This window comes from Scyliorhinus torazame, chromosome 21, assembly GCF_047496885.1.
Source record: "Scyliorhinus torazame isolate Kashiwa2021f chromosome 21, sScyTor2.1, whole genome shotgun sequence".
In the NCBI taxonomy this organism is placed as follows: Eukaryota; Metazoa; Chordata; class Chondrichthyes; order Carcharhiniformes; family Scyliorhinidae; genus Scyliorhinus; species Scyliorhinus torazame.
In genome coordinates, this window is record NC_092727.1 from 91,315,742 (window position 1) to 91,459,920 (window position 144,179).

At 49.4% G+C, this 144,179-nt stretch overlaps 1 long non-coding RNA gene across 1 annotated transcript; it reads left to right on the forward strand.

Annotated features, from left to right (window-relative positions):
* Positions 1–3,510: 3,510 nt before the first annotated feature.
* On the forward strand, positions 3,511–116,225 carry LOC140398015 (uncharacterized). The gene is made up of 3 exons (XR_011937380.1): positions 3,511–3,598; positions 111,802–112,083; positions 115,910–116,225. It is a non-coding gene; the product is annotated as an uncharacterized lncRNA (long non-coding RNA).
* Positions 116,226–144,179: the final 27,954 nt, after the last annotated feature.

Genomic DNA, 144,179 nt, shown 5'->3' on the forward strand with positions numbered 1-144,179 from the left:
GTCTGGCCCCGGTGCCTTGCCCGACTGCATGCCCTCCAGTGTGAGTGAATTTTTTAATGACACAAAACAATCACTTTCCAAGTATTTTTTTGGAACGGGGAAATAAACAGTGCTCTTGTCAATCACTGCCATGTAAAATATCAAAGCTAAGTTCTGTGAAGATCAAAATCTGCTCAGTCGAAGCTTTTTTAGATAAATTTTTAAAAATTGTTTTGTTCCATCTGTTTTTGCTCCTGAAGCTTCAGACTGATGTTTCATGTTGCGGTGTGGATCAAGGAACCTCTGATATCCTGCTCAAGTGCGGCCATAATGCAAATAAAAAAGACGTTTTAGCCAATTTGATTTGTGTCCTCTCCAAACACCAGTCTCACCATCTCAATATTACCATATCCAGGTACATTGCTCAAATGAAGCTGGTGTCCAGGCTTACTAACTTGTTCCAGTTTCTGATCACCTTGGGATCGGCACGGTGGTGATGTGTTAGGCAGGTTGGTTCGATGTGGACTGCACTCGATGCAGGGAAGTTAGAAACAGACGTCTAACACAGGAGAAGATCCAACACTGCTTTATTCAATGAGATGAACTGCTGTACATATTCAGCTGTGGGTCGACACTATACTGATCTGACTAGTGACCTTGTAGTAGCCTGACCAGACTTACTAGCTACCGCATGGTGTTTGTGCTTGCTAGCTCGTGGACTCTGACTGTCTCAGTAGCTGGGTCCCAAGAGAGCGGGAAACCTAGTGCCCTCTGGCTTTATAGTGGTACTGTCCTGTCTGGTGATTGGCTATACTGTGTTGTGTGCTTACTGGTCATCCTATGTGTCAATCACTGCCTCTCTGCATCTCATTATATACATGAGTGGATATTATGACAAGTGGCACAGTGGTTAGCACTGCTGCCTCACAACACCAGGGACCCGGATTCGATTCCGACCTCAGGTGACTGTGTGGAGTTTGCACTTTCTCCCCATGTGTGCGTGGGTTTTCACCGGGTGCTCCGGTTTCCTCCCACAGTCCAAAGTTGTGCAGGATAGGTGGATTGGCCATGCTAAATTGCCCCTTAGTGTCTAAAGGTTAGGTGGGGTTACAGAGATAGGACAAGCTCCCTAGGTTGGGAGCTCTTTCAAAGGGTCGGTGCAGACTTGATGGGCCGAAAGGCATCCTTCTGGACTGTAAGGATTCTATGATTCTTTTTAAATGATGACCTCCGGTATCTGTCTCCTGCTTGTCTTTTGTAATTTGTCCCTTTGCCCTCATCTGCTGTCCGGACACATCCAATTATTGTTCCAGATTTACCTTCTTTTCGAGCTGCAGGTTTCATACATTCGCTCACATTTCAACATTTATTAAACCAATTTTCCACAGAAAGTAATTTTGACATCATAATGATCTCAGGCTGACCTCATCATAACATATTTAAGAAGCTCTGACCTGGTTCAAATGGAAACGTCAACTGCCTCCTCCTTGAAAAGCACCAGGAATGGGCAAAAACAGAATGAAAGTTATATTGGCCTGCCTTGGCGCACTGTTGTACCCATCTGTGCCCATTTTCAGTAGTCAAGTATTTGAGGACATCATGCTCATTTACCTTAATCATTTTTTCACCCAAAGCCCATGAATTTGGAGGGGAAGATAAAAGGGAGGACCTCTGAAGGAAACAGTTGAATAATTGGTAAAGGAGTGGTCTGAGGGATATTGCCAGATGTTGAGTAAATGGAGCTAAGTCACCACAAGGGAATGATTGTGGAGATTCTTGGATCTAATGATCTCGGGCGTCATTCTCCGACCCCCCGCCGGGTCGGAGAATGGCCGTAGGCCGCCGTGAATCCCGCTCCCGCCCCCGCCGAAGTCTCCGGTACCGGAGATTGGGCGGGGGCGGGAATCGGGCCGCGCCGGTTGGCGGGACCCCCCGCTGGATTCTCCGGCCCGGATGGGCCGAAGTCCCGCCCAGAAATTGCCTGGTCCCGCCGGCGTAAATCAAACCTGGTATTTACCGGTGGGACCAGGCGGCGTGGGCGGGCTCCGGGGTCCCGGGGGGGGGGGGGGGGGCGCGGGGCGATCTGACCGAGGGGGTGCCCCCATGGTGGCCTGGCCCGCGATCGGGGCCCACCGATCCGCGGGCGGGCCTGTGCCGTGGGGGCACTCTTTCCCTTCCGCCTCCGCTACGGCCTCCACCATGGCGGAGGCGGAAGAGACATCCCCCACTGCGCATGCGCGGGAAACTGACAGCGGCCGCTGACGCTCCCGCGCATGCGCCGGGAAACTGTCAGCGGCCGCTGACGCTCCCGCGCATGTGCCGCATTTCCGCGCCAGCTGGCGGGGCAACAAACGCCATTTCCGCCAGCTGGCGGGGCGGAAATCCCTCCGGCATCGGCCTAGCCCCAACATTGAAGGGCACCTTTGGGCCGGCGCGATGCCCGTCTGATTGGCGCCGTGTTTGGCGCCAGTCGGCGGACATCGCGCCGTTGGGGGAGAATTTCGCCCCTCTTTAGTCATTAAAACTGGAAGCACTTAGCTGGTCAGGCAGCATCTGTGGGGTAGACAAATAGTGAAAGGGGGTGAATTCTAAACCTCAAAACCAGTTGGGTTTGGGGCTGGGCATGGGGTAGAAAAATGTTTAAAATGTTAAAAATTTCAAGTTCAAGCCCATAAGACCATAAAACCATAAGACACAGGAGCAGAATTAGGCCACTCGGCCCATCGAGTCTGCTCCGCCATTCAATCATGGCTGATATTTTTCTCATCCCCATTCACCTGCCTTCTCCCCATAACCCATTATTGATCAAAAATGTTGATCCAAACCAACCTTACCTCCAGGTTTAACAGAGGTGAGACAGGAGGAGAGGCAAAAGCCCAATCCCAGGAGGTCGATTGGCCACTTTAATGTCACTATGAGGCTGGCAGCCTCACATTTAACCTGTTTTACACATTTGACATCAACAGAGATGAGGACAGCTTTGAAGAGAAAGCAAATGGCCTGCACAGCACTGCTTGTGGGCCAGGAGGAGAAGGAGAGCTTCTCGTCGGCCCTTTCGAGCTTTGCCTGCTTCTCTTGGATCAAAACCACCCCCCCCCCCCCCCCCTCCATCAGACTCCGCTCCCTCCATCCAAAGGACACCACCCCCTCCCCAATGCTAAATCAGAAACCTCCCGCCCCACCCTCCCAGCTAGGAGTTGGAGATGGGATTGCTACCATGCTCCCACAAACAGGCACAGGCTTCTTAGCCTCCCTAAGTAGCCTCCTCCAGACTGTTGCCCCCGACGGGTAGTGAAGTCTGCCAATCAGGCTGAAGCCTGGGCTGAGTTAAAACACCATGGCATGCGGGGAATTCTGGCCATTCAAAACTATGCACCACCTCTCCCTCCCAGCTCAAATAACATGCCCTGGGCAATGTTGGCATGTCAATCTCAGCTACTATAAATACCACTGACACCCTCTCACCCACCGATCATTAGCTCCAGCAACTCAAGTCTCTTTGTTTACAGGCTATAACCGGGGTGGCGAGCAGCACTTCTTGGTTTGTACTTTGAAGCAGGATCATACCCCAGGGCTATCTGTATAATCAAGGCATTAAACTCCATAATCCTTGGAACAGGTAAGTAAGCATAACTGCGGTGTTCGTGAACTGACTAGATGTAGTATCAGCCATTAACAACAGGATATTTGGGAAATAGTTCACACAAGGATCAGTATTTTTTTCCCAAAATCTGAACTGTTATGCTTGGATCAGGGTTTGTATACAATTAGAGGGAATGGGAAGTGGTGAACACACTGAAATTCTATGTTTAGGTCAGCTGTGCATTTATCTTAAGTCAGCGATATAATATTGACTGAATGAACCAGCCACAAATAGCAGAAAGCAAGTTCTGTGTCAAATTTCTTCTTTATTTTCATTGCTACAGTGAATCTTGGAGTGGCATAAGAAACTCAGATCATGCATAATATATATATATAATATATCACCCCTTGTGCAACTGCAGGTAATCATGGGCGCGATTCTCAGGCCTCGCTGCGCTCTCGCTCGAGCGAAATGAGGCCTGTGAATAGTGGGAGAGGCTGAATACAAGAACCGCACTAGGCGCCAAACAGTTTGCGATGCAACTGGCCCGCCCCTGGAGGTGAAATCGAGGTCTTGCCATAGCATGGCAAGAAACCAATTATCACTACTTAAACCCTATTTTTATGCAATTAAGGGGAGCGACTACATATCCAATGGCCTCCCGTGATTCATCGGCCTCCCCAGCAAGTGGTCACGCTGGTGCCAATTAGTTGGGGCAGCACGGTAGCACAGTGGTTAGCACTGTTGCTTCAAAGCACCAGAGACCTAGGATCGAGACCTAGCCGCACGCATGAAGGAAGGGTTGTAGGGTTGAAGGGAGAGGGGAGGGAAGGGAGGGGAGGGGGCTGCATGGAGGGTTTGGAGGGTGGATGCTCGCATGGGGATGCAAAAGTCTCGGCGGGGAGTTGGGGCGCGTTGATGTCAACTCATCCATGTCTCCCGGTGTTGTTGACCTTCTTACGACACTGGAGGCCAGTCCTGGTCACACTCCCCAAACTCACGGCCAGCACCTCTTCACCCCAGGGGCTGGTTTAGCACACTGGGCTAAATCGCTGGCTTTGAAAGCAGACCAAGGCAGGCCAGCAGCAAGGTTCGATTCCCCTACCAGCCTCCCTGAACAGGCGTCGGAATGTGGCGACTAGGGGCTTTTCACAGTAACTTCATTTGAAGCCTACTTGTGACAATAAGCGATTTTCATTTCATTTTTTCATTTCATTCGATTCCCGACTTGGGTCACTGTCTGTGCGGAGTCTGCACGTTCTCTTGGTGCTCCGCTTTCCTCCCACAAGTCCCAAAAGACGTGGTGTTAGGTGAATTGGGCATTCTAAATTCTCTGTTAGTGTACCCAAACAGATGCCAGAATGTGGCGACTAGTGGCTTTTCACAGCAACTTCATTGCAGTATTAATGTAAACCTACTTATGACTCTAATAAAGATTATTAGATTATTATTCTCCTTTCGAAAAACGTGAATCTGGCAGACGGGCTTCTGTGGGGCGGCGAGGTGGTGAGTAGCCATCTTTGTTCACAGGCAAAGAGTCTGTGGTTGCTAGGTTTGCCGCCTCAGTGCTTGGCAGGGGGTGGGAAACAGGAGGGGTAACCACCCAGAATGGGCCAATGCCATTGGCTGGAGAACCTGTGGGAGAATGGACATGTGGTCAGTGGGAGGGATGGGTCAGTCAGTATGGCAATAACAACTCACATGTGACACATCCTCCGGGTGGGGCCCGATGGACCCTCACTTCTGCAGCGTTCGTCAACCTCCACATTGGTGACTGCTCTGTCCTCCAGGACCCGTTCCGAAAGTGGTGAGGATTCATATGCCTGGCACCCCTGTGCCAGTCTGGGCCCCTCCCGGCGATTGTGGGAGAGCTTCTCCTGCGGAGACCCAGAGAAAGCATCGTTAGCCGCACGCACGAAGGAAGGGTTGTAGGGTTGAAGGGAGAGGGAAGGGGAGGGAGGGTTGGGGGCTGCATGGAGGGTTTGGAGGATGGATGCTTGCATGGGGGTGCAAATGTCTCGGCGGGAAGTTGGGGCGCGTTGGTGTCAACTCACCCATGTCTCCCGGTGTAGGTTGTTGACCTTCTTAGGACACTGGAGGCCAGTCCTGGCCACGCTCCCCAAACTCATGGCCAGAACCTCCTCACCCCAGGTGGCACTAGCTGCCCTGTGGCTCACCTTCCGGGTCCCTCGGGTCATCCCTCCTAGCCTCCAGTGCATTGAGGAGCCTTCCCAGGTCTGCATCCCTGTACCTTAGGGCTGGTCTCCTCGGCGCCATGGCTGTGAGCTGAGTGGGGTTGGTTGTGCAATGCAGTATAACTGCTGTTCGACCATGTTAGCAGGGGGGGCTGGTGAGCGCGGTGCTGGAGAATCAGCTGGCAAGCATTCATTTGTGGCGAGAACACCGTGGGGCCTTGTTAAGTGGATCAATTAAGGTTGAATAGCGTTACCGGCCTCGTTGGGCCAAGCGCCGGGAAGCTCGCAGCAGTTCCCGCTTGCTGCCACAATTAGAAATCTTTCCGGAGAACCGCAGCCCAGGTTTCACAAACAATTAATGTTAAAACGTAGTCTCAGTTAGATTGGAAAACACAGCTGTTAATTTGAATCACAGTAGGGTCCCACAAACAGCAATGAGATAAATCATCAAATACTCTGGGCTGGATTCTTCATCAACGGGATCCTCCTTTTTGCCGGCAGCGCACTCATGCCCACGGATTTCCGGATGGCGTGGGGGTGCCCACAATGGGAAACCCCATTGGCCGGCTGGCGGGATGGAGAGTCCCACTGCCGCCGCCGGCGCGCAACGCCAGAAAAACAGATGTGGCTGGACTGAGAATCACGCCGCCTCTTTCAGTGAAATTTGTTGAGTGATAAATGTTGGTCAAGCCGCTGGAAGAACTCCCCTGCTCTTCTTCAAAAACGCCTTGGGATTTTTATTATCCAATAGAAAGGATTAGAGAGAGGCTAAAGATTGGCACTTCCAGCAGTCCAGCACCCTCTTAGTGCTTCACTGAAATGTGAGCCTTGATTACGTCGTTCAGATGAGGCTTAGAATTCACAACAGACTTATAGATGAGAAAGCTGTCATTGCACCAATGTTAACATCTGTTCAGCATTGCCAGCTGGCCCGCCCCTGGAGGTGAAATCGAGGTCTTGCCATAGCATGGCAAGAAACCAATTATCACTACTTAAACCCTATTTTTATGCAATTAAGGGGAGCGACTACATATCCAATGGCCTCCCGTGATTCATCGGCCTCCCCAGCAAGTGGTCACACTGGTGCCAATTAGTTGGGGCAGCACGGTAGCACAGTGGTTAGCACTGTTGCTTCAAAGCACCAGAGACCTAGGATCGAGACCTAGCCGCACGCATGAAGGAAGGGTTGTAGGGTTGAAGGGAGAGAGCAATTTTTTATGGTGTCACATGTAAGCTTACATTAACGCTGCAATGAAGTTACTGTGAAAATCCCCTAGTTGCCACACTACAGTCCCTATTCAGGTATACTGAGGGAGAATTCAGAATGCCAAATTCACCTAACAAGCACATCTTTTGGAACTTGTGGGAGGAAACCAGGGCACCCAGAGGAAACCCACGCAGACACGGGGAGAACGTGCAGACTCCACACAGACAGGGACCCAAGCTGGGAATTGAACCCGAGTCCCTGGCGCTGGGAAGAAACAGTGCTAACCACTGTGTTACCGTGCTGCCATGGTGCCAAGCTGGCATTTTCTTCGCGCACACAGTCAGGCCAGGAATGCCCTGCTTGGGTATTGGAGGGGGTGCATCAGGAGGGGGTGGGGTGGGGGGGGGGTGGCACACTCCCATATTGTGTTCGGGCAGGGGGGCTGTCGGGGGGGTGCTTCGAGGGCCTTGGAGATCAGCCATTTAAAAACGGCGTCCCAATCTCTCAGTACACTGGGGAATGGCATATACCCCACATCCCAGAAACAACGTCGGTGTGCAGCTGACATGCTCAATGCTGCTCCGCCCCTCTAGGAAGGCATCAGTGGCCGCTGATGGGACTACAGGAGAAGATGACCAAGGCCCAAGGATCTGCGGAGTAGGTACGTCCAAGGTCTTAGGGTGGGAGGACTTGGGTAGTTTAGCGAGAGAGACGGGGGTGGAGCGGGGTGGGTATACGGGAGGAAGAGAGGGTTTGACCTAAGGGGGTCACCCTGTGATTGGGTAAGGGAGGTCCTCAAAGAGTGACTACCCCCTTCCTTCCCACCCTTTATGCATCTGAATTTAAAATTCAGGCTTCCCGCTCACCCGCCCGGCAGCTCACACCAAATCTTTTATAGGCAGTGTTTGATAACGAGCCTAACTCACCCTTGATTATTCATTTACGTATATGGCGTTGGCTATTTTTCTGGCAACCACCTGCCACTCCATATTATGGAGGAGAGCTTAGGGTGTGAAGGTTGTGGGATGAGCACCCAGCCTATTTTAATAATAATAATAATCTTTATTAGTGTCACAAGTACACTTATTAACACTGTAATGAAGTTACAGTGAAAATTCCCTTGTCGCCACACTCCGGCGCCTGTTCGGGTACACTGAGGGACAATTCAGAATGTCCAATTCTCCTAACAAGCACGTCTTTCGGGACTTGTGGGAGGAAACCGGAGCACCCGGAGAAAACCCACACAGATACAGAGAGAATGTGCAGACTCTGCGTAGCCAGTGACCCAACCGGGAATCGACCCCGGGTCCCTGGCGCTGTGAAGCAACAGCGCTAACCACCTACCGTGCCGGCCATATCTTTTTATGTGTCACTCCCACCACAGGAAACCAGCCCACTGGGGGCAGGTAGAATTTAGCCTGTGGCCTCACAATTCCCCTGTATAACTTAAGCATAACCTCTCTATTTTTGCATTCAATTCCTCTCACAATAAATGATAACATTCTATTAGCTTTCCCAATTAGGGGCTGGTTTAGCACAGGGCTAAATCGCTGGCTTTGAAAGCAGACCAAGGCAGGACAGCAGCACGGTTTAATTCCTGTACCAGCCTCCCTGAACAGGTGCCGGAATGTGGCGACTAGGGGCTTGTCACAGTAACTGAATTTGAAGCCTACTTGTGACAATAAGCGATTTTCATTTAATTTCATTTCAATTACTTGCTGCATACTAACCTTTTGAGATTCATGCACTAGGACACCAAGATCCTTCTGCATCCCAGAGCTCTGTAATTTCCCATTATTTAGCTTATATGCTGCTTTATTATTCTTCCTGCCAAAATGAACAATTCCATGTTTTCCTGATATTTCCCCACTCACCTAATCTATCGCTATCCCCTTGTAACCTCCTTATTTCCTCTTCACAACTTACCTTCTAATCTATCTTTTTGTCATCATCAAATGTAGCAGCCGTAACCTCAGTCCCATTATCCAAGTCATTTATATAAATTGTAAAATATTGAGGCCTCGGCACTGATCCTGTGCCACACCTCTCACTACACCTTGCCAACCAGAAAATGACCCATTTATGCCTACTCTCTGTCTCCTGTTACCTAGCCAATCTTTTCTTCATGCCAATATGTGACCTCCTACACCATGAGCTTTTATTTTCTGCAGTGACGTTTGATGAGGCACCTCATCAAAGGTCTTCTGGAAATCTAAGTACAGTTCATCCACTGGTTCCCCTTTATTCACAGCAAAAGTTACTTCTTCAAAAAACTCCAAGAAAGTGGATAAACATCATTTTCCTTTCACAAAACCATGCTGACTCTGCCTGACTACCATTTTAAGTACCCTGCTTTAAAATCTTTAATAATAGCCTCCGCGGGCAGCACGGTGGCGCAGTGGGTTAGCACTGCGGCCTCACGACGCTGAGGTCCCAGGTTCGATCCCGGCTCTGGGTCACTGTCTGTGTGGAGTTTGCACCTTCTCCCCGTGTTTGCGTGGGTTTCGCCCCCACAACCCAAAAATGTGCAAGCTAGGTGGATTGGCCACGCTAAATTGCCCCTTAATAGGAAAAAATGAATTGGGTAATCTAAATTTTAAAAAATAAATAAAAATAATAGCATTCGCAATTACAGATATTAAGCTAACTGGCTTGTAGTTTCCTTCTTTCTCTCCCTCCCTTTTTTTAATAAAGCTGCATTTGCTATTTTGCAATGTGATGGAACTTTCCCCATATCAACTATCTCATTAGCCACTTTTTTTCAGACCCTAGGGTAAAGTCCATCAGGATCCGGGGCTTTGTCAGCCCACAACTCCAACAGTTTGCTCAAACCACATCCCTGGTGATTGTCGTTTTCTTCACTTCCTCCCTCTCATCTATGACCTGATTTACAGATACTTCTGGAATATTACTTGTATCCTCTATAGTGAAGACCAGCACAAAATACTCGCCGATTCTGCAAACAGAAACTTATAGCCAAGCTATACTTACAGCCAGAAAGATTTAGACAGTTTAGGAGAGTGGTCCAAGAAATGGCTGATGAAATTCAACGTGGGCAAGTGTGAGGTCTTGCACTTTGGAAAAAAGAATAGAGGCATGGACTATTTTCTAAACGGTGACAAAATTCATAATGCTGAAGTGCAAAGGGACTTGGGAGTCCTAGTCCAGGATTCTCTGAAGGTAAACTTGCAGGTTGAGTCCGTAATTAAGAAAGCAAATGCAATGTTGTCATTTATCTCAAGAGGCTTGGAATATAAAAGCAGGGATGTACTTCTGAAGCTTTATAAAGCATTAGTTAGGCCCCATTTAGAATACTGTGAGCAATTTTGGGCCCCACATCTCAGGAAGGACATACTGGCACTGGAGCGGGTCCAGCGGAGATTCACACGGATGATCCCAGGAATGGTAGGCCTAACATACGATGAATGTCTGAGGATCCTGGGATTATATTCATTGGAGTTTAGGAGGTTGAGGGGAGATCTAATAGAAACTTACAAGATAATGAATGGCTTAGATAGGGTGGATGTAGGGAAGTTGTTTCCATTAGCAGGGGAGACTAGGACCCGGGGGCACAGCCTTAGAATAAAAGGGAGTCACTTTAGAACAGAGATGAGGAGAAATTTCTTCAGCCAGAGAGTGGTGGGTCTGTGGAATTCATTGCCACAGAGGGCGGTGGAGGCCTGGACGTTGAGTGTCTTTAAGACAGAAGTTGATAAATTCTTGATTTCTCAAGGAATTAAGGGCTATGGAGAGAGAGCGGGTAAATGGAGTTGAAATCAGCCATGATTGAATGGTGGAGTGGACTCGATGGGCCGAATGGCCTTACTTCCACTCCTATGTCTTATGGTCTTATGGTCTAGGTTCCGCTCACATGAGTACGGCCTCAACCGGGACCTTGGATTCATGTTGCATTACATGCACCCCCCACCATCTGGCCTGGGCTTGCGAAATCCTACCAACTGTCCTGGCTTGAGACAATTCACACCTCTTTAACCTGGGATTATCCCTCTCTCTGGATCTGTAAATACTTAATTACCTGCAAATGCTCGCATTCAAAGCATTGTCTTGCATCTATGACTTTGTCTATATATATGTTTCTGGAACCTACCTCTTCATTCACCTGAGGAAGGAGCAATGCTCCGAAAGCTAGTGATTTGAAACAAATCTGTTGGACTTTAACCTGGTGTTGTAAGACTTCTTACTGTGCTCACCCCAGTCCAACGCCGGCATCTCCACATCAATGCTAACTTGACAGAGCAAATTAAATTGCCTGGGAGAAATAGAATTACCACTGGGTGGACTCTGCGTTTGGCATGTTTCTCATGAAGCATTTGATTATTGGAAAAATGCACAGGGAAGAATACAAAAAATAAGAATTTTGAATACGGCAAAAAGTCTATTCGGATGGGATACTTAAACTTAAATAGTTAAGGGAAATATCAATGGCTAAATTCTTGCAAACTGGTGACGCTCTGTGTGGAACTATGCTAGCAGAATCATGTGAGTCACAGAAAGGAAATGCAAGCCTTTGTGAGGTAATCACTGAAAGATTACAACGCTACGTGGCTGACAGAACGGCTGAAGATAGGGTCAGTTTGCTGATTAGCAGACAGGAATGTCGGTCAAGTTTGCACATTAGGGAACAAAATACATATTTGATTTTGAGAGTGTTACCGAAGTGAAATAAACTGACTTGTAAAATAAAATTTACCTCCTGTTGACTGGCAAGGGATTCTGCTTGTTCCGCTGATTGGTAATGTGCTCCCTTGGATTCTTGCGTTTTCGGCATTCAGGTTTTTTTGGCTGATTACAAGGACGAGTGAGATTAATTGTAGGTGAACCACTTATTAATGTAATGAGTGGTCTTAAACGTCTGGCAAACCTATCGTTCAGAAAGGTCGCTGAATATCCACGCTAGGGAAAGATAATTTATATATTGTTTCTTGCTCCAAACGCCACTGAATAATGCAAACACAAATGGCGTAAACACCCTCAAGAATGAAAATGTAACTGAATCACTTTCACCTATTTTATATTTGAATTTTTCTAACAATTGCATTTTCAAACAAAATGGAGCATTAACCTTTCAGGCAATAACATCGCTGCTCACCTGAGGTGTGGTGATCCTCAGGTTAGATCACCATCAGTCAGCTCTCCCCCCTCAAAGGGGAAAACAGCCCATGATCATCTGGGACGATGATGACTTTATATTTATTCTACCAGTGTTCCACTCAACTGTGGACCTAGGTTTAATAAAGCATGGGGAATCCAAATTAAACGATATTTGTTTTACAACAATTATGTACATGAGTACTGGTAGAACCTCACCCTGTACTCACTCTCCTGTCCATCGGTTCCAGACTGGCCGACATTTTATACAAGTATGTGTAAGCTACCCCGCCCCTAGCCGGGGTGCTCATACTCCTCGAGGAGCATGGGGAAAACAATCATCCCTCATCATATGTCCCGTGAAGGTTATTACATTCCTCCCCCCCCCGCCCCAAAGTCCGATGACCCCTTTGAGGGACGATGATGAGGAGAAGATGTCAACGTTGGAAAAATAGTTGATGAAGAAGAAGCAACCGATGCAGCACTTGCAGCAATTGGATGGTGAAGATGTTTCAGCTCCGGCAGGGCGCCGCAGAGCGGGAGAGTAGGATCGGCTAGCATGTACCTTGCTGGCAAATGACACTTACGGCTAGAATGCCTGTCCTGATCATCGTCCGAGTGCAGGGGAACCACGGCGTTGGCGTTGGAGATTCTGTCATGTCTCCATGTCAGAGTCGGATGATGTCAGTCATGTCTGTGTCACAGGAAAACAACGGTGTCACAGCAGGACATACCAGCAATGGAACTGGAGGATCCGAAGAAGAGCTCTTTCCTGGTACCTGACGAAGAAGAGATCTTCGGGGCGGTATGGACTTGGTGAATCTCTTTGCGCTTTGCAAAAGCGGCAAACTCTTTACTCGTAACCAAGGCTCCATTATCAGTGACGAGCACTCTTGGTAAGCCATGGACTAAAAAGGAAGTATGTAGGTGCTCTATGGTAGCTCAGGACATGATGGTCATTGTGGTAAACCACTGTATTGTATTGTACTGTTGTATTGCTACATGTCTGGGCTTGTCCCTTCTGGCTCTGAACCACTGTAGTATATAATATGTGTGTTGTGGTAAACTGCCACTGTATTATACATAATGTGGTAAACCACTGCCTGATGGCTCCACCTACCCTTGGGCTCGGTATAAAGGTGGCTGGTCTCCGCCACTGCCCCAGTTTGGGATGAGAGGCCAGGAGGCTTTCTGTTTAGTTTATGAAAGCCTCAGTTACGTTCACTACTCGTCTTGTGTTCATTGATGGCACATCAGTCATCATCCGCAGATCTCTAGCCACTTGGAAAAGCCATCCACCAGGATCAGAAACATCAAACCCAAAAAAGGACTGGTAAAACTTACATGGATGCGAGCCCAAGGTCGACCCTGCCATTCCCAGAGATAATAAGAAGTCTTACAACACCAGGTTAAAGTCCAACAGGTTTGTTTCGAATCACCAGTGTTATGGGCGAGGTGTTTTCAGAACCCCAAAATGTATCATGGAGTTCAACCAATCTCTCCCTTTAATGTATTTGTTGCTTTTCCTAGCACACGGCTTTTTCCCTAGGTGTGGGATTACAATTATGGACACGTGGGTTTTTAAACACAAAACACTGTTTGTTCCATGAACTCAACTTAACATCTTAAATAAACATTGGATCTCTTAACACCCCTTACTTCAAAGGTAACTCAGAAAATATTGCAACAGTAAATAACTCCTTAAAATGTTCCTTCAAACTTCCAACAGACTTAACACCTTTAAACAGTATCACATCAGGTTAAAGGATATATATATTTTCTGTAGCATGGCAGAGATATATTGGCTTGGTTGACTTCAGCTCCAGCACCTTGCTTTCTTCCTGCAGCTCTCTGGACACACACAGACACATACCCAGCTCTTTTCAAAACTTCCAGCTCTCTGGAAACACACAGACACATACACGCTGCTTTTTAAACAGAAACTAAAAACTTGCAAAATGGCTGAACTGAGCTCAGCCCCACCCACTCTCTGACATCACTGTTTTCTTAAAGGTACATTGCTTAAATATCCATGTCTTAAAGGTATCCTCACATGACACTAGCTTTTGGAGCGCAGCTCCTTCCTCACCAGTTGACCTCTCTGCCGTATTGAACCTGTATCACTGAACGACAATAGACGGGGTTGGGTTGAAATGCTGTCCAAACAACACGATGAGCTGGTCGAATGTCATTGATTCAGGCACCGCCGGAAATGTGAGGCCCCGGATCACTCCAAATATATACGCTCCACAGGCCATCAGCAATATTGCGGTCTGGTGCTCATTTTCTGTGATATCATTGGCTCTGAAGAAGTTCTGCATTTGCTCTGCTCACTGATTGTTTCCATGCTGGGGTCAAAGGCATCCAATCAGAATGATCATCAATCACTTAACCTCGCCATGTGGTCCAGAAGAAAAAAAAAATCAATGCGGGAAGGTGGCTTGGCTGGATAGATTGCACATCAACAGCTCCAGGTTTACCCTCATCGTCAGTTTAATAATGCTTGGGAAGTCCAAAGTAAGAATAAAGTAATCAACATTTATTTTACAACAATTATATACATGAGCACCAATAGAACTTCACCAGGTATGCCTTCCTGTCCGTTGATACCGGACTGGCCGACCTTTTATACAAGTACCGGTAAATTACACCGCCCCTGGCGGGGGAGCCCGTTCTCCGCAAGGAGCACACAGAAAACAATCCAAGCCACACCATTTTGCCCATGCATGTTATTACACTAGCACCCTCATTTAGGGTGTTCACAGGAAATAAACTTTGGGATTGTGGCACTCCATATCATTTCGCTAAAATCAGACTTGAGAAATTATTTCAATAATATTTTTGGGGTAACATTTACCTGAGTTCTGAATTTTATTGCCGGGGAATGACGTGCTTTGTCAGCAATTGGCATTTAATATCAGCTATATCCTATCATACATACTTTGTGGTCACATTCACTGGGAGCTGATTGACACTCGGCAATTAATTTCATATAAGACACTTACAGCCAGAGGGCAGGGAAGATTTTCAACCCACCAATCTTGACTTCATTCAAGTCCAGGTTTTAGAAGTGAAGGCCTGCGATATTTATACCAATTGTTGCCCCAGCAATAACCATATCAATCATTGCCCCATGAGTGTCTAGAATGCCAGCCAATTATCTCACAGGGCAAGTGAAAGCCATGGGAATACCCACGCTTATCACGGTTCCCAGAAATATTCAATAGAAAAGCATATGTCGGGTACACAACTTGTTTTGTTACTTTGTATAAATGTTTGGCATAAATAAGATACTTAATATCGTGTTATCCTGGATGGAAAACCATAGGAGTGATTCTGAGTTGGAGAATAAAAGTAACATTTTAAATATAAAGGGCTGGGATTCTCCATTTGGAAGATTTAGGGTGCTGTTTGACCATCGCGTTGCGCCCAACGTGAATCCAGACATGCTGGTGAATAGCGGGAAAGGCCAAAACCAAGATTAATGTCGGGTGTGAACCATTTTGTGATTCACCCGGCCCGCTCCCAATCAAATGGCTAGTTCCAGCGCAATTCTAAAAATTGCGAGAATTTGCATTTGTTTGAATCTCATTAACGAGATTGAAGTTGAATGCTGTGGCTCTCTGGGATTTACCTGAATCGCCACCGGGAAGTCACGCCAACGTCGTTTAGTTCTCCTTTTCAAAACGTGAATGGCTGCTGAGGGAAAGCGAGGAGGTGAGTAGCCATTTCCATTTCCTGGCATGCATTTCAAGGGCACTGGAGCTGCTGCCCCAGTGCTGGTGGGGTTGGGGAGGGGGGTAACCCCGCTTGGTCAGGGGGCTGAAGCATTGTAGGTCAGGGGGTCAGCCCTGGGCTTGGGAGGTGGGGGGGGGGGGTAGGGAGGGGGGGGGGGGTTGCATCTGTGAGGCTGTCAATCCATCTTTAAATATTGTGAAGACTCATAGCAGGTGCAACCAGAGCAAATGGACATTTCCCCAGAGTTGGGGGAGGGAGGAGAGTTATAACCTCCCTGGAGGTCACAGTATAATTCTCACATCCCGCGACAGAATGTCCACGCCGTTGTAAACGCCGTTGCGTTTTACGACGGCGTGAACGGGCCGCTGCCAGGAGTAATTCTGGCCCCTACAGGGGGCCAGCATGGCGCTGGAGCGGTTCACGACACTCCAGGTGCTGATCCAAGCGTGAACTGTGCGCCGTGGGATCCGCGCATGCACAGTGGCGCCGACACCAACACACACAACATGCAACACGCTGGTGCCAACGTGCGCATGCGCGGTGGCCTCCTTCAACGCGCCGGCCCCGCCGCAACATGGCGCAGGAGTACAGGGGCCGGCACGTAGGGAAAGAGGCTGGGGGACAGAGAGGCCGGTCCGCCAATCAGTGGGCCCCGATCGTGGGCCAGGCTGCTTCGGAGGCCCCCCGGGGTCAGAGACCCCCTCCCCCCCCCCCCCCACAGGCCGCCACCCAACCCTTGCACGCAGAGTTCCTGCCAGCTGCGAGCAGGTGTGGACGGCGCTGGTGGAACTCAGCGTTTTAACTGCAGCCGAGAATCGGCGGACCGGCTGGGTAGGGCGGCCCGCGACCGGCGCCGCGCCAAACACGCCAGCGCCAATGGCACCGATTCTCCGTTCTGCGGAGAATTGCGTGCCGGCGTCGGTGCAGCATGGCCCGGTCGCGGGGATTCTCCGGCCCGGCCCCGGGCTGAGAGAATCCCGCCCAAGGACTTTCAGATTTCTGTGACGTCCACAGAATATGAACTTCCCCGGCAATCTTCCTCCCCAAGGTGAAACCTCACCAGTATATAAACCCCCACCACGGATTGCAGGTCGGGGAGGGAGACCCTTCCGGGGGTGGAGGTTATTGTACATCGAAATAAACCCAGGGCGAAATTCTCCGGTATCGGCGCGATGTCGGCCGACCGCCGCCCAAAACGGCGCAAATCAGTCGGGCATCGCGCCGCTCCAAAGGGGCGGAATCCTCCGCATCTTGGGGGGCCGAGCCCCAACCTTAAGGGGCTAGGCCCGCGCCGGACTAATTTCCGCCCCGTCAGCTGCCGGAAAAGGCCTTTGGTGGCCCGCCAGCTGACGCGGAAATGACATCTCCGGGCGGCGCATGCGCGGGAGCGTTAGCGGCCGCACACGGCATCCCCGCGCATGCGCTGTGGAGGGAGTCTCTTCCGCCTCCGCCATGGTGGAGACCGAATCGAAGGCGGAAGGAAAAGAGTGCCCCCACGGCACAGGCTCGCCTGCGGATCGGTGGGCCCCAATCGCGGGCCAGGCCACCGTGGGGGCACCCCCCGGGGCCAGATCGTCCCTCGCCCCCCCCCAGGACCCCCGAGCCCGCCCGCGCCGCCTTGTCCCGCCGGTAAGGTAGGTGGTTTAATCTACGCCGGCGGGACAGGCATTCTAGAAGTGGGACTTCGGCCCATCCGGGCCGGAGAATCGAGGGGGGGGGCCCGCCAACTGGCGCGGCGCGATTCCCGCCCCCGCCGAATATCCGGTGCCGGAGAATTCGGCAACCGGCAGGGCGGGGTTCACGTTTTCTACCTGCTTGTCTATGCATTCTACTTTGGCAGGATCCGCAGAAACTCAGGTATTTCCATTCAAGTTTGGAACTGAGGGAAGGTGGCAACTGAAATGAATCATCCTCTCTGCTTATCCATTGTTCCAACACTTGTATTTTTGAAGAGTGGAATGCGTTTCAGGGTTCCAAATGTCGATTTCTTTTTAAAATGTTGAACGTTCCATTTCTGTGCAACCTGCTGGTTGATTCACACTATCCCTCTCGAACTGATCTAATGAATAATATATGCAGTATTTCACAATCAATTAAATACATATGAAATCAATTCTTTTTTTTCCCCACAACACAGTTGGGATTGTCAGTACCTTTCCTCAGCTCATCATTTTGATAAGTACTGTTTGAATCAGCAATAGCTAGGATTCCATGCTGGAGGTGGAATGCGATGTTTACAGTTTCCCTGTGGTTTACCAATAAGGACTGCAATGTGTCATCCACATGGTTGGCAAGTGGAAATGTTAGTCAATCTCACATGCTTGCAAGTGAAAGCAGCCGTTCCATGACCAAGTTTCCCATTGGAATCATAGAATCCCTTCAGTGTAGAAGGAGGCCATTCAGCCCATCGTGCCTGCACCGACTAACTGAAAGAGCACTCTACCTGGGCCCATTCCCCCTCAATCCCAGAAACCCCACCTAACCTTTGGACACTAAGGGCAATTTAGCTTGGCCAATCCACCTAACCTGCACACCTTTCGACTGTGGAAGGAAGCCGGAGCACCCGGAGGAAACCCACGCAGACACAGGGAGAACGTGCAAACTCCACACAGTCACCCAAGGTCGGAATTGAGCCCGGGTTCCTGGCGCTGTGAGTCCTTGGAAGCAGTGCTAACCTCTGTGCCACCGTGCCGACCCCGTACTGAAGTTTTAAAAACTAATCAGGTGTATTCCCCAGTTTATTGGGAATGGAGTGCATGCGTTGCATATTACACTGACAAACGTGCCATCATTTGGTGATATATTAACAGGGTCTCTACTTGTCCTTTCAGATAAATGTAAAAGTTCCTATGTCGCCATTTGGACGAAAGGAAGCAGGTTTCCTCTATCCTGACTAAATATTCTCCCTCAATACACACCATTAAACAAATTGTATAGACATTAATGTTTGTGCATTTACTGCGTGTAAAATGGCTGCCGCATTTCCCCACACATGAAACCAGAGCATGCACTTCAAAAGTACTCCATTTGATGTCTCGATGTCATGGAAGGTGCTATCTTGAATTAGTCCTTTCTTCCTTTTCCTTTCCGCCTTACTTTTCTTTCCTGCCTTTTTTCACAAATAAATGCATTGTGTAACCGGATAAAGTCAGTGGGAATCGGTAATGTGCCCATGCTTATATCATAAATGCCAGTGAAGGTGACAGGGAGTTCACTTTGTAACCTACTGGCACTTTGATGTTGTTTATTCCTCCAGCCAGATAAGCCAAAGCAAAGTTATTTCTTCAATTACCCTTGCTTTGCTCAGGAGGAGATTTTGTGAAAGTGTCTTTCATTAACGGTTGGCAAGACAGACAATGAGGCACCCTTAACCTTTGTCTCATTGCTCAGCTCCTCTGGTTTGACTGGCATGGATGTAACCGAGCACCAACTGGGATTGTTATTATTATTCCTGTTTACTCACTACTGGAAATAAAATAAGATTTCTACATGACAGGTACGGCTGTCTGTTTGCTAATATAACATTTACTCTGCGGTTGCTGTTGGCAGTTGTAGTCTTTGTATTCTGTTTTTTTCCCCTTTAAAGTGGGTCATTTGTTTTTCTTTAATTTACAAAATGTTGTCCACTGACAGTCTCTTCTCTTGAAGGAACATCATGTGCTGCCTGTTATACTCTGTGTCCTTGTACAAAAGGTTTGGATAGCAATTGGACAACAGGTCTGTAAAGGGAGTGGACAGCAGATCTGTGGAAGGTGGACAACAAGTCTGTGAGGGAGTGGACCGCAGGTCTGTGAGGGAGTGGACTGCAGGTCTGTGAGGGAGTGGACCGCGGGTCTGTGAGGGAGTGGTCAGCAGGTCTGTGAGGGAGTGGACAGCAGGTCTGTGAGGGAGTGGACCGCAGGTCTGTGAGGGAGTGGACAGTAGGTCTGTGAGGGAGTGGACAGCAGGTCTGTGAGGGAGTGGACAGCAGGTCTGTGAGGGAGTGGACAGCAGGTCTATGAGGGAGTGGACCGCAGGTCTGTGAGGGAGTGGACAGCAGGTCTGTGAGGGAGTGGACAGCAGGTCTGTGAGGGAGTGGACAGCAGGTCTGTGAAGGTAGTGAACAGAAGGTCTGATGGAGTGGACAGCATATCTTTAAGGAATGGACAGTAGGTCGGTGAGGGAGTGGACATCAGGCCTCTGAGAGAGTGGACAGCAGCTCTGCCAAGTGAGAACAAGTCTGTAAGGAAGTGGACAACAGGTCTGTAAGGCATAGACAGCAGATCTGTGAGGGGATTGGACATCAGGTCTGTAAGCAGTGGACAACAGGTCTGTGAGGTGTTGCTCTCTTTATTTGGTTCTAAATATGGCAGTCAATATGGTCGCCTTCCTTAATCCTAATTACGTTTGCTTTAGAGTCGTCAGGTATCTTTCGATACTGCCACAAGGTTCAAACCTGAATACTGATCAAGGAGCCGATACACCAGTTAGTTAGTTCAAAGTCAATACTATTTATATACATACACAGTAATATCTACACATGCACGAAATACTACAGACTAAACTATCTCTAATGCTAAAGCCTATACTTAGCTTCGGATGCCCACTCAGTCAGGGGAACAATGGCCGTTGTTCGGATCTGAGGCTTCTGGGGTCAAAGTGGTACAAGAGAACAGCTAAGGTCGTCCGTCTGGTAGCGAGCGTTGACCTTGGACTTGCTTGCTTCTGGTGTAGTTGGTGGAAGGGTCTCTCCGATTTGAGAGCCGATTCCAAGAGAGCGATTCTCTCCTGGGGCCTTCTTCATATACCTGAAAGGGCTTCACGTGCTTTTGGGCGGGCCTTGAACTTGGCCCCAATCAATTGGACCGTATCTTGATCACTCGTATTGATCTTGACCAATAAAGGGGTGGGTGCCCTGATGGCTGGGCGTGTCCTAGATGGCCGTTGGCTTGGCTTTGTTTGTGCTTTCGGTTTGGGGAACTGGTGCCGCGTGGTCTGGAGCCAGATCGGTTACTTGAGTATCTCCCCTTTGTTCCCGGAGATGGGCCATCAATATGCTAATAGATCTACAGTTTCAGTCTCGTCTGGGAGCTGCGGTCCCAATACACGTACAGGCTCTGTGCCTGCTTGTTTTCTTAGCTTTGTCTATAGTTCCTTGCAATCTTTGCAAACATCCATTTTATATTTTGTAAGTGGCCATCCCAGATGGCTACAGAGGGAGTGGACAGCAGGTCTGTAAGGAGTGGACAACAAGCCTGTGAGGGAGTGGACAGCAGGTCTGTAAGGAGTTGACAACAGTTCTGTGAGGGAGTGGACAGCAGGTCTGTAAGGAGTGGACAACAGGTATCTGAGGAATGGACAGCAGGTCTGTGAGGGATAGAACAGCAGGACTGTGAGGGAGTGGACCACAGGTCTGTGAGGAGTGGACAACAGGTATCTGAGGAATGGACAGCAGGTCTGTGAGGGATAGAACAGCAGGACTGTGAGGGAGTGGACCGCAGGTCTGTGAGGGAGTGGACAACAGGTCTGTAAGGGAGTAGACAACAGGTCTGTGAGGGAATGGACAGCAGGTCTGTGAGTGAGTGGACAGCAGGTCTGTGAGGGATTGGACACCAGGTCTGTGAGGGATTGGACACCAGGTCTGTGAGGGATTGGACACCAGGTCTGTGAGGGAGTGGAAAGCAGGTTGCTGAGAGAGTGGTGTCATGTGAGAGTAGCCTTTAAGAAATGGGTGTTTTAGAAATGTACCTTTAAGAAATGGAGCTGCTCATGATCTTGGAGTGATGTCAGAGTATGGTTGGAGCTGAGCTCTACTTCTGCTTTTTTAGTTTCAGTTTGAGAAAGAGCTGGGGTGTGTCTGTGTTCTTTCCGTGAGCTGCACTGTTGTTGATCTCTCCCACGCAAACACTATCTATGGATCATTTGGGTGAACTCAGAATTGTAAAAAAGGTCTCAGTATTGAATATAAATCTAATGTGCTCCTGTTTGAAGGTTTGTTAAATCTTTTGGATGGTAAAAGGATAGCATACAGGTTATTTAGTTTTGTATTCTTTGGGGGGTGTATTTGATTTACTGGTTGCTAAGATGTTCACTGTTTGTTTTAGAAAGGTTAACTTGAGTTCATAGAATAAACATTGTTTTGTTTTAAAAACCATAGGTCCATTTTCTGCTATACCATACCTGTAGAGTGAGCCATGTGCTCCCCATACCACAATCTATTAAAAGTTGTGGGTCAGGTGAACTCATGATACACTTTGGGATTCGCTAAACCTTGGCCCATAACAATTGGGGGATCGTCCGGGATAAAAGTTTATCTATTGGATTGGCTTAGTGAACTTAAAGACAGTGAGGGGTGAGCATATTGTGGTTGCTTTTCAGGTGTGGTATTTTAGTTTAAGTGGGGTGTGTGTTGTGGACAATGGCTCTTTCAGAGGCTCAGACGTTTTTGGGGTTGGAGACGGTCACAAACAGTACCTTACGGACAGAGACTAAAAGCAGACTGTTAGATTTGGCAAAAACATTTCAGTTAACATTACCTGACAAAATGCGAAAAGATGAGGTAATTATGGCGGTGGTTAAGTATTTAAAGTTGCCTGAGATAGAGTTTGACTCATTGGAAATGGCAAAACTCCAGTTGCAAATTAAACAAATGGAACATGAGAAAGAATTTAAGCAGTTTGAATATGAAAGAGAGAGAGAGGAAAAAGAAAAGGAGAGAGAAGAAAGGAGAAAAGAAAGAATAGCCCTAGCAGAACAAAAAGAAAAAGAAAGGGAGATACAGATCAGGGAAAAGATAAAGAGAAAGAGTTTGAACATCAGAAAATGGCCATGAAACATGACAGTCAGTTAAAATTAGCAGATGTAAAGGGAGACGTACAGTTGGATGATAGTGATGAGGATAGTGAGAAAGAGCGTCAAAGGCGAAGGCTTGGTGGGGATCTATTTAAATATGCCCAAGCATTGCCAAGGTTTGACAAGAAGGAAGTGGAAGCCTTTTTCATTTCATTTGAGAAGGTAGCTAAACAAATGAAATGGCCACAGGACATGTGGGTATTACTGATTCAAACAAAGCTGGTAAGTAGAGCTAGTGAAGTGTTTGCGTCACTACCGGAGGAGGTATCTGGGATGTATGAGGTGAAAAAATCCATCTTAGGTGCATATGAACTAGTGCCTGAAGCTTACAAAGGTTTAGAAATTTAAGGAAAGAACTTGGTCAAACATACATGGAGTTTGGAAGGATGAAACAGAGTAATTTTGATAGGTGGATAAGGACTTTGAAAATAGACCAAACGTATGAAGCTCTCAGAGAAATTATAATTTTGGAGGAGTTTAAAAATCCAATTCCTGATGTAGTGAGAACTCATGTGGAAGAGCAGAGGGTTAAAACTGTGAGGTTAGCAGCAGAAATAGCAGATGATTATGAATTAGTTCATAAATCAAAGCTTGGTTTCCGACATCAGTTTCAGCCTGTGAGGGATAGAAACTGGGGACATGAGAACTACTCAAGTGGTAAAGGTAAAGGAGATCTGATGGGAGATAATAAGGAGAGTGTACCTCAGATTAAAAAAGAAGTCCAGGAGCGTGTAAAAGAAATGAAAAGTTTAAAATGTTTTCACTGTAATAAACTAGGCCATGTAAAGTCACAGTGTTGGTGGTTGAAGAAAAGCACTAGTAAGGCTGATGTGGTAAAACAGGATAAGACAGTGGGGTTTGTCAGAGTGGTAAAGGAAAGCCCAAGGGAAGCGAAGGAGGTGCAAAAGATTGTACAGCCTGATCAAGAGGTGATTGATAAGAAGGTGCCAGATTTCTTTATAGAATTTACTTGTGTGGGTAAAGTTTACTAATGTGTATCGGAGGAGCAGGGAAAGAAGTCACAATTTTAAGAGATACGGGAGCGAGTCAATCTTTAATGGTGAGAGATGAGGAGTTATGTAGTTTGGGAAGATTGTTGCCAGAAAAGGTGATAATATGTGGAATTCAGGGTAAGAGGAGTAGCGTTCCATTATATAAGGTAAGATTGTAATGTCCGGTGAAGAGTGGTGAAGTGGTAGTAGGAGCAATAGAGAAACTATCTTGTCCAGAAATACAGTTTATCTTGGGTAATGATATAGCTGGATCGCAAGCGGGAGTGATGCCTACTGTGGTTGATAAGCCAGTGGATAATCAGACAACTGAAGTATTGAAGGACGAGTATCCTGGGATTTTTCCGGATTGTGTAGTAACAAGGTCGCAAAGTCACTGGTTAAGACAAGAGGAGAAATCAAAGAGTGAATAGGAAGTTGAGGTGCAATTATCAGAAACGATTTTTGATCAGATGGTTGAAAAAGAACAAGAACAGGTGGAGGATGAGGCGGTTATTTTTAGTTCAGGAAAATTGGCGGAGTTACAACAAAAAGATCTAGAAATAAAACCGATGTATCAGAAAGCGTACACGGAAGAGGAATCTGCGTGCATACCAGAGTGTTATTACTGTAAAAGTAATAGCGGCCAGGGCAAAATCAGACGCATTGCTCTCCACCTGGAACGGGATGGACTCGTCCACAGCGTGCATCGTGGCCTTGGCAATGTCTGCCTTGATGCGGTTGAAGGCTAGGCGGTCGTCAGCCGACAGGGGAAAAAGGGTGGATTTGATGAGTGGGCGGGCCTTGTCCGCATAGTTGGGGACCCACTGGGCATAGTACAAGAAGAACCCCAGGCATCTCTTCAGCGCCTTGAGGCAGTGGGGAAGAGGAATTTGCAGGAGGGGACGCATGAGGTTGGGATCAGGCCCTAGGACTCCGTTTTCCACAACGTAGCCGAGGATGGCTGGGCGGGTCGTGCGGAAAACATACTTCTCCTTATTATACGTAAGACCTTGGCGGTGTGAAGGAAACACTGGAGGTTAGCGTCATGGTCCTGCTGGTCATGGCCGCAGATGGTGACATTATCCAGATACGGGAACATGGCCCACAGCCCGTACTGGTCAACCATCCGGTCCATCTCCCGTTGGAAGACAGAGACCCCATTGGTGACACCGAAGGGGACATTGAGGAAGTGGTAGAGGCGCCCATATGCCTCGAAGGCAGTGTATTGGCGGTGCTCCGGGCAGGTAGGGAGCTGGTGGTACATGGACTTCAAGTCTACCATGGAGAACACTTGGTATTGCGCAATCTGGTTGACCATGTCAGATATGCAGGGAAGGGAGTACACATCGAGCTGCATATACCGGTTAATCGTCTGACTGTAGTCGACGACCATCCGGAGCTTCTCCCCAGTCGTGACGACCACCACTTGGGCTCTCAAGGGGGTGGTACTGGCCTCTTTGACCCCTTCCCGCAGGAGTCGCTGGACCTCTGACCTGATAAAGGCCTTGTCCCGAGCACTATGTCGTCTGCTCCTGTTGGTGACGGGCTTACAGTCCGGGGTGAGGTTAGCAAAGAGCGGAGGTGGGGCGACCTTAAGGGCCGCGAGGCTACAGACGGTGAGAGGGGGCAGAGGTCCACCGAATGTTAAGGTCAGGCTTCGGAGATGGCATTGGAAGTCTAGGCCTAATAAAAGGGGAGTGCAGAGATAGGGGAGGACGTAGAGTTTAAAGTTAACGTACTCTACGCCATGTATCGCAAGAGCTGCGACACAGTACCCCCGGACCTCAACAGAGTGTGATCCGGAAGCCAGGGAAATTGTCTGGGACGCAAGAAAAATTTGGAGGGAGCAGCGCCTTACTGTATCCGGATGGACAAAGCTGCCCGTGCTCCCGGAGTCGAATAAGCAGGTCGTCTCGTGCCCTTTGACCCGGACGGTCATCATGGAGTTCTTGAGATGACGGGGCCGGGACTGGTCGAGGGTGATGGAGGCGAGCTGCGGGAGGTGGCTGGTCTGGTCGGTGGTAGCGTCGAAGATGGTGGCCAAGCTGGCGACCCTCATGAGTCACACGAGGCAGATGATGCGTTAGAAGGGGGCGGTCCCGACAGGCAAGATACCACGCGGCGGGATTTGGACGTTTTAGGCTGGGCCTGGCAGACTTTTGTAAAGTGTCCATTCTTACCGCACTCGCTGCAGGTCGCGTTCTGAGCTGGGCAGCATTGTCTGGAGTGCCGACCCTGGCCGCAAAAGTAGCAGGACGGTCCCCCGGAGTTGGCGGGCTGCCGCGCGGCACACGCTTGTGATACCCCCAGATCGGGTGATGTCTGCGCCCAGGACGCCCACGAGGATGCCGCGTGGTCGGGCGTGAAGGCATCCATATTCTAGAAGGCCACTTCCAGGGAGTTTGTGAGCCGCACCGTGTTGTTTACGTCGAGGGTACCCCCTTCGAGCAGGAGCTGACGAATGTAGTCAGACCGTACGCCGGCCACATAGGCGTCCCGGATCAGGAGCTTGGTATGTTGTACTGCCGTTACTGCCTGGCAGCTACAATTCCGGGCGAGTACCCGCAGGTCACGCAGGAACTCGGCCAAAGATTCTCCTGGGCACTGACGCCTCATGGCGAGGAGGTGCCGGGCATACACCTCATTTACTGCCCTCATGTACTGCCCTTTGAGGAGTGTAATCGCCTCGTCATACGTGGCCGCGTCTCTGATGAGGGTAAATATTCAGTATCTCACCCGGGCGTTGAGTACCCAAAGCTTGTCCTCCCCTGAGACGGCATCAGTGGAAGAGTCGAGGTAGGCCTCGAAATAGCTTAGCCAATGCTGGAAGATCGCGGTGGCATCAGCTGCCTCTGGGTCCAGGTCCAATCGCTCAGGCTTGAGTGACTTATCCATCATACTATCTTAGAGTATTAAATTGATGCACCATAAGTTACATACGAGGCAAGTTGTAGAAAACAAAGTAATGGTTTTAATAGTCTGAGATGTAGCCTGTCTGCTGCTGAACCCAGACTGGAGACAGGGCTACAGATCAGTCAACTATATACAACACCCAGTGGGGCGGAGCCACGGAAGAACAACAATATATAACACAGTGAGTAGCAATGGAACAAACAGTAACAGAGAATATATACAGCGCTGTAAGTAACAGTGGAACAACAGTGGAACTATAATAACAGTGGTTCACTACAGTAAATTAGGCCAGCGGGACTCGCGGAACTCAGCATGCACTCGGCCCTTCGAGCGCGGAGAATCGCTGGGTGTGCCGCTTTCAACGGCCTCGACCGGCGCGATTGCCGCCGATTCTACGGTTGCCGGAGAATCGACAGTGCGGCGTGGCGGGATTCGCACACCCCCTGCCAATTCTCCGACCCGGCGCGGGATCGGAGAATCCCGGCCTAAGTCTTCATTCTTCCTTAATCATGGTTCCCATCCACTGTGGTCGACAGGGCTCTCAACCATGCCCGATCCATCTCCTGCACCTTTGCCATCACCCCCTCTTCTCCCTCCCAGAACCAGGATAGGGTCCCCCTTGTCCTCACTTTTCACCCCACCAGCCTCTGCATTCAAAGAATCATCTTCCACCAGTTCCGCCTATTCTAGCATGATTCCACCACCAAACACATCTTCCCCTCACTCCACTTGTCAGCATTTTGCAGGGACCGTTCCCTCCAGGATACCCTGGTCCACTCCTCCATCACCCCCAACACCTCACCCTCTTCCCATGCAATCACAGAAGGTGTAACATCTGCCCCTTTCCCTCCTCCCTGCTCACCATCTCAGGCACTAAACACTTTTTTCAAGTGAGGCAGCGCTTCACGTGCACCTCCTTCAATCTGATCTATTGCATTTGCTGCTCCCAGTGTGGTCTTCTCAATACTGGAGAGACTAAATGCAGACTGGGTGACCACTTTGCAGAACATCTCCAGTGCGTCCGCAACAGGACCCAGACCTTCCTGTCGCTGCCATTTTAACTCCCCGTCCTGCTCTCACGTCCACATGTCCATCATTGGCCTGCTGCAATATTCCAGTGAAGCCCAGCACAAACTGACGGAACAGCACCTCATCTTTCGATTAGGCACGTTACAGGCTTCCAGACTTAACATTGAGTTCAATAACTTCAGTCTGTGAACTCTCTCCTCCGCCTTCTCCACATTTTTATTTCTAACAATGTATTTTCATTTTTTCCATTATCTGTTTTACCCTCACCATTGCCCCCCCAACCCCCTCCCCACTCCACTTGTTACTCATTGCCATTTGACACACTGCTCACCTTTGTTCTGCCATTCACACATTCTAATCTCTTTATGTGCCACTGTCAGCACCCTTCTTAGCCTTAATCACCCCCATTTGCATTGCTTTTGTTTTCTGTCCTCGACATCTTTGTCAATCTTCACCTATTGCTGCCGCTTTATCCAGCCCCACCGCTCCATGTCCCCCACTACAAAGGATGCTGGAAGTCTGCAGAGGGATTTGGATAGTTTAAGTGAATGGGCTAGGGTCTGGCAGATGGAATATAATGTTGATAAATGTGAGGTTATCCGTTTTGGTAGGAATAACAGCAAAAGGGATTATTATTTAAATGATAAAATATTAAAGCATGCTGCTGTGCAGAGAGATGTCCTAGTGCAAGAGTCGCAAAAAATTGGTTTGCAGGCGCAACAGGTGATTAAGAAGGTGAATGGAGTTTTGTCCTTCATTGCTGGAGGGATGGAGTTTATGACTCGGAAGGTTATGCTGCAATTGTATAAGGTGTTAGTGAGGCCACAGCTGGAGTATTGTGTTCAGTTTTAGTCTTCTTCCCGAAGAAACGACGTACTGGCACTGGAGGGTGTGCAGAGGAGATTCACTAGGTTAATCCCAGAGTTGAGGGGTTGGATTATGAGGAGAGGTTGAGTAGACTGGGACTGTACTCGTTGGAATTTCGAAGGATGGGGGTGGGGGGGGGGGATCTTATAGAAACGTATGAAATTATGACGGGAATCGATAGGATAGATGCGGGGAGGTTGTTTCCACTGGCGGGTGAAAGCAGAACTAGGGGGCATAGCCTCAAAATAAGGGGAAGTAGATTTAGGACGGAGTGTAGGAGGAACTTCTTCACCCAAAGGGTTGTGAATCTGTGGAATTTCCTGTCCAGTGAAGTAGTTGAGGCTCCTTCATTAAATGTTTTCAAGATAAAGATAGATATCTTTGAAGAATAAAGGAATAAAGGGTGATGGTGTTTGGGCGGGAAAGTGGAGCTGAATCCACAAAGATCAGCCATGATCTCATTGAATGGCGGAGCAGGCTCAAAGGGCCAGATGGCCTACTCCTGCTCCTAGTTCTTATGTTCTTATAAAAGGGGAGACACATGCGGTCATCTTCAGAAGATGATTGAGAGCGTAATCAGACATACAGGTGAATGGTCAGTGCTAGGTGCAGATTCCTGATGTGTAATAAGCAGACTCCATGATAACATGCTCTGTAACAGATTGCTATCTTACCACACGAGACTCAATAAAATATTCTGGTTTGGGCATGTCGAAGTTTTTGGAGGAGTCCTTCCTAAGGTATAAAGGACCAAACACAAAATGGTACCACAAGTGCTGAAGATTAAAAGATAGCGACGGCAGTGATAACGTTAGGCATTCGGCTTGAAGACCGTTCTGGTGAGCGACAGTCTGAGATGAAACAATGCACAAGGAAATGGTGAAGCTCGAGATGGACGGACTGAGGGTCCCCCACCAGCTTCAGATATCCGGTAACGTAGGCGGGAACTGGCGGCTGTTCAAACAGCAGTTCCAGCTTTCGGCCCTAGGCCTACAGGCCCAGCCTGATGAAAGGCGAATCACGTTGCTGCAAACAGTGGCAGGTCCCCAAGCATTCAAATTGCATAACTCGTGTGTGTTTGATAATGAGGAGGATCACAAGAATTTTGATGAATTCATGAAGCACTTCGATAAGCATTTTGTCCCCTAAGAAGAATAAAACATTTGTGCGCTAGATGTTCCGTATGGGTACCCAGAGACCTGGTGAATCATTTGACAGTTTTGTCACGGACTTGCGGCTGAAGGCCCAGTCATGCAACCTCAGTGACCTGAAATCTTTGTTAATCCGTGACTAAATTGTCTTTGGTATAGCTGATGATAAGCTTCGGCCGATATTATTGCGGGAGGAAGATTTGGTGCTGGAAAAGAATAGGTGCACTCTGCTCAAAGAATTTTGGCACCAACGTGGAAGAAGAAGCCAGCTAAATTAGTGCTGGGAAGCATGTCATGAAGAAACGTATGTGGTCTCAGTGCGGGTGGCCATTTTAAGCGGCCGACAGGAGCCGCCGCCATCTTTTGCCAAAACTGGCACTCGACATGCCCTGCGGCAATGTTCGGCCTTTGGAAAAGTTTGTTCCAGTTGCGGTCAATGTTTTGCGTGTTCTACCATGGACCATGCACGAGTAGTGCATACAGTTATGAGATAAATACTGAAGAACAGTTTTTCATCGATCTCATCGCGGCGGGGAACCAGAAGAGTCTGAGAAACAAAAATGAAAACAAAATCTTAAGAAATCTTAAGAAAGAATGAACATAAACAGAACGCTCCGAAAACCTTTACATCTGTATTAAAATCAATGGTGATGCTTTCATACATTGTGACTTTGACGGCCAACCTCGTGAGTCGACATGCTTTGCAAAAGCTAAACGTGCAGCGGTACTTTGCTGATCGGTAAGGGCTGATGATAGACTTCGTAACTAGAACTCTGGAGGCCTTCTATGTTTGCAAACTAGTGCTCCCAGTGGCAGGCACGAAGCGCACAATACTCTTTCACATTGTAGACATTAATGTGGACTTAGTACTTTGGATAAAATCATGTGATCCCTGAGTCCAGTCAAGCGGCTATGCATCCTCGAAGATGACTGGTCACCTGAGCACAGTGGATCCCTGCAAGACATTACAGTGTGCACATTGTATGAGGATTTAGAAGAAATCCTAGTGGAGGATGACAAATCAGTCGAGGAGACGGAACTGCCGGTGAGCATTCAGCAATTCTGGTTGACAGTCTTGAACAATGTGCACAGGCTCAATGGCATGATCCGAGATCATGATGAACCTGTATTAAAGCATCTGCGAGATGCGAGTGTTAAATGGACAGAGCATGGGAAGCTGTGGAGCTTCACTCTGGAGTTTACATTCGGGCCGAATGAGTATTTCACAAATGAGGTGATCACTAAAGTGTATCAGTTGGACTCACGGCCGCTGAAATCGCTCTTTGCTGAACCACAAATCATCGGCTGCACAGGCTGCACAATCCATTGGAGGGAGGGCAAAAATGTAACAATGAGAACAATCCGAACGAAACCAAAGTACAAGCGTCGGAGCAATCCAAGAACGACAAGGACTGTACCAAATGAATCGTTCTTCAATTTCTTCAGTCCCACTGAAGTTCCACAGTGTGGAATTTTAAGCCAAGTTTCGGCGGCCAAACAAAAGGCGGATTTTGAAATTGGCGTCCTATTTCATGAACAAATGATTCTGTATGTGATGTTATATTTTTCAGGTGAAATCACTGATGATGATGCTGAATCTCAAGACGATTACCGTGAATATCTGCTCAAAGTTGTCGACCATGATGCAGAAAGTGATAACATGGAAGGTAAGACGGATGAGGAACACTATGAACTGCTAGACATCTCTTCTCCAGCAGCACAGATGAGGCTCCAGCAGCACAGCTCCGGTGGTCTGCAGGCAATGACGAGGTGGTCACGGGGCTGCCCAGGCCGCACTGGACTCTGTGGAAAGCGGGAGATTGGAGATGGCACATCTGGCAATTGAACCTGCTGGTAAAACCGAAGATTAGCCATTGATTGAGCCAGAGACACAAGAAGACATCCCGATGTTGGAAAAACTGGCCTCGGAGGTATGTGGTGACCCGTTCCACTTTTTTGAAACACTCCGGTAATTTACTCACAAGCCACCGCCACCACAAGCCACCGGTGACGAATGGGAGGACATAGATGATGATGATGATGATCACGATGTGGCGATTGCAGTAGTAGGCAACTCTGAGACTGACTCTGATGAAGATCCAATGACAATTGCAGTATGCAGCTCCACTGGCACATTTGTGAGTTTGATCAAAGTGACCCAGTGCCTGGATCAGCTCAGCCAGGGAGCATTGTCATCTCCAGTGGTGAAGAGCAAGTCACTGATGCCCTAGCACGCCAAGAAGAGTTGAAACCGGCAACCCCAGTTCCAACCATCACGCAGGCACCAGAAACCAAGGTAATCCATCATGTCGATGAGGCCGCAAAAGTGGGCGTGATCGTACCACCTAAAGATGACGCGACGCCTAAACCTCTGCAGACCTCTCAACACACAACAACAACCAGCAGCACGCCAGAGGCTGTTACGAAAAATGACAAAATCAAGAGACACACAAAAAGCCATCACCGTGTCCTCAAAGTTAAGTGAAAGAAGAGGAGAAGACTGGGACTGATAGCTCATCCCAACAACAAACCAGAAACAAAAACAATCGCAAGTAGCAACCAGCAACATACAAGGAAGTGAAAGAGAAAGCGATAAGTAACACAAATATGCAGCCATGGACACAGGCCTTCGAAAGGCACAGAATGAAGAGCAGGAGAAAGGCCCCGGTAAGTAAACCAGTCTCGAAAGAAATAGATTACCTGGTCATTTATTCACAACAAAAGAAATAGATTACCTGGTCATTTATCTCACAGCTGTTTATTGAGCCTCGCTGTGTGTACATTTGCTGCTGCATATCATGTATTACAACAGTGCCTACAGTTCAAATATACTTTACTGGTTAAACATAGAAAATCAAAACAGGTGGTGGCTATTTGGCCCTTCGAGCCTGCTCCACCCACTCATTATGATCATGGCTGATCATTAAGACTGATCCTGCCTTCCCATATATCCCTTGATCCATTTAGCCCCAAGAGCTATTTCTCATTCCTTCTTGAAATTACACAACGTTTTGGGCTCAACTACTTTCTGTGGTCGTGAATTCCGCGGATTCATCACTCTCTGGGTGAAGAAATTTCCCCTCACCTCAGTCCTAAAAGGTTTACCCCTGATCCTCAAACTATGGCCCCTAGTCCTGGACTCCGTCACCATCAGGAACATTCTTTCTGAATCTACCCTGTCTAATCCTGTTAGCATTTTGTAAGTTTCTATGAGATTGCCTCTCACTCTTCTAAACGGCAATGAACATAATCCTAACTGACTTAGTCTCTCCTCATATGACAGTCCCACCATCCCAGGAATCAGCGTGGTAAACCTTTGCTGCATTCCCTCCATAGCAAGAACATCCTTCCTCAGATAAGGACACCAAAACTGCACACAATATTCCAGATGTGGCCTCAACAATGTCCTATATAATTGCAGTAAAACATCTCTATTCGTATACTCAAATCCTCTTGCTATTCAGGCCAACATATCATTCTTTACTGCCTGCTGTACCGGCACGCTTACTTTCAGCGACTGATGCATCAAGGTCTTGCTGTGTATCCACCACTCCCAATTCACACCCATTCAAATAATAACCTGCCTTCCTATTTTTGCTACTGAAGCAGATAACCTCATATTTAACCACATTATACAGCATCTGCCATGCATGTGCCCACCCACTCAGCCTGTTCAAATCCTGCTGAAGCATCTTGGCATCCTCCTCACAGCTCACCCTCCCACCCAACTTTATCTCATCTGCAAATTTGGAGATAATGCATTTAGTTCCCTCATCCAAATCATTAATATATAATGTGAACACTTGGGGTCCCAGCACAGATCCCTGCGGTACACCATTAGTCACTGCCTGTCAATCAGAAAAGACCAATTTATTCCAAATTTTGCTTCCTGTCTGTTAGCCAGCTTTCTATCCATCTCAAGACACTACCCGTAATCCCATACGCTTTAACTTTACATATTAAACTGCTATTGTGAGACCTTGTCGAAAGCCTTCTGAAAGTCTAAATAAACCACATCCACTAGTCCTCCCTGGTCAACTCTACTAGTTACATCTTCAAAGAATTCTAGTAGATTTGTCAAGCATAATTTTCCTTTTGTAGATCCCTGCTGACTTTGTCTGATTATACCACTGCTTTCCAAGTGCTGTGCTATGAAATCCTTGATAATGGACTCCAGCAACTTCCCTACTACTGCCGTTAGGTTCATTGGGATAGTTCTCTGTGTTCTCTCTACCTCTCTTTTTCGATAACGGGGTTACATTTGCTATCCTCCAATCTGTAGGAACCATTCCAGAGTCAAACGAATTTTGGATATTGACCACCAATGGATCTGCTATTTCGAGTGCCACTTTCTTAAGTACTCTGGGATGAAGGTTATCAGGCCCAGGAGATTTGTCTGCCTTTAATCCCATTAATTTCCCCCAAACCATTTCTTTACTAATACTAATTTTCTTCAACTCCTCACTAAAACTTGTGTTTCTCAGAACGTCCGGTACATTATTCATGTCCTACTTTGTGAAGAGAGAAGCAAAGTACGAATTTAATTCCTCAACAATTTCTTTGTTCCCTGTTAAAAAGCGCTTTGGGATGGCCCAAGGTAGCTAAAGGTGCTATATAAATGCAAGTCTTCTTGTTTGAATGTAAAGAGAATCCCAGCTGACCTTTCTCCTGTCCTCCAGCCCAGGGACACTGAGGTCAACTGGACAATTTCAACCCTGCCCTGGCTGAGATCAGATAAATTGGACCAATGAATTAAAAGCAGAACCTTCCAGTTCTCTGGGCTTAGTACCACGTATGATGATCGGAAAAGCACTGTAGCGCTCCCGGGAAGGGGGCGGTCGCGGGGTGCGCCGGTGGCAGGGAGGGGGCGATTGGTGTCGGGGGGGTTGTGTGTGTTGCCGGCGGGCGCCAGATCTCGCAGGGAGACCGTGTCCTGTCGGCCGTCTGGGTACTCCACGTAGGCGTACTGCGGGTTCGCGTGGAGGAGGTGAACCCTCTCGACCAACGGGTCCGACTTGTGCGCCCGCACATGTTTCCGGAGCAAGATGGGTCCTGGGGCCGCCAGCCAGGTCGGCAGCGACGTTCCAGAGGAGGACTTCCTGGGGAAGACAAGGAGGCGCTCATGAGGCGTTTGGTTAGTAGTGGTACACAGTAGCGACCGGATGGAGTGGAGGGCGTCCGGGAGGACCTCCTGCCACCGTGAAACTGGGAGATCCCTGGACCGTAGGGCCAGTAGGACGGTCTTCCAGACCGTGCCGTTCTCCCTCTCTACTTGCCCGTTCCCCCGGGGGTTGTAGCTGGTCGTCCTGCTCGAGGCTATACCCTTGCTGAGCAGGAACTGGCGCAGTTCGTCACTCATGAAGGAGGACCCCCTGTCGCTATGGACGTATGCGGGGCAACCGAACAGTGTGAATATGGTGTTCAGGGCTTTAATGACTGTGGCCGCTGTCATGTCAGGGCAGGGGATGGCGAAGGGGAAACGGGAGTACTCGTCCACCACGTTCAGGAAGTATGTGTTGCGGTCGGTGGAGGGGAGGGGCCCTTTGAAATCCAGACTGAGGCGTTCAAAGGGATGGGAGGCCTTGATCAGGTGCGCACTATCCGGCCTGAAAAAATGCGGTTTGCACTCTGCGCAGATGTGGCAGTTCCTTGTGACTGTACGGACCTCCTCCATGGAGTAGGGGAGGTTGCAGGACTTTATAAAATGGTAGAACCGAGTGACCCCCGGGTGGCAGAGGTCCTCGTGGAGGGTTTGGAGACGGTTAATTTGTGCGTTGGCACATGTGCCGCGGGATAGGGCATCGGACGGCTCGTTCAGCTTTCCAGGACGGTACAAGATCTCATAGTTGAAGGTGGAGAGCTCGATCCTCCACCTTAAGATCTTGTCATTTTTAATTTTGCCCCGCTGTGCATTATCGAACATGAAAGCTACCGACCGTTGGTCAGTGAGGAGAGTGAATCTCCTGCCGGCCAGGTAATGCCTCCAATGTCGCACAGCTTCCACTATGGCTTGGGCTTCCTTTTCCACTGAGGAGTGGCGGATTTCTGAGGCGTGGAGGGTTCGGGAGAAAAAGGCCACTGGTCTTCCCGCTTGGTTAAGGGTGGCCGCTAGAGCTACATCGGAGGCGTCGCTCTCGACCTGGAAGGGGAGGGACTCGTCGATGGCGCGTATCGTGGCCTTTGCGATATCCGCTCTGATGCGGCTGAAGGCCTGGCAAGCCTCTGTCGACAGAGGGAAGGTCGTGGTCTGTATTAGGGGGCGGGCCTTGTCTGCGTACTGGGGGACCCACTGGGCGTAATATGAAAAGAACCCCAGGCAGCGTATTAGGGCTTTTGAGCAGTGAGGGAGGGGAAATTCCATGAGGGGGCGCATACGTTTGGGGTCGGGGCCTATTATCCCATTGCGCACTACATATCCCAAGATGGCTAACCGGTTTGTGCTAAAAACGCACTTGTCCTCGTTGTATGTGAGGTTCAAGGCTTTAGCGGTCTGGAGGAATTTTTGGAGGTTGGCGTCGTGGTCCTGCTGATCGTGGCCGCAGATGGTTACGTTGTCGAGATACGGGAACGTGTCCTGCAACCCGTGTTGATCAACCATTCGGTCCATCTCTCGTTGGAAGACCGAGACCCCGTTTGTGACGCCAAATGGGACCCTTAGGAAGTGGTATAATCGCCCGTCTGCCTCGAAGGCTGTGTACTTGTGGTCACTTGGGCGGATGGGGAGCTGATGGTAGGTGGACTTGAGGTCCACGGTGGAGAAGACCTTATATTGGGCAATCCGATTGACCATGTCGGATATATGCGGGGGAGAGGGTACGCATCTAGCTGTGTGTACCTGTTGATGGTCTGGCTATAGTCTATGACCATCCTTTGCTTCTCCCCTGTCTTTACTACTCCCACCTGTGCTCTCCAGGGACTATTGCTGGCCTGGATTATGCCTTCCTTCAGTAGCCGCTGGACTTCGGACCGATTGAATGTCCGGTCCTGGGCGCTGTACCGTCTGCTCCTAGTGGCGACGGGTTAGCAATCCGGGGTGAGGTTTGCAAACAAGGATGGGGGCTCAACCTTGAGGGTTGCGAGGCCGCAGATAGTGAGTGGGGGTATTGGGCCGCCGAATTGGAAGGTTAGGCTCTGCAGATTGCACTGGATGTCTAATCCCAGTAATGTGGGCGCGCAGAGTTGGGGAAGGACGTAGAGCCTGTAGTTTTTAAACTCCCTCCCTTGCACCGTTAGGGTCACTATGCAGAAGCCTTTGATCTGTACAGAGTGGGATCCTGCAGCTAGGGAAATCTTTTGCGCACTGGGACGGATGGTCAAAAAACAGCGTCTTACCGTGTCGGGGTGGATGAAGCTTTCTGTGCTCCCGGAGTCGACCAGGCATGGTGTCTCGTGCCCGTTAATCAGCACCGTTGTTTTCGTCATCTGGAGCGTCCGGGGCCGTGCTTGGTCCAGCGTCATTGAGGCCAGACGTGGTCGTAGTGCTTCAGCATCTTCCTCTAACCCCATGGAGCCGTCGATGCTGGGGTCCATTGTTGCCGTCCAAGATGGCGGCGGGGGTGAACAAAATGGCCACCCCATGCATCGTACATGGCTGGGGGGTCACAAGATGGCGGCGGGGTGGACAAAATGGCCGCCCCCATGCGTCGCACAGGGCTGGGGGGTCCCAAGATGGCGGCGCCCCTCCTCCCCTCGTGGTGGCCGGGACCCAAAATGGCGGCGCCTGCAGGTCGCACATGGGGCGCTGGGGGGTTTGGGGAGCGTTTGAAACGCGCAGGACTCCTTGTTCTCCGGGGACAGCGGTGGCCGGGACCCAAAATGGTTGCGCCTGCGGGTCATACATGGGGCGCTGGGGGGGGGTTGGGGAGCGTTAGAAACGCGCAGGACTCCTTGTTCTCCGGGGACAGCGGCGACCTCCCGGGACCGGCACACAGCCGCGAAATGGCCCTTTTTCCCGCAGCTCTTGCAAATCGCTGCGCGGGCCGGGCAGCGCTGCCGGGGGTGTTTCGCCTGGCCGCAGAAATAGCAGCGGGCTCCCCCGGGACAACTTGGCGTCTGAACCGCGCAAGCCTGTGGGGTGGTGGGGGGGGGGTTTGTCACGACGGGGGTCCATGGAGCCCAAGGGGCTGCCGCGCGGTCGGGGCCGTCCGCGCGGGCGTTTCGCGCGGCCACATCTAGTGAGGCTGCAAGAGCCCGTGCCTCTGAGAGTCCTAGCGACTCTTTTTCTAAAAGTCTTTGGCGGATTTGGGGAGAGTTCATACCAGCCACAAACGCATCACGAATTAACATGTCCGTGTGTTCAATCGCGTTTACCGGCGGGCAGCTGCAGGCCCGTCCCAAAATTAGCAGCGCGGCGTAGAATTCGTCTAGCGATTCTCCGGGACTTTGCCGTCTCGTTGCGAGTTGGTAGCGTGCGTAGATCTGGTTCACTGGGCGAACATAGATGCTTTTTAGTGCTGCGAATGCCATCTGGAAATCCTCTGCGTCTTCTATGAGAGGGAAAATTTCCGGGCTTACCCTCGAGTGCAGGGCCTGTAGTTTCTGGTCTTCTGTGACCCGGCCGGGGGCCGTTTGGAGGTGTGCTTCGAAACAAGTCTGCCAGTGTTTAAAAACTGCTGCTGAGTTCACTGCGTGGGGGCTGATCCTCAGGCATTCCGGGATGATCCTGAGCTCCATAGTCCTTTAAGTACGCTTAATAAATTGTAGCGCACAAAGACTCACGAGAGACGAATAGAGATGAAGTCGATGAGGCTTTATTAAGCGTGACTTGTTCCCCGCAGTTCAGCAACAGACTGGCCTGCGGGGGAGAACGCCTGGTTCTTATACTCCGCCTTCAGGGCGGAGTTAGAGGTCAACAGCCAACCAGGACCCGGGATCTGTCAGCCAATGACATCACGGCTTCACAGTCCCACATGACCCCCTAATGCATACTACCACAAGCCCCATCTTTAATTTTCGATGTAACACTTGTGACTAAACAGTTAATTGAAGGATCAGTGCACTGTTCAGATCTCTTTAAGGGATGGATCCTTTGATGTGTTCACTTTTTGATGTGTTCAGCTGTTTTTATTTTCTTGGTTTCTTTCAATCATGAATGGATCACTTCTACCAAAACGGAACTTGTGTGCTTCAGGATATTTCACCCTTCCATGAAGCCCTCCTATGAAGAAACTGAAAAAAAAAATCTTCTGGTAGTAAAGTATTAAAGGGCTGGAATTAATCAGGACAGCTAGCTTGTCACGAGTTAGTTTCCCTTTATATAACAACAATGCACTGAGACACAGGCCAGTGGAAGGGCATGCAAAATAATGATCTGTTGTTAATGCAACTTAGCTTTTATCTTGTTACGTCGTGACTCAATTTAAAGACATCAGGTTGAATTTTCCCAACTTTGAAAATATTCAGGAGGCGAGACCATTTCTGGGGGCTCGATCTATTGGTCTCACCGCGCCCATTTCAGGACGCGATGAGGCTGGTAAATCTTGCGAGAGGCCTCTTGCGAGGTTTACCGGCCTTGTCACGTCTCGTGCGGTCGAACAAAATCTCGCGAGGCGTCCCGATCTGGCTCCAACCCACAATGGGCGGGATCCAGATTTGCATATTCAAGAGAGCAGTTAGGTTCACTTGAATGAGTCTGCGCCGGAGTTATCCAGGGCATGGGATCAAACGGCCTTGCCTCAGGGACCCTGAAGGGACGCCGTTTTTCATTGTTTTCCACAAACGTGGACCAGGTGTGCAGGCACTTGGGAGGATCTCCCAGGTGATCGGGGGCATCTGGGTGGTCGGGCTCTGGTGGCACTGCCAGGCTGGCATGGGCACTGCCAGGGTGCCAGGTTGCCAGTGCCAAGGTGTCCTGGTGGCATCTTTCCTGTGCCGAAGATCAGGCACAGGGGTGCCCTACATTTATGAGGTGGGGTATGGGGGCTCGAGGACCCCTTAATTAGTGATTTGGATCATTAAGAGGATCCGGAGCAGAGCTCATTAGTGCAGGAACATGAGCCTATGTGTGGCCTTCGTGGGGAGTTCCTCGCCATTTCCAGGGAAGTAGTCCTGTTTAATAGCGGGGTGTTCTCTGTGCTGCAAGCGGAGGGAAATACCTGGCTAAATGCGCCAAAAACAGCACTCTGTTTCATTTCCATTACATTCCGCCCTGTGTTACGACCCCACTCACTGCTGCAACAGTCCCACTGGCTTGATTTTGCAGAAGTCAGACATTTATAGGACCATCTCCACATCTGCCATCCAATTGAAGAAGTGAATACAACGCGACCAACTGCAGCAAAAGCTGGGTCTCACTGTATAACCAGCGAGCGTGCCATTGAGAGGCACGCTGCAGGAACAGCAGGAAAGTAATGGAGGCACCATCAATATCAGACCAGCAACTGACTGCATTTGTTCCAGGACGATTTGAGACATCCACCCCCAGGAAGCCCTCACTTGGGAAGTCAGCAGCCTGACCCTTTTCTGCCGGTTTCCATTCAAACGCCTTCAGTTCTTGTGCAGCTCTGACGTACCACTGTGAAGCCATCTCCCTTTTGATGCTGGAGGTGGGGACCGGTGGGGTGGGGGGCGGCTGTGAAATGCTGTAATTGCCGTGTGCTGTGAACGTTGTCAGTAGTGAGTAACTCATCAACCTTAACTGGTATATGATTGCCGTCATCAGACCCCAGCTTAATTGTCAGAGGTGAGGCCTCATGAGCAAACTTAGCCAACACTTTTATTTATTGGAACTTGCTTGCCAGCATCCCCCCCCCCCCCCCCCCCCCACCATACCCACCTCCAAATGGCTAGGAAGTTCCAGCCCATAGAATGGCAGAGCACAGAAGGAGGGCATTTGGTCCACAATGTGTTACCGAATGAGCTATTAGATTGGTCTCTCTCACCTGCTCTTTCCCCATGGCCCTGCGTGATTGGGTGAAGAATGCCAAGCAAACCTAATCGAATGGAGAGCTGGTGGCAAACTACAATCCTAATATAGACTGGAAGCTTTATACTTGCACGAGCCAGAAGTGCAGCCTTTAAGAAAGAGGCTGAGTGAATGCAAGGGATTCCGTGTAAATCAGATTTTCTTTTGAAAAAATATATTTTTATTAAAGTTTACATTTTTACACTGTACATAAAAATAGATGAGATGGTTAGAGTTTACATGCTGTTCCTTTTCAGCGCCCACTTCTTCTCTTCTGTTTCCGGGTCTTATCCTAGGCTCTTTATTTCACCGTGGGTGGTTGTTTGGTGTTTGTTTGTGGGTAGTGCCCTACTTCTCCCTGTTGCTTGGCCTCCCCTCCCTTCGTTTCCGCTCTTCTCCTCCTGCTGTCTGCTTGCCTTTTGGGGTTCTTTTTTGTGTGGCCTTGTGTTGGGCCCTCTGGTTCCCGTGTCCGTCTCCCCCTTGGTGTTTTGTCTGGTCTCTTCCCCCTGTTGCCCCCCCACCACGTTCCTGTCTGCCTTCTGTGGTCCCGATGGCTCCCGTGCATCCCCCCTCCCCCCGCTCTATCAGTTGTTGGCTTCGAAGAGGTCTTGGGACAGGTAGGTGAATGGCCCCCATGCTTTGTGGAAGCCATCTTCAGACCCTCGAATGGTGTACTTGATCTTCTGGAGGTAGAGACATTCCGATAGGTCTGCCGGCCAGTCTGCAGCTGTGGATGGTGCTGCTGATCGCCAGGATCATATTTTCTATATTTTTACCAAAGCCACTCAGAGAAAATAAAGCAGGGTTGGAGAGGTGGGGATGGTGCAATAAGTAGCAGCAGTAGCAGAACATCAGCTTTGAAAGATATTTGTCGATATTCGTGGGCCAACTGCCAAGTTCATCATGTGACTCCAGCATGAACCCATTTGAAGACAATGTGTTGAAAAATGTGTTGTCGTCTCAGTCAAAGTTGCAGAGGGATGCATAGAAATGCATTTACTGATCAGTTAATATTGGCGACGGTCATTTCTAGGCTGCTCTGAGTGCAAAATTGGATTTCTACACATTCGTGCCAAGTTGTTTTGCTGAAGTTATCGTGAAAAGAAATGTCCACCTCCATGTGAGTATGTATCATAGCAGTCTGATCTCCCCAGATCTTGATTGCAGATCCCATTCAATGTGGAGCTGAATGGGTTGTTTATTGTTGAAGAATGCAGCTGTTTTTCACAGATAAGGCCAAACCAGGTAGATTCATGTTCACATTGAACAAATTGAAATGAAAGGGTTGTGTTTTTGATCAGTCGATAACATTGAGCAATTCACTGCTGTGATCTGAGTGCACCTATGATATATGTTAGCTCTTGCACTGTTGGATTCTTTCCATCCCATTGCCACATGAGGACATTTACAGACTTTGACTAAATTTTCCACTGAATAATGTGCTACCATGACTTTATAAAGCATGTCGTTAGTGATGTCCCTTCTGCACCCTCGCTCCCTTCTGTTTATTCTCCCCACAGCAACATTCCTACTCTTGGTAGGTGGTCTTATATCAGTGAGTAGTCTGCAAAATCCAGGGAGTGTTGCACCTTGGAAGCTGCCATCTTTCAGATTATATGTTAAACTGAGGGCCCCATCAGTCCTTTCTGATGGGCCGAAACAACCCCACAGCACTATTTTGGAAAAGAACAAGGGAATTCGCCCAGTGTCCTGGCCAACATTTATCCCTGACCCCACAACTAAAAATATTATCTGGCAATTACCACATTTCTATTTGTGGGAAGTTTCTGTGGTGTTGTGGTGTTTCCTAATTTACCATAGTGGCGACACTTCAAAACAGGTATTTCATTAGCTGTAAAGCACTTTGGGATATCCTGAGATGTTGAAAGGTGCTATATAAATGTAGATCTTTCTTTCTGCTAATGCTTCTCTCTAATAGTAAGCTGTGAATAAGGCTGAAACAGACTTTCCCCTCCAATTTTAACTTGCCCCATAGGGGGACATGACTCTAGCACACAGCATGCTGCTTTGACCATTACCAAATAGTGTTATTGTATCATGAGAGGTGATGGGACTTACCTGGGTGTTGAAGGCTCAGGTCTCCCCTGTTCCTCCGCTCTCTATAAAGGATTAATCAAAGAGTTTCCACTTGCTTGAAAAACCATCTCAGCAGTCAATCTCTCTTTTGTTTTCAGTAAAGATTTTTCAGAATTCCTATCTGAAATTAAATGAATTTTCATAATTGAATCTTTGCACTCAATAAAATAAAAATAATTGAAATTCCAGTGCTGGAACTTGTCGTATTATGCTGCTTCAGATAACACAGGCTGCTACTTGATGCAGTCTTAACTAAAGGAAGCTCCAGACTCTGAAATGAGTTCAACGTGTTCATTGAACTATTAACACAGTTCTCAAATGAGTGCGACTCTCTGCTAATCTAACTGTAGTAACTCAGTCTAACTGTACCAGCTTGCTCTAAGCCACGTGCTGGGGTGTGATGCTGCTGATCAACCCTGTCTAACTATCTGGAAAGAGGCAGGGTGTGAGTGCCTCATCCCTTTTATAGTGTTTATGTCATGCCCCCTTGTGGTGATGCCACCTGAGTGTCCTGATTGCCCATTGGTTGTGTCCTATTCTGAGTGTTCATTGGTTGCATGCTTGCATATCATGACATCTGCCACTTAAAGAAATTTTTTTTTTTTAGATGTCTATACATGTGAATGTGTCTGTCTAATGTGACTGACTGAGGAATACAGAACAAACAAAACAAATGCTCATAAGTCCAGTCTCTGAGGCTTGTGTCTGATCCTCGTCGACCGCTGGAGAGGTGGTGGAGGGGATGATGGTGTCTTGACAGGCGAGTGGGAGGCATGACTGGTGGCCTCGTGGTTCGAGGTGTCTGGAGGTGGCAATTCAACATGTGGAAATGGAGGGGAAAGTGGTTGTGGGCAAGCAACTTTTCACAGTGCCCTTCGATTCCTTCGCACAATGGAGTCATCAGCCATACGTATGACATAGGATCTGGGCGCGGCCTGTCGAACAACCTCAGCCGGAGCAGACCACCCACCATCCAGTATCTTTGATCCTGACCGTGTCTGCCGGGGATAGTACGTCCAGATCGATGGCATGTGCGTCATAGCCCTGCTTCTGGCTGTCACGATGTGAGTCATAGCCCTGCTTCTGGCTGTCGCAAAGCTGCTGCATCTTCTGCAGCACCGGGAGGTGATCAAGGTTGGGCAGGTGTATGGCTGGAAGCGTCATCCGCAGGTCCTTGTTCATCAGCAGTTGAGCTGGTGACATGCCAGTGGACAAGGGTGTTGCCCAGTACGCAAGTAGTGCAAGGTGTACGTCGGAAGCGGAGTCCGAGGCCTTGCGGATGAGCTGCTTAACGATGTGCACCCTTTTCTTGACTTTGCCATTGGACTGCGGATAGTGTGGACGGGAGGTGACATGCCTTAAATTGTATCTCTTGGCAAACGTGGACCATTCTCGACTGTGGAAGCACGGGCCATTGTCGCTCATGACGGTGTTCGGGATGCCATGCTGTGAGAATGTCTCTTTACACGCTTTGATGACGGTCCGTGAGGTGAGGTCTGGTAGCTTCAGCACCTCAGGATAGTTCGAAAAGTAATCGATGATTAAGATATAGTTGCGACCATTCGTGTGGAATAGGTCAGTGCCAACCTTGGACCACGGAGAATTCTCTAGGTCATGTGGTTGGAGCGTCTCCTTGCTCTACGCTTGTTGGAACCTCTGACAGGTTTCGCAGTTCAGGACCATGTCCGTGGTGTCCTGGTGGATGCCGGGCCAGTAGACAGCTTGCCGGGCCCTGCGTCTGCACTTTCTATGCCCAGGTGTCCCTCATGAATCTGTCACAGCACCAAGCTCTGGAGAGGTAGTAGGATGACTATCCTGTCCAGCTTGAGCAGGATGCCATCGTTCAGCGTCAGGTCGTCCTTGACGTTGTAGAATTGAGGACATTGCCCTTTCTGTCAGCCATTGCTGAGGTTGTGGATGACTCGCTAAAAACAGGGGGTCTTTGGCTGTCTCTTCTCGGATGAGAATGATCTTCTCATCTGTTGCTGGGAGAGTGCCTGCACACAGTTGTACCTGCAATTCAATGTGCTGGGTGATCTCCAGTGGTTCACTGGGTGAGTTGACGGAGCAGGACAATGCATCGGCGATGATGAGCTCCTTGCCAGGTGTGTACACCAAATTGAAATCATACCTCCGGAGTTTGAGCAGAATTCTCTGCAAACGAGGCGTCATGGCGTTCAGGTCCTTTTGGATGATGTGGACCAGAGGCCTATGATCCGTCTCAACAGTAAATGTCGGCAAGCCGAAGACATAATCATGAAATTTGAAGATGCCGGTGAGAAGACCTAAACACTCCTTCTCAATCTGCGCATATCTGGTCTCAGTGGGTGTCATTGCCCGTGACGCGAATGCTACTGGTACTCAGGATGACGTGTCGTCTTTTAGAAGCAACACCGCCATCCTGATGCCATCCTGACTCGCATCTGTGGATATCTTGGTCTCTCGGTCTGAGTCAAAGAATGCAAGGACAGGCGCAGTGGTGAGCTTGGCTTTCAGCTCCAGCCACTCTGTTCGGTGCTCCGCCTTCCACTCAAAGGCGGTTGATTTTTTTCACCAGGTTGCGTAGAGCCGTGGTTGTGTGGCCAAATTCAGGATGAGCTTGCCAAGGAAATTGACCATTCCCAGGAAGCGCAGTACTTCCTTCTTGTCCTCGGGGACTTTCATTGCCTCGATGGCTTTAATTTTGTCTGTGTCCGGGCGCACACCGTATTGCAAAATCTGATCACCCAGGAACTTCAGCGTGGATGTCCCAAAACAGCACTTGGACCTGTTTAGCTTGAGGCCATGTTCATGCGTCGGAATACTTTCTTGAGTCACGACACATGTTCCTCTGGGGTTGTGGACCAGATTATAATCGTCAACGTAGACACAAACCCCTTCTATTCCCTTCATCATCTGTTCCATGATGCGATGGAAAATCTCTGATGCCGAGATGATGCCAAATGGCATTCGGTTGTAGCAGAACCTGCCAAAAGGCGTGTTGAAGGTGCGGAGCCTTCTGCTGGATTCTTCAAGTTGGATTTGCCGGCCAATCAGATGGTTTATTGGCAATCACAGTCTACATTCACATAGGAAGAATAGCAATGTAAATGAGATCCAGGGGACATAACAAGAGCCTGTGGAACTGTGGTGTTGGGTTGTAGGTCACTCATGGAGCCAGAGTTGCTATGGAAACATGCACAACATACACTATATGTTTTCCATGCACGTTGTCGTCTGGAACTATGAATAGTGATGGTAGGAGCTCTAACTTTCTTTCCATCGCACAGATGACCAAGAATTTCTTATTGTTGACTGATAATCAACCTGTTGGCTCCATAGCAAATGAGGCAGGGACACTACCCACTGCGCCATAGGATCTCCCCCATGGAACTGTACTCCAGCCTGAGTCAGGAACGATTAAAGAATGAGGAAGACAATTTTGTTTGCGGGGGGCCTAGTCAGAAATGGAGGTGAAGAAGCCATCTTTGAGAGTGAAGTTCCACATTGCGAATCCCTTCAGTGAATTGGCAGCAGCAGGAAGTTGCGTTGTAGGGCAAATAATCAGAGGGTTGATACAAACTGCCTTTTCTGAAAAATAGTTTTCAGCCATTGTTAAGCATATTCTTAAAAGGAGCAAAGTTTAAACAATAGCAGCTTGTATCTCCGTCCAATGTTTGGTGATGTTTTCTAACAACTGAAAATTGCGTGTTGGGTGTGGGGTGGGGAAATAGCTAGATATCAGAAGCTGAGAATTTAGTCAAGCAAGTGAAACAAGGTGCAAGGGTCTTTACTTTGAAGGGTGGGGGTAGAGAACGTTCTGAGTTGCAAAGTGTTAAAATGTACAATCTGTTTCATTTCCTTCTCCAGCTATATGCTGCTGGTTGTCAGGCAGTCTGTGATGAGTGAAACATTCTGTCGGAAATCTCTTTAGATGAAAGAGATAAGATTGGTTTGATCCACCCAATATTTGAGGAATATATTCACCCTTTTATACATTTATTTTTGGAAAGCAGTGTATATCATCCTGTTGCTAATGGAGGTATTTTTTTTAAATGCATGTATTTTTGCCCAGTAGAGAGTGGGGCCTCATTTCAACTTCTGAAGTTTTGTTCGACATCATCTGGCAACCATTAATGAGAGGCTGTGAATATCAGAGTTCGGCGCATGGGGAGCAGTAAAGGCTCGGGTTAGTCACTTGTTTTCCAGTCCCAAGACATGTCTGAACTTCACGTGAAAGAAAGGAGCTGCTTGTGCAGCCTTTCAGAGTTTTCGTTCAACTGTGACCGCTGAAGTTTTGCAGCTACTCCACAGAGCATCCTCCAACATGTACAGCCACCTCCACCAGCTGCCTCCTCCAGACTCCAGGTTCCTACACAAACTACTTTAAAATAAAGAGGGGGGGGCTAACATTCTGTAGTGGCTGTTGCAAACCTAATCAACCAAAGTACGCAAGTCAGGAAGAGTGAGGGTGAGAGAGGAGGGGGTGCACGGCAGGAGTGTTGAGGGGAAAACTGTTTGGTAATGTGGAAGATGTGCGAAAAGCTATTAGGTACTGGGCAAAACAATATAATGCAGGGACTGAGTTGTACCATAATGTCTGCTGGTGAAATTTTACAGCAAACAATAGGAAAACTGACACCACTTCTAAACAGTGAACTTCTGGGGCCTAATTACCAGTTTAAAAAATTTCAGAACCTCCGAAACTCAAATTGAAATGGCCAAATGGTGCGGAGAACCACGGGCAGAATTACACACTGTAATCTAATTAAAGGGATTCGATTTTATCCAGAGAATAATAGTTGGCTGGGGGTATGTTACACACTGAAATGTAATTGAAGAGATCGGATGGCACTGCAAAATGTGAGAACAAATCTCAACCATAGAGAACTCAAGTCAGTCTCGACCCCACCCCACCTGCTCGGCACTTCGGTATATTGTTGTGTGTGACCTGCTCCCAGCTCTACATTATTCTCTCTGGTGCTCGTTGAATTCTCATAGAAATATATTTTTCACCCAATGAGACATTTTCTCCCCTTGTAAACTGCAGCTGATTCGGTGTGAGGCAGCCATCATTGAGTTTAAGCCTTTTTCTTTCTATTTCCAAGCATTTGTGTCAGAGTTGTGTTTGTGAAGTGGGCTGGAGGTTACCTGATTATAATAGTTGTCATTCTTTGAGGTGTATACTTGCACCATTTCTAAAAGATTCCACATGATTATTGGTTTCAGGCTGTGCTATACAAAAAAAGCCATGTTCTGACTTCCCCCAGTGGAGTGTTGGATTAATTTAACATCTGCTGTGGTACAGCCCAGGAAAACCTTAGGATCAATCCCCGGTCTGGTTTAAGTTAGTTGATTTCAGCTGGGGCAGGATTTAGAGCCCTCCAATTGGCCTCAGTGCCCCGTGGGTGAGAGAATAGAAAGAAATCAGTCAGGGATCCTGATTTATGATATTTAGTCTCCCTGTGGAAATTGCTCACGTGGATATTACTGAGTGAGATTGTATTTGATTTTGGCCACCATGACCATCTAGTTGGCTGCTGTTGACCATTTGAATTCAGACGTGGAGAATGGCCATTTGGGCAAAGTATTGGAGATCTGTCACTAGCTGTTAAACTTTGAGGAAAAGGCTGTTCCTAATTCCCATGAAGCAGGAACAGACATGTCCCAGGAACAGACATGACCCTCCTCACTGTTGGACAAATGGGGATCTTGTGGCGCAATGCATAGCATCCTTGCCTCTGAGCCAGAAGCTCTGGATTTGAGTACCCCCCCCAGGATTGATGGCCAAGGATGGTGTGTTCATAACACAGCCAAATAGTTTGAGTGTCAACCTGCAAATTCTTTCGAACATCCCGATGACTGACGGTAAGAGCGGGAGAGACACCTGGTCAGCCACGCTTGATGTGGAGCGACACCCCTCAAGCTGTAAGCCACTGAAGATTGACAAGCGACCTGTGCCAGGAATAATTAGCAATGGAAGCAGGCAAATGTCTGCCTTAGTGCACCACTAAATTCCTCAGGGTAGTGTCCCAGGTCAAACCATCTTCAGCTGCTTCATCAATGACCTCTCTTCCATCATAAAGTCAGAGTGGGGATGTTTGCGGATGACTGCATACTGGTCAGCACCATTCGCAACTCCTCAGATAATGAAGCAGTCCATGTCCAAATGCAGCAAGACCTGGACAATATCCAGGCTTGGGCTGACAAGTGACAAGTTACATTCGCACCACACAAGTGCCAGGCAATGACCATCTCCTACAAGAGAGGATCTAACCATCGCCCCTTGACATTCAATGGCATTAACATCATGAATCCCCCACAATCAACATCCTGGGGGTTACCATTGATCAGAAACTGAACTGGACTAGCCATTAATACTGTGGCTACACGGGCAGGTCAAAGGCTAGGAATTCTACAGCGAGTAACTCACCTCCTGACTTCCCAAAGCCTGTCCACCATCTACAAGGCACAAGTCAGGAGTGTAATGGGATACTCACCACTTTCCTGGATGAGTGCAGCTCCAGCAACACTCAAGAAGCTCAATATCATCCAGGACAAAGCAGTCTGCTTGATTGCTCCCCCTTCCACAAACGTTCAAACCCTCTACCACCGATGAACAGTAGCAGCCATGTGTACCACCTACAAGATGCACTGCAGTAACTCACCAATGTTCCTCAGATAGCACCTTCCAAACCCACGACCACTACCATCTGGAAGAAGAACAGCAGATCCCTGGGAACCCCACCACCTGGAGGTTCCCCTCCAAGTCACTCACCACCCTGACTTGGAAATATATCGTCGTTCCTTCACTGTCGCTGGGGCAACATTCTGGAACTCCCTCCCTAACTGCACAGCGGGTGTACCAACACCTCAAATACTACAGTAGTTCAAGTAGGCAATTCACCACCACCTTCTGAAGGGCAACTAGGGATGGGCAATAAATGCTGACCAAACCAGCAACGGCCACATCCCATAAACAATCTTTTAAAAACTAGGAGTGGGAAGAGAATTGGAATTGGACTGTTAAGCAAATAGTGTATTGAGTTTGCCACTTGCCCACTAAATTATCTTATAGCCCAGGCACAACACTAAATATATTCAGTCAATCTTTTTTGGCTTTGTTTCTGAATTTAATTTGTGTTTGTGGGAAATTTGCTGGGCTGCATTTAATTACATATAGAATAACAGCTGGGTTGGAGTGTGTTACAAAGGGTATAACGTGACCAAGGGATTCAGATGAAATCATGAACCACAGATTGTATTACAGGCCATAACTCACTGCATCGCAACCGTTAATCCATGTAATAGCACTCAGGTTAGGGATGTGCTTATAAGAGGTCACATTGCTTGAAGTTTGCCATTGTCTATAAAACTCCGTCATTCAACTTCCAGAACATGGGTATGTTACCCGTAACAGTCATTTCATGTCTCACAGTGGAACAGATTTACTTCCATTTTTGTTGCTGTGAGATTGGTTAATTACTCAACCATTACTGGACATTTTAATAGATCAATCACCAATCAAACAGTAAAACTAACGCCAAGATTTATCCTATTAGAGCAGGGATCTAGTGGTACTAAAGGAGAATAACAAAAGCAACACGAGAGGTACCCTGAAGTGTAATTACTCCAGTGACCTTACTCAGATCAGAGGGCCACAAAGCAAATTACTGCGGATGCTGGAATCTGAAACAAAAACAGAAAATGCTGGACAATCTCAGCAGGTCTGACAGCATCTGTGGAGAGAGAAAGGAGCCTAACGGTTTGAGTCTGGATGACTCTATCAAAGCTGGAGAGAACTGGAGATAGGATTAGATTTATACTGTTGTGGGGTGGGAGGGGGGGGGGGGGGGGAGTGGATACAGGGCCCAAAATTGGTGGAGATTGTCAAAGATGTCGTGGACAAAAAGAAAAAGAGAATGTAAATGATGGTGATCATGAAGAAGGATGCTGATAGTGGCGTATTAGGAGATCAGAATGTGTTAATGGCAGAACAAAGATAATCAGTGTGTCAAAGGACAACTTGGAACAGGGAACAGATGGCCCTAGTGAGGTGAGGTTAGGGGGAGGGGACACTATGGTGAGGGGAAATTGGATCAACGGAAGAAATGAAAAATAATTTGTCGAAATAGAAAATGGGGTGAGGATGGAGGAGAGAGTTCACAGCCTGAAGTTGTTGAACTCAATGTTAAGTCCAGAAGGCTGTAATGTGCCTAATTGTAAGATGAGGTGCTGTTCCTCCAGTTTGTGCTGAACTTCGCTGGAACATTACAGCAGGCCAGTGATGGACATGTGGATATGAGAACAGGATGGTGAGTTAAAATGGAAAGCAACAGGAAGATCTGGGTCTTGCTTGTGGATGGACCAAAGGTTTTCTATTAATTGTCACCCAGTCTGCTTTTAGTCTGTCCAATGTAGAACACATTGGGAACAGCGAATGAAATAGACCAGAATTGAAGGCCATGCACATGAATTACTGCCTTACCTGACAAGAGTACGAAGTCTTACAACACCAGGTTAAAGTCCAACAGGTTTGTTTCGATGTCACTGACATCGTTGTTACCTGACAAGGCCCTTGGATGGTGAGCAGGGAGGAGGTAAATGGGCAGGTGCTGCACCATCTGCGATTGCATGGGAAGGTGCCATGGGAATAGGCTGAGGTGTTGGGGGTGATGGAGGAGTGTCCAGTTAGCAATATGCAAATATGTCACATAAGGTTAGGGATGTTACAGGGAAATGGCGTGGCAAGGCTGTAGACTTAAATGTAAATGAAGTCAGATTTGATTGGGTGTCGCAGCCAACGGGAGGGTACCCATGATCCACAAGGCAGGCCCCACAGCAATTTAACACTGGGAGCAGCATTAATTGCTTTAAGTTGAGACGTCTGTCCCTTTCTCAGAAGCTTGATTTGATTTGATTTGATTTGTCACATGTACCGAAGTATAGTGAAAAGTATTTTCCTGCAGCCAAGGGTACATACACAGTACGTACATAGTAAACAAAAAAGAATAATCGACAGAGTACATTGACAAATGGTACATCGACAAACAGTGATTGGTTTCAGTGCGGAACAAGGGGTCAAACAAAGCAAATACATAAGCAAGAACAGCATAGGGCATCGTGAATAGTGTTCTTACAGGGAACAGATCAGTCCGAGGGGGAGTCGTTGAAGAGTCTAGCAGCTCTGGGGAAGAAGCTGTTCCTATGTCTGGATGTGCAGGTCTTCAGACTTCTATATCTTCTGCCTGATGGAAGGGAGTGGAAGAAGTCAAAGCTTGGGTGGGAGGGGTCTCTGATAATGCTGTCTGCCTTCCTGAGGCAGCGGGAGGGGTAGACAGAATCAATGGGAAGGTGGCAAGCTTGTGTGTTGCGTTGGGCTGAGTTCACCACACTCTGCAGTTTCTTGCAATCTTGGGCCAAGCAGTTGCCACACCAGGCTGTGATGTAACCGGATAGGATGCTCTCTATGGCACATCTGTAGAAGTTTGTGAGAGTCGATGCAGACATGACGAATTTCTTTAGCTTCCTTAGGAAGGAGAGACGCTGTTGGGTTCTCACTTGGGAGTTGGGTACATTGGGCATTGTTGGGACTACAGACAGTCCCAGCACGCTCAGGAGCCAGTTAAGTCTGGGGTCGGAAGTCCCGGAGAGGGGGTTGAGGAGGGTGTTGGGGGCTGGGTTCAAAAGGTGAGGGGGCAAGACTAAAGGAGATGATTACCTTGGGAAGGCAAGGGGTACGAATAATGGGTCAAGATAGGAGGCCCATAAAGAACGTCTCCACCCCACTTGACTGACATTAGCCCACGCAGCTATAACTTCCGGGCTTCACACATTACATGGGCCTTTCCCACCATGGATAAAATACTGGTGGTCGTGGGATAAAGCCTTTAAGTGGCCATTACATAGCTACTTTAAGGACCTCAAAAGGCCAAGGAAGGGCGGACAGCCTGACAACTCCCCAGCTCTCCAGCTTCCCATTAAATTTCAAACAAATTGGGAGGTAGGCGGAAGGCAGTGGAAAGGTCAGCCGTTGGATTTCATGCACTCCCCTCCTTCAATCCTACAGGCGGACGAACGTAAAATTGATCCCATGGTTTTTCCTGCCCTTTGTGTTGGGGATGGAGGTTGAAATGAACTTTAGCAAAGACTAGCGTGCTGGACGATCGGGGAGAGTTGTTGGGGAATGATGGATAAGTGGAACATAGTGCAGAATAGAGTTTTGACAGAGTTGGAATATATGTAGAATGAGTTTAGGACAGCACAAAGATTCCTGCAGAAGTCAAGTCCGAAGGTAACAATAGTGTGAATCGAGTGGTGAATTATTGGCAGACACGGGGGATATCAAGAGGCAACATTGGTGATCAATCAGAGACAAGGTTTGATACTAAGTTCAGGGTCAAACAGGTCACTAAGTTTGGGAATTATCAGTTTGAACCTAATCAAACAACCAGGGAAGGGACTGGAGTAAGGAATGGGGATATTGGGCATTCACTGGAAGATATTATCACGGCTTTGATCCTGTCAGTGCTAAGCTGGATAAAATTCTGGTTTATCCATGAACATAAATTGGACAAGTAAGCTGACAGTTGCTGACTTGTGATGGTTACAGGGCTAGGTGGTGTCAGCATATATGTGAGGTTAACCCAATGGTTGTTGATAATGCTGCAAAGGGGCAGCTTTTAAATTAGAAAAAGAAGGGACAAAGAAACCTTCTGAGCACCCAGCGGGGCACTCGTCATTAGGTATATTTCTTTATTGATATTAATCAATAATATTCAGGAAAAGCTGCCTTATCGTTAACTTGACATCTTGTAATTTTAACAGATTGAAGGAAATAGGCCCTTGAAGCTCTCTAACCTGGCCTAGGAAAGGGAGACAATTAAGCTAAATCTTTCTTTCTGTTCACTACTGTTTGCATATTGTTAGAAAGTAATGACTGGTGTGGATATTGAGCATTTTCCATTGGAATTGATGGAGCCCATTGACTAGGATGTAGGTGGACATATTTGTGATGAATGGAAGATTTCAGGAAAATTGGATTAAACATGCATTGGGCAATTTAAGGGCTGGGATTAGAGTGTGTTTGACTGCAGTGGTCCTGTTTTAAAAAACAAAAAAGATTCTGTTTTGCAGGTTTTGGGAACTTTTAGCAGCCAGAAGGTGAAATTGACAGAGGAATGTGTTTTTCAGTCTGGGCTAATGCACTGTGGTTTGACTGCAGACAGTCCCTGGGGAGTTAATGTGCTTTCAATCCCTGAAAAGTTCATTTGTTTTTTTAGCTTGGTGAGATGATGTCAGTGCTGCATAGAGTTAAGGGAGATTTTTGAGAAAGCTTTTGCAGAGGTCTGATCTGGCTACCACAGAGTCCACAAGTACAGGCAGTTTTCTTTCCCAGTAGGATGGTTTAAAAAATAATTAATAAGATTCCAAAGCAGAGCAGTCTTCTCTGAAGACAAGGAAGAGGCTGAAATAACCCAGTTGAAGCAGCTATTTGAAGATATTCAGCCAGAGTCTGCAAGGGTTCTAACCAGGGCCCTAATCTGTTTGGCAAAGCAAGCATTAATCCATGCCCCATTGATTGTAAGCTGGATTGAGAGCTGTATGTTTTTTCTCTTCTTGTTTAATGGGGAATGGAATAGTACTGTTAAGGGGTAATTGTAAGCTGTTATTTTTGGGTGTAAAGTTAAAGAGTTTAATGTTATATCCATAATAAAGTTTTGTTTTAAAATACCAAAGCCCTGGGCGGGATTCTCCGATCCCGCGCCGGGTCAGAGAATCGCGGGGGGGTGGGGGGGGCGCGAATCCTGCGACGCCACTCCGACGCCAGGTCGCTGATTCTCTGGCGACTCGAGAATTGGCGCCAATGGCGCCGGCACAGTCGCTGCCGTGCTGGTCAGGGGACGCTGAACACGGCCCCCCCCCCGGCGATTCTCCACGCTCAACGGGCTCAATGCCCGCCGAGTTCGGCCGAGTCCCGCCAGCGTCGTTTGCGTGTGGTCCTACCCGGCAGGACATCGGTGTTCTGGCTGCGGGGGCCATCCTGGTGGGGGGGGGGGGGGAGGGGGGATCCAACTCCAGGGGGGGGGGGCCTCCACGGTGGCCAGGCTGCGATCGGGGGTTACCGATCGGCGGGCGGGCTAATTCCGGGGGGGGGGGCCTATGTTCCTCCGCGTCGGGCCCCTGTAGGGCTCCACCATGTTGTGTGGGGGCCGGCGCGGAGGCGTCAACCCATGCGTATGCGCGGACCTGTGCCGGCCGTGCCGGGGCATGTATCAGCAGCTGGAGCTGCGTGGAGCGCTCCAGTGCTGTGCGGACCCCTTGTGTGGCGCAGGATCACTGCTCCTAGTGGCCAGATGCGCTATCGTAAAATGCTCCTGCATTTACGACGGCGTCAAAACTTAGCCTCATTATCAGATAATCCCGCCCCCTATTTGTTCATGCAATCACTCCTGCAGCAAATTATTCATTCCTCACAGTCTTACAAATTAAACTAAAATGTTGGGGTTTCGGTCTCCTATCCCAGCCACTATTGGGGTTTGGTCTGGGATCATAATATATTTAAATGCTGCAACATCTCTACAGCCACAACAACACTGTAGGCCAGGGAAGCCAGCATATTCCTGAGTTAAAACACTGTTATGGTGAGCAGGAGAGGGATTTAAATTTTAAAAAGCACAGTCAAGGGGTGCCATCGACCCACAAAATCATAATGGGTGGATACCTCTCTCTGTGGTGTGTTTTCCAATGTTTTGGCTTGGCTGGTCCATCCCACTGCCAGGGAAGCCATCGCAGGAGTTCGCCATCGGCGGGACTGGAAGATCCCACCGAATGGTTAATATTTTTGAACAATTTTCGCCTTCTCTAGAGCTGTCCTGTATTTCCGGCCAAACTCTGGCCTCCCTGAGGCCTGCAATAGCCATTTTCCTCTATATCCTCTTGGTATGCCGAGATGCCAATCTTTAAAAACACTTTGAATATTCTTGCTTAGCCCTGTTCTCCAGACAGTGAGAAAACCCCACCTCTTTTCCCCAGTCTGAGTGCAGTCCAAAGTTATGCAGCGTAGTGAGGTTGGCTATCCCCGTGCCAACGCCCACTGTCCTCAGCATCAGAGAGGTTAATCTGCCACGTTATCCTCAATAAGATGGAGCAGCTGCACAGGGATTACTGGGGCTGAAGCCAAAACCTCCATTATTTATGGAAGGTCTGCACTCTTTCCACGCAAATGTTCCTGCAGAATATTACCGGCAATGTTTCACATCCTTCTTTTCCTGCCTGTGGAGTTTTCTTTCTGTCAGCGTAACTGTTCCTTGACTGCCACATTTCAAGTCCAGAGTTAAGCATTGTCGATTTAAGATTGTTGGAGCAAAAAAATCAAAGTCTGGTAATATGGAAGAAAAATAGAAAACAATGGAAATACACAGCTGGCCTGTCAGGACCTGAAGCGAGAATGCACAGCGAACTATCTCGAGTGTAGGCCCTCTGATTAAACTAGCAAGGGAGTGTTTTGTTCAAACCAATCGCAAAGCTTGATCGTATTGTGTAAATGGGCTTGGCAGGTGGTGAACCTCAATCCTGTTAATACCCACGCAGACATGGGGAGAATGTGCAAACTCCACACGGACAGTAACCCAGGGTCAGGATTCGAACCCGGGTCCTGAGCGTCGTAGTCCCAGTGCTAACCACTGTGCCACGTGCCGTCCCTTAATTCCCTGTTCTATTTTCCAAACATTACTACATGACGGACACTAACATTTAGGTCAAAGTTGTGTGATATCTGTTCCCATTATAATCGTGCGTAGTATCACTAAAAAGATTCAGAAGGATTTACACTTAATGTAGACATGACCAATGTGATCACTAACACAACTCTCGATCATCTGAGGTGGGTGTGTGGGGAGTGCAGGGGGGCGGGCAATGTTGGAGAGGAATTTTCTGTTTCCGGTTTCTCTTGCTGATTTTATTTGTCTCTCACAGGATGTGACGAGACTCTGTGGCCCGGTGGGGGAGGGGTGGGGGGAGGGATGGGGGAGGGGTAGTCACTGAAGTAAGTACCTTGTAATGATGTTCCTAGTGCCAAGACCGTAGGACAGGCTTATTACGTTGTGAAATATGTCGTACTCTTTGCCTCGTAATCCAGAATGGTCTGATGGTGTGATGATCAAGAAACCACCAATCTTTAACTTCAAGCAAAACTGATTTATTGAATAACGATTAAATTAAATTGAGTTTGCACACTCTACAGAGCTGTAACTATTAATAAAATAAGACTGACTCTGTTAAACTATAATCTATGATTAAGTATTAACAAATGAAGTCCACGTGCTAATTCTCTCTCACCTGAACTAGTCCTTGAGTTGTGATCTCTCTCTCTCCTCTGCTCCTCTGTCTGTGCGGAGTCTGCACGTTCTCCCCGTATCTGCGTGGGTTTCCTCCGGGTGCTCCGGTTTCCTCCCACGGTCCAAAGATGTGCAGGTTAGGTGGTTTGGCCATGCTAAATTGCCCTTCGTGTTCAAAAAGGTTAGGATGGTTTATTGGGTTATGGGGATAGGGTGTAAGTGAGGGCTTAAGTGGGTCAGTGCAGACTCGATGGGCTGAATGGCCTCCTTCTGCACTGCATGTTCTCTGTTCTAACACTACCCAAGATTCCCTGAGCTTTGATATTTATACTGGGAACTGGTGGTGCCCTCTAGTGTTTGAATTACACTGGGATGTAATAATTAAACCTTTTGTGTTATGCCTATATACATATCGTTACAGGCGCCTCTAATCTTTGTATGTTTGTCTGAATTCTACAAGGTGAAAGAGGTTTTGATTCAAATCAGTAGTTGACAGCAAGTCACCTTCACTGTAAAAACCCAACGCCAAAGCACCATCAGAAAATCCACCATTGGCACTTTATAACAAAATTCAGGGGCGAAATTCTCCGTTATCGGCGCAAAATCCGCCGATCGTCGCAAAAAACGGCGCAAATCTGACTTGCGTCACGCCGGAAAAATGGTTCAAAAGTCTCCGGCCCGAAATGGGCTAGCAGTGACGTGACGGGATCCGCGCTTGCGCACGTGGTTCACGCCGTGCAGCGTCATACACGCCGCACGGCGTGACGGCTCATAAGGCCGCGCTGCTCCCCCCCCACCCGACCGGAACACTCGACCGGAACACCCGACTGGATGGCTGGCCGCCGCTCAGCCCCGAGGTTCCAGTCACGGGATGTGGAGGCGCTCCTGGAGGCAGTGGAGCAGAGGAGCGACGCCCTGTACCCCGGGCACAGCCGCAGAGTTTTCCCCACGCCACAGCCGGCGTCTGTGGAGGGAGGTGGCAGAGGCCGTCACCGCTGCGGCCCTGACACCACGGACAGGCACCCAGTGCCACAAGAAGGTGAACGACCTCATCAGAGCAGGTAGGGTGAGCCTCGCCCATATCCCCCCTCCCCCATATACCCCCCCCATATCCCCCTCCCCATATCCCCCCTCCCCCATATCCCCCCTCCCCCATATCCCCCCTCCCCATGTCCCCCATCCCCATATCCCCCCCTCCCCCATATCCCCCCTCCCCCATGTCCCCCCTCCCCATATCCCCCCTCCCCATATCCCCCTCCCCATATCCCCCCTCCCCCATATCCCCCAATATCTCCTCTCCCCCATATCCCCCCTCCCCCATATCCCCCCTCCCCCATATCCCCCTCCCCCATATCCCCTCCTCCCCATATCCCCATCCCCATATCCCCCATATCCCCCCTCCCCCATATCCCCCCTCCCCATATCCCCCCTCCCCCATATCCCCCATATCCCCCCTCCCCCATATCCCCCCTCCCCCATATCCCCCATATCCCCCTCCCCATATCTCCCTCCCCATATCCCGCCTCCCCCATATCCCCCTCCCCATATCCCCCTCCCCATACCCCCATATCCCCTCCCCATATCCCCCCTCCCCATATCCCCCCATATCCCCCATATGCCCCCTCCCCCATATCCCCCTCCCCATATCCACCTCCCCAATATCCCCCTCCCCATATCCCCCTCCCCCATATCCCCCCTCCCCCATATCCCCCTCCCCATATCCCCCCTCCCCCATATCCCCCCTCCCCATATCCCCCAATATCCCTCCTCCCTATATCCCCCCTCCCCATATCCCCCCTCCCCCATATCCCCCTCCCCCATATCCCCCCTCCCCAATATCCCTCCTCCCCCATATCCCCTATATCCCCCTCCCCATATCCCCCCCTCCCCCATATCCCCCCTCCCCCATATCCCATATCCCCCATATCCCCAAGTGAATCCAGCCCTAACCTTAACCTCTGCAATGCACGGGCAACCGATGGCGTGCATTGATATACCTGCCTAACACTGTTGCCTTTTACCCCTGCCACCACCCCCACCCACCCCCCCGCCACACGAGAAGCGCGCACATAACAATAGGGAGCATGTGAGGACTGGAGGAGGCCCCGCTGATGAGAGGCCACTGATCGAACACGAGGAAAGGGCCCTGGAACTGGCTGGCGGACCTGACGATCGGGAGGTTGCTGATGCAGAGGTCGGGGGCGTACTAGCAAGTGAGCCACCGACAGCCCGTCCCCATATCCCCCCTCCCCCATATCACCTGATCACTGCCTGCGTGTCTAACCATGCATGCTTCATTGTGTATCGCAGGAGCAAACGTCGAGGCACCCATCCCCGCAGATGCTGACCGCCTGCAGGATGCCCCTCGGAGGCCACGGGAGACGGAGAGACCCAGACCCTCCGGCATGCGACGCCCGCAGGATGCCCCTCCCACACCACGGGAGACGGAGAGACCCGGACCCTCCGGCATGCGACGCCCGCAGGATACCCCTCGCACACCACGGGAGACGGAGAGACCTGGAGCAACAGGGAGACAACACCCCCGTCACGTGCGGGAGCGACGGCGCAGGCGTGTGCCACCCAGCGATGAGGGGGGCAGCCACAGGCCCCCGTCACATCCGAGCCAGGACACCACTACCCAGGACACCACTACCCAGGACACCACTACCCAGGACCCCACTACCCAGGTCACCACTACCCAGGACACCACTACCCGGGACAGCACTACCCAGAACACCCCTACCCGGGACAGCACTACCCAGGACACCCCTACCCGGGACAGCACTACCCAGGACACCCCTACCCGGGACAGCACTACCCAGGAAGACGAAATACCGGACAGTGACTCAGAGTGGATGGGTGGAGACGAACCCCCACCCCAAAGTGCCATGGACTCAGAGTGGGACGAAGAGCACGACACAACGCCACTGCTGTCACCAACACCCTCCACCATCGCAGAAACACTCACCTCGGTTGGGCACTTTAGTGATGAGGCGTCTGGTACACTCACTGGTGCGCACAACACAGCCATCCCGGTACAGCAGGTGGAGGTAGGAGCAGCAGAGGGGCCGGGCGATCGGAGGGCAGCCCACCCCAAGCGAACATCTGCCGCCCAGATGGATCCCGGGTCCCTGGAGTTTCCACACCCACACATAGACCCGGAGACGAGCGAAGAGGGTGACGGCCGGCTTGCGGCAGCTGCAGTCGCAGGTGGAGGAGTCCACCCGCGTCCAGGAGCTGGAAGTGGTGCCGGTCATGCGTGCCACCCAGGCCGACACTGCACGGGTGGCGTCCGCGGTGGAGGCAATGGGTGCGACGGTGTCAGACATGGGGAACGGTTTGCGAGGCCTGGGGCTTTCCGTGCAGGCGGCGTCTGTGGCACAGGACATGGCTGCCCTCTCACAGGAGGCCATGAGCCAGTGCCAGCGCCAGATGCGCTCAACACCATGGCCCAGTCTCAGCAGGCCATAGCCCAGCCTCAGCAGGCCATGGCCCAGTCTCTGCAGGCCATGGCCCAGTCTCTGCAGGCCATCGCTGAGGGCATCGGCGCCAGTGGCCATGTGCGAGCTGGCGTCGGTCTGTCACAGACAGGGTTTGCCAACCCCCTGGGCTCCATGGCTGCAAACCTGCAGACCCCTGTCGATACCAGCACGGGCCTCCAGGACTGGCAGCGCCAGATGCCGGGGGGCGTCGGATGGCCAGTCCGTTCGCATCCCCCACCCATGTAGAGGCCTGGGGGCCATCGGGCACCCCGAGGGAGGAGGAGGTGGTGTGGTCCGTCCCGGCTCCCCCTGTAGGGGAGGTCCCGGAACACCGCGACACCTCGGACTCCCCCCCTTCCGTCCCAGGTGCATCGGGTGGGCAACGGGCAGGACAGGCTGGCAGCTCGCCATCCCAGTCGCCAGGGCCGCAGCCTGGCCCATCTAGGCCAGGATGCCCCAGGAAACGGCCGCCAAAGAGATCCCGTGTCAGAGGGCAGGAATCACAGGAGTCCACCTCCAGTTCTGCTGTACCGTCTGGGGAACCACGTAGACGTAGTCAAAGGGCCCGTAAGGCCAAACAATTAGACACTGAGTAAGTTGGCACGGGTGCAGGGCACAGATGAGTTTTAGGGGCTAGGGCACGTGCATGAACTCGTTTGGTTATTAAAGTCAATGTTACACCTACAGAAGCTGCCTTTGTGCTCAAAGTGTGCGGGGGTGTCATGTACGTTGAGCGCAAGTGTGTGTGTGAGGGGTGGTCTTACCTCAGCCCCAGGTGAGTCTGCCCCCTTCCCCCTGGGCCGCCATCAACATCCCCCCGGGCAGAGGACGGGACCGTGCGCTGCAGTGTCACAGCCGCATGCAGGGATGGTCCGGGTGGATGGTAGTACTGTGGCCATGGGTCAGACATAGTCCAACGATGTGGAGCCAGGAGCACACCGCAGGGCGGGTTGTCATCATCCTCCATGGCCTGCAATAGACACGCGTCCACCCGCAACTGTGTGAGCCCGGCCGTTGTGCTGCAGGTGGATCGGCAATGGGGGGGGGTGGTGTGCATGCGGGTGGGGTGGGTGGGGTTGGGGTTGGGGAGGGGGGTGAGGGGGCTGGGTGGGTGGATGGGTGGGGGGTGTGGATGGTCGGCTGTTGCCATGGTGTGCGGTCTGTGGCCATACTACCCGATTCCCACGCCCATCTAGTCAGTGAAGCGGGCGGCTATCAGTCTGTCCCGTGCCCGCTGGGCCAGCCGGTAACGGTGGACAGCCACCCGCCTGTGTCTAGCCCGTCTGCCCTGACCATTGCCCCCATCCCCATCATCTGGGGAGGACTGCGCCTCTTCCTGCTGCTCCTCCACTCCGCCCTCCTCTGCCTGCGGCACATCGCCCCTCTGCTGGGCTATGTTGTGCAGGACGCAGCACACCACAATGATGCGGCCGACCCTATCTGACCGATACTGGAGGGCGCCCCCAGAGAGGTCCAGGCACCTGAAACGCATCTTCAGCACGCCAAAGCACCTCTCTATCACTCCCCTTGTCGCTACATGGGCATCATTGTAGCGGTTCTCCGCCTCATTGCGTGGCCTCCGTACAGGCGTCATCAGCCACGATCGCAATGGGTAGCCCCTGTCGCCCAGCAACCAGCCCCTCAGCCGGGGATGGCGTCCCTCGTACATGCCGGGGTTGGATGACCGCGACAACACGTATGAGTCGTGTACACTGCCTGGGTAACGGGCGCAGACTTGCAGGATCATCATGCGGTGGTCGCAGACCACCTGTATGTTCATCGAATAGGTCCCCTTCCTATTGGTGAACACGGCCCTGTTATCTGCAGGTGGCCGCACGGCGACGTGCATCCCATCGATCGCGCCCTGGACGATGGGGAACCCGGCCACGGCAGAGAAGCCCACGGCCCGGGCATCTTGGCTGGCCCGGTCCACAGGGAAACGGATGTAGCGGTGCGCCATGGCATATAGGGCATCTGTCACTGCCCGGATGCACCGATGCACCGATGTCTGCGATATGCCGGACAGGTCCCCACTCGGTGCCTGGAATAACCCCTTTGCATAAAAGTTCAGGGCAACCGTAACCTTGACGGACACGAGGAGAGGGTGTCCCCCGCCAGTGCCACGCGGTGACAGGTGTGCCAGCAGGTGGCAGATGTGTGCCACGGTTTCCTGCCTCATCCGGAGTCTCCTCCTGCATTCCCGGTCCGTGAGGTCCTGGTATGACTGCCGGGGCCGGTACACACGGGGCGCCCTCGGGTGCCTCCGTTGCCGTGGGGCCGCGACGTCCTCCTCCCCCTCCTCGTCCTGTCGGTCAGGTGTCCCTCCAGCCTGGGCGGCTGCCGCCTGCCCCTCTGCGGCAGCCTGCGCCGCCTCTCTGGCACGCTCCTCCTCCTCATCCAGGGCAACATGGACATTAGCGGCTGCCACCACGGCGGCCGACATCGCTGGATGATCGGAAAACATGACGGCCTGGTTTGGGGGGGGGGGGGGGGGGGGGACGACATGTCATCATTGCCCATATCCCCTCCTTCCCCCCAGCCAGGTGGCATGGACCGCATGGATCCAACTGTTGGAGGCTGGCACCTGGCCAGGTGGACCAATTCATTTGCCCCCCCATCCCCCTCCCCGGCACGGACACCCCCCATCCCCCTCCCCAACACGGGCCCCCCCCCCATCCCCCTCCCCGGCACGGACCCCAACCTCCTCCCCGGCACGGACCCCCCCCCCCCATACCCCTCCCCGGCACGGACCACCCCCCATCCCCCTCCCCGGCACGGACCCCCCCCCATCCCGCTCCCCGGCACGGACCCCCCATCCCCCTCCCCGGCACGGACATCCCCCCCATCCCCCTCCCTGGCACGGACCCCCCCCCCCATCCCCCTCCCCAGCACAGACCCCCCATCCCCCTCCCCGGCACGGACCCCCCCCCATCCCCCTCCCCGGCACGGACCCCCCCCCCATCCTCCTCCCCGGCACGGACCCCCCTCCCGGCACTCCCCCGGAGCCCAGCCCACTCTAACCCCCCCCCCCGCCGCACACACACACACACAACCCGAGTCACACCTCTCCCCACACATTCAGACTGCGGCCACGCCATCGCCTGCCCAGCGGCCAACCCCCCAGGCCGTCACTCACCTCCACGCTGGTCGGCGTGAACCTGGAGCACAGGTTCACGCCGATGAAAAGGAGGTTTGATTTACGTCGACGTGAACGGTCATCACGTCGACGGTACTTCAGCCCATCCGGAAGGGTGAATAGCGGCAGGCCCAAAATCGGCTGCCTTGCGCAGACCCGTGCCATTCTCCGACGTCAGCGGCGCCATTAACGCCCCACTGACTTTTCTCCCTTCGAGACTTCGGCAACCGGCGGGGGCGGGATTCACGGCGGCCAACAGCCATTCTCCGACCCGCTGGGGGGTCGGAGAATGACGCCCCAGGTGTCAGTCAGCAGGGAGAATTCTCTCCCTTTCCAAGGCCAGGACTCATGAGGTTAGAGAGTGCTTCAAGGGCCTATTTCCTTCTACCTGTTAAAATAAAAAATGTCAAGATAACCTGATAGCGATTGAATTTGGAGCTGACATTGAAATGAATGAATGAAAAATGAAAATCGCTTATTGTCACAAGTAGGCTTCAAATGAAGTTACTGTGAAAAGCCCCTAGTCGCACACTAGGGCGCACAAAAGCCCCTTGACACACCTCTGCCAATTTTTGATTAATTACACACAGCCAAGTGGCAAATATGTTCAGCATCACTGATATAATTTTCCCCATTGACAGCCTATCATGGAAATCCTCCCCATAAGGACTCTGATGTTGCGAAAGCCTGTACGCTGGAACACACTATTGCAAGGGTCCTCCCTGATGATCCCCTTATTTCCCGTTTCTTTTCTTGCTGTTATCATTTTGATCCATGGATGTTTAATGGACACATATCTTTAAGTCAAGCAACGGAGAGAAAGAAGAATTCAAGAAGTTGCAACATAGTATATGGTGCTGCAAGCTTTGGACAGCAAGACCAAGACTTTTCGGCACCCAAGAGATTGGGTGGCTGGTGGCCAAAGAATTGGCCAATAGGCTGTATTCTGCTCGACAACAGTGGGTGATTGGATCCTGCCCAAGTGGGATGATTGCCAGAGACTGAAGGAAAGCAGAGTTTGAATCCTGGGCCTGCTCTTCTTCTCTCTCTCTCTTGCTCTCCAGAAAGGCTGTGAGTTGCTGTATTTCTGAAACTGCAGAGGCCTGAATGATTCGACAGTGAAACCATTAGAGGCAACCGATAAGAGTCCTGGATCTGAAAGCTTACTTTGGAGGAAGGTCTGCCAACCATCTGGAACAAAGACTTTTATTTATGATTTTCACCCCTCCCCTCTGTGTTTGTCTGTCTTGTGAGCATGTGTAAAGGGTGGGGGCAAGTTAAAGTTGGGGATTAGGAATTAGCTAATAGTTAACCAGTTATATTTGCTGCATACTTCATTATAGTTCTTGTTGTAAATAAAAAGTAACTGTGTTTAAATTTACAAACCTGGTGACTAATTATTGGGCAGCCAATGGCCAAATACTTCGGGTATTTTCTAAGAATTATCAGTTAATTCAATTGTGTTGCAACTCTGGGTCAAGTGAGGCTGTAATTGACCTTGCACTAGTCCAGGATGTCATAACACTATGAACGAGCACTGCATCAAGTTTATATCTAGGGTGAAGGGGAACATGAAGCCACACAGGGTTATATAAAGTGTTATTTACCCACTAATATACCCATTCAGTGTAATGGACAAGTTCTACACTGAACTTGCATTGCTTTTGTGTTTGATGGCAATCACAGCCATGGCTTGGGGCTAATGGCTCTTGACTCTGAATGAAAAGGTCGTGGAACCTGCCCACTTTCAATCTTTGAGCACAAATGTGCGATAAGGCTTCGATGCAGAGGACACACTGGAAGGCCGGACAGTCATCCTGTGGATGAGATGTTAAGACCAAGGCACCATCTGCCCTCCCAGCTGGGGATCTCAGGGCTTGTTTTTCGAGAGGGGAGCAAAGAAGTTCTCTCTGGCATCCTGGGTCAATGATTTGTCAACGAGCATCACTAAAACAGATTATGTGATCATTGTCATGTTGCTGTTTGTGTGCAAATTAGCTACTCACTTCCTACTTTTCAAAGCGACAATTTGGCTGTGAAGTGTTTTGGAAGGCTCTGAGGCAGTGAAAGGTGCTACATCAATGCAATTCTGCCCTTTTGATGGTTAATATCAGGTACACCTAACTCACGAATATTCTGATCCTCTACACCTCTCAGGAGGTTTTGTGGCACCATGGGTACATAGAACATAGAACAATACAGCGCAGTACAGGCCCTTCGGCCCATGATGTTGCACCAAAACAAAAGCCATCTAACCTACACTATGCCATTATCATCCATATGTTTATCCAATAAACTTTTAAATGCCCTCAATGTTGGCGAGTTCACTACTGTAGCAGATAGGGCATTCCACGGCCTCACTACTCTTTGCGTAAAGAACCTACCTCTGACCTCTGTCCTATATCTATTACCCCTCAGTTTAAAGTTATGTCCCCTCGTGCCAGCCATATCCATCCGCGGGAGAAGGCTCTCACTGTCCACCCTATCCAACCCCCTGATCATTTTGTATGCCTCTATTAAGTCTCCTCTTAACCTTCTTCTCTCCAACGAAAACAACCTCAAGTCCATCAGCCTTTCCTCATAAGATTTTCCCTCCATACCAGGCAACATCCTGGTAAATCTCCTCTGCACCCGCTCCAAAGCCTCCACGTCCTTCCTATAATGCGGTGACCAGAACTGTACGCAATACTCCAAATGCGGCCGTACCAGAGTTCTGTACAGCTGCAACATGACCTCCCGACTCCGGAACTCAATCCCTCTACCAATAAAGGCCAACACTCCATAGGCCTTCTTCACAACCCTATCAACCTGGGTGGCAACTTTCAGGGATCTATGTACATGGACACCTAGATCCCTCTGCTCATCCACACTTTCAAGAACTTTACCATTAGCCAAATATTCCGCATTCCTGTTATTCCTTCCAAAGTGAATCACCTCACACTTCTCTACATTAAACTCCATTTGCCACCTCTCAGCCCAGCTCTGCAGCTTATCTATATCCCTCTGTAACCTGCTACATCCTTCCACACTATCGACAACACCACCGACTTTAGTATCGTCTGCAAATTTACTCACCCACCCTTCTGCGCCTTCCTCTAGGTCATTGATAAAAATGACAAACAGCAACGGCCCCAGAACAGATCCTTGTGGTACTCCACTTGTGACTGTACTCCATTCTGAACATTTCCCATCAACCACCACCCTCTGTCTTCTTTCAGCTAGCCAATTTCTGATCCACATCTCTAAATCACCCTCAATCCCGGTAGCGTCCCTGTCTCTGAGACAGATGTTCTGGGTTTGAGTCGCACCCCAGGACTTGATGGCCAAGGAAGGTATGTTCATAACGTGGTGCAGTGTGTCAAGCTGTAAATCTCTCTAAACACGGCACTGGCTGGCAGTAAGAGCAGGAGAGACTCTCGGTCAGCCACATTTGGTGTGGAGTGGAACCCCTTGGGCGATAAGCCCCTGGCGACAGACTAGCGACCTGTTCTGGGAAGTACTAGCGATGGAATCAGATGGATGTGTGCCTTAGGGCAACACCAGGTGTGGGAAGAGAATTGGAATAATACATTTTAATTTAATAACTTGATAATTTCCTCAAAACTATTGTGTACAGTTTCCATCAGCCCAGATTTTGCAAGGTCTTTAAACCAGCATTGTATCGAAACTGCTGGCAGCACGGAGTTCCAAATTGCTCTCCTGTTAGGTTACTTATAAAAATAATCTTTATTATTGTGACAAGTAGGCTTACATTAACACTGCAATGAAGTTACTGTGAAAATCTCCTAGCCGCCACACTCCGGCGCCTGTTCGGGTACACTGAAGGAGAATTCAGAATGACTAATTCACCTATCAGCATGTCTTTCAGGACTTGTGGGAGGAAACTGGAGCACCCGGAGGAAACCCACACACACACACGGGGAGAACGTGGAGACTCCGCACCGACAGTGACCCAAGCCGGGAATCGAACCTGGGATCCTGGCGCTGTGAAACAACAGTGCTAACCACTGTGCTACAATGCCACCCATCTAACATTAGTACAGAGCTGACAACATTTCTCCACAAGCATTTATGAGGCAAAAAAAGGTGATTGCAAAATCAACAAGCAGATAGGGAAAAGCAAAAGCTGTGTGCAAGAAACACACTCTCACCTTTCACAGCAACCATCCTTTCCAATAAGGAAGGTTGCCCAGTCAGTGCACTATCAAGTTCCATAGTTAGGAGCCAGGCAGATTAGGTGAAGATTGCCGAAACTGTATTCCCCTGGGACGCTTAAGCGACCCCTCATACAATCCTGTATTGCTTGTTAAAATGTGAATGCCATTAGTTTGGCAACCTTGCATTCCAGTGACACGCTATATATTATTGTGCATTGAAATGAAGCTAAGACTGTTTTGCATCGGTGTAAAACCTGCAATGAAATTGGGGAGAAAAAGCAACAGAAAATGCTGGAAATACTCAGCAGGCTACACAGCAACTGTGGAGAGAGAAAGAGAATCAGGAGATGGAATTTGATGTTTGAGATGGGGTTTACGCCCTCCCGGCTGGACAAGAGAATGCCATGTCATCATTTTGGGAGGCCCAACGCAATGTTGTAAGAATCCAATATTTAACCTGGGCATTTTGTGGAATCAAGCCTGGTGTAAGGCCACAATCCCGTCCCCAAGAGAACTCACACCTTCACCGGATATCAGCAGAGTGGTGGAGAGAGATTAGTCGGGTGGGATGGGGGCTCTGCAGTTGGGGGATTGCCACCGAGGTGGGCAGGGGTGTTCACACCCAGAATCACAGAATTTCCAGTGCAGAAGGAGGCCACCCGGCCCATCAAGTCTGCACCAGCCCTTGAAAAGAGCACCCCACCTCCACCCCATCCCCGTAACCCCACCTAACCTTTTTGGACACTAAGGGCAATTTAGCATGGTCAGTCCACCTAACCTGCACATCTTTGGACTGTGGGAGGAAACCGGAGCACCCGGAGGAAACAGACGCAGACACGGGAAGAATGTGCAGACTCCGCACAGACAGTGACCCAATCCGTAAATCGAACCTGGGACCCTGGAGCTGTGAAGCAACTGTGCTAACCACTGTGCTACCGTGCTATGCTACTGGGTGTTGTTGAAAGGGCATACATTTCTCTCAATGTTTAAAGTTGGTGACCTTTTACCGGGGCTGTAATATAATGGATAATCAGTGTGAATTCCAACTGAAGTGGAACTTGTTTATAATTCCCAAATTGATCCATACTTTATCTATGGCATTCTTTCAATCTGTCAGGCCTTGACATGATGAGTTAATGTTTTCATATGAGCACTTGTCACCCTCGTGCCTCATTACTTTTTTAACTGTATTAACAGAGCTAATTATAAAGCTATATGGTATCTACAACAGGTGGCACGGTGGTTAGCACTACTGCATCACAGCACCAAGGACCCGGGTTTAATTCTGGCCTCGGGTGACTGTCTGTGTGGAGTTTGCACGTTCTCCCTGAATCTGCATGGGTTCCTTCCCGGTGCTCCGGTTTCTTCCCAACGTCCATAGATTTTCATGTTAAGTGGATTGGCCATGCTAACAAAATGCCCATTAATGTCCAAAGATGTAAAGGTTAGGTTATAAGGGGTGGGCCCCATTGGGGGGTCCCTTTTGAAGGGCCACTGCAGATTCAATGGGCTGAATGGACTCCTTCTGCACTGTAGGGATTCTATACAAAACTCAGAAGCAGGCCATTCAGCCCATCCAGCCCAAGTCAGTGTTTATGCTCCACACAAGCCTCGTTGCATGACCTCTGACAAGCCATGCGGACTATCCTTGATCAAGTGGAGATTAATTCTCTCCTTCAGATGTTTCTCCAATAGTTTCCTGACCACTGACGTGAGACTCGCTGGTCTGTAATTCACTAGTTTATCTTTACCACCCTTCTTGAAAAGTGGAACCACATTAGTATCCTTCATCTTACCCTTTCATCAAATTCTTCTATTTTTTCTCCCTTGTGTGCTTATATAGCTTCCTTTTAAATGCATCTTGACTTTTCAATCATATTCTTTTTACTGTTTATTCACCTCAACTACACCTTGTGGTAATGCATTCCACATTCCAGAAAGCCTCTGGGCAAAGAAGTTTCTCCTGAATTCCCTATTGGCTTTATTAGCGACAATCGTGTATTTTTTGGGCCCTTGTTCTGGTGACGCCTCATTTTATTCCTGTACTCTTGAGATTAAATCCCCCCTCCCCACCCCAATGCCACTCTATTAGCCTTTTTGAATACTTTTGCATGTGTGCAATAACTTTTAATGATTTATGCACATGGACACCAAAATCCCATTATTTCTCCGCTGTTCCTCGTTTCTCACCATTAAAAATAAATCCGACTTGTTTTTCTTGGATTCAGAATAGACGGCTTCACACGTCCCCACAGCAAACTCTGTTTTCCAGAGTATTGCACACTCAATTTATCCATCCATGTCACCTTCTGCTCCCATCTGCACAAGTCACCATCCCTCTCAACTGTCTCATTTGAAAACTTAAGACATATAACTCTCCAGTCCCTTATCCAAGTCATTGATCTGTATATGCTGCAAACTGTGACCCGAGGACAGATCGCTAGGGAATGCAACTTTTCCTATCCCACCAATCAGATAACCCTTTATCTCTGCTCTGCATGTGTGGGTGGATGGCTATTTGGTCCATGTTGCAAATCGTGTGATTCTGTGTGTGTGTAAGACAGAGAGAGAACAAGAGAGAGAGAGAGCGAGGGAGTGTGCAGAGAATGTGTGTGTATTTTATTAAACTTTATTAATTGAAATGAACACAAATGTGCTGAAGTCTGGAACTCAAGCCTCAGAAAAGCGTTAAATCCCATCAATTGAGATTGGCAAAGCTAAGAGGGATTCTAGTGCAGTAAATGTAAGAGCTATGGAACTATGGCTGTTAGAGGGAGTTGTCACGACCCCCTGGGATAGTGTGCGGCCAATTCAACGTGACCCACAGTTGCAACACAAGTGAAATTAGATTTTAAATGATTGAGTTAAATTGACTACAGTCGTTAGATTTGTAAAATTTAAACACAACTAATCTTTTCTTATTAACAGTAATTATAATTAAATAGGCAAAAAAGACAACTGCTTATCGAATATCTGATTCCCAACTGCCCCCTTTGCAACTCCCCCACTCTCCTCACACACAAACAAACTACACAGAGGAAAAAGGGGTGGTTGAGAGGTAAAGAAAATATAATAAAATAAAAGGAACTTTGATTCCGATGGATGTATTCCAATTAGTTTCTTTCCCAAGGTTAAGCCTTCAGTTGGGTACTTTTCCTTCAGCTTGTGATGATCTTCACTGCAGACTTCCCGAGACAGCAGGCAATTGGCAGCAGAGAGAGGGAGAAATGCAGCTCCTCTTCATTCGAGGGTCTAGAGACCTCTGCCGGTTTTCTCTGGTAAGGTTGTCTACTTTGTCCGCAGATTCAGGATCCTTTCAAGTTTACAGCAAAAATGTTCCTACCACTCATTGGTTTTAGATCAATAAAGCAGTTCTTTCAGCAAGAGGGAGAGAGACCATTCCTTATCCTTCCAAGATCTAAACACTTCAGCCAAGCTCGCTCAGAAAGCATCACGCAGGAACCAATCACTGACTGTTGCCAGGCAGAAGGTTGTCCCTGGCCAACCCACAGGTTGCTAGAGAGCCAATCGAACTGACTTCCTCCAAAACCGGTTCCTAAGATCCACTCGGTGCTAAGCAATCTCCTCTCCAAAATACAAAACCTGGAACACACTGTCCTGACAAGCAGCTGCTTCAGCTTGAGTCCACTGCTTAAAGGCACATTCCGATTATGGATCCACGGACCAAAAATAATAAAAGAAAATGGGAATAAAGTAAGTAAAGAGGAAGGACTCTTACAAGAGTTGAGGTACAGATTAGCGATGATCAAATCGAATGACCGAAAAAGTTTGAGGGGCTCAATTGTCTGTTTCTGTTCCTGTGTTCCAACCAGCCACAAAATAACCAGGAGAGTAATTTGACATGAGAGCAGCAGGTGTTCATACAAGAACAGCACTGAACATAATTTCCACCCTGCAGTAAAATTTAAGCACCTGTTTTTATTTACTGTGGACTGACTGCCAGCTGGTGTTTGTATTGGTTCTTCCCTGCAGACTTGGGTAACTATTTTCCTTCTAAAACTGTAAGGTGGACCACATCCATTAGGAATGTCACATTGCTGATTGGTTTTGCAGCTACTGCCAGAGCTCACTTTCTCCCATGAAGCACTCTTGTTTTGTTGTCTTCTCTCCGTTGAGTTTGGCCGGCAGTTTTCAGAGGATTCGGGAGTCAACCAACCAAGTGTTTAGTATGGATTTGAGCACGCAACCCCTAGGGCATGGATTGAATTTTACGCTGATGCATCAGCACAGATTCTTGATAAATTGCTGCACAAAAATAGTTAGACAACACGACTTGTTGCCAAATCTCCAGGATTGTCCTGGAATTGCCAATAATTGTGGAGTAACCGCCTAGAAACTGCTGTAAGTAACCCAGGAGAAAAAGCATTGACGCACTAAAAGAAAGGATTTTCTTTTTCATTTTCTTCGAGCAGGTTTGTTTGTTTGTTTGAAAACTATTTTGTATTGGGGAACGTTGGTGGGGGTAGGGAAGAGAGGTGAGATGGAGCATGTTGGAGGGGGGAGAGGCCACGTCATAATGTCAACCAGCATTATGTCTAACCAAAGTTGACAACCCTCCTTTTTTTTAAATAAACATTTTATTGAGGTATTTTTGGTATTATAACAACAACACAATAAACAATGTACATGAAACTAAAAACATAGTGCAAAGGCCGTCATCCCTCCCTTACAGGTCCCACCTTTATTAACCCCCTACTCTAAGCTAAACGAACCCACCCCCCCCTTCTGCTAACGATTAATTTTCTGCAAAGAAGTCGACGAACGGTTGGCACCTCCGGGCGAACCCTAACAGTGACCCTCTCAAGGCGAACTTGATTTTCTCCAAACAGAGAAAGCTAGCCATGTCCGATAGCCAGGTCTCCGACTTCGGGTGCTTTGAGTCCCTCCAAGCTAATAGTATCCGTCTCTGGACTACCAGGGAATCAAAGGCCAGAACGTCTACCTCTTTCTCCTCCTGGATTCCCAGGTCTTCTGACACCCCGAAGATCGCCACCTCTGGACTCAGCATCACCCTTGTTTTTAACACCATGGACATGACATCTGCAAACCCCTGCCAAAGTACCCTAAGCTTTGGACATGCCCAGAGCATGTGGACATGGTTCGCTGGTTCTCCCGCACATTTTGCACACCTGTCTTCCACCCCAAAGAATCTGCTCATCCGGGCTACTGTCATGTGAGCCCGGTGAACCTCAGGCTGAACCTGGCACATGTTGCGGATGCGTTGAATCTACTCAACGCGTCCGCCCATAGACCATCCTCTATCTCTCCTCCCAGCTCCTCCTCCCACTTGCACTTCAGCTCCTCGGTCTGCGTCTCCTCTGACCCCATAAGTTCCTTGTAAATGTCCGTGACGCTCCCTTCTCCTACCCACCCTCTGGAAACTACCCTGTCCTGAATCCCCCTTAGCGGTAGGAGCGGGAAGGTTAACACCTGCAGATACCTGAATTTGTTTCCCCTCGTCAACCCAAACTTCTCCTCCAGCGCCCTCATACTTGGAAAGCCATTCTCTATAAACATATCCCCCATCCTCTCAATCCCTGCTCTACGCCATATCCGGAAACCCCCATCCATACTTCCCGGGCAAACCGGTGATTATTACAGATTGGGGACCAGACCGATGCTCCCTCCACTCCCACATGACTCCTCTATTGCCCCAGACTCTCAGGGTGGAGTACCATGCCGGCGGGAATGGCAGAGGTGCCGTTACCAACGCCCCCAGACTCGTGCCCTTGTATGAAGCCACCTCCATACGCACCCATGCCGACCCCTCCCCACCACCCACTTCCTGGTCATGGCTATATTCGCCGCCCAGTAATATTTGCTAAAATGTGGCAGCGCCAGCCCGCCCTCTCCCCGACTCCTCTCAAGCATTACCTTCCTTACTCGCGGGGTCTTGCGCACCCAAAGAAAGCCAGAGATCACTTTGTTGACCCGTTTGAAAAAAGACCACGGAATAAACATGGGGAGACATTGAAACACGAACAGGAATCTCGGGAGGACCGTCATCTTCACCGTCTGCACAACAGTAGCGCGTCCCATCTCTGAAAATCATCCTTCATTTGGTCCACCAGCCGGGCCAGATTTAATTTATGCAGCCGGTCCCATTCCCGCGCCACTTGAATGCCTAGGTACCTAAAGCTTCCCCCTACTATCTAAACAGCAGCTCCCCCAATTGCCTCTCCTGTCCCCTCGCCTGGACCGCAAACATCTCACTTTTCTCCACATTTAGCTTATACCCCGAAAACCGGCCAAATTCCCCTAGAATCCTCATGATATCTTCCATCCCCTCTAATGGATCCGATACATACAGAAGCAGGTCGTCTGCATACAGCAAGACCCTGTGCTCCACCAACCCCCCCCCCACCACCCCCCCCACCCCCCACCGCGCCCCCCCCCCCCCCCCCCCACCCAGCCCCTTCCAGCCCCTTGAGGCTCTCAAAGCAATTGCCAACGGCTCTATAGCGAGCGCGAACAACAGTGGGGAGAGGGGGCAGCCCTGTCTCCTCCCCAGGTGCAGTCTAAAATAGTCAGATGTTGTCCTATTTGTCCGTACACTTGCCACAGGAGCTGATACAGCAACCTGACCCAGTCAATAAAGCCCCGCCCAAATCTGAACCGTCCCAGTACCTCCCACAGATAATCCCATTCTACCCGATCAAAAGCCTTTTCTGCATCCATTGCGATCACTACCTATAACTCCTTACCTTCCGGGCGCATCGTGATCACATTTTTTTTATTTTTAAAAATGTTTTTATTCTCCATTTTCACATTTTCCTTCAAAATTTACACCCCACCCACAAACAGTAAATGGTAACAAATACAAAATCAATCCCCTTAACAATACCAACGATCCCATCCTCCCACCACCCAAACAACGGCCCACCTGTCAATATATGCATCCAATAAACCAAACCCTCCCACGGTGGAAACAGAAAACAAAAGAGAAAAAGAAAAAGGAGTCCGGGACCGCCCATGGTCACCATTGACCTATAGAGTCCACTCCCCCGGCCCCCCTACACTCAACGCCATCCAGCCTCTGAAAGAGTACCGTACATGATACCCAAGAGTTGTACCCCCCCCCTCCCAGTCTCCAACTCCTCCCATCCACTGCCTCTTGTAAAACTCCTCCTCCCAACCTCGGTTCCTTCCCCCCCAACTTTCCACCCCGGCTAGACCACTCGGGCCCTGTTCTACCAGGCTCCGATGGCCGCAGCCCCTCCCCCCACCTCACTCCCGTTCACTGGCCGGCTTAAACCGGCCAGCGTGGAGGCCCCCGCCTGGGTCCCTTTCCCCCTTGCCCGGCCCTAGGAAAGCCCAGAAATCCCCTTTTGGCACACAAACCCCGCATATCCACCTACACACCAAAGAGCCCTCATTTTGAGTGAAAGTCCCATCACTTCCCTTGTCCAAATATATACAACATTGGCTCCTTTAGCCCATACACCCGCACACAAAAAAAGAAGAAAATACAGTCAGTCATGAGGTCACATCGGCACATGGCTATTTCTCAATTTCTCAGTTCTGCCACAGTCCTTCTGCCTTCGCAAACTCCACCGCTGCTTCCGCCGTTCCAAAATAAAAGTCCCTGAGCTTGTAAGTCACCCTCAGCTTCGCTGGATATACAATGCCGCACTGCACCTTGCTAATGTACAGTGCCCTCTTCACCCGGTTGAAGGCAGCCCGCCTCCTTGCCAGCTCCACCGTAAAGTCCTGGTATACACGTATACCAGCTCCAGCCTACTGCACCACCCGCTTCTGCTTGGCCCAGCTCAGGACCTTCTCCTTCACACTGTACCTACGGAAGCACAGAGTCACTACCCTTGGCGGCTCACTCGCATTGGTACAGGCCTCCACGACCAATGAGCCCAATCCAGTTCATATCGGGAGGAATCCTCCCCCTCCCACAATAGTTTTGCCAGCATCGTGGCAAAATACTCAATCGGCCTCGGTCCTTCAACTCCTTCGGGCAGCCCCACAATCCTCAAATTCTGTCGCCTGGATCTGTTTTCCAGGTCTTCCATTTTTCTTCGCAGATCCTTGTTAATGTCCATCACCTTCCTCATCTCCTTCCCCATCGAGGCAAGTTGATCACCGTGCTGCAATAACGTCTCCTCCACTTCCTTCAGCGCCTCCCCTTGCTCTCGCACCTCCGCCACTGCGCTTGCCATCGCCGTCATCATCGGGGAAATTGCCTCCTCCACCAGCGCACTCAAAACCTCTCTCATCTCCTTCCTCATTGTCTCCATGTATCTTGTAAACTGCCTTTCGAATTCCACAGCCATCACCTTAGTTATTTCTTCAGCCGTAAGCAATGCGGCCCCCCCTGGTGCTCCAGCCTCCATTTTCCTTGGTGACCCCGCGGTGACCTTTCCACTCCCCGACGGACCTTCAGCTGTTTTCTTTACGGACAATTTTTTGCTTACCCTCGACATTTTTCTTCACTGTGCCTTCACTGTTTCTTCCTGCTTTTGCTGCCTCCGTGGACCCTGGGACCGGGCTTAAAGCCCCGAAAATGCCGTTCCCGAATGGGAGCCCTCCACTGTGCGGCCGCCTCCCACTCACCGTCACCGTAAGTCCCCCCGTGATCACATTTAACAACCTTCTTACATTGGCCACCAACTGCCTACCCTTAACAAACCCCGTCTGGTCCTCCCCAATAATGTCCGGAACACAATCCTCAATCCTGGAGGACAAAATTTTGGCCATCAGTTTGGCGTCCACATTCAACAGGGATATCGGCCTATAGGACCCACACAGCTCCGGGTTCTTGTCCTGCTTCAGAATCAGCGAAATCGTGGCCTGTGACATCGTCGGGGGCAGCACCCCTCTTTCCCTTGCCTCATTGAACATCCTCATCGACACCGGCCCAGAGAACTTTTTATAAAACCCCACTGGGTACCCGTCCGGCCCCGGGGTTTTACCCGCCTGCATGGCCTTCGGACCCTCCACTATCTCTTCCAACCCGATCGGGGCCCCCAGCCCTTCTACCAGCTCCCCGTCCAACTTTGGGAGATTCAGCCCCCCAAGAAGTGCCTCATCCTCTCCGGCCCCGTAGGGGGTTACGACCTATACAGCCTACTGCAGAAATCCCTAAATGCCTTATTCACCCCTGCTTAATCTCCAACCGGGGCGTCATTCTCCGACCCCCCGCCGGGTCGGAGAATGGCCGTTGGCCGCCGTGAATCCCGCCCCCGCCGAAGTCTCCGGTACCGGAGATTGGGCGGGGGCGGGAATCGGGCCGCGCCGGTTGGCGGGACCCCCCGCTGGATTCTCTGGCCCGGATGGGCCGAAGTCCCGCCCAGAAATTGCCTGTCCCGCCGGCGTAAATCAAACCTGGTATTTATCGGCGGGACCAGGCGGCTTGGGCTGGCTCCGGGGTCCTGGGGGGGGGGGGGCGCGGGGCAATCTGACCCCGGGGGGTGCCCCCATGGTAGCCTGGTCCGCGATCGGGGCCCACTGATCCGCGGGCGGGCCTGTGCCGTGGGGGCACTCTTTCCCTTCCGCCTCCGCCACGGCCTCCACCATGGCGGAGGCGGAAGAGACTCTCCCCACTGCGCATGCGCGGGAAACTGACAGCGGCCGCTGACGCTCCCGCGCAGGCGCCGCATTTCCACGCCAGCTGGGGGGCAACAAACGCCATTTCCGCCAGCTGGCAGGGCGGAAATCCCTCCGGCGTCGGCCTAGCCCTTAAATGTTGGGGCTAGGCCGCCAAAGATGCGGAGCATTCCGCACCTTTGGGCCGGCGCGATGCCCGTCTGATTGGCGCCAGTCGGCGGACATCGCGCCGTTGGGGGAGAATTTCGCCCCAGGTTCCCATTTCCGTCATTTACTTTTCCTATTACCCTTGCTGCCTCCCTCTTTCTAAGCTGCTGCGCAAGCATTCTGCTGGCCTTCTCTCCATGCTCATAGATCGCCCCCTTGCCTTTCTCAGCTGCTCCACCGCCCTCCTTGTGGTTAACAAGCCGAACTCCATCTGTAGCCTCCGCCGTTCCCTTAAAAGCCCTCCCTCTGGAGTCCCCGCATACCTCCTATCGATCTGTAGTATCTCCTTAACCAGTCAGTCAATCTCTGCCCTGTCCACCTTCTCCCTATTGGCCCGTAACGAGATCAGCTCCCCTCTGACCACCGCCTTCAGTGCTTCCCAGACCACCGCTGCTGAAATTTTCCCCTTGTCGTTGACCTGCAGGTAGTTCTGAATATATTTCCTCAGCCGCTTGCACACCCCTTCGTCAGCCAAAAGTCCCATATCTAACCTCCAGTGTGGGCGCTGGTTACTGTCTTTACTAACCTGCAGGTCAACCCAGTGCGGGGCATGGTCTGAGATTGTGATCGCCGAGTACCCCGTGTCCACCACCCCTGCCAGTAAGGCCTTGCTCAAAATGAAGAAATTGATCCGGGAGTACACTTTATGCACATGTGAGTAGAAGGAGAACTCCTTCACCCTCGGCTGCCCAAATCTCCATGGATCCCCCCCCCCACCCCCTCACCCCCCCCACCCCCATTTGCTCCATGAACACTTTTAGTTCCTTTGCCATTGCTGGCACCCTGCCCGTTTTCGAGCTTGACCGGTCCAAGCGAGGGTCAATAACTGTGTTGAAGTCCCCTCCCATGACCAACCTGTGCGAGTCCAGGTCCAGTATCTTCCCCAGCATCCTCTTTATAAACTCCACATCATCCCAATTTGGCGCATACACATTTACTAACACCACCTGCACCCCCTCCAGTTTCCCACTGACCATAAAGTACCGGCCTCCCACATTCGAAACTATTTTACCCGCCTCATACCACCCGCTTATTGATCAAGATCGCAGCCCCTATATCTTTGAATCCAGTCCCGAGTGAAAGACCTGACTGACCCAACCTTTCCTCAATCTAATCTGATCAGTTACTCTAAGGTGCGTCTCCTGCAACATTACCTGAATGGCCCATTTAACCCTTGAACATTCCAGGTGATCAGTCTAGTTGGGGGGCTCATTGCCCCCCCTTCGCCGATCAGCCATCCCCTTTTTTGGGCCCGCCTCCAGCCCATTCTCAGTGCCTCCACCGGCCCGCCCCCAGGCAGCCTCCACCACCAACCTCCTCTCTGTCTCTTGGCCCAAGTCCCTCTCTCGTCAGCAGTGCATTTTCTCCCCCAGTAACAACAATCTGTAAGCCAACCCCTTTGAAAAACCAAACATATGCACACCCCCCCACTGCGCTTCCGTGAGCTAACCTGCCCAGCTAGCTTGGTGGCCCCTATCCCTGGCGCCGGATAGTCTCCCACCTATTGTTCCCTCCCCACCCTCCCCCCCGCTCATGCAAACATACTCCAACATCAAACAATCCCCACACAATTGCCCGACAGAAAAACACCAAAATCTAAACAAGCGCACCTCCATCCCCCAACAGTGCAAATGAAACCCTTAACTCACTCAGCTCTGCCACTGATCCTAAATCAATACAGAAGGCATTACAAACAGCTTCCACAAAACGAAAAATTAGAAACTTTTTTTTAAAGAACAGAGAAACAAAAAGAAAAGTTCAAAAGTTCTCAGCCCACCACCAGGCCTTTCCTTTTCACCAAGTCCAGCGCGTCCTCAGGTGACTCAAAATAAAAGTGCTGTTCCTCATACGTGACCCAGAGACGGACTGAATACAACAGTCCAAACGTCACCTTTTTCTTAAAATGGGTCGACCTAATCTGGTTGAAGCCTGCTCTTCTCCTGGCTACCTCCACACTCAGGTCTTGGTAGATCCACAGGATACTATTTTCCCACTTACAGCTCCGTGGCTGCTTGGCCCACTGTAGAATGTGCTCCTTATCCAAGTACCTGTGGAATCTCACTACCATTGCCCTCGGGGGTCTCCCGTTTGCGGCTTCCTCGCGAGTGCTCTGTGAGCCCTGTCCACCTCCAAGGGTCGGGCAAATGCCCCTTCCCCCAGCAGCTTCTCAAACATATCTGAAATGTATGCCCCAGCGTCCACTCCTTCGACCCCTCCGGGAGCCCAACGATTCTCAAGTTCTGCCGGCGGGACCTATTCTCTAGGTCCTCCACCTTCTCCAGGAGCTTCTTCTGCTGGTCTCTCAGCATCCCCACCTCCAACTCCACCGCAGTTTGATGTTCCTTCTGCTCAGCCAGCGCCTTCTCCACCTTCTGGATCGCCCGATCTTCGGCGTCCAATCTATGCTCCAGCCGCTCAATCGACTCTTTTATCGGGTCCAAGCAGTCCCGTTTCTGCTTAGCAAAGCCTTCCTGAATCACTTGCATCAGCTGCTCCGTTGACCGCTGGGTTGACAAACCAGAGGTCCGGTCCTCCGCCCTGCTGTCTCCCACTGCAGCTTCAGTCAAGCCATCTCTGTCTTTCTGTTTGTGCCTTTACGAGCACTTCTAGTCCTTCTCTCCGTGCACCAATGTGGGAATTCAGTACACAATTGCCTCTGTCTTCAGTTTTGGCAACCCTCCTTTAATATAGGTTCAGTCTATATTTCAGTGAAAGTGTCCCGTATTGACAGGAAATTAAAGCAGTACCGCAAATATGGCTTGAGATTTTGTTGCACCTTTTTTGGAATTTGCACACAAAGCTTTTGTTCCCATTATCCCTGAGATTTTTAGCTCTTGGTTTCGCTGTTAGAAAACTGACTGGATTGGATTTCACTTGGATCTCAAAAAGCTCAAATCTGTAACCCCTGCTCCACACTTGTTCTTCATATTTGATGACAACTGGGAAGGGAGGCCAACTATCCTTCTCCTCACGTCAGTGCAGGCTCTCTGGGTGTCTATCAAAAAGGATAGCATCATCGTAGTGAGAATTTGGAGCTCCAGCAGATGTATTTGAAAAAGGCATCCAGGAAAATTATGACATGTGAACAACCATCAATAACGATATTAAGGAAGTGAGCAAGAGAGTTAATCAAGTTGTAGCCTGAAAATCCTTCACGTTCTGCTCCTAGTTCATAGAATTTACAGTGCAGAAGGAGGCCATTCGGCCCATCGAGTCTGCACTGGCCCTTGGAAAGAGCACCCTACTCAAGCCCACACCTCCACCCTATCCGCATAATCCCACTTAACCATTTTTGGACATTAAGGCAATTTAGCATGGCAAATTCACCTAACCTGCACACCTTTGGACTGTGGGAGGAAACCGGAGCACTCGGAGGAAACCCACACAGACACGGGAGAATGTGCAGACTCCGCACAGACAGTGACTCAAGCCGGGAATCGAACCTGGGACCCTTGAGCTGTGAAGAAAATGTGCTAACCACTGTGCTACCGTGCTGCCCTTCATCTTTTCTCTCAATATGCCTTCCCTTTCCTCTTCCGTGTAAGGAAGAAACATCATGAACATGCTAAAGGGCAAACCATGATATCAAAAACCTTTCTCTTTCTGCCTCAGCTTTCTCTTTCTGACCTGAACAAATCTATTTAATTAACATTTGCAAAACACTGGGGAATCTGGAATCTGAAACAAGAACAGAGGATGCTGGGAAAAACTCAGCAAGTTCGGCAGCATCTCTAGGATGAGAAAACAGAGTTAACATTGCGAGTCCGTTTGGCTCTTCATCAGAACTAAAGAGCGGGAGAAATGTGTTGGATGTCAAAGTATAGCTGTGAGAGATCACAACAAGATGTAGCAACCAGAGGAACAAGAGACAGAGGGCCCATTACACCCAGTGCAGTCTGGCACAGGGGTTAGCGCTGCTGGCTCAAGGCGCCAGGGACCCGGGTGCGATTCCGGTCTGTTTGGTGTTTGCACCTTCTCTCTATGTCCATGTGGGTTTCCTCCGGGTGCTCCGGTTTATTCCCACAGTCTAAAGATTTGCAGGTTAGGTGGATTGATCATGCTAAAATTGTCCCTTAGTGTTCAAAGGTATGCAGGTTCGGTGAGTTGGCCATGGTGAATGCACGGGGTTCCAGGCATGGGATGATAGGAGTAGGCCGAGGTAGAGTGTTCTTGTGGAGGTTCAAAAGAATGACCTCCTTCTGCTCTATATTGATTCTATGGATTCTCTACACTGGGGAGATTAAATGCAGACTGGGTGACTGCTTTACGGAACACCGTCGCTCAGCCCGCAAGCATGACCCCCAATATTCTTCTTGCTTGTCTTTTTAACTCAGCACCTAGATCTCGTGTCCACATGTCTGCCCTTGGCCTGCTGAAATGCTCCAGTACAAGGTGGAGGAGTAGCATCTTACCTTCCGATTAGGCACATTACAGCCCCCCTGACCAGACAATGAGTTCAACAACTTTAGACTGTGACCTTTCTCCTCCATCTTAAATCCTTTTTAAACAATATCCCATAAATTTATTGTCTCAATGTAAAATCCCTCTCTTCCCCTGCCACACCACAATGCACAGCACCCACCCCACCCCCACACCAGGTCATTTGTCTTTTGTTGCTCCAATTTATTTCATTTGTCTTCTTCCCTGATGTGAAACATTAACCCATAATTTATTTTCACTTATTTGTGAGCGTGAATTCCTTTCTGTTCTTGCTGCTAGTCACAAGTGTTTATATTTTCAGTCCTCGAGCCTGTCAACAGGGCCCCAGGAAAAGGGGCTCTGCTTTTTTTACTCTGATCTCCTGTCTTGCTTCAGCTCCATCCTACCTGGCAGGCTTTCTCTGAAACCAGAGTTCGTCTTCTCTCCCTATAAAACAAAGTTGTCTTGGAGACGCCTATCAGCCGGAGCCAAGAAAGTGCACACACACCATAAAATTTGAAAAATGAACCATCTCTGAAGAAATCAACCTGGCGCCCCTTCCAGACTAAAAGGCAGGAAAAAAAAAGAACTGGGGTTTTCTCACCAAATCAAACAAACCTCCTTAAATGCCCATACTCTAAACTTGCCAACATCCGTACCTCAAATATGGGTGGCAAACATTGGTCACGCCATCCACCTCTTTTCGGAAGGTGATTCACAGTGAGGACATATGCTATTTTGTTCTTTTGTAGCCCTTCCTGTGAACTAATCCCTCTTTTTAATTCTCTCCAAACGATCTGTGAAAATCCCAAGCCGCTTGCGAAGGCCCCAACATGCAGCTAAAAGCTTGGACGATGTTCTTAGGACTGCACTGCACCCCTTGTGAAATCTGAACAACAGCAACACATCTTTAAAACCCCCAAAGAGGGCTCTGTTACTGACCACATGCCTCATAGTGTTAAATTACATTGGTCTTGGCTTGGAAAGTGCAGATTTAGCACTGGTAACGAGCCAAGACTTATAGTTGCGCAAAACTGTCAAATTTGAAAAGAAAAAAATAAAAATCTTTAAGTTAAAAAGAGCAACGTCCCAAAAGAACAGGGGGCAGGATTCACTAATCCCGCGGCACAGTGTCCGTCGTGTTTTACGACGGCGTGAATGGGCCGAGCCGAGGACGGGCCAGCACGGCACTGGAGTGGTTCACACCGCTCCAGCTGCTAATCTTGGTGCGAACTGTGCGTGGCTGGGCAGCACGGTGGCACAGTCTCTGCAGTCTCACGGCGCCGAGGTCCCAGGTTCGATCCAGGCTCTAGGTCACTGTCTGTGTGGAGTTTGCACATTCTCCCCGTGTTTGCGTGGGTTTTACTCCCACAACCCAAAGATGTGCAAGGTAGGTGGATTGAACATGCTACATTGCCCCTTAATTGGAAAAAAAAGAATTAGGTACTCTAAATTTTTTTTTTTAAACTGGGCGTGGCTGGATCTGCGCATGCACAGTGGCCTCCCTCAACGCGCCGGCCCCGACGCAACATGGCGCAGTGCTACAGGGGCCGGCGCGTAGGAAAGGAGGCCCCCAGCCCGAGAGGCCGGCCCGCTGATCGGTGGGCCCGATCGTGGGCCAGGCCTCATCGGAGGCCACCCCCGGGGTCAGACCCCCCCTCCTGCCCCATAGGCCGCCCCTTATGACCCTTCAACGCCGAGTTCCCGGCGGCTGAGAGCAGGTGTGGACGGCGCCGGCGGGACTCGGCATTTTTACGACGGCCGCTCGGCCCATCCTGGGCCGTGAATCGGCCGGCCGTGCAGACCGGCCCCCGACCGGCGGCGCGTCAACCACGGCGGCGCCAATGGCGCCGATTCTCCGCTCTGTGGAGAATTGCGTGTCGGGATGGCGTGGCGCGATTCGCGCCGTTCGCGGGGCTGAGAGAATCCCACCCAGGATGGTATTTATCAAACAAATAGCTGAACAAGACACAATTTCAAACAATCTAGAAAAGCATAGAATGGTTACAGGCCAAAAGGAGGCTTTTCAGCCTAAAATGTCTGGTGACAGCTCTGTGCAAGAGCAACTTAGCAAATCCCACCAATCCCTCTCCACACACACCGTCCTCTTCTCTATAGCTCTGCAAACCCTTTCTCTTTGGGTGCTTATCCAGCTCTTTTGAAAGCCTCAATTGTATTTGTCTGCACCACAGTATCGGACAGTAATTCCAGATCCTAAACACTTGCTACGTAAACATGTTCCCCTTTGTTCTTTTGCAAACATCGTAAGTCAGTGTTCTTTGGTTCTTGACCCTTCCACCAGTGGCAGCAGTTTCTCTCTGTGTGCTCTGTCTAGACGTTTCATGATTTTGAACAACTCTATCAAACCTCCTCTCGACCTTCTCTTCTCCAAGGAGAACAGCCCAAGTCCCCCAATCTATTCATGTAAATGGAGTGTCTCATCCCTGGCGCTATTCACAGAAATCTTTTCTGCACCCTCTCTAAAGCTAACGCTTCCTTCCGAAGGTGCGGTGCTGGCGCCCAACAGAGGCCAAAGCAATTTTATAAAGGTTCATCATGGCCTTTTAGTTTTGTACTCTATGCCTCTATCTATAAAGCCCGGGAACATGTATTCCTTTTTAATCACTTTCCCAAGCTTCCCTACCACCTTCAATAAGTTGTGCAAAACGATCCCAATGGTCACCTGCTCCTGAAACCGCTTAAATTATGACCTTTTGTTTTATATTGCCTTTCCTTATTACCACTTCACAATCCTCTGCATTAAATTTCATCTGCCACATGTCCACCCATCTTATCCATGACATCTTGAAGACTATTTGCCTCACAGTTCACAATAATTTAAATTTTTGCTGGGACTTCCCGGTCCCACCCTGATCTTTGGTTGGTCCGTCAAGTCTTTTGTCCAACCCACGATGATTCCCTCCATGGGTGGCACCCAAAAATCCAACCCCAGATACTTCCTGGTCAACCTAGGAGGTTCACCAGATTGATTCCGGGGATAAAAGGGTTGATGTATGAAGAGAGATTGAACAGTTTGGGCTTATACTCGCTGGAGTTTAGAAGGGTGAGAGGGAATCTGATCGGGGGGGGGATAAAATACTAAATTGGATTGATAAAGTAAATGTAGACCAAATGTTCCCCCTTGTGGGGCAATCTAGAACGAGAGTTCACGGATATAGGTTGAGAGGCAGTAGATTTAGAACTGAGATGAGGAGGAACTACGTCTAGCAGAAGGTGGTGAATTTGTGGAAATTGCTGCCCCATGATGTGGTGTAATCTGAGTCATTAAGTGGTTTCAAGAAGGAGATAGATATATTTCTGATTTTAAAAATGGGTTAAAGGGATATGAACAATAGGTGGGGAGGTGGATTTGAGACCTGGAAGAGATCATCCATGATATGATTAATAATAATAATCTTTATTGTTGTCACAAGTTTGCTTACAGTTGCACTGCATTGAACTTACTGTGAAAATCCCCTAGTCACCACACTCCAGTGCCACTCGGTACACTCTCTGTAATCGGCGCGATGTCCGCAGACCGGTGCCAAAAACGGCGCAAATCAGTCCGGCATCGCGCCGCCCCAAAGGTGCGGAATCCTCCGCAACTTGACTGGCCGAGCCCTAACCTTGAGGGGCTAGGCCCGCGCTGGACTGATTTCCGCCCCGCCAGCTGGCGGGAAAGGCCTTTGGTGCCCCGCCAGCTGGCGCGGAAATAACATTGCCGGGCGGCGCATGCGCGGGAGCGTCAGCAGCCGCTCACGGCATCCCCGTGCATGCGCAGTGGATGGAGTCTCTTCCGCCTCCGCCATGGTGGAGACCGTGGCGAAGGCGGAAAGAAAAGAGTGCCCCCACGGCACAGGCCCGCCCGCGGATCGGTGGGCCCCGATCGCGGGCCAGGCCACCGTGGGGGCACCCCCCGGGGCCAGATCGCCCCACGCACCCCCCCCCCCCCCAGGACCCCGGAGCCCGCCCGCGCCGCCATGTCCCGCCGGTAAGAGAGGTTGTTTAATCCTCGCCGGCGGGACAGGCATTCTAGCAGCGGGACTTCGGCCCATCCGGGCCGGAGAATCGCCAGGGCGGGGCCCGCCAACCGGCGCGGCGCGATTCCCGCGCCCGCCGAATATCCGGTGCCTGAGAATTCGGCAACCAGCGGGGGCGGGATTCACGCCAGCCCCCGGCGATCCACCGACCCGTCGGGGGGTCGGAGAATCTCGCCCCATGTCTCTCGGGACTTGAATGGCGCAGCAGGCTCGAAGGGCTGAATTGCCTACTTCTACTCCTAATTCCTATGTTCCTACATCCTCAGGATCACTAGCTCATCAGGACATTTGGATACTAATTTCAATTTTGTTCGATAATGTAGAGTGAGTAATATCTGTTCAGGGTCCTGTTACACATCTCAAAATTGGGAGAGATATATAACTGGCATCTGACCCAATATTGCTAATTTACCATCAAAATCAAAATCCCCACAAAAAGTCAAATTTATACCTGGAATTTCTCAAATCATCCTGGCTTTTGTCATTTTAATTGGAAGTTGGTGGGAAACATAATTCTGTTCTGATTGAATTCTCTCGGAAGAGATTGGGTGTTTTACTCTAGAAGTTTAGCTGATGAAAGATATTTCCTTAAAAGTACTTTTATTTCCCTAACTAACTATATCATAGAATCATAGAATCCCTACAGTGCAGAAGGAGGCCATTCAGCCCATTGAGTCTGCACCGACCCTCTGAAAGAGCACCCTACAAAGGCCCACTCCCCCGCCCTAACCCCATCCAACCTTTGGGCACTAAGGGGCAATTTAACATGGCCAATCCACTTAACCTGCACATCTTTGGACTGTGGGAGGAAACCGGAGCACCCGGAGGAAACCCATAGGTAGAACAGGCAACCTCCACACAGTCACCCAAGTCCAGAATTGTACCCATGTCCCTGGTGCTGTAAGGCAGCAGTGCTAACCACGGTGCCACCATGCCACCATAACTATTACACATAAGGGGCGAAATTCTCCCGAAACGGCACGATGTCCGCCGACTGGTGCCCAAAACGGCGCCAATCAGACGGGCATCGCGCCGCCCCAAAGGTGCGGAATGCTCCGCATCTTTGGGGGCCGAGCCCCAACATTGAGGGGCTAGGCCGACGTCGGAGGGATTTCCGCCCCGCCAGCTGGCGGAAACGGCTTTTGTTGCCCCGCCAGCTGGCGCGGAAATGACATGTCGGGGCGGCGCATGTGCGGGAGCGTCAGCGGTTGCTGAAAGTTTCCCGCGCATGCGCAGTGGAGGTAGTCTCTTCCTCCTCCTCCATGGTGGAGACCGTGGCGGAGGCGGAAGGGAAAGAGTGCCCCCACGGCACAGGCCCGCCCGCGGGTTGGTGGGCCCCGATCGCGGGCCAGGCCACCATGGGGGCACCCCCCGGGGTCAGATCGCCCCGCGCCCCCCCAGGACCCCGGAGCCCGCCCACGCCGCCTTGTCCCGCCGTTCAAAAGGTGGTTTAATCCACGCCGGCGGAACAGGCAATTTATCGGCGGGACTTCGGCCTATCCGGGCCGGAGAATCCAGCGGGGGGACTGCCAACCGGCGCGGCCCGATTCTCGCCCCCGCCAAATATCCGGTACCAGAGACTTCGGCAACCGGCGGGGGCGGGATTCACGGCAGCCCCCGGCGATTCTCCAACCCAGCGGGGGGTCGGAGAATGACGCCCAAGATTACAGAACATTAGGACAGAGCTACTGCTCCTCTCTTAGGTTCTTGTTGCACGTCTCTCTCCGAGTGACATCATTATGACAGCTCCTAATGCACATGCTCAGTAGCTATTATTAGAGTAGTGTTAAGAGTTAATCCTTTACTCTGCAATGATCATGTGGTTTATCCTGGGTTTTTGCCAAGCTTCCCACCAGAGCTATGGTGGTCATTCGGGAGAATCCTTGAGGAAACACACGTGATCAATATTATTTGATTGGCATTCGGGGATGTTTATTGTGTTTTGGGGATTCTGTTCCACCATCCTTTTACATTTATGATTAGGGTAGTGGTTTATAGTGACAGAATATGTCAAATTCCATGGTCTACAAATTCAAGCAAAACTGTGATGGAGTCAAAGTTCTCGGTCTCTAGTGACTGTGAGTGGTCACGGTGAAATGTGTCTGAAGCAGACTCAGGTTACTTTCCTATAAGCATCAGGCCATAAGCACAGGGCTAAATCGCTGGCTTTGAAAGCAGACCAGGCAGGCCAGCAGCACGGTTCAATTCCTGTACCCGCCTCCCTGAACAGGTGCCGGAATGTGGCGACTAGGGGCTTTTCACAGTAACTTCATTGAAGCCTACTTGTGACAATAAGCAATTTTCATTTCATTTCATCTGCAAAACTGAAAATAATGAGGCATAATGTCACTCAAAGAGGCTGTCTGTCTTGAGAAATAGACATTCTAAGGCTTACATGTGAGTTATATTGTCGAGGCAGTGATATGATAAATACAACCCACGCTGTAACGACCTAAAAATATAGATTGAAGCAAATCTGGAAAGCTTAAATGTGGAAATGGTTGACGGTGTAATTAGCCTCAGCCCTGGCATCCTTCACCTTGATAAACACAAAGCTGATGTTACTTTCCTTAAACCTGTTTTTGCTCACTCAGGATAAACAATCATTGATGGAGTCTCTGCTAATCTTGCTGGTAACTATGTCATCCATAGCGGGAGGCTCATTGGGAGGTACATGATAGCAGATAAATTCTTCTTCTTGTTGGAAATTATCTCATATCTCTTTGGTGCCTTCTACAGATGGCTGAGTTCAGATTGTGCAGAATTCAAGCACATCCTTTGAAGTCTAGTGAAGTTATGGTATGGAGATCCGTTTGGAAGACCAAAGGCTGGATGTACCACTTTGGAGGCTTTGCCGACGGCGGCTTGGGAACTGCGGTGTTTTACAATGGCAAAATCGGTGCCGAACCCTTACCGATCCTGCGACCAGTGATAAGCTAGCAGCCGCGCCGAGTAAAACTCCCGACTCCCACGATATAAATGCCTGGAGAATGGCCGGGTCCGTGGCCACGCATGCGCACGGTGACAACCTGTAGCGGTCGCGCCGTAAAACATGACTTGCCAAATAGATCCCCCTGGCCATCCCCCGGCCACCCCCTGACCACACCCCACCAGTCCCCCAGCCATCGCGGAAGCGCTCCCGGCCAGCAGCACGGCTCCCACCCGACTGTGGCGACGCTGGACACAGTCCGCAGCCACCACGCCGGGTTTCCGACCGCTGAGACCAACGCCGTTCCAATGGCGTGAGGCGAGCAACGCGATGACGCCATTTCAGAGGGGACGGAGGATAGAAAACTAGCGTCAAACCTGCGCCGGCCCGGTTTGGTCGTCAGAGAGGATTCTCTGCCCGATCGGCGATTGCGAAATCAGGGCCGGGGAACGGTAAATCCCGCCAAAGTGTTTCCGCTGGAACTGAATAGTGCGCGATTCACATTGGGGATGTTATTTGTTCCAAGATTCAGGATATGCAAATGAACCAGCACTCTTCCAGTGCGCATTGGGAGCAATTTGCACTCCTGCGAGCGGTGTAACTGCTGAGGCAGGAATTCTCGCTAAAGAGCCTGACAAACTACAGCGACTTATAAATGCTCCGCTTACCACACACTCATTGCAGCCACAAAGATGGTTCAAAGAAGACCTGCTCCTGAATTCGGAAGTCTGAAGTGGACCCACTGCTCGCTGCCAATGAGGAGAGATGGGGCACCCTTTTCGCCAGGGTGGGTAATGCTCAAGCCTGCCGATCTGAACAGTGCAGGGAGGAGGCAGTCAGTGTAGCCACCCTCACCAGGAGGAGACAGCTGGTGATCCTGATGGATGGGTGTCTGCTCGGAGAGGGGCCGAGAACCAGGGATGTTTCCAAAGGCAACAGTGCAGGTGCTCTTTGTTTGAAGTGAGCTCTGCTGATCCCCTGCTCCCTCTGCAGTAGGTTGCGCTTTTAAGGAGTGAACTGAGAAGTGCCAACACCTGGTGGGCCCTTGATTGAGCTTGGCCATGCCCATCCCCTTGGGCTGGGGTCTGAGGGTTTCCAGAGCAGCAGCCTGGGTGGTCTCCCACATCACCAGAGACTCTCTGATTACTTACAGGACACAGTGAATGGTCAGCAGTGTGAACAGCCAGGAGCCTGCAAGTAGCACCAGAGGGGTGCGTTTAAATCACATGATGCAGCAATGGCGGTCTGAACCAGGCTACCCCGATGCCAAGGGGACACGCTGAGTGCATGGGCTTGGCACCAAGTTGTTCCGAGCTGCTCCCTCCTGCCCAGGCAAACACCCCTCAGCAAGTCTGACAAGTTTTGAGAGTTAATTTACCCTCTCGTCCCCCCTCAACAGCCACAGTGCCCAGCCACTGGTTGTAAATACTTACACCAATTCACGCCAGGATGACTTCTGCCTTTGAGGGGTGGAGCAATGCGGAGGGGTGGAGCATGCAGTGTCCAACCTGCTAATGAGATTTAAATTCATACAAATGACAGTTTTACCTGGGCCCGCTGGCGTGGGGCGTGAACTTCACTAACCATGCCAGTGGAGGACCCGAGCATGGTGTCCGAATCAGCGCCTGGCGCAAATTGCGATTTTTCCATTGCGCACTATTCTCCGCCCAATTGCAATTCTCACTGCCAGTGACGGGAAGCAGAGAATTCAGTCCAGTACCTAGCTGGTAATGTAAATTATCCCAAGCAAGGTTCTGGCGGGTTGAATGGACAGTGTCTGTGCTGTACAGTTCTTGTGTAATTCTATTGCAGATCCACTTCTCAGAGGTTTGTAAGAAATTTGGCCCCCGTATCAGTCTGAAGAAGACGGATGTTATATACCAGCCTTTTTTTCCCAAAATATGCAGATGGCTTCAGACCAGGCTGAAACCCAAACAATGAGAGTCAGTCAGTCCTGTCGTTTTTTTTCTGCTTAGGACTGTGGCACTGGGAAAAGACCGGACAATCACAAATGCTGCTGTAGTTTCTGTAGCCAGTAGAAAGGGAAAGCGATTGAGCTAAGCAGGAGGGAGCGGTGATTGATGGAGCTGAAGAGGCGGAAAAAGAGACCGAGAATTAAACAGGAGGGAAAGGAATGTGAGCAGGAGGGAGATGAGATTGGGGGTGTAAAGTGAAAAGGGATTGAGACTGATAAAGCCCCGAGGGAGATAGTGACGCACTGGTAAATGTCACTGGATTTATAATGTTGAGACCCAGGCTAATGCCCCGGGGGATAATAAAAGCAAAATGCTGCAGATGCTGGAAACCTGAAATAAAACAGAAAATGCTGGATAAACTCAGCAGGTCAGGCAGCATCTGTGGAGAGAGAAACAGCATTAATGTTTCGAGTGCATGTGACTCTTCTTCAGAGCCATGTCAGGAGATTTGCTCCACAACTCTGAAGAAGTCACGCAGATACGAAACCTTAACTCTTTTTCCCTCTCCACAGATGCTGTCGGACCTGCTGAACCTTTCCAACATTTTCTGTCTTTCATTCCCTCGGGAAACAAGGTTCCAATCCCACCACAGCAGCTGGTGGAATTTAGGGTGCGATTTAACAGGAAAAAAACAGAATCGTGTTTTGGGCACCTTGAACAGCGTTTTTCTCGGCACCAGCAGCACCCAGAACCACTCCGCTATCAAACCGGCATCTGTTTATTGTTGGCCTGGGCGAGGAATTCCCTGCCAAAGCGCACTGACCTTCATTTCCAGCATTGACGAGCTCAGCTGAAGGTAAGTGCGGTCTTGGCGGGGAATTCCTCGACCAGGCCAGAAGAATCCATGACGGTGTCGTGCTAGCACAGAGAAACATCCAAATAAACGCACTCCAATCTGTTTTTACCTCCTTAAATTGCGGCCGAAGTGTAATTTCAGGTGAGGAAATCGGTGCGAATCCCACCAGCTCTTCCGGCGCGATTCCTCTTGCAATCCACCAACACTTAGTCTTTTCTTTGGAGCCTCGGGAGACTCCCACCAGGAAAGAGATGTGTGCGACCTAAAGACGCCAGCCCGATCTCCAGACACCCCTATACCAGCACCACCTCCCCCCCCCCCCCCACCTCCCCCCCCCCATGAGCCACTGGCAGAGACACCCCTCCCTCTCATGAAAGAATAAAGAAAAATAAGTGAAGCAGGAGAGAAAGGAACGAGAAGGGGAGGGCGACACAGGAAGCTTTGAGGTCCAGAGTAATGACAATTCGGAATAAGAAACTTATTATTTCAAACAGAAAGCAGGTGAAACCACAAGGCAGGCGATTTGGTGGATACCTTTTTAAATTTAGCACAGCCCTGACAAAATACAAGCTATTTGTGTTGCTGAATTACTTTGATTTCACCTTGGCAAAGGAACTAATTAAATCCAGAAAGGGTTAAAAGGCAGCTCTGACTGGCCAACAATACATATATTGTCTGGCTGCATTCAGTTCAATAAAGCCATTGCTGGAGCGACAGTATGAAAGCACGTTGTCAGGGCCACCTAGCAATGGGAATTTGCTGAAGCAGGAAGAATATGCTTTCCTGTTGCCATCATCACCTGTGATTATTTCCTCTGGTAGGAATATACGAGGGTTCCAATGAAACAGCTGGCTTTTAACTGGTGCACAATGGACTGTGATCTGGGTAGTTAAATTCTCTCCGATGGACCTTATGGAGTATTGCTATCCTGCTGTGTCTATGCTCAACATGAGCAAGAAATAAACTCTAGTCGCTGGGGAAATCATTCCCTGAATAGACAGCTGAGGGGATCTTTCAGCTCGATGTCTCAACTTATTTCTTCATTTCTTATTGCAAAGCACAGGGACCGCACCAACAAACCAGAGTCTTCAGAGGACTTGCACACACGTACCTGATTGAATGAGTGTCCACATGAAAGAGTGAACGATCCAAGGAACATTAACAATTGAGCTCAAAGGCCCTCAACCCCGAGCACCCCGTATTTAATCAAAGTCAACATCATTCCCACAGGTATCCAAGTGAAAAGCAGGAAGACATCAGGATCCGATTAGTGGAAATCTCCGCTGACTCCCTCAGAAATCCAGGAAGGGCTTTGCAGGAACACTGTTATGAGATCAATATGAATTCAAAGGCAGTGACTGAGTTTGGGAGCTGTGAGGGCATTTGGCACTCAAAAGGTTAACGGTGAGCTGTCAGCAGAGACCTCTGCACATTAGAAATGTAATCCATCCATGGATGTACAGGGTATGTGCCTGAGACAGGGCGAGGGCTGAATCTCATTTAACTGTGGGAATGAGAAGTGTACCATCATTTTTAGGATGACATTGTTAAATATTATGAATTACTTGCCTTTCTTCAATATTGTTCTCTTTACCTCCCTCCCTCTATTTCATACTGAGCTACGGTTTTACAGCTGTTGATAGTTCTCCGCTCTGATGTTGCATCTAAGTAGTTATTCCTCATGTGTGAGCCAGATAATGAGTGCCTATAGGTGACTTGATTGTGGGGGTTGTCATGATATGCAAACATGCGACCAATGAACACTCAGAATAGGACACAATCAATGGGCAGTCAGGACACTCAGAGGTGGCATCACCACAAGAGGGCATGACATAAACACTATAAAAGGGATGAGGCACTCACACCCTGCCTCTTTCCACAGACAGACAGCTAGAGAGTTAGACAGGGTTGATCAGCAGCATCATACCCCATCACGTGGCTTAGAGCAAGCTGTTACAGTTAGACTGAGTTACTACAGTTAGATTAGCAGAGAGTCGAACTCATTTGAGAACTGTGTTAACAGTTCAATAAACACGTTGAACTCATTTCAGAGTCTGGAGCATCCTTTAGTTAAAACTGCATCAAGTAGCAGCCTGTGTTATCCGAAGCAGCATAACACAACATGGTACCAAAAGTGACTGTTCACTCAGCAAGATCCGTGACAACAAGCTACTGCATGCAGGCACAATGGACAAGATTCAGCCTCCTCATCAGCTCAGGACCACTGGCAATGTTAGTGCCAACTGGTGATCATTCAAGCAGCTATGCGTGGAAGCATCCAACCTCAATGGCGCGACCGATGCTCGTAAGATAGCTCTTCTACTCACCACTGCGGGTGACCATGCGATAGAGATCTTCAACTCCTTTCATTTTTCTGAAGGGCAGGACAAAACAAAGTACCAAACCAGCCCGGACAAATTCGACAGCCACTGCGAGGTGAACACCAACAAAATCTTCGAGCGCTACGTCCTCAAGCAGAGGATGCAAGGTAAAGACGAATCCTTCAACTCCTATCCAACTAACCTTAGACTGCTAGCGCAATCCTGCAACTTCGGTGATATCACTGACTCCATGATCTGAGACCAAATCGTTTTTGGAGTGCACTCTGATCCTCTGCGAGAGCAATTGTTGAAAATCAAGCACATGACCCTGCCAATCACGATTGCTGGTACAGTTAGACTGAGTTACTACAGTTAGATTAGCAGAGAGTCAAACTCATTTAATAGTTCAATAAACACGTTGAACTCATTTCAGAGTCTGGGGCATCCTTTAGTTAAGACTGCATCAAGTAGCAGCCTGTGTTATCCGAAGCAGCATAACACAACAGGGGTTACAGTCATCAAACTCTGTCCTCATCTGATGTCATAATCAATGTTTCCTGTAAATTTCAGTTGTACGCGATCAGATTTTTCAATGCACAGTAACTTCAAATTATTTTCGGGTGACCACAAAGACATACTTCATACGGAACAAGGCCTGCATCGTACCTTCCAGGCTGTTGTGCAGCCAAGTGCCAGCACGATTTAAAGGTAACCTTGGTCAAACCAGTATAGGTTCAGTGGGAGTGTCACAGAATAGTGTTCAGACAGGAATTTGAGGCACTGCGACTGGTTGACACAGGAACACTGGCTGCCCTAGCTGAATGGGCTAATTCAGGACAGAATAGGCATTGAATCAAAATAATTCTCGCTCTATTGCCCAGTGCGACACCCTGTAGTGTATTTACCCTACTGATATGCTCCCAAATCCTTTTATAATTAGAACTCTGAAGGACTTCATTGCCACGTGAATTTCAGATATGGCCCACAAGTGATTCCACAGGATTTCTGACTTTTCGTCTAATTTGACATTTTGGGGGGGGGGGGGCGCGGTGGGTTAAAAAAAGTGTGTCGTTGCTGGGTTCTCCCAAATTCTGACTCTCAACAACGCCCCTCAAGTGTCTCCTTGAGGGGTGAGGTAAACTGCTGAAATGCCCTCCCTACACATTATCCCCCTCTCTGTAAGTCAGTTTCAAATGCTGACATGGCATCAACCACCTGATTGCCCAAAATTGTCGCCTGTGGGCTTCCCACAAATGAGAATATCGATATAGAAGGTACTACTGACCAACACAGTCAAGCATAAAGGGAAACAGGAGCATATTACAGCAGGAGGCTGTAATCTGAAATAAAAACACAAAGTGCTGGGGATGCTCAGTCGGTCATACAGCATCTGTGGAGGGAGAAAAATAGCTAACATTTCAGATCGATGTCCTTTTATGTTTAGATTTATAAGCAACCTTCTGAGATCTTGCTTTTGGCAAAACGCTGGGAGTTATTTATTTTTCATCCAAAACTTGTTGGTAGTTACAACAAAATTCCATTCGCTCTGGGACTCTTTCTTCTCACCTTGAGTCAGTCAGCAAAGGATTCAGCAGTGTATCCGTCGGGAATTCCCCACTATTTATATAACTTGGAAGAAGAACAGGATGAGGAGTGGGAGCACAGTGAGACGTGGGTTGATCAGCCTGTACAAATGGTGACTGGGACCCACTCGCACCTACGGAGCAATTTGGTCCAATCTCAACTGGAGGATCATCGCACTATCCAGGGTGACATTAGACCGAGGTCACATTTGCCTGGATGTACAAAATCCCATGGTTCCCCTTCAAAGAAGTCCATGTGTCCTGACCAATATTTATCCCTCAACCAACGTCACTGAAAACATTGGGTGGGATTCTCCATTTCAGTAACTAAGTGTTGACGCCTGGATTGAATTAGTGAACGTCTATGACAGCTAAATTGGCGCTGGTCCTGGAGCAATTCATGATCCGTTAATGGGCTAACACGATTGATTCCAATTGAAAACGGTGTCTGATTTGCCGTGGTCGGCATTGCCACTCGAGAGGCTGACAAGCTGCAGCACATATTATCCCTCCACTCCCCACACACACTCATTCCAGCCAACAAGGTGGCAGCACAGAGAGCAGCACCCTGGTTTGCGGACGCCGAGCTGGAGACCCTGCTGGAGGCCGTGGAGGAGAGGCGACCCACTCTGGGGGAAAGAGGCTGCCACCCACCGTCATACACTGGGCCTGGGCACAAGTGGCAGAGGTCATGAGCATCGTGGGCCCCACCGCCAGGACCGGACAACAGTGCTGAAAGAAACTGCACAATCACCTCAGGGCAGCCAGGGTGAGTAGGCAGCGCTGTGCCCCTGGCATTAACCCCTGTCCCAAACACACGTAACCCCTCCCCCCTAGCTGGAGGGCGAACGAACCCCACCCGCCAGCAGTGTGCATGCTCCTCACACTGCATAAATGCCAGCACCTATGCCAGCTGCCATGGCAAGGTGCCCTGGCCATCAAGGCCACCAGCTGCACCCCCTATGTTGCCGCGTCCAATTGTCTAACACTTAGCACATTCTACCCGCCCCCCCCCCCCCCCCCCCCCCCCCCCGCCAGGAGAAGGCAGCGCACTACCCAAGAGAGAAGACATGAGGGGAACCGCCGGAACTGCAGCCGTTCACCACATCGGAGGAACGGGCACTGGAACTGGTTGGTGGGCCTGGAAAGAGGGCAGTCACCGAGGCAGAGGTCGGCATCGGGCAACTAAGTGTGACTCAACTGCGTTGCGCTTTCACATGGCATGCATGGCACAACCCCCATCCCACCACCTCCTCACCACGTTAACACCACCTCCTCGCCACCACCTCGTCACCCCCTCACCACCTCAACACCACCACAACCTGTGATCCAATCATGCATCATGTCTTGCGTCTTGCAGGATCACCTGGGGACAGGCGAGGCCCATGGACCCAACCCCAAGCAGATTCCAGTGACGAGGAGGCAATGGACAGTGATGCAAGCCTCCAAACGCCAGCCCGAGACACCACAGAGCACCAGTGACGTCCCATCACCGCTGTCTCCAACACCCTCCACCATCCCAGAGACACTCATCTCAGTTCAGCATGTTAGTGAAGAGGCACCTGGTCCACTATCTGGTGCGCATCACACACGTGCTGTAGTCAACCAGGTGGAAGGAGGATCCCCTGAGGGGTGGATGGTCGGAGGGCGGCCCGACACCCAGGGAATAGCTGGCGTCCAGGCGGATCTCAGACCTCTGGAATGGGCGGTCCCATCAATAATGGAGATGCAGATACAGAGCCAGGGACTACATGAGGGGCTTTCAGCAACAATGCAGCGCCTGCAGGTGCAGTTGGAGGTGTCCAAACGCGTACAGGGGCAGGAGGCGGTGCTGACAATGCCTGTCACCCAGGCCAGCACTTCACGGGTGGCGTCCACAGTGAAGGCCTTGGGGAGAAGGTGTTGAACCTGGGTCAGGATGTCCACGGCCTGGGTCATTCTATGTGGGTGGTGGCCGAGGTGCGGGACAGGGCTGTCCTGTCACAGGCAGCTATGCACCAGGGCCACCTGGACTTTGCAGTGGCGCTCCAGAGCTTGGCTCGGTCACAACAGGTTATGGCTGAGGACGCCGGAAGTATTGCCTGGGCGCTAGCTGACCTGTGCCTGTCCCAAAGGGAGATGGCACAGTAACTAAGATATGTGGCACAATCCCAGAGGGAGGTGCCCAGTCCCTGTACTCCATGGGCAAGAGAATGGAGACCCTGGTCGAGACGAGAACGGGCCTCCAGGACTGGGAGCAGCAGGTGACGGGGAACCCCCAGAGTTCGCTCCGGTCGCACCCCTGTCCCAAAGAGTAGCCCGTGGGCCATCGGACACCCTGATGGAGGAGGAGGTGATGGGCCCCATGCTGGAGACTCACACATGGGAGGTGCCGGATCACCACAGCATCTCGGACTCCCGCCCTTCTGTCCCTAGCACATCCGATAGGCAGCGGCAGAACAGGGTGGCACCATGCCACCTGGGACAGCCGAGCAACCTCCGGACCCACCCAGACCCGGTTTCTCCAGAGGACAGCCGCCAAAGAGGCAGCACGGTAGCACAAGTAGCTAGCACTATGGCTTCACAGCGCCAAGGTCCCAGGTTCGATTCCCCACTGGGTCACTGCCTGTGCGGAGTCTGCACGTTCTCCCCGTGTCTGCGTGGGTTTCCTCCGGGTGCTCCGGTTTCCTCCCACAGTCCAAACATGTGCAGGTTAGGTGGATTGGCCACACTAAATTTCCCTTAGTGACCAAAAAGGTTAGATGGGGCTATTGGGTGACAGGGATAGGGTGGAAGTGAGGTCTTAAGTGGGTCGGTGCAGACTCGATGGGCCGAATGGCCTCTTTCTGCACTGTATGTTCTATGTTCTATGTCACAGGGCGAGAATCGTAGCAGGCTGCCTCCACTCCCGACATACTGCCTGGGGATGCACCTAGGCATAGTGTTAAGGCCCGTAAAGCCAGAAAGGTAGACACCATTTAAGGTGGCACGGGTGCAACACATAGATAGCGTTAGGGGCTAGGGAAAAAACATGTTATAGAGATGTTCACCTCTTATTTGCAAAATAAACACCTCTGCACAAAGGTTCCAACCTGCCTCGGTGCTCTTTCAGAAGGGGTTGAGAGATGAGCTGTGCTGGACTGGCTGCAGAGGGGGCGCTGGGGTGCGGGGGGAAGATGTGCAGACAGTGGAGGTGGTTACCAGCCAGGGCCCCCAGGTCAGACATCGGCATCTCCCCGGTAACGTGCCGCCCCCTCCCACTCGCCCAAACCGCAACCACCCCCGCACCCCCACCATTTCGTAAGGGTTCGGTGGGTCTTCTGATGGAACGGCCAGATCGCATTCAGGGATCTCCCAGGCAGTTGGCAGAATGAGCTACCCTGGGCAGGAGTCAGACATCAAGCAATGTGGAGCAGCAGAACCCATCGCAGAGTGGGTCATCATCATCCTCTATCTCATGGACCAGACCCGCTGTTTCTGCCAACCACCCAGTGCCCGCACCCCATAGTGAGGCAGATAGGAATCATGGAGGGGATTGCAGGAAGGGGGTGTGGCATTGCATGCAGGGTGTGAAAGACAGACATGTTAGTCTGGTGTTTACCCCCGTGCCCAACCAGGTCCAATGGACTAAGCGCTGGCCCCTCTCTGCACTGGAGACCCTGCCCCCGCATGTACCCCTCCCGCTCTCTCTACCCCCATCCCCACACTGACCCACGGCCATTCCACCTGGCACTCTGCCTTCTGCACTGCACGCCTGGCCCCATTGGTGCCCAGCACCCATCCCTGCCACCAGGGGTACCGGTGGCTGTGCTCCCATGCCAGCGGTACGCTCCATGGCCCCCATCTGGCGCCTTCCTGCAGGGGCTACAGAGGGTGGCCCCCTTGGGTGGTTCGCATGTTGCCCCGCTGCTGCTCAGTTGTGGGTTGGAGGGGGTTTGTTGGGGTGGATGGGGAGGAGGAGTGCGGGGGTGGGGGCACTCATGCCACCGGTGTCACTCTGCACAACCACAGGCCACGGTGGGTGGTCAGTGTGGTGTGCAGCGAGCTGGCTGGCAGTCGCGCCTGGACACCCCGGTCCGGGGAGGGGTCACCCCGACCCCATGGTCCTTCGCCCTGGTCACCCCAGGTACATGTCTAAATGGCTTCTTGGAGATTGGTGCTGCCCTTTGAAATGGTGGCTGGTAACACCGGTTCAATTGTTCGGGACTTCAGTTCAAAACACGTAATGAGGCTCTGACTGCGGATACAGGGTCCTGCACTTCCGGTCGGGAGTCCGCGCATATGCATGGCGGCGGCTGTCCCGTGCGACATGACGGACTCCACCGCGAATGCAAGAAGTAGGTCCCCATGAGATCGCACGCACCCACAGATCGGTGCCGCCCGATCGCTTGCCTGGCCGTCCATGAGGTCACCCCTGGTGAAGGATCCCCCTGCCCCCCACCAGGGCGGCCGCGGGCTGAGTCTCAAGCTGCCACCAGCCATTCCCGATCGGCAAAACGTGGTTAGAACCACGCCATCGGGAACTCGGCCAGTTTTCCTCGGAGAATCACTGGGGGGGGGCCTCTGTCAGGGGTCTACCTGCGCCGGGTAGACTGCACGTGCATGATTCGCAGCAATTCTCCAGGGACCGGAGAATTGTGGGAGCGTAGTCGGACCGGATTTCGGCTTAAACGCCCATTCTCCGCCCCCGCGCCGATCGCGATTTCGGTGCGGAGGCGGACAATTCAGCCAGAGGGTTTGACTTCTTCGGCCATCTGCTCTTTGAAGGCTTCCTGGCAGAACCAGGCATCTTTTCTCTTGCCCACCTCCATCATTAATGCCTCCACTTTTATATTCATGACCCAGGAGTCTTTGCTATGCTGTGGTATTCATTTCTCCATCATTTGAATTGCAGCAATATTCTTCAGTGCAGCTTGCAGCTTCCCTTTCAGAGGGACAGTCTGCCTTTAAGAGGAGTAGCCAGTCTGCAAAAGTGGTCTCTGGAGAATGTTATTGCAACCTGCTTAGCCAGGCATCCCATTCATACAGTTGGATACACCAAATTAAGAATGTTTTCTGCCACAAACTGAATAGGACAAGCTGCACAATAATTGTGATACCCATGCCCCCCAAAAAACTGAGTTTCTAGCCCACGATCTGATATGTTTACTGTCACCCTTCAAGTGAAACTTGTAGAAGAGAAAAATGGTAGAAATGCTCATTTCTTGTAACCCTTGGATGATATTTAAGAGAGTAAGTGTAGGGTGCTTGCAAATTGGTTGCTAATGTATTGTATTGAATTGTTACAAGGTGTGGCTAGGTTAGGTTCATTGAAATTTCTTTGGGACCGAATTGCTTTTCAAGATTTTCTGGAAGGAGTCCTTACTGCTGAGCGCATCCTTCACTGTACTTGAACTATTTCTTGAGTTGACTGCCTTCCCTTAGCCCCAATTAACTGGGCCCTCCTTTTTCTGATTTGGGCCGATAAAATCTCAATGGAAACTCTGGCCCTGTGGCAGCAGACTTTGACCTGCTTCATCTAGTTATATTTTCCACACTTTACTCACTGATAATGTGAGTGGGGGGGGGGGGGGGGGGGGATTCTCTGCCACCTGCTACCAGTAGTGAAGTTTCTGATGCGGCAGAGAATGTCGTGTCGGGCAAAAAAACGGGAATCCTGTTGCAATGCTCTGGTCCCCGGCTGGCGGCAGCATCAAGGTTTCATGGAAACTGCAAATGAATTATTTAAACCCATTTGCATCCTATTAATGGGCTGGACGCTGGATTCTCCATGCCTCCTTGATGCTCTGACCCTTTCGGCTGGGATTCACGCGGGTGTGTTTTGGTGCAAGTATTCACCAGTGTGGCCCTGACGCGGTGGAACTCACGCTGGACCAACGGGGTAAGTTTTCACAGAGGTTCCCCCAAAGTAGATTGGATGTCCCCCCTTTCCTACATATCGCAATTCCTTTCACCCCCATCAGACCTCCTATCAGACTCCCACCAGAGACCCTATCACAGACCCCATCAGAGACACCCATCGACACCATCAGAAACCCCTAGCAGACATTCCCACATCAGCAACTCCCCATCAGAGACCCTTCCATATCAGAGACACCCCCATCAGAGAGACATCCACACATCAAAGAGCCCCCATTTCAAAGACCCTCTTCATCAGTCACTGTTGCCTGGAGTTAAAGAGCAGTCCATGCATGAACAGTGAAAGATCACTTTTTCAAAATGTTTATAAATTCTAGCTGTGACAGACAGCTCCTGACTATAGCAAAAGCAGTTAAGTGCTTTCTGCTATGAAAAAAAGGAAGTGAAAGCACTTAACACCTAGATGTTGATCGACGTTGTGGTTAGAGTCAAACCAGATGCATTCAAGCATGAAGGGTAATTGAAATAAACATCCTGACACCTGGCTATCTGGAAGCTTTTGCTTTGTCTTTAAACGTTAATAGAAGCATTGCAGATGATAGAACCTGAGTAGGTTTAAAGCCTTGTGTTGTGGCTTCGGCTTTCTGAAGTAACAAATGCTGCTTTCTACACCTCTGTCTGAGGCAGCAGATGTAAGGGACAGGTGAGTGAAAAAGCAATGATTTTTTACTGTTTCTGCCTGGACTTTTCTTTATCCTGCAGGTGGGGGTGACTGATGGAGGGTGGGGGTGGTCTGTGACATGGGAGGGCTCTGATATGGGGAGTCTCTGATATGGGGTCTCTTATATAGGGGGGTATCTAAATGGGGGTCTCTGCTAGGGGGTTGCTGATGGGGGTCTCTCATGTAGGCACTCTAAAATGGAGAAATATGATGGGGGGGTCCGATGGGCGTTTCTGATGGGGATGTCTGATGGGGTCTCTGGTGAGGGGGTCTGATACGGAGTCTGTGATGGGGCGTCTGATGAGGGTCAGGTAGGGATATTGGCGAGCAGCGGTCGAGCCACCCTCATGCATGCATGCTGTGTGGGGGGAGGGGTGGGGGGGGGGAGCCAGCAATTCCTGCAGTGGATTGGGGAGGATGCCTCTGCTTTTCAGCATGGAGGCAGGGCAAGATTTGCGTTGTGGGGAGGGGCAGCCATCGGACCTTGGCATCGGGCTGCCTGCTCAAAATGGTGACCCACTCGCGGGATTCGGAAAAAAATCCCCTGCATTCCCGCCATGCATAAATTTGCATGACAAGGGAAGGGGAATTGCTCCTGATTGCCGCTCCTTTCACACCAGAAGTGATTCCGTTCCGATGGGAGAATGTAGGGCTGGATTCGCAGTTACAGCGGCTAACTGCCGGAGAATTCGCAGGTGTTTTACGGAGCCAAAATCAGCGCTGAACCCTCATCGATTCCGGGACCGATGAGGGGCTAGCAGCGGTGCTGGGTGAAACTCCTGGATTCTGTGCCAAAAAGCCGGAGAATGGCCGGGCATGCGCGCGGTGACGACCTGCAGCGGTCATGGCGTACAACATGGCATCGGCCGTGCGCGGTCTGTACTCGCCATCCGCAACCTCACAGGACACCCCCTAGCCACCCACCACCAGTCACCCCAGCCCTCGTGGAAGACCCCCTGGCCCACAGTCCGCAGCCGCCACGCTGGGTTCCCGACCGTTCAGATCACACTTCAACCACGTGGTCAGGAACTCGGCCCATCGGGGGCGGAGCACCGCAGGAGGGCCTTCCGGTGACACGCCAACGCTGTTCCAATGGCGTGCAGCGCAAGACGCGATTACGCCACTTCCATGGGGGCAGAGCTTGGCTAACTGGCGTCAAACCGGCGCCAGCCCCGATTTGGGCATCGGAATGGATTCTCTGCCCGATCGATAATTACAATATCGGTGTCGAGCAACGGGGAATCACGTCCCTTGTCTCCCAAAAGGAGAATCCTGACCAATATCTTGGCGCCTGTCTTTTGGAGCTGCTTCACCAAATGCTAGTTTTGGCTAAGATCTGGTATGTCTCTCTTGTGGGGACCATGAATCGGATTCAATTTGATTGGTTTTTGGAGCAGGCAAGGAGCTGGATTAGGGGTTCGCCCCTGTCCACACTCTGAGCCCTGGCTTGGTAACTCAGAAAAAGTAACAAAAAAAAACTCATCTTCACCCTTCTCCCAAAATGATAAGCTCCCAATAGACATCAGTGATAGTCCTGGAAACCTATTCTGAATGCAGAAAAATAGAATCTTTAAACACAGAAGGAAGCCATTCAGTCCAAACAACTTAATCCCATTTGTCATGTTTTCTGCCAAACCATGTGATGAACTCCAGACAGGAAAGCAGGATTGGGGTCAAAGTGAGGTCACAGTAGTGAGCGGAAGGGCTGTCCAAACTCACCTCTTACATAAAGAGTGCTGAGGAGGGAAATCTACTGCACATCCTTGCAGAGATTAATTTATTCTTTTTTTCACCATTCTATAACACAGGAGTAATGGAATAGAAACAAATCTGAATTGAGATCTACCAAACTTATCGCGTTCAGACAAGGAGTACCTCATTTGTACCACATCTTCCATCCCCAGGGCAGGCAATCCCCTGAGAGAGACAAAACAAGGTGGGGGGAAAGCAACGAGACAATTCAGGAAAAACTCTGAGAAATTCCTTTCAGACCAAACCCCCACCAACCCATGCCTAAGGCAAGTGAGAGAGGATGATGAGAAAATGATAGCTCCCATTAATAATCTCAGTGATCAATAAACTGAGATGTCCTCCGTTCTCAAACTCACCAGGTTTCCATTTTGAAGAAGTGCTGTGAACCCGTACTGGCTGCACGCTTTGGTAATCTGTTCCAGAAATGGGTGGCCTGCTGTGAAAAGAAATACACCCTGGCATCCAACCTAAATCATGCTCCCACAGAGTAGACCTTGAGGCCACAGACAGGGAGGACGCCGCGGACACCAGGAAGATTGCTCTCCTCATCTCCGCGGCCGGGGACCATGCCATCCACATTTTTAATTCCCTCACCTTTGCGGATGATGAAGATAAAACAAAGTTCAAGACGGTCCTCCTCAAGTTTGACACTCACTGCAGCGTAGAGGTGAATGAAAGTTTTGAGCGATACGTGTTCCAACAGCGTTTTCAGGGTAAGGATGAACCTTTCCAATTCTTTCTCACGCAGCTCCGCATCCTTGCGCAGTCTTGCAGCTACGGGCCCACCTCTGACTTCATGATACGCAACCAGATCATTTTCAGCATTCAGTCGGACCCCCTACGACAGCAGCTCCTCAAAGTAAAGCAGCTCACCCTAGCGACCGCCATTGAGACCTGTGTCTTACACAAAAACGCCACGAGTCGGTATTCCCACATTCAAGCGGCTGAAACGGCGCGGCAAGGTCCCCACGAGGCGGAACGGGTCCAAGCGATTGAGCAACTCCAGGGCCTCAGCCTGGGTGAGGGCGGCCATTTTGCGCGCTTTTCGCAGACTCCCGCGCTTGTGCGCAAAGAACGTAATGCGCGGTGCGCACCACGCACGACCGCACCGCGCATGCGCTGTGGCGCAGCGAACGTGCTGACGCTATGACGTGCGGCAACTGTGGCTCCGCCCATTTAAAACGGCAATAGAACATAGAACATAGAACAATACAGCGCAGTACAGGCCCTTCGGCCCACGATGTTGCACCGAAACAAAAGCCATCTAACCTACACTATACCATTATCATCCATATGTTTATCCAATAAACTTTTAAATGCCCTTAATGTTGGCGCGTTCACTACTGTAGCAGGTAGGGCATTCCACGGCCTCACTACTCTTTGCGTAAAGAACCTACCCCTGACCTCTGTCCTATATCTATTACTCCTCAGTTTAAGGCTATGTCCCCTCGTGCTAGCCATTTCCATCCGCGGGAGAAGGCTCTCACTGTCCACCCTATCTAACCCTCTGATCATTTTGTATGCCTCTATTAAGTCTCCTCTTAACCTTCTTCTCTCTAACGAAAACAACCTCAAGTCCATCAGCCTTTCCTCATAAGATTTTCCCTCCATACCAGGCAACATCCTGGTAAATCTCCTCTGCACCCGTTCCAAAGCCTCCACATCCTTCCTATAATGCGGTGACCAGAACTGTACGCAATACTCCAAATGCGGCCGTACCAGAGTTCTGTACAGCTGCAACATGACCTCCTGACTCCGGAACTCAATCCCTCTACCAATAAAGGCCAACACTCCATAGGCCTTCTTCACCACCCTATCAACCTGGGTGGCAACTTTCAGGGATCTATGTACATGGACACCTAGATCCCTCTGCTCATCCACACTTTCAAGAACTTTTCCATTAGCCACATATTCCACATTCCTGTTTTTCCTTCCAAAGTGAATCACCTCACACTTCTCTACATTAAACTCCATTTGCCACCTCTCAGCCCAGCACTGCAGCTTATCTATATCCCTCTGTAACCTGCTACTTCCTTCCTCACTATCGACAACACCACCGACTTTAGTATCGTCTGCAAATTTACTCACCTACCCTTCTGCGCCTTCCTCTAGGTCATTGATAAAAATGACAAATAGCAACGGCCCCAGAACAGATCCTTGTGGTACTCCACTTGTGACAGAACTCCATTCTGAACATTTCCCATCAACCACCACCCTCTGTCTTCTTTCAGCTAGCCAATTTCTGATCCACATCTCTAAATCACCCTCAATCCCCAGCCTCCGTATTTTCTGCAATAGCCTACCGTGGGGAACCTTATCAAACGCTTTGCTGAAATCCATATACACCACATCAACTGCTCTACCCTCGTCTACCTGTTCAGTCACCTTCTCAAAGAACTCGATAAGGTTTGTGAGGCATGACCTACCCTTCACAAAGCCATGCTGACTATCCCTGATCATATTATTCCTATCTAGATGATTATAAATCTTGTCTCTTATAATGCCCTCCAAGACTTTACCCACTACAGACGTGAGGCTCACCGGTCTATAGTTGCCGGGGTTGTCTCTGCTCCCCTTTTTGAACAAAGGGACCACATTTGCTATCCTCCAGTCCTCTGGCACTATTCCTGTATCCAATGATGACATAAAAATCAAAGCCAATGGTCCAGCAATCTCTTCCCTGGCCTCCCAGAGAATCCTAGGATAAATCCCATCAGGCCCCGGGGACTTATCTATTTTCAGCCTGTCCAGAATTGCCAACACCTCTTCCCTACTTACCTCAATGCCATCTAATCTATTTACCTGGAGCTCAGCATTCTCCTCCACAACATTATCTTTTTCCTGAGTGAATACTGACGAAAAATATTCATTTAGTATCTCGCCTATCTCTTCAGACTCTACACACAACTTCCCATCCCTGTCCTTGACTGGTCCTACTCTGTCCCTAGTCATTCGCTTATTCCTGACATACCTATAGAAAGCTTTTGGGTTTTCCTTGATCCTTCCTGCCAAATACTTCTCATGTCCCCTCCTTGCTCGTCTTAGCTCTCTCTTTAGATCCTTCCTCGCTACCTTGTAACTATCCATCGCCCCAACTGAAACTTCACACCTCATCTTCACATAGGCCTCCTTCTTCCTCTTAACAAGAGATTCCACTTCTTTGGTAAACCACGGTTCCCTCGCTCGGCACCTTCCTCCCTGCCTGACCGGTACATACTTATCAAGAACACGCAATAGCTGATCCTTGAACAAGCTCCACTTATCCAGTGTGTCCAAAACTTGCAGCCTACTTCTCCACCTTATCCCCCCCAAGTCACGTCTAATGGCATCATAATTTCCCTTCCCCCAGCTATAACTCTTGCCCTGCGGTGTATACTTATCCCTTTCCATCCTTAACGTAAACGTCACCGAATTGTGGTCACTGTCCCCAAAGTGCTCACCTACCTCCAAATCCAACACCTGGCCTGGTTCATTACCCAAAACCAAATCCAATGTGGCCTCACCTCTTGTTGGCCTGTCAACAAACTGTGTCAGGAAACCCTCCTGCACACACTGAACAAAAAACGACCCATCTAATGTACTCGAACTATATCTTTTCCAGTCAATATTTGGAAAGTTAAAGTCTCCCATAATAACTACCCTGTTACTTTCGCTCATATCCAGGATCATCTTCGCCATCCTTTCCTCTACATCCCTAGAACTATTTGGAGGCCTATAGAAAACTCCCAACAGGGTGACCTCTCCTTTCCTGTTTCTAACCTCAGCCCATACCACCTCGGAAGATGAGTCCCCATCTAGCATCCTCTCCGCCACCGTAATACTGCTCTTGACTAGCAGCGCCACACCTCCCCCTCTTTTGCCTCCTTCCCTGAGCTTACTAAAACACCTAAACCCCGGAACCTGCAACATCCATTCCTGTCCCTGCTCTATCCACGTCTCCGAAATGGCCACAACATCGAAGTCCCAGGTACCAACCCATGCTGCCAGTTCCCCTACCTTATTTCGTATACTCCTGGCATTGAAGTAGACACACTTCAAACCACCTACCTGAACACTGGCCCCCTCCTCCGACGTCAAATCTGAGCTCCTGACCTCTATACTCTCATTCTCCCTTACCCTAAAACTACAATCCAGGTTCCCATGCCCCTGCTGCATTAGTTTAAACCCCCCCAAAGAGCACTAACAAATCTCCCCCCCAGGATATTTGTGCCCCGCAGGTTCAGATGTAGACCATCCTGTCTGTAGAGGTCCCACCTTCCCCAGAAAGCGCCCCAGTTATCCAGAAATCTGAATCCCTCCCGCCTGCACCATCCCTGTAGCCACGTGTTTAATTGCTCTCTCTCCCTATTCCTCATCTCACTATCACGTGGCACGGGCAACAACCCAGAGATAACAACTCTGTTTGTTCTAGCTCTGAGCTTCCATCCTAGCTCCCTGAAAGCCTGCCTGACATCCTTATCCCCTTTCCTACCTATGTCGTTAGTGCCAATGTGGACCACGACTTGGGGCTGCTCCCCCTCCCCCTTAAGGACCCGGAAAACACGATCCGAGACATCACGTACCCTTGCACCTGGGAGGCAACATACCAAACGTGAGTCTCTCACGCTCCCACAAAATCTCCTATCTGTGCCCCTGACTATAGAGTCCCCAATTACTAATGCTCTGCTCCTCTCCCCCCTTCCCTTCTGAGCAACAGGGATAGACTCTGTGCCAGAGGTCTGTACCTCATGGCTTACCCCTGGTAAGTCGTCCCCCCCACAAGTATCCAAAGCGGTATACTTGTTTCTCAGGGGAACGACCGCAGGGGATCCCTGCACTGACTGTTTATTCCCCGTCCCTCTTACAGTTACCCATCTATCTCCAATCTTTGGTGTAACTAATTCCCTGAAGCTGCTATCTATGACCCCCTCTGCCTCCCGAATGATCCGAAGTTCTTCCAACTCCAGCTCCAGTTCCCTAACTCGGTCTTGGAGGAGCTGGAGATGGCAGCACTTCCTGCAGGTAAAATCAGCAGGGACACTAACGGCATCCCTCACCTCAAACATCCTGCAGGAGGAACATTGCACTCCCTTCCCTGCCATTCCTCTAACTTTCTACCAAGATGTGGCTAACAACTAAATTTAAATTTTTTTTTATATATAAAAAAAAAATAAAGAATAAAAATTATTAATAACAATAATAAAATATGGTACTTACCTCACACCAAAGGGTTTTATTATTAGGTTAGAGGAGGAGGGCGGGTGGGAGACACTACACGTGTAGTGTCTTGGGTTTCCTCTCCACCAGAATTTATTGGTGAGGGTCTTCCCAGACGTCCGCGGGTCGACTTCCTGTTCCCACCTTAAACACTAGAATTTTTTTTTTTAAAAATTTATTTAAAGGAGAAACATACCTCCCAGAAATCACTTCCGCACTGCCCCCGCAGAAATGGACTAACCTGCTCCGCTCCTGCTGAAATCGACTTGGCCTGCAAGGTAAGCAAGTTGTTAATCTGCGCTTTTTCAAAATTCCCGCGCTGATTCTAAGGTCCCAGCTCTCACTCCCGAACTCAACAGCTGACCTGCAAGAAAAGTAAGTTAATCTGTACTCACCTCACCACAGACAGCAACCTTTTAAATGGTCCCCTCTGTCTCGCAGCCCCCGCGCTTTTTCAAAATTCCCGCGCTGATTCTAAGGTCCCAGCTCTCACTCCCGAACTCAACAGCTGACCTGCAAGGCAAGTAAGTTAATCTGTACTCCTGGCCTGCCAAATCTCGACAATGCCTAAGATGTGGCAGACTTGGCCACTATGTTGCCTTCTGCCGAGCAGCTCAGCCTGCCAATTCATATCACCCACCTCAGAAACTTAATTTGTGAACTTTGTGGACTTATGAACTTTCTGATCTGTTCTGTTCTTCCGTTTGATCGTTTACATGGTTTGTATATAGTGTTCATCTCGTTATTCTTGTGACACACTGTTTTTCTGCACCAGGCACCTTCCCATGTAAATAGTTTAGTTCTCTTGTACATAGTCCTGTAAATATTTTGCACACACGTCGTCAGGGACATTCTCACCATACACTATTTGTTGCCACACAGGTACATTCTTTTATAAAAGGGGGGATGTCATAATATACACCAGTATATCATGGTGCAGACACACCTTGATGGACACACAGTTCGACCAATCAACACACACAACACCGCAGCCAATCACCAGTTAGAGCACACGCACTATAAAGACAGGGGGCATCAGAGTTCCCGCTCATTCGAGCTGCAGCTAGCTAGGAGGACAGAGCTCATAGCCTGCAGCACAGACATTCACCATGTGCTGAGTGCATCGACTGGTTAGGACAAGGCAAAGGTCTTTAGTTAAAGCTAGTGTCGTGTTAACCCACAGTCAGAGTATGTTACAACAGTTAATGATTCAATAAAATAGTGTTGCACTATTTCAAGTGTTGGTGACCTGTATGTGTTCCACGGATCCAGAGCACTCAACACAACACCTTTCAGATTTTATTAATTTAAATTCCACCAGCTGCCATGGTGGGATTTGAACCCATGTCCTCAGAGCATTAGGCTGGGCCTCTGGATTGCTATTCGAAGGAAGTTGTCGCTACAGCACCATCTCCCACTAGAGGAAGCCCTGCTGCTTCTCCTTACCCAAGCTGCGCAGTAAAGGCAATCACTTCACAAACTGAGTCCCTCATGCTTTCTTTAAGTTGCAATTCTCAACTAATCCAGTCCTCTGATCACCCAAACACCAGTGGTTAAATAGAATGACTGACAAAATAAAGGCCTCATGAGCAGCCACTTCCCATCTCCTATTCCCGCGTCTACTTTGTTAAAACTGGAAGTGAATGGCCTTGAGGAGGTTTAGTTCCTGTTCAGACCTTTAAGCTATGACTTAAACCCAACCCAGCCATGAGTTAGGACTCATCCCTATGCGTTGGAAGAATCTGGGAGATTGAAAAGACTAATCAAGATACATTAATTGTTAAACCCTTCACTGGTGTACAGTTTATAACTGATAGAAGTTGAATGTACAGGAGCTGGATTGACTAATTCTCATGTTTGAAACTTAGTGAATAATATCACAAGCATTGCTATTATGGGTGTTTCACACCAAATGCATCTCTTGATAAATATCGTCTCAGCTGGAGCCTTGTTTCTTAATTTCCAGCAAAAACAGAAGATATTGGACAATCTCAGCAAAGTTGACGAAGAGTCACCCAGACTTGAAACATTAGCTCCCTTTTCTCTCCACAGATGCTGTCAGATCTGCTGAGATTGTCCAGTATTTTCTGTTTTTGTTTCAGATTCCAGCATCCGCAGTAATTTGCTTTCTTTCTTCATTTCCAGCATTGTTCACTATCTTTTCTACCTGTGTTGCAATGCAGACTCGCTTCTCGGGTGACATGGCTACCCGTAGTGATGTGCAAACAGGTGTATCTCTAGCACACGAAGAACGCTTTAACTGGCACACGCTGCAGAAGCCTGGGAAACTCCAGGGGTGTGCTAATATGCCTGCCAGCTGGTTTTAACCAGCTGGAGCTGAGAAGTGGGATTAGAATTCAAGCAACAAAAAAATGATGTCTCACGGGGTCCTCGTTCAGACGGTCTTTCTCCCTGTTGCATTCTGGGAGTGCCGCAGTCCTGCTGCCTGCTGTGAATCCAAAGGAGCAAGGGGGCCTTGGGCAGAATTCCTTATTCATGAGGTACAACTTTGTGCTGTCAGTGAGGGAGAGCTTTGCACACCTTTCTGATCAGCAGTTTTAAATTATAAGCATAGAAGTAAAGGGCAAACCAGAGATGCCAATTAGTGTGCAGGTGTCTCCCACCATTACATTTAGAAATCAACTACATATAAATAGATCTTTCGACAAAATGTTAAGTAGAAATGTCTTTGCTGAGGAATATTTTTCTAGTACAAAAATGTAATACAAATAAAACACAGTGAAAATTGATTTTGAACAGGAGAATCTTCCCATCCTGAACTTAATTGGGTATGGGGGTGGGGTGGAAAGTCGGCAGGATCCGCACCTGACCCCACCTCATCGTCCATTGCTGAACTCACCTCAGGGAGCAGAAGAAGGGAAGGCATTGAATTCCACCATTGAATGGATTCTGTACTGCAACAAAAAACAGCACATCATCGGCCATCGGCCGCTGCCTCATTGCTGAATCCGCGAGTGCAAGGACAGAATTGGCCACCATGTCCATGCTGAAAGAATTGGGTTCCAAACTCAGCTGTGTCAGGTTGGTGCTGAGTGCACATTGAGTGCAGGGTTCTCTGCCGGGTTCTCCAATGCACCAAGCATGTCACTGGATAACATCAGCGTTCCTCTGAGTTGTCCCCATCTGAGTTCTCTACAACAAAGCTTGCGTGGGAGCTAACACTCTGGTGATTTGACTCCTGTGCTTTCCTTGCCACCTCCCCACCCTCACTGTCCCTTGGCTGCAGGCCCTGTTTCTTATCTATCCTCTAGATAGATACTGCATGGTGTGAAATCGAGTGTGGATGTTGCATCATTGCTCTTTTCTTACTGCCTTGCCAGATTACACTTCTGTGTGGAGTTCGCACGTTCTCCCCAAATCTGCGTGGGTTTCCTCTAGGAGCTCCAGTTTCCTCCCCCACCCCGAACATGTGCAGGTTTGGTGGATTGGCCATGTTAAAATTTCCTTGTAGTGTCTAAGGATGTACAGGTTACGAGGATGGAGTGGGCCGAGGTGGGGGCACTCTTTCAGAGGCTCGGTGCAAAAATGCCTTCTGCACTGTAGGGAGTCTCTGGTTCTATATCAAAAGACAGGGTAGGAAGAGGGGGAGTGGGTCATGTAAGGAGGATTAGTTTTGAAGATACCATCATCTTTGATGACTTTAGCCTTGCCATTGATCATGGCCTCAACAATGGCCGCTCCAGTATCAGACCTTACCACTTCTTCCATTTGAACAAAGAACAAAGAACAAAGAAATGTACGGCACAGGAACAGGCCCTTCGGCCCTCCAAGCCCGTGCCAACCATGCGGCCCGACTAAACTACAATCTTCTACACTTCCTGGGTCCGTATCCCTCTATTCCCATCCTATTCATGTATTTGTCAAGATGCCCCTTAAATGTCACTATCGTCCCTGCTTCCACCACCTCCTCCGGTAGCGAGTTCCAGGCACCCACTACCCTCTGCGTAAAAAACTTGCCTCGTACATCTACTCTAAACCTTGCCCCTCTCACCTTAAACCTATGCCCCCTAGTAATTGACCCCTCTACCCTGGGGAAAAGCCTCTGACTATCCACTCTGTCTATGCCCCTCATAATTTTGTAGACCTCTATCAGGTCTCCCCTCAACCTCCTTCGTTCCAGTGAGAACAAACCGAGTTTATTCAACCGCTCCTCATAGCTAATGCCCTCCATACCAGGCAACATTCTGGTAAATCTCTTCTGCACCCTCTCTAAAGCCTCCACATCCTTCTGGTAGTGTGGCGACCAGAATTGAACACTATACTCCAAGTGTGGCCTAACTATGGTTCTATACAGCTGCAACATGACTTGCCAATTCTTATACTCAATGCCCCGGCCAATGAAGGCAAGCATGCCGTATGCCTTCTTGACTACCTTCTCCACCTGTGTTGCCCCTTTCAATGACCTGTGGACCTGTACTCCGAGATCCCTTTGACTTTCAATACTCTTGAGGGTTCTACCATTCACTGTATATTCCCTACCTGCATTAGACCTTCCAAAATGCATTACCTCACATTTGTCCGGATTAAACCCCATCTGCCATCTCTCCGCCCAAGTCTCCAAACAATCTAAATCCTGCTGTATCCTCTGACAGTCCTCATCGCTATCCCCAATTCCACCAACCTTTGTGTCGTCTGCAAACTTAATATTCAGACCAGTTACATTTTCCTCCAAATCATTTATATATACTACAAAGAGCAAAGGTCCCAGCACTGATCCCTGTGGAACACCACTGGTCACAGCCCTCCAATTAGAAAAGCACCCTTCCATTGCTACTCTCAGCCTTCTATGACCTAGCCAGTTCTGTATCCACCTTGCCAGCTCACCCCTGATCCCGTGTGACTTCACCTTTTATACTAGTCTACCATGAGGGACCTTGTCAAAGGCCTTACTGAAGTCTATATAGACAACATCCACTGCCCTACCTGCATCAATCATCTTAGTGACCTCGAGAAACTCTATCAAGTTAGTGAGACACGACCTCCCCTTCATAAAACCATGCTGCCTCTCACTAATACGTCCATTTGCTTCCAAATGGGAGTAGATCCTGTCTCGAAGAATTCTCTCCAGTAATTTCCCTACCACTGAAGTAAGGCTCACCGGCCTGTAGTTCCCTGGATTATCCTTGCTATTATTCCTTAAACAGAGGAACACCATTGGCTATTCTCCAGTCCTCCGGGACATCACCTGAAGATCGTGAGGATCCAAAGATTTCTGTCAAGGCCTCAGCAATTTCCTCTCCAGCCTCCTTCAGTATTCTGGGGTAAATCCCATCAGGCCCTGGGGACTTATCTACCTTAATATTTTTTAAGACACCCAACACCTCGTCTTTTTGGATCTCAATGTGACCCAGGCTATCTACACCCCCTTCTCCAGACTCAACATCTACCAATTTCTTCTCTTTGGTGAATACTGATGCAAAGTATTCATTTAGTACCTCGCCCATTTCCTCTGGCTCCACACATAGATTCCCTTGCCTATCCTTCAGTGGGCCAACCCTTTCCCTGGCTACCCTCTTGCTTTTTATGTACGTGTAAAAAGCCTTGGGATTTTCCTTAACCCTATTTGCCAATGACCTTTCGTGACCCCTTCTAGCCCTCCTGACTCCTTGCTTAAGTTCCTTCCTACTTACCTTATATTCCACGCAGGCTTCGTCTGTTCCCAGCCTTTTAGCCCTGACAAACGCCTCCTTTTTCTTTTTGACAAGGCCTACAATTTGGGTTAAACCATGTCAGTGCTTCTGTTCCCATGCCTTTAACTCCTGTTGCGACCATCTTGTCCTGCAAGAGAGGGGAAAGTATGTCAGTGCATGTGGTGCAGTATGTTTTTGCAATGTGACTACCATGGCTGAATAGCTCACAGTGCCTACGAATTGTGAGGTGTGGGTTTAAGGCTTGCAGCAATCCTGTATGTGTGACAGTGAGATGAAGATTTTTCTTATGTGAGGGAGGGTGTAAGGACTCCTCACTTTCTTCCCACTACTGGGTTGTTTATTCCATGTTTTTAAAATTAATTTAACGGGATGAATGTGCTAGTTCAGTGCACGTACTTATCTGTTTACATCCGGATTGAAACTAATTCTGTCAGCCAGGCTTAAACAAGAGTTTAAACAAGTAAAGTGATAGTTTTTATTGTGCTAATAATCAACCCAGGTAAAGGTATTTGAAAACAGTATTATGAAGGTAAACAGACTGCTGTAATTCACAGGAGCTCACCGAGCCTCCTGAAACAAGACCCTCAAACCAAAGAGCATTACCATCTAGAAAGACAAGGGCAGCAGATACATGGGAAAACCACCACCTTCCAAGTTCCCTTCCAAGCCACATACACACACATTCACTCTCCACACTGTTACGACACCCTGGGCTAGGGCGTGGTCAATTCCAGCCCCCTCTCCTTGACCCAGAGTCACAAAACAATTGAATTAACCCATTATTCTAAGAAAAATACCCAAAGGCCAATAAACACAGTCACCAGGTTTGTAAATTTAAGCACAATTACCTTTTATTTATAACAAGAATTATTGTTAAATATGCAGCAAATACAGTTGGTTAACTATTATCTAATTCCTAATCCTCAACTTTAATTTGCCTCCCATCCTCAACACACACACACATGACAAACAAATACAGAGGGGTAGAGAGGGATGAAAATAATAAGTAAAACAGTGACATAAGTGAAATAAGACAGTAAAATAAGTGACAGTGATGGCGCCGGAGCGAGGCGACTCTCTGCGAGCTCGCCCCAACAGATCCACTTTTTACTTAACTTATACTCGTTCTAATCTTTTAAAATTTAATTCTAAGACTAACATTATTACTAACCTCTCTCTTTTGTCTTTCCTTGCAGGCTTGAACATCCTCCAAGGCCCGTGCAGACCTTTTGACCCGATCCGACCTGACCTCCACGACCTGCAAGTGGATCGGGACCAAACTGGAAGTGAAGCCCCAACCTCGATTTGGAGCTGACCCAGACCTCGGAGCTACACCCTATATGCTTCATCCGATGCCAGTGCTTATGTAGTTACATTGTATACCTTGTTTTGCCCTATTATGTATTTTCTTTTATTCCCTTTACTTCCCATGTACTTAATGATCTGTTGAGCTGCTCGCAGAAAAATACTTTTCACTGTACCTCGGTACACGTGACAATAAACAAATCCAATCCAAAATTATAAGTAAAAGATAAGAGTCTTTATTTCAGATGGTTGTTTCTCGCATACATTCCTTCAAACTAAGCTTTCAGGTCAAGAATTCAGCTTTCTAGTCTGTCATGGTTTCCGCTGTAGATTCATTCAGGTCTCTGCAGTTTCAGAAATACAGTAATTTTTCTGGAGAAAACATGAGAGAGAGAGCACGTCCTTTTATCGGATTGTGCAGGATTCAAACTGAACTTTCACTGGCTCTCCGAAAATCAGCCCACTCAGGAAGGACCCAATCACTACCTGTTACCAGGCAGAATATTGCCTTTTGGCCAATTCATTGGCCACCAGCCAATCAATCAACTGAGTTCCACCCTCTTGGGTGCCACAAAGTCTGGGTCTACTGTTCGAACACTAGCACTAAATATTATGGTGAGACTTCTTGAATTCCTCATTCTCGCTACTACTTGACATAAAGATAAATGTCCATTAAGAATCCATGGATCAAAAATGATAATAGCAAAAATGAAGAAAGGGAAAATAAGAGAATCAACAGAAAGGACCCTTACAACACACACACACACACTCCACACACACTTTCACTCCACACACTCCACACATATACACCACTCCACACACACACAGACACACACTTTCCACATGCACACACTCTCTCCACACATACACACTCTCCACACACACACTTTCCACAATCACACACTCTCCACACACACAGCCACACACTTTCCACACATACACACTCCACACACACATAAAGTCCATGCACACATACTCTCCACACATATACATTCCACACACTTTCCACACATTCTCCACACACTCGCACTCTCCACGCACACAAACACACACTCCACACACACACACTCTACACACACATACATTCCACCCACATGCACACACAAACTCTCTTCACACACACTCCACACATACACACAAACACTCTCCACGCACACACACACACATACATCCCACACATACACACTCTCCACACACATACTTTCCACACACACGCCACACACTCACACTATCCACACACACACACACACACACACACCCCACACACACACAAACACACATTCCACACATATGCACACTCAGGCACTCTACATACAAACACACTCCGCACACACACATCCCACACACGCACACCATACACTTTTAAAATATAAATTTAGAGTACCCAATTAATTTTTTCCAATTAAGGGGCAATTTAGCATGGCCAATCTACCTACCCTGCACATCTTCTGGGTTGTAGGGGTGAAACCCACGCAAACACGGGGAGAATGTGCAAACTCCACACGGACAGTGACCCAGAGCCGTGATCGAACCTGGGGCCTCGGCGCCGTGAGGCAACAGGGCTAACCCACTGCGCCACCGTGCTGCCTTCACAGACCATATACAAAGACACTCGACACACACACAAACACACACACGCACATTCCACAAGCATCACATACACGCCATACCTACCTTTTGGACAAATTACAATTTAACGAGGAAAGGCAAATAAATAAAGCTGCAGTCTTTGGTTTTCCTCCTGGAAACACTGCTGTGGAATCCGAAATATTTTTTTTTAAGGAATTGCCTGTTTGCTGCCTGCAGTATGATATAAACAGCGAGGGTCACATTTAGTTGAGAGAGAAGCAAGCAGCCTTCTGCTTCTGGGGGCCTAAATCTGGGGGGGAAGGTCCTGGGGGGTCCCGTACAAGCCTCTCCGAACAGGCGCCGGAATGTGGCGACTAGGAGCTTTTCACAGTAACTTCATTTGAAGCCTACTTGTGACAATAAGCGATTTTCATTTCATTTCATTTCAACTGGAAAACACCACCCAGTGTCTTCTGCTTTCTTGATGTTACAGCTCCAGAATTCTCCAAAGCAAGCAGTCTTTTGCTCATAATAAAAATTTCAAAAAGGCAACTCAACTCACATGACCTCTTTCTCCATGATGACTGAGAATTTGACAGAAGGTAATTGAATAGGTTGTGCCTGTCATAATATACACCAGTATATCATGGTGCAGACACACCTTGATGGACACACAGTTCGACCAATCAACACACACAACACCGCAGCCAATCACCAGTTAGAGCACACGCACTATAAAGACAGGGGGCATCAGAGATCCCGCTCATTCGAGCTGCAGCTAATTAGGAGGACAGAGCTCACAGCCTGCAGCACATACATTCACCATGTGCTGAGTGCATCGACTGGTTAGGACAAGGCAAAGATCTTTAGTTAAAGCTAGTATCGTGTTAACCCACAGTTAGAGTATGTTAAACAGTTAACGATTCAATAAAATAGTGTTGCACTATTTCAAGTGTTGGTGACCTGTATGCGTTCCACGGATCCAGAACACCCAACACAACATGATACCAGGTGTTGAGGGATATTAGCACTTCTTAGACCTACCTGCAAGTGATCTGCCTTCCGCCAGCATTCTGTCATCCTGCAACTTGGACAACATCAGCCCGCCGCCGCCGCTCCACATCGCCGGCAAACTAGGGGCCAACTTGACGATATTCAAACAGCGCTCCCAGCTCTTCCTCGAAGCCACGGACAGGGAGGACGCCTCGGATACGAGGAACATTGCTCTCCTCCTCTCCACGGCCGGAGACCATGCCATCCACATTTTCAATTCTCTCACCTTTGCGGATGATGAAGATAAAACAAAGTTCAAGACGGTCCTCCTCAAGTTTGACACTCACTGCAGCGTAGAGGTGAATGAAAGATTCGAGCACTATTTGTTCCAACAGCGTTTGCAGGGTAAGGATGAACCTTTCCAATCCTTTCTCACGCACCTCCGCATCCTTGCGCAATCTTGCAGCTACGGGCCCATCTCCAACTCCATGATACGCGACCAGATCGTTTTCGGTGTTCAGTCGGACCCACTACGACAGCAGCACCTCAAAGTAAAGCAACTCACCCTAGCGACCGCCATTGAGACCAGTGTCTTACACGAAAACGCTACGAGTCGGTATTCCCACATCCAAGCGGCTGAAACTGCACAGCAAGGTCCCAATGAGGCGGAACGGGTCCAAATGATTGAGCAACTCCCGGGCCTCAGCCTGGATGAGGGCGGCCATTTCGCGTGCTTTTCGCGGACTCCCGCGCTTGTGCGCACCAAATGAGGGGACGGCGACGTCGAAGAACGTAATGCGCAGGCGCGCACCACGCACGACCACACCACGCATGCGCGGTGGCGCAGTGAACGTGCTGACGCTACGACGTGCGGCAACTGTAGCTCCGCCCATTTAAAACAGCAATGCCCTGCGAAATTTCGACAATGACTACGATGTGGCAGACTTGGCCACTATGCTGCCTTCTGCCGAGCAGCTCAGCCTGCCAATTCATATCGCTTCAGCCACCCTCGCAGGAATGTCCGGGCAATTCAACCCACGGTCACCGAGTCCGCTGCGGACCTCCCACACAGCAGTGACACCGAGGACCCGAAGGCACCTTTTCGAGCCGGTGTTGTGACAAAAAACAGGGTGTCCCCGAAGTAAAGACACCAGCCGCTGTCGGTATACAGCATCGATCCAGACGATGAGTGGTGTGCCACCCTGACGGTCAACCAGAATTCATCGCCCACCTCAGAGACTTAATTTGTGAACTTTGTGGACTTATGGACTTTCTGATTTGTTCTGTTCTTCCATTTAATCATTTACATGGTTTGTATATAGTGTTCATCTCGTTATTCTTGTGACATACTATTTTTCTGCACCAGGCACCTTCCCGTGTAAATAGCTTAGTTCTCATGTACATAGTCCTGTAAATATTTCGCACATGCGTAGCCAGGGACATTCTCACCATACACTATTTATTGCCACACAGGTACATTTTTTATAAAAGGGAGATTTCATAATATACACCAGTATATCATGGTGCAGACACACACTGATGGACACACAGTGGGACCAATCAACACACACAACACCGCAGCCAATCACCAGTTAGAGCACACACACTATAAAGACAGGGGGCATCAGAGTTCCCGCTCATTCGAGCTGCAGCTAGCTAGGAGGACAGAGCTCACAGCCTGCAACACAGACATTCACCATGTGCTGAGTGCATTGACTGGTTAGGACAAGGTATAGGTCTTTAGTTAAAGCTAGTATCGTGTTAACCCACAGTTAGAGTATGTTAAACAGTTAATGATTCAATAAAATAGTGTTTCACTATTTCAAGTGTTGGTGAGCTGTATGTGTTCCACGGATCCAGAACACCCAACACAACAGTGCCTAGACAGCACATGGCTGTTGTGTTTTGGTATATGTGTTTATTTTTTAATGTCCAAGCCATCATTTCTGAATGGTCTACTGTTCCATGTGATGAGTTTGAAAGAAATTATCAACAGCTCCAGGATAGTCAATGCCTTTGTTGACTCCCCATCTGAACGAAACTGGAATATTGCTACTGTCGTGATACAAATTCTGACAGTTATTTTATGTTTCAGTCCATCATTGAAGTAATATAACAGGTATATAATTCCACAAGAGGGTTGTCTTGGCATGTCCTATTTGTAATTCATGTTGGAAGCTTCCAGATGTTTGACCAATTTGCAGTTGCAGACAGGTCAGGTGACCTCTGGCACCCATCCTAAGTCAGTGCCTTTGTTTCATGGTGCAGTTGGTAAGATATGGTATTTGAGGAAGTATTAATTGACCTGGTAAGTGTGAGATCATTAAACATCTTCTGGCATTACATCCAGCTCCTTGGGATTAAATTCCTGACATTGACCCCAGAACGATGTACTGCCTTTTAACCATGCGTCTAGAGGGCCTCCTCCCCCTGACCCTGTGAATATACAGGACAACACTTCTCCTTTCCACCTCCTCCAACAAGATTGCCAATGTGATGTTTGAAAGATTTGGAGCCCTCTCTGATCCTTATTGTTCCATTTCTCACTCTTTCCCAGGTCAGGTTCTTTTGAACCATGACTCCCAGTCCTGATCCACCCACAATGCTGCTCCTCTTTAAGAGGTGCAAGTTAGCTTTAAGCAGCACAGATGAGTCACTGACGATATTGGTTCCCTGCTAAAATCTAGCCAGTGAACAATGTCTTTCATGCTGGCTGATGTAGCGATCATAGAAATGAGCAAGCTGCACTTCAAATCAATAAGCTTAGGTTAGTCACTCATCATGACTCCAGCACCCGTTTTCAGGGGCTAATCAATTTCATCCACATTATGTTAATTAAGCATTTTAGGCTTCAATAGACCATAAAAACTGCATAATATAATCAGATGCAATTAGCTATGCTTTTATCAGAATCTCCATGTTTTCTATTTACCAAATCTAGACTGGTGTTTGGTGAATATTTCTGTTTGTCAGTTTGAGGGAAGCGAGTCCTTGGAATAAAACATTTTGTTTCAATTTTTGTTACACGCAGTATCCCCGCCAAGCACTCTCTAGTCAGGTAGAGCCAGGGCCAAATGCAAAGTAAAACTTATCTTCCTCTGCTCCAATGATGTGCCTTAACCTCAGACAATAAGCTTCATTAGTGTGTTATTGTAAGAGCTTATACTGAACTGATCTTCAGATGTCTGCACCCAGAGGCAGACCCATGGCATGGTCAGATGACTACAGAAACCCAGAGGTGCCATCAGACTGGTTACATTTCAAATCCCAAACAAACACCCTCTATGATACTATTGTGAATTTTGAAATAATCTCCATTGGTCTTGATGGGATCTCTGTGTCGTTAACGTGTCAAATTGTGAGAAGCCTTGTTAATCATTTTTAATAGTCTTTATTGTCACATGTCGTCTTACATAACACTGCAATGAAGTTACAGTGAAAATCCCATAGTCGCCACATTTGGGTACACAGAGGGAGAATTCAGAATGTCCAAGTTACCAAACAGCACGTCTTTTGGGACTACTGTGGGAGGAAACCGGAGCACCAGGAGGAAACGCACGCAGACACAGGGAGAATGTGCAGACTCCACACAGATAGCGACCCAAGCCGGGAATCGAACTTGGGATCCTGGAGCTGTGAACATAAGAACATAAGAACTAGGAGCAGGAGTAGGCCATCTGGCCCCTCGAGCCTGCTCCACCATTCAATGAGATCATGGCTGATCTTTTGTGGACTCAGCTCCACTTTCCTGCCCGAACACCATAACCCTTAATCCCTTTATTCTTCAAAAAACTATCTATCTTTATCTTAAAAACATTTAATGAAGGAGCCTCTACTGCTTCACTGGGCAAGGAATTCCATAGATTCACAACCCTTTGGGTGAAGAAGTTCCTCCTAAACTCAGTCCTAAATCTACTTCCCCTTATTTTGAGGCTATGCCCCCTAGTTCTGCTTTCACCCGCCAGTGGAAACAACCTGTCCGCATCTATCATATCTATTCCCTTCATAATCTGGGATTAACCTAGTGAATTTCCTCTGCACACCCTCCAGCGCCAGTACGTCCTTTCTCAAGTAAGGAGACCAAAACTGAACACAATACTCCAGGTGTGGCCTCACTAACACCTTATACAATTGCAGCAGAACCTCCCTAGTCTTAAACTCCATCCCTCTAGCAATGAAGGACAAAATTCCATTTGCCTTCTTAATCACCTGTTGCACCTGAAAACCAACTTTTTGCGACTCGTGCACTAGCACACCCAGGTCTCTCTGCACAGCAGCATGTTTTAATATTTTATCATTTAAATAATAATCCCTTTTGCTGTTATTCCGACCAAAATGGATAACCTCACATTTGTCAACATTGTATTCCATCTGCCAGACCCTAGCCCATTCACTTAGCCTATCCAAATCCCTCTGCAGACTTCCAGTATCCTCTGCACTTTTTGCTTTACCACTTATCTTAGTGTCGTCTGCAAACTTGGACACATTGCCCTTGGTCCCCAACTCCAAATCATCTATGTAAATTGTGAACAGTTGTGAAGCAACAGCTCTACCCACTGTGCAACCGTGCCGCCCAACAAGTTCATTAGAACATAGCCCAACAGAAACTGAAATGAAAATTGAGACCGGCCAAACATACCTCACTTAACACTTTCAGCCAGTACAGGAAAGAGTCTCTCGCCCATCTTATCGATCTGGACTGAATTCAGACAGATCCCAAAGTTGAAAGGATCATAGGATACCCGTGTTGCATCCTGCATTCATTTTATCTTGTTTTATTGCCATCTATCTCAAAGTTATTTTGCAAGGCTTGAACGAGGGAAGAATTCTTGTAGCACTGAGCAAGAATGCAGTCTTCCAATTACTGAACAGTAGGAATAAAATTTCCATTTCATTTCAAACTCAAAATTGAAACAATTATTTCAATAGAATCAAAGCAGTTACATTGTGGGAGGCTATTTGGCCAATCATTGATGTGACAAATTGAACCAAATTAGAGTTGGTTTTAATTAGAATTTCCTCCGTTACAATAGTGACAAGTGACAACACTTCAAAAATACGTCTTTGGCGTTGAAGCACTTTGGCACATCCTGAGAATGTGAACGATGCAATGTAAATGTAAAAATCTGTTATTTTAATTTGCAAAATAAATAATGAATAAGAGATTTAGTTGAGGCACTTTGAGTCCACCTCAGCTCTGGAATTCATTTGCATCAAATATACTCCGTCTACATTTAGTTTGGGTGCAGAAGATGAATGCTGCACTTGGAGCTAGAAAAGGGAACTAATTTGAGGTGGCAACCGGGATGGTTGCTTATTGCTTAGCTTAATTTCCTTTGTTTCAGAGCAGACTTACATTACACACAGATAATGCACATGATTAGCAGACAGAAAATGCTGTCTTAGAAAATTATACTTTGAGTGGGATGGCTATCTCTTCGAAAATAAGAACAGAAAATGCTGGATAAATTCAGCAGGTCTTGCAGGAACCGTGGAGAGAGAAACAGGTTTAATATTTGGGATCAAAATGATCCTTCTACAGAACTGAGGCAAGGAAGAAATGTACAGAATTATATCGTTGGAAAGGGGGTTAAGGAGATTGAACAGAAGAGAAGACCAGAGATAGGTCGGGGTAAAGGAGATATGGATGAATTTTTCATGGTCTTCCATTCTGCTCCACCTCCTTTCTTCAGTTCTCTGTTAGCTCAATTGGCTGGATGGCTGGCATGTGATGCCGAGTGATGTCAACAGGTTCAATTCCTGTACCGGCTGAGGTTAGCCATGAAGGCTCTGCCTTCTCAACCTTGCCCTTCGCCTGAAGTGTAATTGCCCTCAGGTTAAGTTGCCACCAGTCAGCCCTCAAAGGGGAGAGCAGTGTATGGAACTGCGACCTTTGAGGATCATTTAGATGTGAAATGTTGAGCCAAGTTCTCTGCCTCACGATGCTGCAACCACGAACCACGATCAGGCGGCCAATCAGCATCCAGCTAAAATTGAAGTCTGTGCCCGTCGCTAATTTGGCGCCATGCTCTGTTCCCTCGCTGGTGGCGATAATCAGGCTTGCACCCTGCGCTGGCGGCGGCATGCAAAACCAGCATTTGCACGCATTTAAATGTGATTAGCAGGTTGGACACAGTATGCTCTGCCCTTCCGCGATGCTCCACTGCTCTCAGGCGTGAATTACAAGTATTTACCAATGAGGTCTGGCTGCAGAGAGGAGGGCTAAAATACACTGAAAAACTGTCAAAGACTGTCAGGCTTGCTGGGGATGCCTGTTGAGCTGGGGCAGTAGTGGGTACTGACTTGGTGTCAAGACTTGGGATGGCCCCCTTGGGAAGGGGGTGGCCTGGCTCAGACTGCCATTACTGCAGTCTGTCTTTTAAACACACCCCTTTGGTGCTACCTACAGGCTCCTGGCTGCTCACACTGCTGAATGCTGCTTGTGTCCTTTAAATGCTCAGAAGACCTCTGTCCCATCCAGGCCTCCCCTCTGGACATCCTCATACCCAAGCTGTATCATTAAAGGACATGCTCAATGAGGAGCCCAACAGGTGTTGGGACTCCTCAGAAGCACTGCCCCATTGCAGAGGAAGCACGGGACCAGCAGAGCTCACCCCAACCAAAGGATACCTTCACTGCAGCCTTTGGTAGCCTCGCTAATTCTCTGCCCCTCTCAGAGCAGAGGGCTCACAAGTGACCCCCACCCCTTCGGATCACCAGTTGTCTCCTCCTGGTAAGGCTGGCAGCGCTGACTGCCTCTGCCACCTCCTTCCAGGCAGTGTTCAGGAGGGCAGGCTTTAGTCTGCGGCCCACGGTGGGGATGGGAGTGTTCCTCCGCTCCTCACTGGCATGGAGCTGTGGGTCCACCTTGGACTCCCAATCTCAGGAGGCAGGTCTTCTCTGGGCCATCTTGGTGGCTGCAGTGAGTGTGTGGTAAGTGGAGAGCTTAAAAACAGTTCCAGCTGCCAGGTTCTTTGGTGTTAACCCTGGCCCCAGTGGTTAGAATGCCTGCTGGGCCGGGGATTGCTCGAAATTCACGCCAGCAGAGTGCTGTCCATTAGCATGTCCTGAATTGCTCAACAAATAATGCCACAATGAGAATGCGAACCGCACGCAATTCACTCACGCCGTCAACACTTAGGGTGGGATTCTCCGGCCGCGTCTGCCCAGCTATAACAGGGGCGGGATTCTCCGCCGGCGGGATTCTCTGTTTTGACGGCGCCTGGGAGTTTCCCGACGGCATGGGGCTGACCCAAAATGGGAAACCCCATTGACCAGCCGGCGTAACGGAGAATCCCGCTGGTGGGCCGGGGCAGAAATGTGGTGCGGCGGAGAATCCAGCCCCAGGTTTTCCAATGCCCTCGATGAGCTTCCCACCCAGACCCGGTGGGAACATGCAGATAGCTCATTAGAGCAGTTTTGCATGTAATTGACAGGTAGGTCACCCGATTCACTTGCCAGTTGGAATGCTCCAGCCTCCCCCCACCAGTTGAGAAGTAGCATGAATTGGTGCAAGCCCCTGTCAGAGAGATTAGGCCTCGCTCCTTTCAGTCCCAGTGAGAACCCTGGTGTGCCACCGAATGACACTGTAAACCCAATCAAGGGTGCCATTGAATGGCATGTCAGGGCCGCTCCTAGCACCAGCGGGAATCACACTGGCTTTCCTGCTGACGGCAGCACTTAGTCACCGATCGGGAGAACCGCTGCTTTGGCTCCTGATGCAACAGGGGTGCAGAAAATATCCTTTTGCTAACCCTTTAAATAAACCCTTTGTTCTCTGAGTGATAATCCTGGAGAAAATACATTACTTTGAACCTTTGTTTCACAATTTTATATAACCCCCTCGTGCAAGAAAATACGTTTGCACATTTCCTCCCTTCTTCGTCCAACCCTCACGAAAGGCGCATTGTTGGATCGAGAGGCTCAGAATTATGTTTGGACAATCCTTTTCAAAGAAGGGAAAACAGTCCGACCACATTGTCTTCTTGGACCATGAGTGTGAAAGGTTAGAGAGTGGAATTGACTCAGTTGTTACTGTTTGTTTGCACATTCCTTCCTGATCCTGTCTCTTTGCAACTCCCAATTCTTTCAGCCCTTCATGGCAAAGTGCAAGTTTCCCCCAAGAAACCAATTCCAATCATAGCTAGATGTAGATTGTTCTACATGTGCCTAATGAATTAGTTGAGGAATCAGCTCAGGAATTCATGTAGATCAAATAGGCTTGCCTAATCTATTTTTATTTGGATGTAGTAAATGAACATAAAGGCATTGGGCTGGAATGAAGGATAGAGAGCTAATCAAAGCAGAAGGTGACAATCAAGGTGGTAGTTTATTGCTTTACTAGCTTTAGTTCTTTGTCCCAGAATAGACTTGTATTCCTACATTACACCCGTTAATAGATGAGTAAACATGATTCAGTTAAGCACTCGCACAATACTGCATTAGTAAAGGTAATTACATTCTTAGACTTCAAGGGTCCGTTGAGGATTTCTGCTCTCTCAACACCATTTCAGATTGTGTTGTATGAACTGAGCATCTGCTAATGTGAATGTATACTCCGCTCTGGGTATAGTTCAGGAAAATATCAGATTGAACCTCAATTTGCATTTCTTAATCCGAATTAGTCATTGATTCAGAGTGCTAAAAACGAAGACTGCATATATAACAGATCAACCAAAGCAAGCAGCTGGCAACCAATGCAAAGTAGTTTTGGCATAGCACTGGTGCTAATCTCTGTAAAGTCATTTTTATGCTTAAATTGCCTGAATCAAATCATCCTCTCCTCAACTGCAGCTGTCACGAAGCAAAATTTATAAAATTTGCTTCTTAAAATTAATTTTTTAGATCTTTATAATTTTATTGAAGTCTTAGAGATCCTTTGCCAGGAGCAGCGCTCAGAAAGCTAGTGACATTGAAACAAACCTGTTGGACTTTAACCTGGTGTTGTAAGACTTCTTACTGTGCTCACCCCAGTCCAACGCCGGCATCTCCACATCATAGAAGAATACAGTTGACAACCTAACTTTCACTTCAAACCATTGCCCTATGATGTAATGAAGGACATGTTTAGACCAGATGTTAAGTTTTGGTGGGAAGTGGTTTGTGTTTTGATTGGACACGAAACATGTGCATAGATCATGACTGCAATAAGGGCCTGTTCACCGGGTTCACAAATCACGTTGTGGAGGCTAATGCTTGCAGAAGGGCCATATTGGGATTTGCGCCCCTCGCCGATGATGTAATCAGGTCCACGCCCAGAAAGGGCATGGCAAGGTTGGCAGAGTCAGTTTGGCACAGCCAGGTTGGTATGGCCAGGGGTGGGACCTCTAGATAACTAAATTGGAGGATTCCCAATATGTGGGGGGAGGGGGGAGAGGATGAGGACACAGAGAATGGGGGTGTGCCCCAGTGTTGGTGGAGATGCGGGGGGTGATGCCTGCATGGTGTGCAGAGGTGTTGGTGAGGGTCACCCGACCGTTGCATTCTGGGGGGAGATTGGCCCTCTTGTGTTTGAGGGTTGGGGGCGTTCCCCTTGTCAGCCGGGGATCCCAATGTCCCGGGGGGAGGGGGGGGAAGGGCGGTTATGGTGGTGGGGGGAGTGGGGACTTTAACTGCACTGATTTCTGTGGAGGCAGGCTTGCCAGCTCTATCAGGCCCCACCCTGCTAGAGTGACGGTGCAAAACGCACCCCCCTCCTTTTTTTTGACAAAGTGTCAGAAGATCTGAGGGAAACACTTCGGCCCGATCCCCGTCAGTGACAACCTGGCACCGCCAGCCTGGCACCCTGGTGGTATCAGGGTGGTACTGCCAGAGTGCCAGGCTGTCAGTACCAATGTATTCTGGAATTCTAATATAACACATCTGCTGGTTGCTCTCTATCCAATCTGGTTATGGCTTCCTCAAAACACTCTAATAAAGCAGGCAGGCACAATTTCCCTTTCATGAAGCCATGCTGACTCTACTTGATTCGAGTATGATTTTCCAAATGTGCTGCTAGTACTTCCTTAATAATTGATTCCAATATTTTTCCAACAATAGGGGATAGACCAATTGGCCTCCTTTGCCTCCTTGCCTTTCTGATAGGAGTGTCATATTGGCACATTTCCAATACTTCTCCAGAATCGAAGGATTTTTGGAAAATTATAGCCAATGTATCCACTATCTCTGTTGCTACTTATTTTACAATCCTGGTATGCAAGCCATCAGGACCAGGGGACTTATATGTCTTTAGCTCCATTAGTTTCTCTAATACTCTTTCTCTTGTGATGGTGATGGTACTTAATTCCTCCCCTGTATTAGTTAGTGTTAATGGGAAGTATCTTTTACCGTGAAGGCTGATGCAAAATATAGCTTCAATTTCTTTGTTCCCCATAACTATCTCCCCAGACTAATTTTCTAAGGGACTTATTTTCACTTTGACCTCTCTCTCTTCCTCTTTATTTATTTCGAGAAGCTCCTATTGTCAGTTTTTATATTCCTCATTAGTTTGCCCTCACGGTTTATTTTTTATCTCTTTAGTCCTTCTTTTCTGGATTCTAAATTTATCCCAGTCTTCAGGGGTCTCACTGACTTTTGCCTCCTTATATGCTTTTGCTTTCAACATAATAGCACACTGCTAAATCACTGGCTTTTAAAGCAGACCAAGGCAGGCCAGCAGCACGATTCAATTCCCTTACCAGCCTCCCCGAACAGGCGCCGGAATGTGGTGACTAGGGGCTTTTCACAGTAACTTAATTGAAGCCTACTTGTCTTTACTTTGCTAATTCTGAACTCGTGTTCATCACCGGTTTTAATTGCACAGCCATTGGTGGCTGTGCCTTCCTATACTAGGGCCCTAAGGTCTGGAATTTGCTCTCCAAAACTCTTCACTTTACTGTTCTTTAAAACACTCCTTTATTTTGGCCAAGCTTTAAATCATCTGCCACAATATCTCTCCATGTGTTGCAGTGCCATATTTTGTTTTATAATGTCCTCAGGAGACAACTTGGGACCTTTTTATTACATCAAAGCTGCTATATAAATTCAAGCTGTTGTGGCTGAAATACTAACCTGTCTTTCTCCCTTACAGAAGCTAACTAACCTATTACGGTGCAACATTTTTGTTTGTTGCCTGGTAGGATAATATTCCTTTTTATAATAAGGTGGGGTGAGGGGTAAAGTTTAGGGGCATTTAGGTTGACTGTCTGTGTGGAGTTTGCATGTTCTCCCCGTGCCTGCGTGGGTTTCCTCCGGGTGCTCTCGTTTCCTCCCACAGTCCACAGACGTTCAGGTTTTGTGGATTGGCCATGAGTAATGCGCGGGGTTACGGGATAGGGCATGGAAGTGGGCCTAGGTAGCGTGCTCATTCAAAGGGTCAGTGCAGGTCCAATGGTCCGAATGGCCTCCTTCTGCACTGTAGGGATTCTTTTGATTCTGTGGATTAGAATTATGCTGGAGAGCTGGGCCGATGTTCCAGCGAAACAAGGAGGGCCTTCTAACCAATGCAATTGGCACCTGCAGACCTCCAATGCTGCCCCAGGACTCTGGTTTTCCGAACTTGGGAAATGACCTGACTCGTATTTTATGAGCCCAATGCCAAAGTGTAGCCCGTAGAATCAGCCGTCTCTTTTTTCGTTACACAGCCCTGTCAACTTCTCTTCATGTTGTAGAGATTTATAAAGACCTAAAAGCCTTACACTCCTTTTAAAGTTTTACCATTTAATGAGCGTACTCTCTTCTTCTGCTTCCTTGCAAAAATATATGAGACAGAGCTTAGTCAAAGAGAGTTCAATATTTTCAAATGCAGTGACGCAGTCAATAGTCGCTTCATCATAATTTACTGCTAAAGTATAAAAAGGGTTTTGTGAGTTAGGAACCCGCTATGAAACTCTCTGAACTTTCTTTTCATTAAAACCAACATAGAGGAAAATTAATGTTTCTATATTGACTGCCTAGCCTGCGCACCTGACTTTTCTTCAGTGGTAAATTGCAAATGGCCCCCTGTCATTTGCAAACCCAAAATAAGCCAATTACTGATTGCTGCCTCTATCGTGGTCTAATCTTTCTCCATAAGTTTAAATGAGCTTGCAGTCTAACTAACCTTGAATTCAATAACATGCACGGGCTGTGTGATTCACTTCTCGAGGCGTTTTAACATCCCAATGCATACAGGTACCTGCATCGGAAGCATTAGCTCTCAATCGTTTCCAGTCATTAAAACTGTAACCTTTTCCAATGAGGGTGTGCTGGCTGTCTGATTGACTGGCTGAGAACTGGGTTACTATTTTGACTTTCACTGGAATCAAAACCCAAAAGGTTCAATGCCAACTAAAACAAAGCAAAAATCAATGCACTGAATGTGTCAGGCTTTCATAATAGGACAAATCTTCTGTAAGTAATCCAGAGCTGTGCATTTGTTTCTGAATTGTAGAAATCATCAAAATGTTACTTCCTCTTCTTGTTTTTCAGAAGGTTTCTTCTTTTTGGGTTGTCCTCCATTTTCAGAGCACAGGCAAGCATTTCATTTGAAATTTGGGGCTGGATTCTCTGTTTCTGCGGCTAAGTGCTGGCTTCAAAGGAGACTGTACGGGAGGTTCACGTGAAAAGATTCAGCGCCGACACCTCACCGATTCCGGTACCAGTGAGGGGATAGCTGTCATGATATGCAAACATGCAGCTAGTGAACACTTAGAATAGGACACGACCAATGAGCAGTCAGGACACTCAGGGGTGGTATCTTGCTATAAAAGGGATGAGGCACTCACACCCCGCCTCTTTCCACAGACCAACATCTACAGAGTGAGACAGGGTGTATCCTCAGCATCACACCCCAGCACGTGGCTTAGAGCAGGCTGGTTCAGTTAGACTGAGTTACTACAATTAGATTAGCAAAGAGTCGAACTCATTGAGAACTGTGCTAATAGTTCAAGAAACACTTTGAACTCATTTCAAAGTCTGGACCACCTTTTACTTAAAACTGCACCAAGTGGCAGCCTGTTTTATCCCAAACTACATAACACAACACCAGTGGTGACTGAAACATCTGCCTCCCCTGCCGAAATTGGCCGGGACCCGAGCCACGCATGCGCACGGATGAAGCCCCCCCCCCCCCCGGCTAGCGGCACGGATCCCGACCGAGTGTGGCGGCACTGGACACAGTCCACAACTGGCATGCCGGGTTCCCGATTTGTGGGTCCACACATGGTCCGCGGCATTGGGAACTCGGCCCATCGGGGTGGAGCATCGTGAGTGGGCCAACTGATGAGGTTCCATCGACATTGCGACTGCGCGCGGCATGCGTCACGATGACGCCATTTCGGAGGGGGCGGAGCATGGCTGATTGGCGTCAAACCAAACCGGCCCTGATTTTGGCGTCGGGCTATGGAGAATCCCGCCTCTGAGCTCTGACTCAAGAGCTCGAACTTCTGATTTGCAAAACCCATTTGCTATTGTTAAATGTGGTTATTACGCTTTATCCTTTGATGTTGGATTGGATTGGATTGGATTGAATTGGATTTGTTTATTGTCACATGTACCGAGGTGAAGTGAAAAGTATTGTTCAGCGTACAGTCCAGACAGATCATTCCAAACATGAAAAAAAATCGGGCATACATAAATACATAATGTAAATACTTAGACACAGGCATCGGGTGAAGCATACAGGAGTGTAGTACTACTCAGTAGAGAAGATGTGTCAAGAGATCAGATCAGTCCATAGAAGGGCCATTTAGGAGTCTGGTGTCAGCGGAGAAGAAGCTGTTTTTGAATCTGTTAGTGCGTGTTCTCAGATGTTTGTATCTACTGCCCAATATAAGAAATTGGAAGAGTGAATAAGCTGGGTGGGAGGCATCTTTGATTATGCTGACCGCTTTCCCAAGGCAGCGGGAGGTGTAGATAGAATCAATGGATGGGAGGCGGGATTGCATTATGGACTGGGCTGTGTTCACGACTGTCTGTGGTTTCTTATGGTCTTGGGTCGAACAGTTGCCTTACCAGGCTGTGATACAGCCAGAGGATGCTCTCTATGGTGCATCTGTAAAGGTTGGTAAGAGTCAATGTGGACATGTTGAATTTTATTAGTTTCCTCAGAAAGTATAGGCGCTTATGTGCTTTCTTGGTCGTGGGTGTGGGTGGACCAGGACAGGTTGATGGTGATGTGCACACTTATGAATTTGGAGCTGTCAACCATCTCCACTTCGGCACCATTGATGCAGACAGGGATGTATACGATACCTTGCTTCCGGAAGTCAATGATGAGCTCTTTGAAGGAGAAATTACTCCACTCCACTCGTTTCTCTATCTCCCCCGTACTTCAGTCATTTTCAAAGTCAGGGTCACGACCAGGCGGGTGTTGGGAGGGACGTGGAGCCATCTATCGCAGTGTCCCCGATTGCAGGAAAAATGTGCAGCAGCTGGCTTTTAAAAATGCTTGCTACGACCGGTTTTAAAAATGACGGCCATGACTGGCTTTCAGAATATGGGCGCACTGCCACTGCTCATGCGTGCCCGCTCATCAGTGCACATGCCTGGAGTCCAGCAAGAAACACCACCACCTCCTGACGTCAGCGCGCTCACCCAGGAGAAGACTTTTAAAAAATACAATGCAGTCTTCCTGCCTGAAGCAACTGCAGAGAACAGGGCATGCGCCCCGAACACTGACGTCATTTGCTCTGGGCGCGATTGCGTTTCCTCCATTTTGTCAGCAGCAAACAAGCAACAGGATTGTAAAATTTAAAATGGATCGTTTTGTAATAAGAAAGAGCGGGCCGGAGATACAAACAGGCCAGGATCTCACAACTAAATCTGCTGGAGAGAGTGGCTCAGGAGAATCCACAACAGGACAAAGCAGTGGTGCTGTGAGCTCAAGGACCTCTGATGAACAACCCATACAGAAATGCAACATTGAATGACAAAGCAAGTAAGATCATGAGGACCAAGCAGGCTCACCTGTCATATTAAAGGTGAGCAAAAATGGTGGCTCACAGGGGAGCATGGTGACACAGTGGTTAACACGGCTGCCTCACGGCACCGAGGTCCCAGGTTCGATCATGGCTCTGGGTCACTGTCCGTGTGGAGTTTGCACATTCTCCCTGTGTTTGCATGGGTTTTACCACTGCAATCCAAAGATGCGCAGGGTAGGTGGATTGGCCACGCTAAATTGCCCCTTAATTGGAAAAAATGAATTGGGTACTCTAAATTTATATTTTAAAAAATGGTGGGTCACGAAGGTCGCCTGGCATGGGTCGCGATGGTTGGCCAGCTTGGGTCATGATGGTTGGCCAGCATGGGTCACGACGGTTGGTAAAAATGGGTCGGCAGAAAAAAAAGTTTGAAAAACACTGCTGTACTCTGAATCAGCGTTGTTCAAGATCCGACCCTCTATAGTCGAGGGTCTATTTGCCATCAGCAAATTTGTGGATGGAGATGGAGCCAAATTTTGTCACAGTCGTGTGTGTGTATAGGGAGTATAGTAGGGGGTTAAGTACGCAGCCTAGCAGGGCCGCAGCATTGAGGACTATCTTGAAGGAGGTGTTGTTTATTCTTACTAATTGTGATCTATGGGTCAGGAAGTCGAGAATCCAGTTGCAGAGGGAGGAGCCAAGCCCTAGGTTTTGGAGTTTTGATATGAGCTTGGCTGGGATTATGGTGTTGACGGCGAAGCTGTAGTGAATGAATAGGAGTCTGATATAGGAGTGCTTGTTGTCATGATGCTCCAGGGATGAGTGTAGGGCCAGGGAAATGGCATCTGTTATGGACTGGCTGTGGCGGTATGCAAATTGCAGTGGATCAAGGCATTTTGGGAATATGGAGTTGATGTGTCTTGAAGCACTTCATAATGAACAATGTCAAGGCCACCGGACGGTAGTCGTTGAGGCACATTGCCTGGTTCTTCTTTGGCACCGGTATGATGGTGGTCTTCTTGAAGCAGATGGGCACCTCGGAACATAATAGGGAGAGTTTGAAGATGTCCGCGAATACATCCGCTAGCTGATCCACGCAGAATTTGAGTGTGCAACCAGGGACCCCTTCAGGACCCGTCGCTTTCCGAGGGTTCACGTTCAAGGCCGATCTGACTTCGTAAGCTGTGGTGGTGGGTATGGTTGCGTCCGTGATGGCTTGGCAGTTGAAAATGGTTCGACGATTTCCTGCTCGAACCGAGCATAGAATGGATTGAGTTCATCAGGGAGGAGTGCGCTGCTGCTGAAGATTCTCCTCAGCTTCGCTTTGTAGCCCGTTATGTTGTTTAAACCTTGCCACAACAGACGAGATTCCATGATGTTAGTCTGTGACTCTAGCTTGGTCTGAAATTGTCTCTTGTTATTCCTGGTGACTTTGCAGAGGTCGATCCTGCATTTCTTGTATACGTAAGTGTTGCCTGTCTTGAACGTCTCAGACCTGGCCTTCAGTAGGGAGTCAATCTCCCGATTAAGCCATGGTTTTGGTTGGGGAACGTATGGACTAACTTCTTTAGCATGCAGTTTTCTACACACTTGCTGATGAAGTCTGTGATGGTGGTGGCATAGTCGAATAGACTGATCGCTGAGTTCTTAAATATGGACCAGACCACTGACTCCAAGCAGTCATGTAGGATCTCGTCTGTTGCCTTGGACCAGCACTGCACGACTTTTGTCTTTGTGAAGTAGGGCGGAACTTTATGGCCCAGTCACGATGGGGGCGAGCTGTTCAAAACTCCACTGACTTCGACGGGACCGGAAGATCCCGCTGGCCAGAGGGACCATGAAACTCCACCTACATTCTGTGCAGGGATTTAATACAGAAAGTGTTAAACGCTAAATGAATTCCCTCTTTGAAGGTTTTATCCTCATGTGTTTACACTGTCTTATTCTGAGATATCCAGGTTTCCCATCAATTATCTTTCTTTTTCTGTCTGCTTTGAGCCAGGTTGGAAGCTCCCTGAGTCTGCTTTCTCAACTGTGTGGCTATTCTCCAATTGTGAACTTTAACAATGTCAGAAGACTATTTGATGATGGCGTAACTTCTGTAAACAGTCCTGATTCCGCATCCCCTCCCCGTTCTCCCCCACACCCCAGTCTCCACTCAGGTGAGATAAGAATTTGGGGTACATCTGCTGTTGGGCATGTTGAGACTGTGCAGGAGGTGGTGAGCAAGGCTCAGGGAACAACGCCCTCCCCCTGCATCTGAATGCTGAGGCCTGAGACAAACGGGATATGGGGCTTTGTGTCTCATTGCCATTGGGCTGGCGAGTTGCCAGGAGCAACAGGCAGCTCGCCGGGCCAGTAAAGAACAATGAAGGTCAGGGCTCTGCAATGTCACCAAGCAAGTAGTAGTGAAGGAAGGGATGGGGTGCCGATGATTCGAGCATTTATTGTCCAACTTGAATTTCCCTTGAGACTTTGGCGGTGATGCACAATCAATAACCTCAGAAACGAGATTGGAGACAATTGAAGGCTTTAATACGCTAGATGTTTCCCCCAGCAGCGCAGGTACAGAAGAAAGCTGCTGGGGCAGCACGGGCTCTTATACCCCACCTTACAAGGCGGAGCTAACATGCAAGCTTATCCAATGGGAACAAGTACATTCTCCACCAATGGTATTCCGGCATTACTAGGTACCATAATCCTCCTAACACAGACTACCACATTCACCCCCTGTTAAAAAAGAGTCTGGGGGGGTGGTGGCTTCGTATTACAAAGTGGTAAAAGTGGTAGAAGTTATAGTTATGAAGGTACCGTAATGCCTCCGTACACCGTTTTGCCTCGTTACAACTTTTAACTATTTACAACAGTAATGTACATTTCAAAAGGAAGCAATAAGTTGATCGGGGGCCCTGGTCGTCCTCTGCGATCGTCGTAGCTTTGGTGGTAATGTCGGTGGAGGTTCGGGTGTCTGTGACTCCGGGAGCGTGGTTTCGGCTTCTGTGGCTGCTTCATCACCCCTAGACGTGGCTGGTGGAAGGGCCGAATGACCTGGGAAGGGGGCAGCTGTGGGGTGCGCCGGTGGGCAGTGCCTAGATGGGGCCGGTGGAACAACCGATCCACCTGGGATTGGGGCGGCTGTGGAGTGCGCCAGTGGGAGGGAGGGTGGGGCTGGTGGCGGGGGTGTGTGGGGATCCAGCAGGCGCTAGGTCCCGTAGGGAGACTGTATCCTATCGGCCGTCGGGGTACGCCACGTAGGCGTACTGAGGGCTAGTGTGGAGGAGATGGACCCTCTCGACCAATGGGTCCGATTTGTGCACCCGCACATGTTTTCGGAGCAGGACGGGTCTGGGAGCAGCCAGCCAGGTCGGGAGCGAGGTCCCAGAGGAGGACTTCCTGGGGAAGACAAGGAGACGTTCGTGAGGTGTTTGGTTGGTCGTGGTACACAGCAGTGACCGGATGGAGTGGAGGGCATCCAGGAGGACCTCCTGCCAGCGGGAGACTGGGAGATTCCTGGACCGCAGGGCCAGTAGGTCAGTCTTCCAGACCGTTCCGTTCTCCCTCTCTACCTGTCCGTTTCCCCGGGGGTTGTAACTGGTCGCCCTGCTCGAGGCAATGCCCTTGCTGAGCAGGAATTGACGCAGTTCGTCGCTCATAAAGGAGGACCCCCTATCACTGTGTATGTAGGCGGGCTGACAACATCAGGTTAAAGTCCAACAGGTTTGTTTCAAACACTAGCTTTCGGAGCACTGCTCCTTCCTCAGGCGGGGAGACCAAACAGCATAAAGATACCATGGAGGGCTTTTATGACGGTGGTTGCGGCCATGTCGGGGCAGGGGATGGCGAATGGGAACCGGGAGTACTCGTCAATCACATTCAGGAAGTAGGTCGGTGGAGGGGAGGGGCCCTTTGAAATCCATACTCAGGCATTCAAAGGGATGGGAAGCCTTTATCAGGTGCGCTTTCTCTGGTTGATAGAAGTGTGGCTTGCACTCCGCGCAGGTTTGGCAATTCCTGGTGGCTGTCCTGACCTCCTCGATAGAGTAGGGCAGGTTGCGGGTCTTGATGAAGTGGAAAAATCGAGTGACCCCGGGTGGCAGAGGTCCTCGTGGAGGGCTCGGAGGCGGTCCATTTGTGCGTTGGCACATGTGCCGCGGGATAGGGCATCAGGAGGATCGTTTAGCTTCCTGGGACGATACAGATCTCATAGTTGTAGGTGGAGAGTTCGATCCTCCACCGTAAGATCTTGTCGTTTTTTATCTTGCCCCGCTGTGCATTATCAAACATGAAAGCAACCGACCGTTGGTGCGTGAGGAGAGTGAATTTCCTGCCGGCCTGGTAATGCCTCCAATGTCGCACAGCTTCTACTATGGCCTGGGCCTCCTTTTTGACTGAGGAATGACGGATTTTGGAGGCGTGGAGGGTGCGTGAGAAGAAGGCCACGGGTCTGCCCGCTTGGTTGAGGGTGGCCGCCAGAGCTACATCGGACGCGTCGCTTTCGACATGGAAGGGGAGGGACTCGTCGACGGCGTGCATCGTGGCCTTTGCAATGTCTGCTTTGATGCGGCTGAAGGCCTGGCGGGCCTCTATCGACAGGGGAAAAGCTGTGGATTGGATCAGTGGACGGGCATAGTAAGAAAAAATACCTAGGCAGCGCTTCAGGGCCTTGGAGCAGTGCGGGAGGGGGAACTCCATAAGGGCGCGCATGCGTTCAGGGTCGGGGCCAATCACTCCATTACGCAATACGTAGCCGAGGATGGCTAGGCGGTCGGTGCTAAACACGCATTTATCCTTGTTATACGTTAGGTTAAGGATTTTGGCGGTTTGGAGGAATTTTCGGAAGTTGGTGGCGTGGTCCTGCTGGTCATAGCCACAGATGGTGACGTTATCGAGGTACGGGAATGTGGCCCGTAAACCGTACCGGTCAACCATTCGGTCCATCTCTCATTGGAAGACCGAGACCCCGTTAGTGACACCGAAGGGAACGCTTAAGAAGTGGTATAGCTGCCCATCTGCTTCAAAGACAGTGTATTTGCGGTCATTAGTGCAGACAGGGAGCTGGTGGTAGGCGGACTTAAGATCCATCGTGGAGAAGACCTTGTAATGCGCGATCCTGTTGACCAGGTCGGATATGCGGGAGAGAGGGTATGCATCGAGCTGCGTAAACCTGTTGATGGTCTGACTGTAGTCGATGACCATCCTATGCTTTTCCCCGGTCTTTACCACCACTACTTGAGCTCTCCAAACTCTGTTGCTAGCCTCAATGACACCTTCCTTCAGTAACCGTTGGATCTCTGACCTAATAAAGATCCGGTCCTGGGCACTATACCGTCTGCTCCTGGTGGCGACGGGTTTGCAATCTGGGGTGAGGTTCGCAAACAGGGAGGGCGGATCGACCTTGAGGTCGCGAGGCTGCAGACAGTGAGGGGGGTATAGGGCCGCCGAATTTGAACGTTAGCCTTTGGAGGTTACACTGAAAATCCAATCCTAGGAGTGTGGCCGCGCAGAGGTGGGGAAGGACGTAGAGTCGGTAGTTTTTGAACTCCCTTCCTTGGGCTGTGAGGTTAGCTATTCAAAACCCCTTGATCTCTACTGAGTAAGATCCGGAGGCCAGGGAGATTTTTTGATCAATGGGGTGGATGGGGAAAGAACAGCGTCTTCCCGTGTTGGGTGTATGAAGCTCTCCGTGCTCCCAGAGTCGATTAGGCAGGATGTTTCATGTCCGTTGATTAGCACCGTCGTTGTAGCAGTCGATAGTGTTCGGGGCCGAGACTGGTCCAGGGTCACCGAGGCTACTCATGGCAGCAGTTGAATGTTCTCTTCGGGCGGTGTGTGGTCAGCCGAGCTGGGGTCCTGGGAGTCCATCCAAGATGTCGGCGCCCATTGGTCGCACATGGCTGGGGGTGCACAAAATGGCAGCGCCCATCCATCGCATGTGGCTTCCGCGGGACAAGATGGCGGCGCACGGGAGGCCACACGTGGTCCTGGAAGAGGATGATGGCAGCGCCCGCTGGCCGCATGGGGACCGTGGAGAGGATTGTGGTGGCGGTCCGCATTCACCACCAGAGACCGCAGCGACTGCCCGGGCCTGGCATACCGCCACGAAGGGGCCCTTTTTACCGCATCCCTTGCAGGTGGATGCACGGGCCGGACAGCGCTGTCGGGGGTGCTTGGCCTGCCCGTGAAAATAGCAACGGGGCACCCCGGGGTTGCCAGGCCATCTTGCAGCGCAAGCTTGTGGGGGGATGGGTGATGCCTCGGGGTCGGTCGCGGGGGGGTTCCATGCTGCCCAGGGGGCCGCCGCGTGGTCGGGGACGTAAGCGCAGGCGTTTCGGGAGGCCACATCCAGGGAGCCGACAAGGGACCGTGCCTCCTTGAGGCCTAGTGTGTCTTTCTCCTGCAATCGCTGGCGGATTTGGGACCGCATACCTGCAATGAAAGCGTCCAGGATCAAAAGTTCTGTGTGGTCGCTCGCCGAAATTTGCAGTCAGCTGCAGTTGCTCCCCAACACCAGGAGTGCATGGTAGAATTCTTCCAGCGATTCCCCAGGGATTTGTCGCCTTGTCGCTAGCAGATGTCGGGCGTAGACCTGGTTTATAGGGCGAATATAATGTCCTTTCAGCAGCTCCATTGCTGCATCGAAATCGTCCGCGTCCTCGATGAGGGTGTAGATTTCTGGGCTCACCCTCGAGTGCAGGACTTGCAGTTTCTGTTCTCCCGTGGGTGTGTTTTCGGGCGTTCCGAGATATCCGTTGAAACATGCCAGCCAGTGCTTGAAGGTTGCCGCTGAGTTTGCCGCATGGGGACTGAGTTGCAGACACTCCGGCTTGATTCGGAGTTCCATTCTTTTAAATCGAGCGTATTAAATTCATGCACAATCAATAACCTCAGAAACGAGATTGGAGACAATTGAAGGCTTTAATACGCTAGATGTTTCCCCCAGCAGCGCAGCTACAGAAGGAAGCTGCTGGGGCAGCACGGGCTCTTATACCTCACCTTGCAAGGTGGAGCTAACATGCAAGCTTATCCAATGGGAACAAGTACATTCTCCACCAATGGTATTCCGGCATTACTAGGTACCGTAATCCTCCTAACACAGACTACCACAGGCGGTGAGATGATTCTTGAAGCTCTGCAAGTTTATGTGGTTTATGTACACACACAGTGCTGTTCGGCAGGGAATTCCAGGATTGTGAGCCACTTTTCTTTAACTTTACTTTTCTTTGTTCTTTAAGATTCTAGTTTAGATGGGCAGCATGGTCGGCGCAGGCTTGGAGGGCCGAAGGGCCTGTTCCTGTGCTGTACTTTTCTTTGTTCTTTGTTCTTTCAAGGCTGGCCCAGAAGTGGTGGGGAGGGTGGGGATGGGGTGGGGGTACAGTTGTTGGGGAGATACCAGCTGCCTCAGGACAAATAAGTCATGTAGTGAGTGTGTCTGTCTGAGTGTCTGTGTTGCATGTGTGTTTATATATCTGTGTGCATGTCTGAGTGCCTGTGTGTTGTGTATGTGCTCGTATGTCTGTGTGTGCGCATGTCTGATTGTCTGTGTTTGCGAGTGTTGAAGTGTCTGGGTGTTGTTTATGTGCTTGTATATCTGTGTGTGCACATGTCTGAGTGTCTGTGTTGTAGTGTGTTTATATGTCTGTATGCATGTCTGAGTGTCTGTGTATTGTGTGTGTTTGTCTGTCTGCCTGTGTGTATGCATGTCTGAGTATTTCTGTGTGTGGACCATGGTGGGGCTGGGTGTGGGAGGAGTTGGAGGTGAAGAGGGAGGAGCGCATGTTGTGCAATTGTTTCTACTGGGCTGTTGGAAAGGAGATTTGAGAGAACAGAATCAGACTTGCCTGTGATGTCCCCCACAGTCCACTTACACTCACAACGTTACACGTGAAGAATGGCTAATAAATCCTCATGGAAAGCTCTCGCGGGCCTCCACCCAGCCATCAACTAGTATCCTCAGGGCAGGGAGGAGGATCATAGGACAAACAACACAGGTTGGCCCAAACAGAGCTTTTTCCAAAGATTCAGCCGTTCTAAATTATGGCCTGAAGGCTCCCTTCCTTTCTCTGCTGTATTGGTGTCATTGTAGCTTGATGGGATTAGAGGAGGAATGTCATCCTGTTTATGCTTTAATTATCACAGTCAGTGTTTTCTGCTTCCAAATATTAAATCTGAAATGCGCACGCTGTTCTGGTTATTTTAATTTAATGGATTGTCTCAAATTGAATGTTCTCAATGGGAATTGTGTACAGAGAGCTTTCAAGACAGGAGAATTGTAATTGGGGGCTGATTTGGCATAACTAGCCTGGCAGTGGGTTTCGAATCTGCCTCCAATTTTATAACAATCTATGTCTAAAATTGTTTAAAACAGTTATTGAAAAATGAGCAGTTTATAATTTGCTGTCATGAACAGCAGCAAGCGCTGTCACCATCGGAGATCGGGTGCTGGTTTGAAATTGGCCATGACACGGCTGGTAATTTTTATTGCCTTATTTGACCTTCACAGAGGCTGTAAGGAATTAAATGTTAGTGGGCTTGTCGGGAAATAATGGCTATTCTGTGTTCACCTGGATCGAAATTCAGTAATGAAGAAAAAGAGCAATTGGGGTTGAGTAGGTCAGAGGTTAGCTATGCTTAACAAGAAAAGAAGCACCGGCATTTACATCGAGTTGTTTACAACCACTGGATGTCTCTAAGTGATTTGCAGCTAATAAGGTACTTCTGGACTGTAGTTACTGTCCCAATGTTGGCAACACAGGCAGCAGCTTCCATCGGGGAATATCATGGCATGTGCGTCACTGGATGGGTCAGTATTTATTGCCCATCACTAATGTCTCCTGAACTGGCATTTCAGAGTGTATTTAAGAATTAACCACATTTTTTGCGGATCTGGACTCACATGCAGGACAGTTAAGGACAGCACATTTCCTTCCCTGAAGGGCATTAGTCAACCATAAAACCATAGGACGTGATTCAATGGCCGTTCGGCACCTGAAAAGCAGCTCACGGTGGCAGTGTGGCTGATAAAAGCTGCGGGGGCCCCACTCCCGAGATCTACCCGGCTCGCAACGCCTTGCGAGATCTAACGCAATCTCGTGAGATGTCGAAATATACATCCCACCCATTGTAGGTGGGATCACTTTTTTGCAAATCTGCATATTAGAGCGAGACAGTTAACTGGCATGGGCGCTGCCATGGTGCCAGGTTGGCAATGCTAAGCTGGCACTTTCTGCGCTTGCACGATCAGGTCAGGGGTGCCCTGCACGGGTGTTGGGAGGGGAGGGGGGAACCGGGGACCCTACCATAGTGCATTTGGGCTGGGTGGAGGTCGGGGATCATTTCAAGGGCTACACTGCAGAGGTCCGGTGAATGGAACCCCCCAATGTATAAAACGGGGCTAAAACAGCCGCGCATTTTCCATTGAGGCCCCTTATTCAACGTGAATCGTGTTGAATAGCTATGTGTTTCTTGGCACTGCGAGCTCCGGGAAACATGTGGCTAAATGCGCTTGATATGGGACTTTGTTCCTAGTTCGTTGAATTGAGCCCATAGAATGTTTACAGTGCAGTAGGAGGCCATTCGGCCCATCGATTCTGCACCTACCCTATGAAAGAGCACCCTACCTGGACCCACTCCCCCACCTATTCCCCATAACCCTACACATCTTTGGACATTAAGGGGCAATTTAGCATGGCCAATCCACCTAACTTGGACATCTTTGGATTGATGGGGATTTTTTTTTTACAGCAACCAACAATGGCTTCACATTAAACTTTTAATTCCAAATTTTTATTGAAGTCAAATGGGTGGGATTTGAATCTAGGTCCCCAGAGCATTGCCCTTGGTCTCTGGATCATGGGTCCAGTGACAATGCCACTGCACCACCATCTCCCCATCAGCAACATTGTCCAGCCACAAAGTGTAGATCCAGAGACCATCTTTACTGTGCTTCATCATTAAGAACAGAGAATGCTGGCAGTGCAATGATTCAACACACAGTAAGGCTGTGCTTCATGTACACACTGAAATTCAGACACTTTTCTTGTGCTGACTGGCCTGTTCTCAATGCTGCTGATAACGGTGCAGCCAACCCTGGAGGTAATTAACATTCTGTTTAATTCACCCACCCAAAGACATTTCTTTCTACCAATCATTCTGAGCAATAGAAGGCACCGAATTATCAAAAATTAACCTTGTCTGCAGAGTCTACGAGGATAGTAGATTTGAAAGTTGATGCCTTTGAGAATGCCGGAAAACCTAAACCTATGGCCTCCAATGCATTATATTTGGAATTTTACTGTAGCAGTTTGGAACTTGTTACTAGGCATGACTTCAGTACTCGGTTGACAATTCAGCTCGTGAGAAGTTGAAATGTTTGATCTGCTCAGCTTCAAGAAATCCAAATGGATGTGAAATAAAAGATCTTGGAACCGAGAGATTTTTATTCATTTAATTTTACTTGCAGTTCTAGTGATTCAGCTTCAGGTTATGGCTCATTTTTGATGATTCTGGTCCTGCCTGAAACATTAACCCATCTCTTTTCTCCACAAATGCAGATAAACCTGCTTAGGGTTTCCAATAATTTCTGTTCACTATTTATTTTGTTCTCCTCCTGTTTGATGGGGACTGGATCAGTTTGATGCTGACTATTCTGTCATGTGAGAGCACCTTTAAGAAATGGGTGTTTAAGAAGTGTACCTTTAAGAAATGGGTGTTTATCAGTGAT